The 111,619-nt window shown below is 45.2% G+C and overlaps 3 protein-coding genes and 2 long non-coding RNA genes across 8 annotated transcripts; 2 read left to right on the top strand and 3 right to left on the bottom strand.

Annotated features, from left to right (window-relative positions):
- Positions 1-44,092: 44,092 nt before the first annotated feature.
- LOC120509605 lies at positions 44,093-57,341 on the top strand. Its single transcript, XR_005629302.1, has 3 exons — positions 44,093-44,114; positions 50,859-51,111; positions 54,143-57,341. It is a non-coding gene; the product is annotated as an uncharacterized LOC120509605 (long non-coding RNA).
- Positions 57,342-68,533: 11,192 nt separating this feature from the next.
- SDF2L1 (stromal cell derived factor 2 like 1) lies at positions 68,534-74,472 on the bottom strand. The gene is made up of 4 exons (XM_039724654.1): positions 74,427-74,472; positions 72,018-72,338; positions 71,105-71,301; positions 68,534-69,913 (listed from the first exon to the last, which is right to left on the bottom strand). The coding sequence occupies exons 1-4, from the start codon at positions 74,470-74,472 to the stop codon at positions 69,635-69,637; spliced, it is 843 nt and encodes a 280-aa protein (XP_039580588.1). The 3' UTR covers positions 68,534-69,634.
- An 806-nt stretch (positions 74,473-75,278) lies between these two features.
- YDJC (YdjC chitooligosaccharide deacetylase homolog) lies at positions 75,279-92,991 on the top strand. Of its 3 annotated transcripts, none has more exons than XM_039724269.1 (6): positions 75,279-75,620; positions 80,376-80,548; positions 88,240-88,399; positions 89,058-89,157; positions 89,959-90,226; positions 91,581-92,991. In XM_039724269.1, exons 2-6 carry the CDS (start codon positions 80,391-80,393, stop codon positions 91,885-91,887), a joined length of 993 nt encoding a protein of 330 aa, XP_039580203.1. In that variant the 5' UTR covers positions 75,279-75,620; positions 80,376-80,390; the 3' UTR covers positions 91,888-92,991. The 3 variants fall into 3 exon arrangements, with proteins under 3 accessions (XP_039580203.1, XP_039580201.1, XP_039580204.1); XM_039724267.1 differs by lacking the exon at positions 75,279-75,620 and adding an exon at positions 80,051-80,287; XM_039724270.1 differs by lacking the exon at positions 75,279-75,620 and adding an exon at positions 80,057-80,287 and having other exon boundaries at positions 90,049-90,226.
- Positions 76,021-88,230, bottom strand: LOC120509543. Of its 2 annotated transcripts, XR_005629291.1 has the most exons (5): positions 84,823-88,230; positions 84,418-84,471; positions 81,184-81,386; positions 78,535-79,051; positions 76,021-78,319 (listed from the first exon to the last, which is right to left on the bottom strand). It is a non-coding gene; the product is annotated as an uncharacterized LOC120509543 (long non-coding RNA). The 2 variants fall into 2 exon arrangements; XR_005629290.1 differs by having other exon boundaries at positions 84,418-88,230.
- An 830-nt stretch (positions 92,992-93,821) lies between the features above and the next one.
- Positions 93,822-111,164, bottom strand: UBE2L3 (ubiquitin conjugating enzyme E2 L3). The gene is made up of 4 exons (XM_039724271.1): positions 111,039-111,164; positions 102,877-102,972; positions 99,402-99,588; positions 93,822-96,436 (listed from the first exon to the last, which is right to left on the bottom strand). Exons 1-4 carry the CDS (start codon positions 111,063-111,065, stop codon positions 96,282-96,284), a joined length of 465 nt encoding a protein of 154 aa, XP_039580205.1. The 5' UTR covers positions 111,066-111,164; the 3' UTR covers positions 93,822-96,281.
- Between the last annotated feature and the right edge of the window lie 455 nt (positions 111,165-111,619).

The raw sequence follows: 111,619 nt of genomic DNA, 5'->3' as shown, positions 1-111,619 counted from the left end.
GCACCAGCCCCAGCAGCGCGGAAGGGACCGGGACGGGACCGAGCGGGAGCGGGAGCGGGGCCGGGAACGGGAGCGGGAGCGGGAACGGGAGCGGGAACGGGAGCGGGACCGGGAGCGGGACCGGGGCCGGGGCCGGGAACGGGAGCGGGAGCGGGGCCGGGGCGGGCCGGCCGCTGGGGGGCGCTGCCGCCGCAGGAGCCGCCGCGGGCCCCGGGGAGCGGCAGCGCTGGGCGGGGACGGGCGGGGACACTGCCACCGCTGTGCCACCCAAATCACACCGCTAACACCCATATCCCACCGCTGCCACTGCTGCCACTGCTGCCACCCATATCCCACTGCTGCTACCCAAATCCCACCGCTGCCACCCGTATCCCACCGCTGCCACCGCTGTCACCCATCCCACCGCTGCCACCCATGTCACCGCTGCCATCCCTCCCGCCGCTCCCCCGGCTCCTTCCCGGTGCTCTCTCCGCTCCGAGCTGCGGTGTTTCCCGGGGAGGGCCAGCCCGGGGAGCCCCGCGGAGCCTCGCTCGCTCCGCCGCCTCCTCGCAGGGGCTCTGTGCTACTGCCAGCCCAGGCTTGGCCGCTCTGCCAAGCGAGGTGCTTCTCACCATCATGAAAAGGCTCCAAAAAGGCCCCCCCCAGCCCCGTGGCAAGCACCCTCATTTCCACAGGGGAAACTCCAGGGAGAAGAGTCCGTGTTTGCCAACACTGCAGCTGTTCACAGAGCTGGGGCAGGCTTCATCCAGGACTGACAGCCATCCTTTACTTCACCCAGCTCTGGCTGGTGTTCCTCCACTTTTCCTTTGAAGATCTGAAGTCCCTCCAGCTGTACCAACAGAGCAGAACAATGAAAACCCAAAATAAGCAGCTTCTCCTCTGGTTTTCTCAAAGAAAATGAAGAAAGTTTCTAGGTTTAAATAATTAGTATTTTGATTTACATCAATTTGTACCAAATTACATCAAGTGTACCAAATCAAGAAATGACCATTCTGGTAGTTCACTTTGCACACTGTGGACATTCGGCCTCACCAGTCCTGCTGCCTTTTTGGCTCCCAAGTTTTTCAACACCAATTTCCCCCCAGGTTATTCCCATGCACTGTTATTTAGCCAGTCAAAGCCCTCACCCTGACTGAGACATTCATATTTCACTTGTCCATCAGAAGATCTTGTGAAGGATTAAAGCCCTGGTCCTCCTTCTGCCACTGACTCACTGATTTGCTTCAGTAACATGCCTTGGTTCCTGCTCTCACCTCCAGGACTCCAGTAGCAACTTCCCTCTTCAGGGATCTTTTACTGATCTATGCATGGAGCTCACTTTAAGAGCAAGATAGAAAAAGCTGCAGAAATATCATGCTCTCTATTGTAATGAGCATGATCATTCCTGTTTCACCTCCCTGGGCTCATTCTTGACCTTAGAGTAACTTTTCCCTGTTTGTTTCCAAACACACTTGAAAAGATTGTCATGAAATTAATAAGTATTGACAGGAGGGTCAGACAGGCAAAACCACATCTGGATGGATACCACAGACATCAGAAATTATTAAAATGCAGGTCAGACTATTAAAATAGCTTTTTTTCTTTTTCTTTTAAAAAAACTAAGTAAGAACTATGAGGCCACAAAAATGTGCCTGAAATCTTGACTACAAATCTGGGCTCCAGATACTTCAGTGCTGGGAAGGAGGAGACAGAGTCTACTACACACAGAGCAACACCAGCACTTGAAGTGTTTCATGCTGGAGTGAAAGTTATGCTCATGCCTTTAAGAGAACTTTTTTCTTTAAAACACCTTTGAATAACAGAGGGCCAGAAAAGGGTGTATGCTGATGAAACAGGATATGCTGGGACAGGCACACACGTGACACACAACACATCACTGGATCTCGACTGTTGACAGTTGTCCTGTCAGAGCCCCAGCACTGCTCTGGCACAACAGACTCTCTTGTGCTCTGGCCATGCTGTGCCTGCACTGGATATTGACCATATTTGCAGTTTCAAAGTTCTCGTTCAAGTGATAGAAAAATCTAGATAACAAAATAACATGCCATGAATAACCTTACTGCCAAAAAATAGTACCTGGATGTGAGCAAATATGTAATTTGTAATTCATAACCATACAAGGAGGTTTAGACATCACAATGTTTACTGTCTATCTCACTATTCATGTCTCTGCTTTCTAAACATCCAAGTCATGTAAATGAGAGTTGAGGTGAATTCTTGACTGTCACTTTGCAGAAATAACTTCATTTTGAACAACAGTTTTTATTGCATTTGGAATTTGGAATTTCTTCTTTGAATTGCATTGAATCCTCAGTGCTAAGGGCCAGCTGAACCCAGCTGGAGCCAGCCAAAATCTCATTTCTGCCCGAGTTTCACATCTCACTCATCACATATTTTCATATGTTCTCTCCTTCTTGCTGCAACTACATTTTCTTATGGTCTTTTTCTACTCCACATCTTTGAAGTTAAAATGATTGAAACAAGTGCACTGCTCTTTCTTTGGAAGGACCACCCATCTCCCCCCAGGTCTAGCAGCTTGCTGAGGTTGAAGTAGCTGTGAAAAATTTAAGGACCAGCTTTAAAAAAAACCCAAGCCAACAAACTCTAAGACCCCTCATTACAAGAAACCTCTCAGAATGCAATTCAAAATTACAATGCTTTTTAAATTATACCTACATGAGAGGTTCATATGACCTCTTCCTTCTGCTGACTGAATTTGCCATCCAGCCTAATCCCAGGATTTGTGAGTTGTGGGATTGCTGCTTCCCTGCTGTGGCCCTGGCCCTTGAGCTGTGAGCTGATTTTGCATTATCCGTTTTGAGCTGACACCCACACTCGTGCTGAAGTCCAAATTTGCCTTGCATCTGTACTGTTTGGAGGTTGCTTTGGGTCTGGATCCATGCCATAGCTCCCTCACCACCAGCTCCAAGCACACACACAGTCCAGGGAAAAGAGCCCCTCTTGTCAACCAAACCAGTTGCTTGTGATAAACCTTTCCCTTCACTCCTGCAGGAAACAGCTCTGCCCTTGCTCTTTACAATTTGAAGTAGAACCAAAAAGCAGCTGGGTAGAGCTGGTAGAGAAGCAGGGGTTTGACATTTAGTGTTAGATACAGATTGTCCTGCTTTGCAGCTCCAGCCAGCACGTTGGGGTGTGTGTTGCTACAAACCGGCTTCAAAATCCTCCCAGATACAGCCTGCAGAGCTCCACACCCTCCTGAGAAAGAGCCCCAAACACTGGTTCCTTCTGCAAGGCTCATGCCAGTGCCTGCCCAGCCCTGACCTCTCTGCACACTTCTGCCCAGTCCCAAGGCACCTTCATCCTTCCTGGGTCTTTTTTCCCCACTTCACAACAATTCTGAACTGCAGCACAGTGAAGCAGCTAAACGGGGAGATCTCTCAAGCCTAAACTGTTGAGAGTTTGATAAACAGAACTGCTGCAGTGTGGCTCTGGCTTGCAGCAGTGTTGGCACTTTTTGAAACACATCCTATCCATGTGTTTTACTGCAACAATGAAAATCTCTTTACCTGTTTTTTTTCTACAGCTGAGGCTACCTAACTCCACCTGGATAGTAAAGGCTGTACAACCTCCATTCAGACTGCCTTCAATGAGTTTGTTAGCCCATAAATAACATCAATCAGCAGTTGTTTTTGAGGTAGGGAAGTAACTTGACAGATTCTTTCAAAGGAGAATTAGATTCCTGATTATCTGTGACCTTGCGTGTTTCAGAATCATTACAGCCATTACAGGACATCACTTGTCTTTACTTTGACTGTTCCTGCTTCCTTTGCATTCTCCAACATTTTTCCTATTGATTTTCAAAGAAACTGATGGGGTCACGCTGTGGCCCTCAGCACACACGAAAGCTTAGTGCCTCCAGCAGTTCATAATCAGCGCGTGGAATGAAAAGCCATATATCGCAGGACCAGTTAAACTCTGCATCTCTGCCTGGGAGACTGAGGCAGAAACAACGTCCATGGAGGGGCCTTGCCAGTTAGGGCAATTGCCTGGAAAATGGGCTAACACCCAGGGGAACTGCTGGGATAATTCAGCCTTCCTGGGACTCTCCTGATTGTGCTGCAGTTAAAGCAATGCCCCGCGAAAGCGGCGCTCAGGCACACAGCCCATATTTTCACAGATTTCCCAATTGCCTGCCACAGGCACTTGGCAGGAGTAAGAGCTGTAGCTCTTGCAACAAAACCTGAGCAGAGCGGAGAGCTCAGTGCAGTGACGGGGTGGTGTGCTGAAACCACTGCCGTGTTTGCACTGTGAGAGCTCTGCAGGAGTTTTAATGCACTGCCTGCTGCCCTGGTGGCATCCCCAGAGTCCAGGGCAGGGAGCTGCATGAGCCAGCGCAAGGCGGGTTTTGCACATTCGCTGCCTCTGAGCTCGAGCTGAAATCACAGCGCAGCCAGCTGTCATGAACGCTGCCATGGGAGGTGCCTGAGGTAATTCTTCCATAGTTTTCAGAGCAGCTCAACCTCTCTGCAGAATTGTCTGGAAAATGCTGTGTGTGAGACACTCTCTTCCCATTTTTTAGCCTCCATGGGTGCTGTGATGGAAGGGGTTAACTGGATGAGAGGCACGGGAATTCTGGAGACTTTTTCAGATACCTGGGGTACCTTGGGCTCCGAAATGTTGACCTCTGACTCTCTAAGTTTATCAGCACATTCACTAATCAGGGGTGTTTAATGGAACAGCCACATGGATTCCTGACATTCTTGAAACGTTATGACCCTGTCAGTTGTATGAAGACTGAAAGTCTCTTGCTTTTGAACTCACTAGAGTTTGCACTGTCTTAGAAGCCTTTGATAAATACTTGCTGGATTTCTTACCTAGCTGCTCTAATCTGCCCAAGGTCATCATTCCAGAAACAAAAAAGTTTCATTTTGTGGGCATTCATCACTTAAATTGATCAAATTAATGCTTTCTCTAATTCCGGAATGGTAAAGAGTGTTGTGTGTCATGTTTTAAAAAAACCCAGCAGATAAAAGGTTTATTTTCCTGTTATATGTGAGGGGGTTTGTGTTCACTGTCAGTCTCTAAAGACCAGTGAAAAACAAATGCAAAATGTTTTTCCATTAAAAAACCCTAACATTACTGAAACAGATCTCCCTCAAGTACCCAGAGGTTTTATCAACAGTGTCCATGTGCATGTTTTTCCTTCACAGTTCACACCAGAGAGTTTAAGCACAAAAGCCTGGATTCAGTTACAATCAGAGACCCAGGCCTGAAGGTGTATGTGATCCAAGCCTCGTCCAGAATTAAAATGGACCCAAATTCAAATGGGTTGAATTCACCATGAATGAGGCATCCAGGTCACTTTTAAAAATTAAGCTGGAATTTAGCTGTCACTTTGAGCACATTTAAAATTTTCCCTCAAGTCCAGGATGCAAACATAAGAGCAAAGGCCAAGTAAAATGGTTTGAATTTTGAGCAATTTTTTTTTTTTTTATTTTTTTTAAATTTCTTGTGGATAAGCTCCATACAGGGTAAGTCTTGCTGGGCCAGATAAGACTAGATAACTCATCAGTGTAAGAAAGCCGTGTAATCAGGGTGCTGTGCTGGCAACAGGCAAAGAAAAGAGGCTGGAAGTATCAAGAGTTAACAGGTGACTTGATATGGATGGCAGTGTCTGCTATGAGGCTTTTAAAAGCAAACAGTTCACATAATTTATAAATGGTTTCATAGGAAGGCTCACATTTATCCAAGAGGTGATGCCTCAGCATAGCAGACCTCCCAGGAGACTTTTCAGGTGACTCTTCCTTTATCAACCTCATTTTATTACTCCTAGTTCTATTCTTCTGCTGCTTCTCATCACATCTCTTGGTATTTTTAAACTCATCACCTACTGGCAGTTTGCCATTAGGGTACATTGTTCAGCTGAGCTACACACCCTTATTTTGAAATGGGCAACAGCAAGAGCCTGACCCTTCCCAGGGCAGGGGAAAAGCACATGAAAAGAGCTGAGGAGGTCAGATCCTGAGCACGGTGGGAGCTGAGGTGCTGCTGCTAAGGCAGCATTGAGTAAAAGCCTCTCCCTTGCAGGCTGACAGAACAGTCACCTCTGGTTCCACACAGCATCCTCTGCCTGCTGGCTTTTACCTGATGTTGTGAGGAGCTGAGGAATGGGGACACGCAGCGAACGGGTTTAGATCCCCTGAACCTGACCCAGCACCCAGGCAGACTCCAGCTCACACAACCTTGTATTTCCTGGTGATCCTCCTTACGTGGGCAAAAAACTTTGGAAGAATTTTGTAGCAGTCCTAGGGAAGTCTTGTTCTCATTACCTCCCCTGACCTAGCAAATGGGGGGCAGGATGGGAATGATCTTTGTATCTAGGTCAGATCTTAATCTTTTTTTTTTCTTTTACTGAAGAATCACTCCCTCCTTTTTCCTCTCGCTCAGATTTGCCTTTCAACTCTGGTTGAGCCCTTGTCTGTATTCTCTCCTGCCCTCTTCAGCCCAGGGCAGAACCATTTGTACTAACAGGATGGCACTTTTCTTCATTTTCTGTCTCACACATTTCTTTTTCACCCCATCTCTCATATCCCCACATCTGACTGATGCAACACAATGAGATGTTCAAAACCACAGAAACTGTGCAAACCATTTTTCCTTCCTGGAGGAAGGAAAAACAACTGGGCACTCACTGATAAAACTCACTTTGGCAGTGAGACTCACTTACCTGTCTCCAGTCTCACGTCCCTCTGGGCAGTGGAGCAGGTACAACCACTCTTTCTGTCCAGCAACAGCTTCACCCAGTACACAAGCCTGATGTGTACTCTGCTGCCTGACCCCTCGCCCTGCTCTGGGCTGAACACAGCACTCACAGCTGCCCTTCCAAGTGACTTGGTCCTATCCTTGCCCACAGCTTCCCTGGCACTTACCCCACATATTATGTGTAAAACCCTGGGCAAACCTCCTCTTTGGAGCCTTGGTTTTTCCCTTGGGTAAACGTCAGTCCAATGCACTAACTGTTGTTGATAAAACCCTGGCACACACCACACGAAGCTTTGAGCAAAGTAAAATACAGTCACAGATTTAATGAGTATCAAAATAAAGCTCAAAAAAAAATTATGACAGTACAGGAAATTGCAGAGCAATGGCAACCAGAGGAGGAAAGCAGGAGAATATCACAAAGGCCCTGAAAGTCTGCAGAGGCCAGACAGACACATGGCTCTTCCTGACCCCTCTCTCCTGGCAGAAGGGGGAAAGCTCTCCTCCTCCACTCAGCAGGGGCCCAGCCTGCTGTTAGTCACCCGTTTTGAACTACTACAAATACATTAATTTAGCCAACTAGAGAAAAATAAAGCTTTTGAGAGAAGCAGCAAATAAATCACAGAAGCCCCATGTATAAAAAGCAGGCAGCATGACGTGACACCTCCGCACAGGGCAGCTGTGACCTGTGTTAACCTGCCCTGGCTCTGGCACTTGAAAACACCAGTGAGAAAACTTTAGAGACAACAAACTCGTACAAGAACCGCTGCTACAAACATCCTCCTCTATCCATCCCTCCTCAGGAAGGGGCTGGCAGGGCAACCCCAGCGGCTTTTCTTCTCCTGCTGTGCTTGTGGACTCTGATGTACAACCTGCAGCTGAGGCAGGCTGTGGGCACGCAGCCTTTCCCAGCTGCTGGTGTTTCAGCTGAGAGCTAGGTTTCCTGGTTTGCCCTCATTTCTCATCTCCACAGCCTCCTCCTGACTTTTAGAGATTATTGCTGTATAAGAGCTGAGCATCTTGTGTGGCATTCAAGAGGGGGTGAGTTAGTTTCAAGCAGAACAGCTTTGCTGAGCTGACCTGGCTCTTCTAAATCAGACTACGCCATGAAGGGAGCAATCAACTCCAGCAAAGGGAAGGACAGCAAGCAGATTAGAGCTGGGGAAGGCTGGAAGTGGAATCAGACAGGGGATGAATCTGCAGACACAACAGCTAAGAGAGCCCTGGCTGCCAGACCTACACTCTTCAATCAACAGAGACAAGTAGGTCCCATATTTTGACCAGGTACTTATTTGCTATTGCAGTTTCTTTGGTGTGTGTGCACAGGGAGGTGACAGTGCCAAGCAGCAGGCAGGATAGATGGTCAGCTTGGACCTCATCCCACCACTTAAGAAACGTGTGGCAGAGTGGGAAAGCTGCAGGGAAGCCAGGGAGTCTCCCATCTCACCCCTCTCTCAACTTGTCCTCCAAGAGTGAGTTCTGCTCTCCTGGCTGTGCACTGAACCCTCAGTACAGGGTTCTGTACTGAAGTACTGAAGTACTGGGTTTTATTCCTTCACATTTGTCTTTCCCTTCCTTGTTCATTTTAGGGAAGGAGCAGGACAGCAGTGTGTGAGACCTGCCAGTCCCTAAGAGGCTGAATAGCTTTCCACTCACACGACTGTGACTGATTTGAGACTCTTGGGCAAATTGCTCATTTCAGGCAAAGCCAGTGACATGTTAATGTGGCTGTACTTCTGCTAAGGCTGCAGGGTACTTTACCTACTGGTGAAATTTTGCTCATCCAAGCTTAAATGAACAATTTAGCTGAAGTGAACAGTTGGTCTCATGCTCCACTTGCAGAAGTGCTCTGAGGCTCCCCTCTTGCTGTGGCTTGCTCCCCACCCGTGTGGCTTGTGACTGCTGCTCTGATTCTGGTGTGCACTGTTAAACTGGAGCAGTGAGAGACTTCAAAGTAGACAAAGTGATAGCTGGGAACTTCAGTCACTGCCCAACAGTTGGCACTCGTGGAAAGCCCCACGATCTCTGTGGCTCCCAGCAGAGAGGAAGCTCAGCAGAGGATGGATGGCTGGGTCCAGCTGTGCACTTGAAGGCAGAGGCTGCTTGCAAACTCCTCTGCTCCAGCACCTGCAGAGCTCTCCCTCTTTTGCTCCTTGGATGAGAAGTTATTTTTGGCTGTGTTTTGCTATATTAAATATTAGCTCTAGGCTTTCCCCTATGTACCGTGTAATCCTGTTCTGTGTGGGCTTTCTATATTGTTCTTTTGACATTATCACTATTGCATATTAATAAATTAAACTTTCAATTCGTGTTACTCTCTTGGGCCAATGTATATTGCTAGGGGGTGAAAAGAAGGGATTAAACTGGCTTACAGTGTTCTGCTCTTGTACCATGTTACAGCAGATGCATAAGAAGGATCAAGAAGCTTTCTTGGCTCAGAATTGTTATATTAATAGCAGAATTGTGGGGTCATAATTTTTATTACACTCTTTTAATAAGCTATTGATGCAGACACGTTTTACACCTATGGGAAAATATAATTATGCTGGAACTGTAACATTGGGTGTTCTTAGCAGAATATCACAAGGAATTAAGAGAAGAATGAGTCTTCAGTTGTGTTGAATGAAGTTTTAGCAAGCCTAGTGGGGAGTGAAGATTCAAGATAGAGAAAGAGGAGTAAAATCAGCCTGAATGTCTCTAAGTTTGGGCTTTAAGTTACTTATAAGCATAGCCATTGGGGAGCTGGTGACAAACGGAACTCTCCTGAACTCCTCAACAAGAGCATGATGTGCTGCACAGAGTCAACAAGCCCCAAAAATAAGAATACACTGAGAAAATCCTCCTGTAGGGTACAGTTTATGCTGGGGCTTCAAGGCATATGTTGTATCTCTATCATATAAAATGCAGTGTTGAGTAGTGGAAAGGTGAGGCAGAAAATGAAACAATGCCAGATGTAATAGCCCCATCAACCAGTTCCAAAATAAGGGAAAAGTTGGAGCTGACTAAAAGATCAAGCCCCATCCTTGAGATGGGGTTTGATGAGGTGAAAGATATTAGATACTCTATGGAAGTTCAAATAAAAAGCAGAATGACAGGGTTGAAAACCACAGATGAGGAGAGGCAGAAAGCTCTGAGGTGGGCAACTACTCTCTGTTAACTCCCACTCACCAGAGGAGCCAGTGCTCATCCAGATGTTCTGCAAACACAGCCTCTGTGCAGCCACCTCCTCAATTAAAAATAAAAGAACAAACAAAACAATGGAGCTGAAGCCACATACTATAAATCCCACACCCTGTTTGGCTGTAGCAGGGTGTCTGCTGGAAAAGGTGACTTGTTTTAAACACATTTGATAGTTCCTACAGCCATTCTTACTCCAGTTTGGTTTGTGCTCAAGTAACAAACCCCACAAAAGCCCTGCATCTGCACTGTCAAATATATTCTGTCTGTGGTTTAAAGACACTCCCCTCAGATCAGATTTCCTCATCATCATCCAATGTCTAAAATATGTACAGTGTCACAGTAGACAAATACATCTTATTTTTACTGTGACTGTTGTTATTTTATATCTTGTAGTATTACAGATATGACAAGTTCTTTACAATCTTTACAGGAAGTCAGTTCCTTGCTCTGAAAACCTCTCCAAGATTAACTTTTGGTCTTAATTCTGATTTTGTGGTTTAGCACTTGCCACCACACAACAGATGAGATACAGCTTCATTCTACAGACAACTTTACATTTATGTCCCAATGAGTGAGTCCTGGGTTATGATTCCTGCTTGAAGTCCTGTCAAACATATCTTAATTTGTTAACAGTTTTGCTCCAGTGGGCTGACTCTGCTAAAGGGCTATAAAAAGTAATAGTCCATTTGTGAGTTTACTGCTATTAGCTACAAGTGTTAATTCATGCACAAAAACCCATACAGCTGCATACCTGCAGTCAGCAACAGAGGAGAGGGTTACACTGGGGGAGGAAATTACTCCTGTTGTAGATTTGGTGCATATTCATCTGCAAACAGTCCCCCTCCTGCCTCGAGAAAGGAGTGATAACTTCTTGGTTTTAATCACACGCTGCCAGTTCTAATTGCTTTACAAACAGCATCAAGGGGAGGGTAATTGGGCCCTTCAGCTTCTCCATCATAACAGCGTGCCTACTCCAGAAAGGAAAACAAATCTTCACCCATTCCAAAAGATAAAATAAAGCAAGTGATGGAAAGTAAGACTTCTAATTTCTGTGCAAAGTAACACCCACATGTTAATTAAAAAACTAAGAACAGAGTTGTCCCCAGTGAGTGACTTGCCAGGGGATGCACAGACAAAACTGTTGTGTTTGGAAAAGCACAGCCTCAAGCCTGCACCTGCTTTCACAGCCTTGCAAGGAAAGATGAGCTCGTTGTCACCTTTCACTGCCCTGCTTGCCAATGCTTTTCCTTTTCCCAGGAGGCACAGAGAGGACAACAGAGCCTGGCAGGTGCTGAGCAATAAACTTTTGTGCAGAAGTGCCCATTGCTCCCCCAAGCACTGACCCTGCAGGCACTGCTCTGCTGCCTCAGCCCAGGCAGGGCCAGCACAGCACCTTTGCAGCAGGTCTGCAGCAGCAGCAGCAGGTCTTTCTGCAATACCCCCGGCAGGGTGACATCACCAAGCACTGCTTCTCTCAAGTTAAGCCTCTAAATTAACGTGAAATACTAGGGACAATTTTTTTTTTTTGTCACAAGAACAAAACCCTTCAGAAGTCAAATACATCAAGGATCCCAACTGAGCTCAGTGTTCCCTATCCTGCAGGGCAAAGAGCTATAATTTCCTAAGATGGTTCCTCATTCTATTCCTTTTCAGGAGATCACAGAATGAGCAAAGCCTGACAACTCAGTGTCCCATTGCTTCAGCAAAATAATTGCTCACATGCATTGCAAAACTGCATCAAGGAAAAGGCCCAGGCCAGCAAAGTGCTGTGTGTGCACCCAGCCTGGCTGGTATCTGTAAGTTGTGTTTCTTGAGGAACATTTTCAGGCTTTCTGGGCACCCCTACATCAGCACTGTAACACCAAGACATTTTGCCTAACTTTACATAGGAAAAATAAATGTGGCTGTGAAGATAAGATAGAATAGGAAAACAAAAGAACTTATCATTGTTAAAACAAGACTCAAGTGAGACCACATGGAATGAGACAACAGGGAAACTGAACAAAGGAAAATATTAGAAAAATGCAGGTTGTATTTGGTGGAACAAGATCTTGAAAATCTGAGGATGTTTGCAAAGCAGTGCTAGTTCCTGTGGATACCAAGTACTAAAAACCTGCCAGAATTTGTTATCCTGAGTTTAAAAAAAAAAAAAGGGTAACAATGGCTTTAATAATTTGATTTTTTAAAAAGTAGCAGCTCCCTGGACAAAAGTCTCCGGAAGAAGAGAAAAACAGGTTGTGACTGTGGGTGCCAAGAAAACATTAAAAAAGCAATATGCATGCAAGAATCTCACACTACATCACACAGAGCAGAATGCTCACAGGGGGTGGTACTGTGACTTCTGTATTATATAGAAGCAGGAGACACTGAACTCCCTTTTACCTATATCTGGAGAATTGTTTATAAGCCTTAGGGAATTCATTCTCACCTCGCCCTATGAAAAGGGGAAAACCAGGACTAATTCTGTGGCACAAGGGTTTCAGTGGCACGTAGACACCTCTGTTCTGTGCACTCACGCCTTTTCTATGGTCATATGCATGAACATTACAGTGCCTTCTCCATGTTGAATCTGCCCTGACTGAAGCTATCCTGAAAATACTTTGTTCAATGCTTAGACCCTGAAAAACAACATTTGCTATGTCCAAACTTCCTGCTCATTCTTAAATGAAATTTAAGAGGGTAACATTTAATGATGTTTTCCTTGAATTCAATCTTGTTTGCATTACGTCACCCAAAAATGCACTGCAGAAAGGTTCTTCATAATGCCATTATGCTATTAGTGATAGTGGGAGAAATTGTGATATTTAAGTATCAACAAAAATGGCTTCATTGACTTTTGGAAGAGATGGGAAAGGAAAGAGAAAAAGGGACAATCAGCTGATATGTCAAACATCCATATACAAATGGTGATTCAGAGAAGGGTTATGATGGTACTGAGGCTAATGAGACACTACAGATAATATAAGAGACACAAAATCGAGTTCACTTTATAATCTGAGTATATTATAGAGCTAATCAAGAGGAAGGAAGAAAACAAATCATTGCTTGTAGAAGTGGAGAGAAGGGGGAAAATGCCAGCAGATGATTCAATGCTCCTGAGTCATTCCAGTTCCAACTATCCATCGACATACCTGGGGAAGTTTGAAGAGCACTTTTAAAAATGTTTTAAGTCTGTCCTGTACTTTCATGACTGAAAAGGCAAAACCAGGACAAGAGATAAACTTCTACGTCTGCCATCTACAGCCAGGGAAAAAACAGAGGGAGTCTTGTCTGTAGCTGGCAGAGATGGCTGTGCCTGCTGCATTAAGTTTGCCCTCACATCTGCCAATCTTGCTCTTTTGATCAAAATATTTTAATATATAAAAAAAGGTTTGCATGTACTGGTCTTTTAATAAAAGAAGACATTTGCTTTTAAGTTTACATCTCTTTCATCACCCTGCTTTCCCTGGGAAGGAGCTTTTGGTGCTTTTACACTTTCTATGCACTACCTCCACAGCCAAACCTGTGATAACAGCAAGCACCCAGCACTCAGACAGCTGAAGGATTTGAAAACATCTATCCAGATTCACATCTGAATATTGGAAATGAAAATGAGCCTCCTCAGGGTGCAGTCAGGTCCCTGTACCCTTGGAACAGAACCCAGTGAAAATCTGACCTTTCTGATTGCCTCTCTGTGTCCTGGGCTTCCCTGAAATCTTGGTACTAAGTGCTGAAAGTTAGAAACTCTGTCCATGCTTTTCCTCCTGAATTTCACAGAAGCAAGGAAACCATTTTGCAACTTCTGTACAAGCATCTGATGTTGTTTGGTTACACTGAATAGGTGTCCTGGGTTTGGGTATTTCCAGGAAAACAATTTGAAAGCTTCTGTAACTGGAACTGAACCATCCTGTATCAAGTTAAAGAGAAATTCACTAATACATAGTAGCCTTGTGTAGACAATGCATTATATTAGCCTGTGTGTCTTGTCATAATATATTCCAAGTGATGTGTGGTGATGGCAAATCTGTTATCCATTAAAAAGGTGCTGAAGACCAGCCTGTCGGAAGACATTTTTTCCCCCAATTTTACTCCTCATTAGTTTTTGAAGCCTGGAAGTTACAGAACAAAGTTCATGTTAAAGGCTACCACTAATATTATCATGCTGCTTTAATGCTGGAGTAATCAAATACGTGGAAACTATATTCCCAATTCCTAGCACCACATTTTTATTCTAAACATTAGAAAAGCACACACATCCTGGAGAGAAAAATGTTTGCAGCTGACTGATATTTATCCAAAAAGTGTGATTTCCTCAAAAGCAGCTTGGTGCAGCTTCCTGCCTGCATGGCTCACACTGCTGGGGCTCTGGTTCAAGACTTGCACACTCTGCAAGTGGACACTAAGGGGTGTAAATTCATCAGCTTCTGCTGAACTTTATATTCACACACTGCCGTAAAGTGAGGTCAGAATAAGACTGCACACTTCATATAGAAGTGCAATTCTATTTTCATGTGCTTAGAAGGATTGTAGGGATTTTTTGTTTTGGGGTTTGAGTTTTTTTTGGAGGGTTTGGAGGGTTTTTTGTGTGTGTGAGTTGTTGGGGTTTTTAAAATAAAAATGCAAGGAAGCAGAATTAGATTTCTTCTCTAAAAAATAATACGGTTTTTTTGGTTATTTTTGTTGGGTTTTTTTTTGAGAGGAGGAGGAATTTATTTATATTTAGATATCAGACATCTTCCTCTGACTTAACTGAGTCAGGTTCCTCCCACTCCAACATTCACATACCAAATTTTTAGAGATTTCTCTTTACATCAGCTAGCAAGACATTTTGGCCATCCACCTCGTCCTTCCTCTGGGGGTTCAAGATCCATAACAAAAGATTTTGCCCATCTATCATTTGGAAAAAATGCCTCCATGCCTAAAGTTTTCCAATCACCTTCGCACGTTGCTTCCATGCCTTAACAAATCTGATTAAAATCTATAATATACTTTCATGGGATCTTTTTGGAGAGACAGCTCAGTGCTATAGATCAGAATTTGTGATGATTTAGAACTATTTTCTTAATTAAATGAAGATTGACAAAGAAATTATTTTATTTTAGTATAATCTTGTTCTGAATGTTGGTATTTGCAAGTGTCAGACTGGAGATTAGCAGAAGCAGAAACTTGTGGAATTCAGAGTTCCCTGGCAAAGTTACAGTCCCTGGCTGCATTGAGGGCAGGATGGAGAAAACAAATATCTGACAGAGAAGGTCTCTGCCAAGGACTTGGACACTAAATTTCTTATTGTATAAACACAATTCATAGGCTTTTCTTGGTGTAGATAACATTTCTCCCAAAAAACTGTATTCCAGAATGTCTGTTTTTAAGCACTCAGTAGTCAGCATTTTTCAGACTTCTCCCCACCTGAGAGACCCACCAGGACTGGTGCCTGCCTGTGCAGCTAAACACAGCTACAGCAATAGGAGTGAGCTCTGTCAGGGTAACAGAGAAGTGACTCCTGGACCTTTCTCTGCTCCCGTGAGAAAAGCAAGCCTGCAAGAGACCCTCAGAAAGCTTTCCTGGTAAGACACACCTATCCTTCTTTCCTGAACAGCAGCTATTCTAAAACATCTCATTGTAAGGATAACCCTGGAGAGCACATGGCAGCCTTCCAGTACCAACATGCTTTACTAAAGGTAAAAGAGCTTTATCAAGTCGTTGGGCTTTTCTGATCCATTAAATGATTGCTTGCAAATCCCTCCCTATTTTCATTGAGGTTTTTAAAGGGACGTCTTTAAAAGAGGGAAACATAACAGTAGAAGATCTCTCTGTGGTAGGGCTCCCAGAAAGAAGATTTTGCACTTCCATTCTCCAGTAATCACCTTCAGCCCTGCTCTTGCCTAGAAGTGCTGGAGACCTTCACTCACATCTCTGAGCACAAGGAAGTTCCAGCACTGTTTTAAAGGGTGGGAGCTGACAGCAGGCACCACCTCCAGATAGGACTGTTTATGCTGAGGGGGGATAAAGGGATGGAGATCTCCATTAATTGCAAGCAGTGGAGCAGAGCTGGAAGTGTTTCCTTGCACAGAGATAGCAGCGCAGGAGCACGGCGCGAGCTGCAGTCGGCTCCTTGCAAGGAAGGGTCCTGCTATTAATACCACGGCTATCACAGCAGATAACGCTGTGAAAGGCAGCAGCTTGCAGGAAGGCTGAGGTTAGAGCAAACTGAGGAGAACTCTTTGGATTAGAGGGTGGGGTAAAGTCCGCAGGGTGTTCTCCTCTCTGTGCAAGCCAAGCAGGCGCGGTGCAGCGGGACCGTCCTGCTGCTGGTGCTGCAGTGACACCGACAGGCCCTGCCCTGCCCTGGGTGAGAAACTGCCAGAGCCAGGCCTTCACCTGCCTCAAAACAGCTACAAGATAAAGGCCAGGAAATGGGAAAAAACCCCCGTTTGTTGATCACAGCATGCTGGGACAGACCCTGATCCCTCGAGGGAAGGCAGGTGTCCTGTGACCTGCTGTGAAAGGCAGATGAGATCCCCCTGGGAATTGGTGGTGACTGGGACCAGTTCCACCCACCCTGGCAATGCTCATGGTGGCAGAGGGCTGTTGTTTGTCTCAACCAAGCTTTGAACCCTTGGGAGAAGTGCAGCTCTTCTCTTCATGCACCAGTCTTTCCTGATCTACTTTCAGTTCCTTCCTGCAAAGCTGGCCTGTGCAGCAGGCGAGTCAGGGATGGAGAACTTCCTCTCCTGCTTGAGTCCTTTGGAAATGGCTAATTTACTACAGCATAGGGAGAGAAAGGAAGAAGGATAGTGAAACACAGCCCAGCCTGGGCCTCAGGGCCATCTCAGGTTCAGGAGGAAAGGCAAGGACAAAGAGCTCAGAGACCCCCCAGCCTGGCTGCTCGCAGGACCTCAACATATCAAATTGAAACGGGCCTCTTTTTGCCCCTGGCTGTTCCTATAGTTTAAATGCTTTAACCTTTAAAGGTAGCATTCAGGAACCATGGTACTTAAGTGTTAAAGCTAACTTGGAGGGTATTTTTGCAGAGGGGAAGGAGTTTGACAAGGGCTTTTACCTACCAGACTGGCATTTCATTTCAGCACAGGTCATGTGCAGTGCTGGCTCCCTATATAACCTGCCCATGCTCGCTCATCTCATCAATTTCCTCAGTCTTGTCCTGAGAAGATTTGAGGTTTCTTTCCCAGTGGTGCTGAGTGCCTGCTGCTCCTCATACTCCTGATAGAAAGGGTGCTCAGCACTGCTGCAGAAGGCAGCAATTCATCTCTATCTGTGCTGCTCTTTGCCCTGGTCTGAAATATTATTTGAGACACTGGACAAGAAATGAAGAAAAGCCTTTCCCTATCAAAAACCATCAGAACTCTCCTCAATTTTGTTGATCCCAGTATCTCTAACCACAGGCCCTGTTCATCCTCAGAGCAGGCCCTGCACAGCCTTTCTTCCTCTTCAACTTTTCTTCTTGTTCTGCTATTAAGAAAGGCCACATCAGATGTGTCACTCTCTCTTTGCTCATGTAGTTGCTCATCCAGTCCTCTAATTCCCATTTTTGATCTCCCTGTACATCTCTCTCATTTCATCTTCGCTGTTATTTTCTGTTTCCTTTGTTTGCTCCTACATGTACAGACCTCAGAAAAGGCTCTCTTGACATAATCAGCCTACTGCCTCTTCCTTCCTGTTGTTTCCCAAACTTTGCTATTTTTCTACATTGAATTGCTTTTCCATTCCTCCCATGTGGCTTGAAATTTCTCCTTTCCACAACCACTATCAGAGGCAGCAGTGGCTTTCTTACAGCCAAGCTAAAAGGGGATCTTTTTCTTCTTGTTCTTGAAAATCACATCCTCCCTGGACACAGGTCAGTGTTTCTTTTTTCCAGACCTCCTCAGCTACTCATTTCTCTGTCTGATGCTCAGGCTTCAGTAATTTATTTTCTGTCCTGCCAGTATCCATGGAATTCTGTCCATTTGCTAAGCTCTATTACACAATTTTTTTCTGCATATTTTACCTACCAACATCTATCTCTGTAGGTGACACTCCAACTATCCAGCAGCAAGGAAGGAGCTTGTTTTCTGGACAATTCCCCCATCAGAGTCTGTTTGCTGAGCCCATTAAGAGGACGTTTTCTGGTAAGGACACCTCTACATTAAAAAACATCAATCAAGGAGTTTGTTTCATACTCTGATTGTCATTACAGTTCTAAGGTTTGGGGTTTGCAAGCCACAACCTGCATTCCTTAAATAACATGGATACAGAGAATTTCAGCAGCAATCTCCTCACACAGGGCAGTCACCAGAAAATATTTTTCTGGTAAGGACACCTCTACATTAAAAAACATCAATCAAGGAGTTTGTTTCATACTCTGATTGTCATTACAGTTCTAAGGTTTGGGGTTTGCAAGCCACAACCTGCATTCCTTAAATAACATGGATACAGAGAATTTCAGCAGCAATCTCACACAGGGCAGTCACCAGAAAATACCCTGCCTTGCGTGTGAGGGCAGGCTGGGGAGGTGAACATCTCTGTGTGACATTACAAAGCCATCTTCCAGCATGGCACAGCAGCTCCCCCATGTTCCCATGACTGTGTATCAGGAAATGTGGAACTAAACACACACACTGCACAAGCAACCCCAACCCCACACACCCAATTTCAGGAAAGTCTCCAAGACCAAATATATTTCAGATTCTTAGCTAATTCTTCTCCAGCACTGGAAAAGAACATGTGATATTTCCACTTAACCAGGTATGACAAGTTAAACACACTGCCACCAACACTTCAGCAAAGTGTCTCCTACTCCTCCCATATCCCCATGATTTTACTATTTATGACTTCTCAGGACAGAGGAAGCCAAAGCAAGAGATTAACTCTATTAGAAACCAAAGTAGGAATTATTAGGAGAGGCTTAAGGGCTTGTGGACATAGACTGCAGTCAGGTTCCAAAAACCCCCAAGACATTCCCCCATTAGTAAGGTGGTGGAGCAGAGGGAACATGTCTGCCTCTTCCTCCAACCAGGAAATGCAGCCAGGACTCACAAGCACATACAGGAGTTAAGACACATGCAAATGGCTTCTGGAATAAAAACAAAGGTGCACAAACAGACTCAGAGCAGCCTTAGCCCCAGCCAAGTCCCAGGTTAACCTGCCCCCAGCACTCTCCAGATGCCTCTAGACAGCCCTGGAGCTGCCAGGCTTCCAGCAAAGAGCAGAGGCTGCCTGAACTCAGCACCCCTGCATGCTCCAGTGCATGAGACACAAGCAAGTCCCACAGCCTTGGCATCCCAAGAAGACACAGCAGCAGCCCAGAAAAGAGAAAAACCTTAAAAATTCATTAACTGCCTGTAGAGTTGCATTAGATCACTACTAACAAGCCTAAATAGGTTTTCAAATCAAAGGTGGTTGATTGCATTTTGCCTCAGTTTTCCTCTTCCTCTTTTTTTTTTTAAGAAGGTTTTTACAAAATAATTTTTCTCTTTCCTAAATTCTTTTTTCCCCTCTTTTCCTCTTGTTGGTTAAATCTGGGCTGAGGTTGATTGCTGTAGGACAGAGGTATGTTAGGAAATTTGATGCAAAGGACAAGAAAACAAAAATCAGAGGTATTTGGTCTGAAAAGAGGCTTTGTCCAAGGCATAATTCTTGTGTGTTTAAGGACAGAGTAATAGATTTGGAAGGATAAGTCATATATCTTAGGATTTTCTTTCCTGCCCCCTTTGATTGATTCATTCCAGTCTCTTCAGATCTTTGCCTGTTCCCACAAACCTGGAATCTCAGGATTGTTTGATTAAGTCATGGTTACCATGACAATAAAAGTGCCTCTGGCCAGTTTGACCTTTGACTGGATTCAATTCACTGAGAGAAATGGACAGAGACTATAGAAAAAGCTTCAGCTCCATGTCCACTACTGCATAAAACGGGCGCTCCCGCACTTTGAGACTGTGAGCTGGCTGCCCTTTTAAAAACATAAATTGGGCTGGAATGCTTTGGAAAGCATTTCCAAGGTTTTGGTAACCAATTTCTTGAGGAATATCACTTCAGATATAAAATGCACACAGTGGTATGGTTGGAGACTTATTTTAAGATACGGCATTTAGCACAACAAAAGCAACAAATCAGACTTTGCATGTCTGATCTATACCCACAGAATTTAAAAATTGTGTAATATCCATATCCATCAAATATTTTATAGGTATTTGCAAATACCTGGCGCTTTTTAAGTACGTACACATGTATAAAAGCAGATTTCAGACTCAGAGCTCATTTCCTCTGATCGCAGCCCACCCTGCCGCTGCAGGCATTGTGCTGCTGTTGCTCATATAGATAATTATTCCTTTTCGAATACTTTCATTATAAATCCATTTCAGCAAAAACAAGGCGGGGAGGGGGGAGAAGAGAGAGATTTCAAAATGAAACCTGCTATGTGATTTGTAAACGGGCCTGACAGAATGACAGCCGAGAGGCCGCTGCAAGGCAGCTCACGCGTGCAGGACTGCCCGATCCCCGGTGGGAGAGCGCGCGGTGCCCGCGCACGGGGGCTCTGCTGGCCCTGCTCTCCCCCCCTGTGCTGGGCAGCCCCCGTTTTACTGCTTCCTCTGTGCCGAGGAGACAAATACATGCTTTGGTCTAGCTCAGAACAGTAATTAAAGCCGGCTAAAAAGGGGGTTTGCTTCTGGAGCCGCTGGCTCCCCAAAAGGCAGGTGGCAGGAGGAGTCGGTGGCTCGAGCCATTTGGGAAGAGTGGGCACACCACGGAGAGAAGTGAGCAGCCCTTCCCTGGCATGTGCAGCCAAGGTGAAGGTTAGCAACAAAATGGCACGGAGCCAAGCAGAGGAAGTAAAATAAACCCAAGCACTGTGAAAATGAGGGGAAAAGGGTGTCTGGGCAGGGACAATAGTTGCACTGACCTCACATGGGTAACAGATAATGCTTGTTTAAAAGACAGCAAGCTGGAACTTAGAAATTATTTTTCCCTCTTTTTTTTGTTTGATTTGTTGCTCATTCACTGTCATAAAGTTCTTCCTTCTTCTCACCTAGTTACCTTGAATTCTGAAGCCATGGGAAATAACTGATGGGGATTATTTGAGCCCTCCCACACAGGCTCTTGGATTCAGAATCCTCCTGTTTCCATGCTGGCCATCAGGACCATATCCTGTCAATTTTCAACAAGTTCAGTAAAACTGAACCATTGTTACAAGATTTTGGTTCCCAGACCAAGAATTGCAAGAGAGATTTTTCTGGGACAGAACAGAGAATGGAAGATTCTGTTTGTCACTTTTTTCCCTCTTCTTTTTTTTGATGAAAAACAACTGGGAAGATGTCAAGAAGCGTCTACAGGAAAATTATTGATCTGAAGTAATCTATCCCTACTGGAAGAAACATTTTTGCTTCCAAGAGAAGTCAAAGTAAGATTTTGAAAGGCACTTACCTGACTTTCAAGGAATACAAACTCCTAGACATCCTCTGGCTTCGGAAAAATGTGTCTGAATCTTCCATAGTTCATAAATGAAACTCTATGATTTGGATGAGGATGATTTCCCTTCTGAAGAAATAGCAGGCACCCACCCCACTGGCTTGCTCACCATCCCTTGCTACAAGATGGGAAAACACTAATAAGCACAGAATATTCCTGATCCATCTTGGCCTTTCCCTCTCCTCATTCTTTTGATGCTGAGTGCTTCCAGTTGTGCCAGTCTGTAAACTCTCGTCAGTATTTTGTATTTTCCTTCAGTCCCTCTCTCCCTCTCTGTAAGATTTCACCAGCCTATTACTGTTAGAATGTGTTTATTAAATCCAGATATCTATTTATCTATTGCTCTATCTTTATGCAATTCATATACATATATGTCTGGTGAGGCATGGTCCTGGGTATAATGTTCCATTAGAGTGAAATGTTTACATAAAGGAAACTGAGGAGTTTAGCTATTATAAACCTGGACACTGTCAGTTTACTTACAAGAATGTCACATGCAGCCCATGGCCAACCTTAAATTGAGACCCTATCACATCTCTCCTTTCATATCTGTGCCTTTATGTCTTCACTTGTGACCCATCACAGACTTATTGTGGGTTAGTTCAGATGCAACAAGAATCTTAATATCAGTGAGTAGCATTATTGGAAATACACTGTGTCTGTGCAGAGTGAATGTCAGACCATTCCTTTCTTTTTCTGAGGGAGTACCTATTCCAATAAACTCAGAAAATTATCACATATTCTGTAACATCTGTGTCTCCCTCAGAAATAACTTTGTATACAAGAACTAATTGTTTTTCTTATTGAATAAAAAGCTGCATGGCAAGCCCCCTGTCCCCATCCATGGAAAGTAAGCAAGGACTTGAGAAGGATTAGAGGAGTGGCAAGGGTTGTTAGATGAACCAGAAGTACCTACCACATGGAAAGCAAGTTGGAAATATCTGCCTTTTCCTACAAGGTGCATTCCCTGCTCTGGGAAAACACAGTTTATTTTTAGATCCAGTAAATAACAAGATGTTGGGTGACCACCAAAGAAACACTGCTCTGTTTCAAACCCTGCCAGCCAGCCATACTCATTTCCAGAGTAACTCCTGGCACAACCACGAGCTGGTGTGATTTTAAACATCAGCTGAGGAGAGGGAAGCGCAGCCTTCCAGGCCGGTGCCCCTGCTGGAGGCTGCTGCTCACAGGGCAGCGATGCTGCTGCCTGCCCACCCCGCAGCCCTGCTCCCTCCTGCCTCAGCCCCTGAAAGGCAGCACAGCTCTAATGACCTCCCGTGCACTTACATCTAACAGATAGGTTTTTGAAAACAGAATCAGACCTCACACATCTACGACCACTTTAAAAGGCTTCTCAGCACACCTCCTGCTCTCTGTTCTCTACACTCAAGGGGAAGAATGGCACAAAGCCCCCTCTCTTGCTGCCCTTTTCACCCAGTTCCTCCCGACAGCAAGAAAATCTTAGAAGAGCCAAAGGAAAGCTAAAGAAACAGCTCTGGGTCCTGTCTGCCCAGGGAACAATTTCCACATCTGGCTTTTGCTGCTGCTAGAGGGCTGGGTGCAGCTTTACTATCACTTCTCTCCCTCTGTGTCCTCTGCTTTCTGTGGATCCATGTGGATTTTGTTTGTTGAGTCAAGCCAGTCAATGGTAGAAACCTTCCATCATCAATTTCCAAGCACTGTCCTTCTTTCCATCTGATGCTCACCCATTCTTGGAAAGGGGGAAAACCAAACCAAAACAAACAAACCAAACAAACCAAAAAAACAAAACCAAATCAAACAAAAAAATCACAGATTCAGTCTTGGTTCTCTTCTTCTTTCTTTCTTACTCCCACACATGCATCACTGACACTTTACTGGGACTGTTCACAATTGCCCTGGTTAATATGCACAGTCAAAATTGGGCAAGAACATAAAGGCTCTTCACACTAAAATAAACAAAAACCCTGTGGTAATGAGCCATGATATCCCACCTTAGCTGGTACACCCTTGTCCCATCTCTGCAACAGAGAACTGCAATGATGTCCCATACCTCTGGACACAGAGAGCAAAGCCAAAAGGGCTACTTTGTTCTTAGACAAGTCAGTAATAAAGAGGGAAACTAATTGGGAGGTTTTAATCATTCATTTAGAAAAGCCATAATCTGATAAAAATCACTGCTTGGATATAAATCCAATCTATGAATTCTTAATTTATAACAGTTTGCTAGGGCAGTGCTCGTGTTGAGACGTTTTACACCAGGTCAGGCATCACCTGTCTGTGCCTTTTCCTTGGTGCCACGCCAGGTGTGCAAAGCCAGCAAAGCACCTGCTGGGTGCTCTGTGGAATTCAGTGGCACCACCACCACATGGCCATGCCCAGAGTCTGGCAGTGCTGATGACACCTGAGTCACTGTCCTTTACTTACTCTAACTGTGACTTCTTTAAATAAACAATTCAATAAGTTATTTTGTGAAAGTAGACCAAAAAGAGCTACAATCCATTCACACTCCACTGGGGGAGCACAGCACATCTTTCTCCGTGAGCTCCTCTGCTTTTTTACAATCCCCTCCTTCCCAGCAGTCATGCCCAGAGCTCTCTCAGTCCAGCACCACCTGCATCCACATGGGTTCTTGGGAAATGGTTTCCCTTCCAGAGATGAAGATCTGATGTACCAATTGCTTCTTACAAACCTCATCTCTTCTACTAATTATTGCCCTCACTTTCACCCGCCCATTGCTCCTTTTTAGTCTTCTCTTCCCTAATACCTCTTTGGTGACTAGAAGAGAACAGAAGCAGAGGAGATGATTAATACAAACTAAATTGGGGGTTGAACTTTGTTCAGTTCTGCATTTTTTTCTCAAACACAGCAGGGGAAACTGCCAGCAGAGCCTCCTCAACCAGTCCATTCACTCACTGCCACCCCAATACTGACTCCATTTTTCTACAAGCCATGAGAGTCACTGTAAAGGAGGTGGTGATTTTTTTTTTGTCATTCTGAACCCAAAGAAAGTCTCTGGCTTGGTTGCATATAAGGTGGCAAATTTAATTCTCTTCTCTTAACTGCTTCTTCACTAAATCTATGCTGCCTGCTAATCTCCTGCATCCCTGTAGAAAAGTCACGACTGAAGACTCAAGTTGTCAAAACATCACTTGTCTTTTCCACCAACGCTGGTGGAAGCATGGCTGTGCTGAGCCAGAGCGGAGTGGAGCGAGCTTTGAGAAAGTCCCTGTTTCCAATTTAGCACAGCTCCCAGGAGGTATTACATTTCCTGGTGCAGAGCAGAAAACGCTTTGAGATCCTCAAGCACAAAGCCTTGTTGTTTTATTCATTTGTACTGCTGAGCAAATTCTCTTTTTGAGGCTTCAAGTGGGGAAATTTCCTCCAGTTTCTCCATAGCAGAGTCCAGATTAAAGCTACCTTTGCCCTTTTAAGGTCTAGAAAGCATGATTTCTTCAAAGACAGCCTTTATTTCCTGTACTCCTAGAAGATCTTTTTAATTTCAAGAAATACCCTCTTCCTAATTACAAAAGCATTTGAGCTCATCCTCTATTCAGTTGTGTTGGCAGAGCCTCTGGAAGAGTTCTCCAACCTGAAACTTCCAAGGAATCTGTTAGGAAACCCATCACAGCTTCCAGATAACACGCTGCCAGCTTTATTAAAAGAGCAATGCTGGAGCAGGCTTGCACTCGCATTGCAGTCATTCTTGGCACTCCTGCAGCCTCCTCCATCCAAGAATTCTGAATCCTGCACCGCTCATCCCCCTGGCTGCCTCTTCCTGCCATCCCCACCACGAATGTTCCGAGCACCTCCCAGGATCACCTGGAGCACGTGATTTTTACAGCACCTCAGGACTGGTTTCTGCAGAGGCTCTGATGGCTTCTGATGTCCTGCCCACCCTCCTGGGAGCTGAGCAGAGCAGAGCAGCAGCAGCAGAGGGCTTTGCACAGCAGCAAAGTGTGCAGGGGGGCTTCTCCTGATCCCCTGATCCTCTCTGCTGTCCCACACGTTTAACACAACTCTGTCCCCGAGCACTGGGCTACAGTTAACCAAGCAGATCCCAAGGTTTTTCTTGAATTTTCCCCAGATTACAACCAGGGCAAGTTTGCTGCTGCTTCAAAACAATGTTTCTCTGATTACAACCTAGGCTGACAATTATAGTGATTTAAACCCTAACTAATTGTGAAGTACTTTGATCATGCTTAGCACAACTTGTGGTTTGTAGGCTGCAAATAGTTGAAAGGACCTCTTGGGTTCACAATTTCCTTGAATATAAATTATATTTTGATATATAAGGTATGATTTAAATATTAAAATTAAGCTTGTGTTTGTTTTTTCCCTCATCCTATTTTTCTTCTTTGAATATTATTGCTGGTATAATTTTCTCTCCCTGACCTTAATATTTACCACACAATTTGTTTTAGCTTAAACCTACTTTCCTTGTTCATTTGTTTTATTAAGAATAATTTTATAAAGGTGCTGTGGGGGTTTTTTGGGGTTTTTGTTTTGTTGGTTTGGGGGTTTTTTTAGCTGTGAAAATTTTTCTTTTGTGCTTTTTTTTTTTTGTACTGTTGCTCAGAGAACATGGGCTGGCAGCACAAATGGCTTTCTCTGGGGCAGAGGGAAGGTATCCAGCAGCACTTGACTGACTCCAGGCAGGGTTACTGAGAGGATCTCTGCAGGCTTTGCAAAAGCCCCAGCAGCAATTTGCACTGCACCAATTCAGCCCATGCAGTTTTTGTTAATTAAGTATATGGGCAGTAAATCCTTCTATCCCTTTCTTTGCATTTTTAGGAGTTTAGGACACTTGTTTTACAACAGCAATGAGCTGCATCCGTTGGTTGCAGCCAAAGCTCCTCTAAATGCTCCTAGCCAGGATCTGCACGTGGATCTGCACTGCAGGTCACATTTGCCTGCAGCATTCCTTGGGTACAAGTAAAAAGTGGTGCAGATGCTGATCCTCTTTAGGGAAATTGCATCTTTCCCTCCGTTATGTTCTGCTGCTTCTGCCACCGCTGGCACCAGCTCCACCCGGGCAGCCCTGGGCCTTCCCCATCTCCAGCCCTGTGTGTGCTGCTTTCCGTGGGGCTGCAGGTATGAGTGGCTGCTTCAAAGGGAGGTGCACATGTTGGCCCCATCCCCGAACTGGCGCCTCTCTGCCTGGGAAACCTGAGAGTTTCTGTCCTTGCTTATGAACCGTGACATCTGCACATTCCTCGGGCGCTGACCCCCGGGGGCCAGAGGTCACCCCAAGGTCAAGCAGTTTCCTCTTTCACCACCAATAGAGACCTTGACTAGAGGTAAATTATGTTGCAGTTTAAGGAAATAATTTGAAACACTCTTGTAATTATAATAAATTTTGCTGTTTACATTTTAATCTTCAACCCTTTCACCCTCTGGTTCTCTTGTTTAAGAAAAAAAAAAGTAGGGAATTACATATTTAAGAGAAAAATTCCTGCCATGGTGGACAGTTGAATAAATAGATGAAGTTCCAATAGAACAACAGCTCCAAGGTCTTTGTCTGCCTTCAGCATGAGCATGCACTTTTTAAAGTGCAAAATCTACTTACTCTTCAGATAAGTATGTTCATGCAGCAAGAATGGAAACATAATATTGTGTCAGGAATGTCACGTGATTCCCAATTCTCCATGTTGAATAACTGTAAAGTTACTTGAAGAAAAATCTCGAGCACCTTACTCAGGCAAAATTCCAGTTGACGCCAATGAAATTTTACAGTAAAACAGATTTTGACTCATGGCTATAGCAAGAGCAGCTGTTTTCCTGAGCATATTGTCATTTGATCATTTTCTCTTGCAGCTCACAAGTGCTGATGGGCTTGGAAAACCTTTCTTTCAAAGGAAAATGATCAAATAATCACAATAAAGTCCTGTTACTTTTCAGCTGGGTACCATTATTCCATTTGATATTTTAAAACAAGACCCTGGACATGTACAACAATTCCTCATTTATCCAATACACACCGTCATCTGAAAACTAAATTTAGACCAACACAAGGAAGAAGCAGAGCAATTACAGCAGTAAGGTCTGTGGTGACGTTCAGAGTTGAGAGAACGAACACTCGAGGAAAGCAGAGAAAACAACAAAACTATTTGGCACAAACACACAGGGCTTTCCTTACAAGATACCTGAACTTTGTGCCAACCACTGCTCTGAAAGAGCGTGTGCTCAAGTTCCACCTGTGGGTGTGGGGGTGTTTGCAATCCTGCCTCCCTCCAAGGACCCTGCTCGTGTGCTGCCACAGCACAAGCACAGCACAGCAAGGCTGAGGAAGCAAACAGAGCAAGTGCAGCTGAGATCTGCCCTCCACGATCTGTGCTGTCCCCCATGAGATGTGTCTGAGGGCAGGCAGCTTCGCTTCTCTGCTGTAGGAACAATCACCTGCATAAAATGCCCAGAGAGTTACAGCTGCAAGCTGCTACTCTGAGCAGCATTGTGTCTGTGTCTGTCATTGCAGATCCACGTGTTTGGAGAACCTGGGATAACTACAGCTCCTGAGTGATGAACGTTGTGTCTAACAAAGGAAAAAACTAAACACAGAGAAGTAACACAGGCTAAAGGTACTCACTCACCAGCAAGCAGAGAGGAACCTGCAGCAAGGAACAGTCGGAATAAAGAGAAGGGCCCTGGACCTGCCAAACTTAAAACCTAACCCCAGTGCAGTGGGGTTTCTGGGAAGCAGCTCCCATCATGGGAGGCTCCGTGCAGAGGGGCTTTGCCTGCTGCAGTCAAAGCTCACTAACACCCGGTGATCCTACAGCCTAGGCAAGATAAGGCACAGCACAGCTTACTGGGAAGGGAAAAGGGAATATGAGGGATCCCTGACCAATCAGTTTTTTTGAGCTTCATGTACTTGCTCCTGGGCTGGCCTGTGTGAATGGATGCTCTCTGCCACAGAATGCTCCTGCCTGCCAATGCAGCTCTCTGCAGGGGCAGGGCCAAGGGGCTGCTTCAGTTCATGCCCTCCCCAGGCACAGCCCTGGCTGCCCCACTGCTGCTCCCTCCCCACACCAAACTCTGAGCTGTGCAAGTGATGCACAAGGAGCTGTCTGTCCTCAAATTAAATAACTTCTGGCCTGAAGGGCTAACAGTGGCAGAGAGCAAGAGTGGACCTCTTCTGCTGCAGGAGGATGAGAGTAAAGTGTCTCTTTGCTGGAGAGCACAGGGAACAGCAAGACACTGCTCTGAAATATGGCACGTTTCTGTAGCCAGCAAGTGCCATCTTTGTGATGGCAAGACATGATCTAAGTCTCTCTATTGCCTCTTTTTCATCCTGGGCTGCTGTTCTCTGGACACCTGGAACAGGCTACCAATGTCTTGGTCTCTGGTCTTGCCAGAAAAAAAGAATCATCTTGTAGCAAGCACTGAGGACAGTGTTTGAGTAGACACTCTCCTTTGAGACACACAGGCAGCCTCCTCAACCACAACTGCTTTGTCCAAAAGCGCAGTTCCAATCCTCACACTGATCCACATCAATGATTTTAACAGGAGATACTGTTGGCTGGGTAGGAGCTGGAAGCTCTCCAGACCTCTGTTCTGGACTCCAGCGGAAAATCTGTTTCTTTAGCACTCTGGTGTACTTTTTATGCTGTACTGACACAGCCTGACAGTGTAATTCTACCTGCATTCAAAATCAGCAGCTAAAGTCTCACTGCTTTCAGATGGAAACTGTTCCAAGCTCTTAATCTTAATTAAGTGTCCAAATTAGAAATTAATCAGCGTTCCATGTTCAAAGAGTTGGAAACAGTGATACTCTGTGTCTTCTTAAAACATGACAAATGAACCGTTTCTAAACACAGCGTATAAAACAAACCTGGACAGAAAAGCACTGAGCTGGTACACAGGCAGAAAACCAGAAACTCCTCTACATTGGACAGTACTGCTAAATCTGGTCAGTTCCCAGATCTGGCATTACTGACAGTCTGTGCAGAGCATGGGAAATGAAACTTGGCTTCTGCAGTCCTCACTTTCCATTCATAATGCCCATCTGCTGCTGAGAGATTTCTGAAAAGCAAACTGCATCTCTCAGTGCAGAGGGTGTCCCAGTAACAGCTGAAACATGACTACAGGGACTGAGAGAGGTTTCCCCATCCTCAGGTTCTATAGGTACATTAAAATAAACCAGCCTCTTGATTTGGGACAAACCTAAGTAGATTATTCTTTTGGTGTACTGTGGCCTAAGTGCCTCTGATGATAGAATATCACAGAAATCATGCAGGAGTTTGGATCCTCCCAAGGAGCAGCAAATATCCGTCATTCCTACCAGTACTACTCAGAAAACTCAGCAGCAATGCTGATCCAGAGTCCCACTGCACAGATGTGCAGCAGTGGAAACAGCATCAGACTCATCATAAAAATGAAATGTTTTATTGGTTCACTCCTAGGAGGTTTTGGGAAACAATGTCAAAAAAGAAAAGGCAAGTGAAAACCTGTCAGTAAGCTGGACCACATTTTTGTCCAGCCTTGGGCTGAACTCAGAATCCCACAGTTACTTTCCCCACAGGAGACAGTGTCTCAGTCAAATTCTAGAGATGTTTCTCTGGGAATTCAGCCACGGGACTCCTGTCCTGCATTAGCTGCAAACATGAGACAAAAGGATATAACTGAAATCTGAGAAGCCTGGCCTATGGACACGCCAGATTAGGAAAGCATCAGGGTACTGTGATCATTGGCAATCTCAGTGTCAAGTGCTAAGAACATGTGTTTAAGCAGATCTGCATTCTGAGGATCCTCTCATTTATTTTTTCTGTTGACCAAGATACAGTTCATAAGATTCATGATTAAAACTTCAGCTCCCTTTCCCATCTTCTCTCCCGAGAGCTGTATGTCCCTCACACAGCTAACCAGCTGGCATGGATATGATGAATAAAGACCAAGATGTTTACTTTTCCCTGGAACAGGTAAGGACAGGACAGATCAGGGTAAGACATGTCTGTGGTTTTATCCTCCAAGAAGGAAGCACATGTCCCAGTGACAGATCCACAGGAACCCAGTATTACTTATTTTCTCTTTTTACATCTAAACACGAGGATCATGCACGACCTAGCTGTAGTCATGTCACAGTAGGGATGTCCCCCCATGGGAGATGGATGGAGGGACAGAAGCACAGATGTGGAAACATTCCCCTCAGAATCTTTCTACCCAGCTGAGCTAGGTCCAAAGTGCCAGTGATGGCTGTACAGCACAGGAAAAGGCAAGTGGAGCTCCTCTCCAAGAAGAGCCCAAGTTCTTTCCCTTTCTTAGCAGAATGATTTTAGAAACCTGCTCCTTCCCTGCCCGGAGATATCTGGAGTCTTTATTTTCCATGTCATTGTTTGAAAGTGTTTAGGTTGGTCTGGAGAATGCTTCCATCCCTCCTTTTCGATCATTTGTTCTTTTCTCTTACCTGTCCTAGCTTTAGTTCCTTTCTTACAATTGATTACTGCTTTCCTTTTAGTTTAGTGATTGGAAGTCTAACAGAGAGGGTTTTGCACCACAAAGGCTCAATTTCATTCATTCTAGCTACTTTCTCTTTCTTGAAATAGCAAAGTTAGCTACTAAAGTTTTTTGATGGCTATTCAGACAAAACTCTGCTGGAGCTCAGGTACTCCTGTGGATAACAGCAGAAGGAAGGGAATGAGAGAGCAGCTGATTCATCTTTCTAACCCCCAGATTTCTGTCAGTGTCTGGTACTTAGATGGGAAGTTAAATATGCTGCCTGCTCTCAATGTGTTGCCGTGGTCACCTGCAAAGCAAAAACTGGTTGTGTTGGGATCAGCTCCTTGCCTGAGCTTTAGACAAGTCACAGAAGTGAGAATGGCCAGCCAGCACTCGAGGGAAAACCAGAGCACAGAGAGAACGCCGTGGCACAGAGCAGCTGAGCTGACATACCTCGTGTTTGCTTCTGCCTGACTCCAAATGGACACTCAGCTGTTCAGCCAAGGCTCCCTGCAGCAGCAAAAGGGCTCTAACCCCTGTGGTGCTTGTACAGGATAAGCTTTTCCCACTCTCTGCTTTACTGAAACTGCAATTCCTCTCCCAAATGAGTGCAAGCTGCTTGGGCTCTGACATTTCTCTCACTCACCCTTCCTGCAAGACACACAGTTCAGGAGCCCACTTCTGCTTCTGTTTGGGCAGTGCAGATTAGTCATGTCTCTGTTGTCTGACTCAACCCTTTTCAGCTCCTGTATCCCCATCAAATGCAGAACTTTTGTTGTTGTGTATGACAGTGCTGTTGGGAACTAGCACGTCCTCATGCACCTGACATCTAAAGGAGGGAAGTGCAAATTTTCATAGGAACTGAAGAAGCCATGGTAGAGAAAAGGAGGATTTCAATCCCACCTCCTGTACCAGGGTTGCCTTACAATGGACATGTAAAGCACCTGGCACCAGAAGCCCCCACCCCATCCACGCTGGGAGGCACGGTGGCAATGTGGGAACAGTGGAAATCTCACCAGGACAGATATTTATGCCAGTGACCTGTTCAGCCAGTGAAATCATTTTGAACAACAAGACAGCTTTTTTCAGTCTGAAGAAATCGGTACGTTCACCCCAGCCATTATTTATTTTACAAGTGTCCTGCATATAATGAAAGGAACAATCTTTCTTACCATCTGCCTTGCTGAAAGGCACATTTTGTGTGTCGAACAGTTTCAGAGAGCTAATGGCAAAGTGCACATTACTAGCCCAGCAGTGAAAGCATTTGTAAACATCATCATCATCAAAGAGGCCTAGAGCTGCAAAGGCTGTTTTTTGCCTTGTGAGTTTATGTCTGTAAATGACTAATTGGTAAAGTTTTATCTGCAGGAGGTGGTTGGTGGTGGAAGATATTTACAAGAAAGAAAAGCAGGAAATAATTCATCTTGAGAAGCTGAATCTAATCTGGGATGTTCACGAATTAAAATGAGCTTTAAAAATGGGTCTATTTTCTTTTTTAAAAGTAGATTAAAATACTATTTTACTTTTCATGAAATGAGAAATAGGAATGGACAGCCAGAAGGTTAAAAAACTGGAAAACAGGTGAGAGTGAGACCATATGTCTCTGTCATTTAGATCATGCAGGAGACACCACACAGGAGTGTTTTGGGATGGAGAAGCTGAGCACTTGCACCCACTTGCTGCACTTGCCATTAATTTATTAAAGCTAAAGAAGATACCATATTTTGAGGGAAACAACAGCTTCACTGTGGAAATAACCACTTAGATTTTGTTGCATCATTTAGTACAATCTCCAAATAGTCTTCTTCTTTGAAACAAAACCAAAAAGGAAGAAAAGGGTATTGCAGGCTGGAGAGCAGTATTTTCCTTTAGTTGTTAAAGTCATTTCAGATGAGCTTGGTGTTTAGTCTCCACTGCAGGAAATATTGCTCTACCTGTCTGATAGCTCTTATCAGGAAAATAATGCTCACTACCTCTGCTGAAAAATCAAGAGGTGACTCTTTAAAACAGTTATATGACCTCTGAAAGTACCCAAAATAAAGGAACAGCAAGGATGCTGGAATCCCCGTTAGCTAAAGGGCCTCCTAGGCTTTCACTGGGTTATGGATGTGTTTAACTAATAGAAAACATTGCCCAGTCTGATTCCTGTCCTAGAAGCAAAATAGGGATAATTTAGTATCAGGAGTGATTAATGTCATTTACTTACCCATTTTGTTATAGCTGTTACTGAATTTAAAATGCTACTCACAAATTAAATATTTTACAACCATTTTACTCCTAATTAGTTGCAGATCACAGATTTCCTTTAAACATAATGGCTGTTTAGGTGGTGGGGTTTGCAATGCACATTGTTTTTTTACAATCGCTTCTGACATTTTGAGAATTTGTTTAATTTTGATTAATTTCAGTTAAATGAGATGAGAGTGTACAATCTCTTTGGAATGGTCTGTTGTTTCAAAGTGTGGTTTACGTGCACAACATCCTCTAGCTATTAATTTGCACACTTTGCTGTATACATGTGGGACTTTAAGAGTCTGAATTAATGTAGCTTAAAGAGATGTTATCTTGATTGTTATTTGGATCAGGATAGTTTAACATACCCTTAATAAAAACAAATATCCTGTCACATAATGACCCTAAACTTTTTAGGGATTTCTTTTGATGATACATTTTAATAAAAAATTTAATTTGAGTGAGAAATACTGAAGCAGAGAGTGCACATCCTCTATATGAGCAGCAGAGAAAAGCTGGTTAGTTTTTTTTAGCCACAAATGAAGAGGAATTTTAGGATGCCAGGGGCTTCTGAAGGTTGTGCTGAAGCCAAGGTAGGTCTGCCAAGAGACAGGTAAAAGTAGTAAACAAACCTGATACTCTATTTGAGTCTTCCCCTGTTAGAACAAAGTTTATGGGTGTATTTGGAACAAACCTTAACAGTTTGTTTAAAATATTATCAAGGTGTTCTTACTGCCTGGTGGTTTTTCTGTTTTGTTTTTGTCTTCTTTTATTTTGTTTTGGTTTAAATCACAGTTGTTCTACACCTTTATTCTCTTAAAAGTTTACATGGCAAAGAGAAAAACTGTCTGAGGTGGAATATATGCCTGAAGTTTCCACTGTCAGGTCTTAACAGAGCAAATTTTCTCTTAAATTCTGGACTTTTAAAAGGATATTGGTGATGTTCACAGCAGCAAAGTAGTTTCCTTTTAAGCTTAGATCAAAAAAAACGTGCTATCTCTGGTTTCTGCCACAAAGACACCTCTTCATTGGTGATATTAAATCAAGTACTTGGAAGAATTGCTAAACTGGTTCTGCCCTGAGGATCTCTAGTTCCCTGTTAATACTGTCCACACAAAAATCAGAAGGTAGTGCTAATTCCTCCCAGTTTTAATCTGCCTGGTGGAACTGCCCAGTCATGAAACCCCTCAAACCTCCTGTGACCGTGTGGGTCCTGTGTCCCTCGCTGTCCCTCCTGCAGCTCTGCCAAGTGACAACCTTTGCCCACCTCAGTGGGATGTGCTGCAGCAGCCACGCACAGGCTGCATGTGCCCCTTCCTTCCCAAATTCAAACATTTGCTCCCTGATCATCCAAATATTGATTTAAACAGTCTTTGATGTCATTTGGGGAAAAGCATTTGAATGTTTTAAATGTGGACTCAGCCCACTACAGGGAATGCTCAGAGGATTGAGACAAGCAGGGACCCTTTGCACTCTGTCAGCTAATGTCATATTCCCTGCAGCATTTGCTAAAATCATTTAGTCACAAAGATAACAGTGTGGATAAGGAATATTTTTAAATGTTTTGAAAAGACGTTGTTATCTGTTTGATCTTAACAGATTACTTCTACAATCTGAATTCCACGATAGAAAAAGCTGCTGTTCTGTAAGAGAGTGTTTATAGAGCACCATACATATCTGAATTTGTGCTGGCTTTGGTCACAGGCTCTTGACCAGTTTGAGCTCTGATTGAAAAATTAGTTCTTCTTGTGGATTGTTATTTTCCAGGTACAGATTTCAATTAGCACAAAGAAGCTCTCATTCTCACATAAATGTTCCCAGCTCCAGATTAGTATATTTAACCAGGACTTCCCAGCTCCTAGGTGTATAAACACCAAAATTTCATTGCTATTTTTCCCCCATTGACATGAAAGGCAAACATAAACATGCTCAAGAGCTAGCAGTGTTGACTGAAATATTTCTAAAGGGTCATTTACACCTAAAGCACCCTCCATTTTTCTGTGGTTAAATGCACAATGTGTGTGAGATATGAAACAAAGAAATTCTGTAATTACAAAGATAATTTCTCAGGGCTTGTTAATTCATTTATTTTCATTTTTCCTCTTTTGCCAATAAAGTCTTGCTTAACTAATTCAGCAACTTTCATTACAAGTGATGAGGAATACTAAATTATAATGAAAGGTAGGTGCTCTCTTTGGTTAACCAGAGGTGCCTGAAAACTGGGTGTGAACTTATAAATGATAGTTTAAATATAATTGAACCATTAATCCTTGATGTACTTGAATAACTGGCACACAACTTGAGAAAAAATAATTTAGCAAAATGACAATAATTATTGTTTTGGATTTGTGAGAAGAGCAAACCACACAAGTTGTAAGGGAAGGGGAAATTAATCTTGAAACAAAGTTTTTAATAAATATTGTTTAAAATTAGGCTTCATTGGTGCTAGTGAGGAATACAAAGATGAAATTTAACTTTGGAAGCATTCACTAAGTCTGCAAGCTTAAAACAAAGTTATATTGGTTAACAGCTAAAAGCAATGGAACTGAGTTTGCAATTCAGCTCCAGCCTGCAGTTCAGTAGCAAGGCAAGCAAAGCTGTGAACATTTCTGTCTGCAGTTTTCTACTTCGTTTGGAAAGGACAGTTTAGGAGATAGTCCAGCCAAGACCACAGCCACATGTTCACCCCTCTAAAACATCCCAATTTAAGCTGAAGCTTCATGAGCCCTTTAAACTAAACTGTTTGATAAGTAAACCATAATTTCGTAATTCCGTTTGTATAGATTAGCTCCTTTTAAATATACCAAGTGCATCTGCACAAATGTTTACTGGTGGGGTTTTGGAGTTAGAAAAGGGGAAACTGATTTCAAAATTTAGCAGAGAAACAAAAAGCTCTGCTAACTCTGCCCAGAGACTGCTCTGACACCTCAACAAGCACAGAAGTATCTTCATGTTTAGCACCTATTTTACAGCTACCAAAAGAAAGAGAAAACCTTTATAATTATTTCTTTTCATATTAAATTCTTAACTCAGAAGTGAGATGTGACCCTTTGATAAGTCTCCCAGAATACCTCACTGATTCCTCCCATTTGGTCAGGACTAACATCATATTAATTGGCAATGCTGCTTGGGGGTGGGAAAGAGGTGGGTTTTTCTTCAGTTACTTTTCTTGAATGTCAAACAGATTAGTGCCCTAAAACGCCTGGGAGATAAATATGCTGCAGTTTTCAAACAAATGAAATTCCAAAATAGTTTGTCAAGGTGAATTCAGTGAATGAAGGAAATAACCATTCTTTTTTTTCATGCTCTCTAAACTGCAAGTCGTTTTCTTTGTTTTATTTCAGATTGGTGTTGAGGGGTTTTTTAACTATTTAGGGAAAAAACCAACTAAGAAACACATTTGGAAAGAAGGAAAGAACTGAATCCTATGTTCTGCTTCTGATTAAATTTTGTGGACTGTCTTAATTTAAAAAACAAATAAAATAAAATAAAATAATCTGAATGTTCTTCTTAACACTAAAACAAAGAGAACACTCCTGAAACGCTGGCAGTGTGGGGTTTGTAGCTGTAGTGCTCTCCTAAAACAATGCCTCAAATCCGTCACAGCCCAGCTCCCTCCTCTCCCTGCCTGTCTGAAAGCACATTTTAACTGTTTGCTAAAACAAAATGACATTTTAAATTTTGTTCCCAAAAGAGGTTAAAATACAAGCACACAGAATTTTGGAGATGAGCATGTCCTAGGGATTTTAGAAAGCTATTTTATTTTGCAAGTATTTTGTTTTAAAATGTATGTACAAAAGCTTGTAGAATGTTGAAAGGATGAACTTCCTGAAATTATCTAATAATGAAAAAGGTTCTTTCTATTTAAAATCTTGTTTGTTACTAAGAAACATGGCGTTTCCTAATAAGAAATTGTCCTGGAAAATTTCCTACTGCATTTTCTGGACAAGATAGAAATAAGTGTTGCACACTAGTATGAATTAATACAAAATGTTTGGGCAGTTTGCTGTAATAAAATCATTAAATAAAATTAGTATTAAGCATTTGAACTAGGATTTAAATAAGAACTTTGACCTATGATTTTTGCACTAAACTGTGTCTTGAAACACACTTTTAAAATCTGATAGAGAATATTAGATTTAAAAATAATTTTAAATACTCTTCATGGGTTTTTTTCCCATGTACAGCTCCACTTAAATTATCTCATTCAAAGTAGTGCACTTTTGAACCACTAAACTCATTCTTAAGTTAGTGTTACACTGATAAACTAATTTCAAACAAATGTTACTCAGTGCCAACACACAATTTCAACAAGAAGAAGAATTACAACAACAAATACCAAACAAACTATTTGACTGCTTGAGCCTCTGTGAAATCTGAGAAAGGTGGATTTCTCAAACAATTATTATAGGAACTTCGGGTTGTTTGTTCATTTGGAGCTTTTTTTCTGTTTAATGCAGACCTTTTACTGATGAAACACTTTCAAGTTAGGGTTTGGTTTTAAATTCTAGATTAAAATGAAGCTTCAAGGCACAGCTATGAATTTTATTTTAAATGATGACTCAAAATTACTTGCTTTCTAAGGAGAGAACATAACTATTGGCTTTTATACCCATGCCAAACCTCTGCAGTATTTCTTTGAGCTAACCTTTATCCCCTTTCTGGACTTGTACTGGTCTCTGCTAGAAAGCAAGTCAGCTGTAATTACTTACAGGTGAGTTATTCCATCCTAATGAAATAGCTCTATGAAAACGATGTTATTGAATTGAAATGTAGATGGCAGAAACACATTGATTTATTTTGCATGGATTTTTAAACGCTTAACAATCATTCCCTCTCCCCTCAGTGCTAAAGAAATTAAGATCCAACAGAGAGAGAAGTGAACGTGAAGTTCACTTGTAACTTAGACTGGAATCATTTTTGCACAATTTGGGGACAGAATGAAAAATAAACTCGGCTTAATAGTTTCCTAATAAAGTGTCTCATTTTTTTGTTTCAGAAAGCCCAGTGCTGGTCACAGTGAGGCACAACACACTTTCACTGTTACCTCCATCCTGACATTAGCTGAAAGATGAATTTGTTTACTCTGTTGTGCTTTTTCAAAAAGTGGGGATAACTCCACCCATAACCCTACAACTTCCCACTCACACGGTCCTTTTTAACCTTTTAAGCACTGCTTCTGACCCTCCATCCTCCCTGCCACTGGAGCAGGCATTTTCAAGCCACATCCATTTTTATTGACCAGAACCACACTGAAACCTCCAGCTCCCAACTGCAGCCCCCTCTGAAAGTGTCCCCAGCAGCTGTAAAAATAGGGACTCTTTCCACACCAGCCTGACACTGCCTCTGCCCTGGTTTGGCAAAAGGAACCAACTGCCCCCTGCATTTGTCTGCAGGGAGGGGTGGCTCTTCTGGGGCTCTTTGCCCCCTCTCTCTCCCTATATAGATATATGTGTGTATATACTTATATATATATATGTATGTATAATTATTTTTTGTGTGAGGGAGGGACAGGATTTTGTTTTGTTTTTACAGCAGCCATCCAGAGCCCTGGGTATTGATTTTCGGGCACATGAAAGGGATTTTTTACAGGCCTTCCCTGTGGAAGGGAGCAGCAGTAAAAGGTGATACCACCCACTCCGAAGGAATGCTGTGCATGCAATTAGGAGCAAGCTCCCAGCCAGGGGGTTAGAATTCAAAGCAAGGGAAAAGCTCCCCACCTCCCACAAACAACAAATCCATTAAAACTACCAAAACCATCAATACTAATCAATGCATCCAGGGGCCGTTAACTCTTTCGGTGCTCGGGGTTTTCCCCCTCGCTGCTCCCGGGGCTGCGCGCTCCCGGGGGCTGCGGTGCTGTGCTGACCCCCCCACCTCAGGCTCTCTGGCGGATGCTTTGACCACTTTTCCCCGCAGCCGGAGCCGCGCGGGCACTGCCGGCGCTGCGGCAGCCTCATTAAATGCCATTAAGTGCCGCTGACTTCAAAGGGCCGGTCCGGAGCGGCGGGAGCGCGGCCCCGGGGCAGCCCCGGCCGCTGGCGCTGGCGGCACGCCCGGCCCGGCCCGGCCCGGCCCGGAGCGGGGCAGCGCCCGGGGGTAGCAGCGAAGTGGTTAATCAATACCAGGGCTGCAGGCGGAGGAGGGGCGGGGTGGAAGGGGGATAAAAAATGCAGAAAGGAAGGAAATGGAGGGAGTGAGAATTAGACTCACTATAAAACCTCCTCATTCTGATTTACAAAAGAGGGAGGGGGGAGAGATGGGGGACGAGTACAGAGGGGGGAGAGAAGAAAATGTGAGCCCAGGAGCACAATGCCCCTCTTTCCTGCAGCGGGGATGTGCCGGGCTTTGGGCTGGAGATGGGTTTAACCGCGGCTCCGCAGCCGCGGTGGGATCCGGGGGCAAAAGCACATCAATGTAAAAGCGATGGAATTAAACTCAGTTTTGCATGCTGCGTCCCCATTTTTTTTTTCCCTCCCATCCAATCCCTCATTCATAACTCGCATTTAGTGACTGGTTTTCTCATTGCCGCTCCCCTCCCTCTCGGACACTGTCAAGGCGAGCACAAGAGGCTGCTTTGTAGAGGTTTGATCAGGGGAGAGCTGAGCTCTCTGGGCTGGCTGCATTTCGGTTACATTCAATCACTTTTGAAGCTATCGATTGGATATGTTTATGGAAACATGTAAGGTATTTTTAGCCATCTGCTAGCTAGGAAATTACTAAGATTATTTGGTTTTAGTAAAAGGTACGAGATTTCTCTGCCTTTCTTGATTTCAATCCTGCAGACAGGAAAATATCCTGAAGAAAATATTGCATTTTTATCACATTAAAACGATTGTTCGGTCTAAATAAAGATGTGGTTGGTGGGAGTGAGTTTGGGTGCATTTTAAACTTTTAGAAATCGTTTCTGACAGCTTTTAAATTACTAAAATGTTTCGGGGGATGCCTTTTTGTTGTGAATAGTGCTTTTGTTTTTGTTTGGTTTTTGTTTTTTCGTTGTGGGTTTTTTTCACTTAAGCCTCTAACAAGTTGCATTTGTTGAAAAACTGTAAGAATCTGGGGGAAAATAAAGAAACAATTTGAATTTCAGTGATATACAGACACATATATCTGGAGAGGGATATGCATACAAATAATACCTTTAAACTGTTTTAGTCTCGTGTGTCTGAATGAAAACCCATTCAAAGAATTTTTTTTTTCTAAACTACTTAGTGAAAACATGGGAATAGTGAAACCTCCCATATTTAAGGCACAAGTTTTAGGATCATTCAAATCAAAGTTTAAATAAAGGATCCACTTAATTTTTCATGTTAATGTGTTAAAACAGAAAAGTCAAGGTAGCTGTGGTAAATGAGAAGAGAATTATGATTTTAGCTGATCTCACAGGATCTTTGATTTCCAGCCCCTCTGAAGGAGTAGTGCTGATTTTTTGAAGTTGAAGCAAACCAAAAGTCCAATCTGTTTAAGTTTAAACATGAATAGTCAATGCTGCTGTGTGAACACTTTATGAATCTATTTGTTCCTGTCTCCCATGGAGTTTTATCAATTAGTTTTGAACCCAACCTTATAGTTTCATCCACGGAAGAAAATGTTTGCAGCTAGAGAGCTGGGAATAAAAGACAAAACACAAACCCCAAATCTATCCTTCCTATATGTAGCAATCTTCTACAAGGATGAAGTTTAAAGTTAATTTATAACTACTTCTGTAAATATCTTTGGAAACTTTGGTGAAATTTTCCTTGCCCTCCTCTCTTCTCTTTGTTTCTGCCTGTCACCCACACCCACAAAGCATATGCATGTTCAAGACCTAATTAAGAGGGGTTTATATGAGTTTGTACATGTGTTTTCACACAGACGGAACGCCGGAGTGTGTTGCTGTGCTGCTCGTGTGGGACTGCATTAACCTTGCAGATGGGGAGAGTGTTATGAAAGAAATCGTAATTAATAGCATTAAGAAGCTGATTAAAATACAAAATGCGTTATTGCAGCGGGGGTCTCATTAAGGAATAGTCATGCCTGTCTGCCACAGATTTAAGAACTTTCAGCCACAAGGCCTTGAACTGAGGCAGCTCCAGTTTAAGCAAACGCAGCAGAGACTCCACCCCCAGTGACATCAGATTGAGTTACACTGCAAAAACACCCCAAGATCTGCAGGGAAAAAAAAAAATCAGCCTTCATGTTTAAAAATTATAAAAACGCCATGCTTCTCCAGCATTGGCCAGTTGCAAGGAGCCCTTCTTGAAAGCAAACTAAGAGCAGAGCAAATGTCTTTCCACAGCCTTCCCTTCCAAAGGGAGGGGAGAGCACAACTGCACACTTGCAGCAAAACACCACCAAAAAAAATCCAAAGAATTCCCCAGCATCCCCCAGCCCTGAAACACAAAAATTCAGTCAATTAATCCAACATTACAACAGATCAATCCTCCTTTCGCAGAGCAGGAAGAAAACCGTGGAAGGGGCTGTGGAAGTGACAGATCTGGGGCTGGGGTCCGAGGGTGGGCGATGGGGACCTTCCATTAATTTTATTTGCAGTTTGTTCAAAGTTAAACTGACAAATCCGTTTGGAGTTTGCTGTAAAGTTACACATTTTTCACGTAAACATCCAAGGCAGTTGCCTTTCTCTAGGATGTGTCATTTCCTGTGTAGCTATAATAACATATTAAGTAAAGGGATAGCAATGAATTTACATATTTACATATGTATAGACGCTGTGCATATGAAAGATAGCACCAGAAATCGGCAGAAAGCATTTTGTTAAAGTCTGGGAAGTGACCACACTGAAATAAGAAACAGGCTTCAAATATTCTTGGCATTCAAGACAGGTCTGGCAAGGAAAGATTTACAGAGAAGTGTGTGGGACAGGAAAGGCTCAGTGTTTAAAGATTCGGGGAGGCGGATGCCATGCTCAGGACACAGGTCACCAAAAAGAGCTACAAAACCAACTTAGTTCTTACCTGCTCCCCACGGGCTTTATTTTACTCTGAATCGTGCAATGCTAAACGTGTGGCAAGGCATAAGGAGACTCTCTGGCGACTGATAGCGAGCTGAAGGAATTAACTGCAGGGGTATGGGCTCACCTTTGCTCCAGGAAGGACATCTTTCTTTTTGCTGTAAGATATCTACTTTTTTTTTTTAACTTTTTTTTTTTCCCAAGCAGTAAAGTGTCAAACCCACAAAGGAAGAGATATAATTAGTGCTGGTACCTACTACAAACTCGGATCTCTGAAGAGAGACCAGTGCAGCTTTTCAAATGCCTACCATTTTGAAATCAGAAAAACATTTTCTAACAGACAGAAGAATCCCTCTTGAATCCCCCCTGGCCCTTTTGAATTCACGCCCTGCCTTACATCAAACGCTTTTTTGCTGATTAACTGCACAATCAGGTCCCTGCAGATCAGGGGAAGAATGGAGAAGAGAAAAGCAACCTCTTTTCCAGAGAACAATACCATTATTTCAGCTCCATTGGACAGGAATGTGTGATTTCACAGCCCACTGCCCTTCTCTCCCATCTCCAAAAACACTGCCAGAGATCCACTGCTCCAAGTCCCCACCCATTAGTACCCAGATCCAGCATTTACAACTTGGGCTCAATGTTTGTGCGTGGGGGCTACACACATATGTGCATACATATATGGAGAAAGTATCCAAATCAGAACCAACTCCCAAGCCCAAGAATAGATACAAAGGAAGTTTAGTTTATTTTTAAAAATAGCTAATATCTTTCTTCTTTTATAATGTAAATTTTTCGTTCACACGGACACAAGTTTTGTTTTTGGGCTGGATTTGGTATGAAGGTAGAGAACAAATGAAAGGAAAGAATGTTTTAAAATTAAAATAATACAATAATTTAGAAAAAAATACACTGTTTTGTTTTGTTTTTAAAGACAGGCAACTTAACAAAATGTCAATAAATACAGTTGAAATTTTTAAAAAGCCTTCATACCCACAAAAGTGTATGAAAGTTTAGTGCTTTCTCACTCAGTTTGCTGACAAATTGTTCTTGCTGATGTATGGAAACATTTCCATTTTACAAACATCTGTTGAAATCAATTGTTGAAGAACCGAGGAACTGTGTATTTGGAAGGGGAAGCAACTGCACAGTCGTGAGTTTGCTAGTTAACAATATGGCAGAAACCTTTCCAAAAAAGAGACTCGCCGAGACTTTTCCCTGTGAGAGGGACTCTCAGAGCCAATGACTCAGTCTTTTTTGATTAATGTTTCAACGATTCCTGGCTTTTACAATTTGCAGGGCAAGAGAAATGCTAGAGATCTTTCCTCCCTAGCCCTTAAACTTTGATATCTCCTGATTTCAGCTCAACCGCGCGTACAAAAGGAAAGAGCTCTTGTCATGAGAGTGCACTGGAGTGACCTGGTGTGTTCCAGTCGGTCACAATTAAATCCCCGGCTCGGCTGAGCCCGCGGCTGCGGGAGGAGCGGGAGGGGAGCGCGGAGGGAGCGGAGCCCCCGAGCCCCCCGCGACCGCTCCACACCCACAGCAATAACTGCTATTCTGAATTTGACTAATTTAGCGGTTTCTTTTGCCCCGGCAGAGGTTGCTTTTCTAATTGCGGGGAAGAGGTCCAGCTTTGAAACCGAAATAGACAGAAAATAGTTGCGAGCTCTTGGGCAGAGCAGCCCCCACCCTCCCGACCACACCTCTCCGATCCGGGACGGCTGGGGATCAGTTTTGTTCCCCCAACACCAGCACTGCCGAACAAAAGAGAAAAGAGAGAGAAAATAATATTTGCTCAGGTCCCCCCTCTGCTCGCCTTTGATTTATCTGTTTACAACCGGGACCCCCTCAGTTGAAACAAAAAATCAATGAAAATGTAGTTGGAGAAAAGGCGGGCAAACTACTGAAAAAAAAAAAAATTTGTGAATGGAAGAATGTGTTTGTGCATTCATTGTTAAAATAAAGAGCGATCCGTGACGTGGCCACCGGGGCGCCAATGGGCGGCGGGGTAATATTTTTAAACATCCTCCCCGGGAGCCAATGGCGGAGGCGGTGGCAAAGACTAGCGCAGGGCCGGGCCAATGGCGGGGGAGGTATGCTAATGAGGAGTTGGTCAGGCAGGAGCTGAATGTCAACTAGTCAAAGATGGAGGCTGGAGCGGGGAGGCCATGAGGTTGGTACCGGAGGATTTGCCCACGTTCCGATCGATCAGGGACCCGCGCCGAGGCGCGCCCGCGCCCGGGGCAGCGAGGGCGCGGGGCGGGGGGACCCGCGGGGCCGGGCGGGGGAGGGGGAGCCGGCGGCGCCCCTCGCCCTCCTCCCGTGCGGAAGCTCCCCGGCGGGGCCGTGCGCTTCCCGGAGAGGCTTCCCCGCGGAGCGGGCGGTGCGGGAGCCCTTTCCTCCCGCATTGTAAGTGTGGCGATTCCCCGAGCGAAGTTTGGCTGGTCGGTTTGCGTTCTGGCGTGCGATCGATACGAGGCGTTGGAAACAGCGGGCGGCCGGAGCCGCCGAGGGCGGCAGCGGGGCCGGGGATAAAACTTGGGAGCGGCGGGAGCGGGGAATGGGCGCCCGGGGACGGCGGGAGCGGAGCGGAGCGGGGACGGCGCGGAGCGCATCGCCGTGCGCCGAGCAGCGCCGGCAGAGACACGGGTGCCGGCGGACTGGGCTGGAAATCTCTAGATAGTGGTGAGCTTTCCCCCCCACCCTTTTCCTCCTCTCAAACATTTCACCTGTGCGAACAGTCCCGAGAAAGCGAGTGGGATCCCACGAACGAAACCGCGGCGGCCGGAGCCGGCGCTCCCTGCCCGCCCCGCGAGGGCTGTTCGCGGGAGGGCTCGCGGCTGCTGCCCGCTCTCATTGTGCCACAGCGCTCCTCCTGCGAGATACGAGTCACATTTCTAAACCTAGCAAAACTCCGATCTGTCTAGATACCGCGTAGAATTGTTCTGGTAAAAGATCCTGTTTTAGAAGCTCCCTCTTTTTGTTGTGTTGTTTTGTTTTGTTTTTTGGGGATTTTTTTTTTTTTTGCTAAAACCCCTAAAGAGCGAGGCAATAAGTCACATGCTATCTCCAGCCACTATTTATATTGGCTTAATATTTAAATCTCGTAAAAGTAGTGCTTTGCTTAAATAGTCCAGAGTTTTTGCAATAAACCAGGGTGCGCAACCCAAAGTGTTTCTTTGGCATTCTTGCACTTTGCCCCAATTCCGCTCCGTTTCCCTCCAGTGTGTGGTCTTTGAGTTGTGTAAGGAAAGCTTGTACCCTCAAACACAGACTTGGGGCTCTGGAATTAAAAAAAAAAAAACAACTTCCTAAGGTTTAACACAAATTCTTTTAGTTTTTTTTTTCTTTTCCTTTCCTTCTTTCTCTCTCTTTCTTTTTTCATTTTTTTTTAAATGCATCTCCAAACCAGTCTAGGTTTCTGGATTAGGGGTAAATTATTGTTAAAAAAAAAGGGGAGAAAAAATTAAAATGAAGGGAGAAAGCAGGAACGATACAATTTAAGATTCTAATTGGGTTGGGACATTTCCAAATCAATTGGCTTTGTGTTAATACTACTATCATAGAGTGACAACTAGAATTCATATAGTGAATTTTCTCACTCAGCCCAAACTCCCCCAGAACCGAATTAGTTTAATTTATTTTAGCATCTGGTACGATTCTTACTTGTCTATATAGTTCATGGAAAGTTGTTTTCAAGTTTGGATTTCTTTGCATAGAATTTCTTTGCATTGTTTGAAATAAAATAATTTTGTAATTTCTCAAGTGATTCTTATTTAACAAATAGTTACATTTTCCAGCTTTAAGTTTGAAATTGTCTAGAGGAACAAATGGTAAACAGTTTAAACCTAAATACTAAGTTGAGTTTTAAATGTTACTTATTGCTAAAATTATTTGGAATGTCTGATTTGTAATGATTAACTGATGTTTTCTCCTTACTACCCATATATTCTTTTTGAAAAAGGAAAAATTACAATAATAATGTTTTCATGATGCAAGTAGGTGATTTTTAAAGGTTTCTCACTGCTGGATGGATGGCAGTTGTTTTGAAAGCTTGTTTAGATACCTCTAAAATAACAAGACTTCCTTAGCAAGTAGAAGTGAATAATTTAAGGTACTAGAAGCATGTATGTAATAAATACCAATTATTTTAACAGCTGGTTCAGATGAAAGCGAGAGAAAGGATATTAACTTATCCTCCATTGTGTCTTTTAGTTCATTATACCTACTTTGGTAAAATACTGGGGTGCTAAAATACAAGCAGGACAATCCCAATTCTGGTATTTGCTTTCACATGCTCTAATGCAGTACATTTACTATTGATAAGGAAAATAAAGTCCCTAAAGCAAGCTTACCTAAATTCTTGATGAAGTTAATTGAAGAAGCAGTTGTGAAATATTAAAATTAATTTTAAAGAATGACATTGAATCAATGTGGTTGGTAAAGAAACTCCTTTTTTTTGAATGTAACAAATCTGTTTTAGACTAAAACATGCACAGAAGCCATCACTTGGAGAAGTTTCTAACTGGTTTATCATTTATTTTGGAAAGTCTCTGAAGTATGCTGTTGTCCAGAGCCCTTTTTCTGTTGTACTACTGGCAATTATGATGAGCAGTGCAATATTAAAAGGGCATTGGCTGGCAGAAACATGACCCCCTTTAGCAGCCCACCCTCTTCAGAGTGGGCAAACAACCCTAAAATAGATGCCTCCTCCAGTGTATTTTTGCACGTGTGTGAAATAAGGTTTTATACATGTGGGAGTGGTTTTAAATAAGGAGAGAGATTTTGGGTTATACATTTTTATGTGTCTGTATAGAAATGGGCTGGAATAATTTAAACATCCTATTTCCATAAGCTCCATACATAAGCTCCAAACATTTCTGAGAGCTTTTAAGGCATCCATTACTTGCTTTGTTTACCAATAGCTTGTGAGTAATTAGTTACTAATTTCTATACTCTTCCATACAATATCTACACTGAATTATTTTTATGATTTCCTTTACTTTTTCCCCTTAGAGAAACTTTCTCCTATATGTTTAAGGTGGTCCCTATCAATGTCTACAGGGATTTAATGCTGTTGATTTGTTTCTAGAAATCTGTGGTGTTTGTGCTGTAATTTTTGAGTGGTCACACACACAGAGATATGTGTGAGATTGAAGCACAGGCACCAGATATTTTTGTACCCAGGTCTCATCATTTTCCATAGCAAATCAAAGCACTGTGTATTTATACCATTCTATATATACACCACACCCCCCAGGCTTTTTCATCGGTATTGGTCAACCATGATAAAATCACAGCACAATTAAGAAAACTTCTGAAAGCACAGGAAAGGGTTGGCACTTTCTGTGATTTATTTAAATTGTCTAGTTCAGATTCATTAACTGACCAATTTGGGTTTTATGGAAGCACACACATTTGGGGATACTGAATTATGTCCCTTCTTGTTTTATTCTCCATTACAATAGAAAAATATTTTATTGTATAAAACCTCTATAACGTACCGTGCCTAGATATACTGGGCATGTAGCAGAAGACTTGAATGGTTTGTTTAACAAGCCATACTAACAGTGGTCTTTTTCTATCCCTATCCCTTTTTTTCCTCTCTTTCTGTCATTTTTTAAACTAACTTTTTGTTGTTTTCTTTTTTTTTTCTTTTTTACCTTGTCTAATTACGATTGCAAATAAACTTTGTCATGCAGAGTTTTATTGGGGCTAAACATAAAAACGTTATTGTGGTTAACACTGTAATGTAACAGTCCCTTACAAAAGGATGCAGGGACAGCTGTGCAGAACGTGACAGTGGCTGCTGGTATCGCTGGCTCTGACAATGTTGCACTACTGTCTGCACAAATAAAGCAGTGCAATAATATTGTCAAAGCATTTGGTTCCAGTCCTAATACATCCTTTATGATCAGTTACTGTTGCACACCCAGCCCCTGACATTATGGCATTCTGTAGTTATTTAATGCATTTTAGTAGGGAACCAGCCCCCTACTCTGATTTCTTCCCTCCACCACAAAGGCTCAAATGAGCATTAAAATGCCAAGATCATGTAGAAATTGCTTTAAAAAATCCCTACCCTTGTGTTTGTTTGTTTATTTTGTGTTTGGGTTGAGTGGTCTGTATGGAAATTCCTTGGGTTTTGTTCCCCGTTTTGACTGCTTCAGTGTACAAAATGGATTGCCCTTTCTGCCACTAGCTTGGGTTTGTGTGTCCAAGTTGTAAAATAAAAAGCTGGCCTATTCACATTTTAAAGCCCTCTTGTCCTCCTTCAGAGCAATCACCACTATCAAAAATATCCTGACCAGCTTTGAATATTTTCTTCCTTCTGCTCTAAAAATTAGGGATTTATGAACCTAAGGATAATACTGTTGTGTACAGAATTCAGTGACTTTAATATATACCCATGTATTTGCAGACAATTTAATTTTTGCTTCCTATTGACGTATTTTTCAAGTTCCATCATATTTCACTTTCAGAGAAATTACTGTTAAGATTAAAGGAATATTGATACCTTCATTTTCATTAAAAAAAAAATAGTACAAGATACCTAAATAATAATCAATAGGATTTGAAAGACAATCTGTCCCTGCACTTCCAAACAGCAACATGGAGCGAGGCTGAGATGCGAGGATGGTGTAGGCCTAGGAGCAGGAACACTGCATTCAGAATTGATCTTTAAATAACAATATGTTGGTGACTGTCACTCGCGGTGTAGTTGGAGGCAGATGTGGTATTTTCGCTTGCAGCTGCTAAGAAAGGGGTTTGGAGGGCTGGGGGATGGGACCTTCCTCTCTCTCTCTCTCTCTTTTTCCTGAAGCCTTGAGCTGTTACCTTGGGAGCAAAGGGTGGGGGTGGGGAGAGCCGTCATATTGGAAATCAAATCTAGGTAAACGAGTGCTTTCAGATCGCACAGCACATCCCAGGCCAGGCCAGGATGTGCTGGTGAGCGAGCCATGGGGAGGCAGAAAATGGAGGACCACATCCTAACAGGGGGAGCGTGTCCCATTTTAGACAGTTGAGGAGAAGCCGAATCCTCAATAATGCACTCCAGTTCTCCAATGACCGAGGCAGCAGACAAAAGACACCTTTTCAGCCCTTCTGTCTCTGGGGTGAGCTGGAGGCTGTGTCCCTTTCACGCCCAGAGGAGAAGGCAGAGCCTCCATGCCTGATCCGGAGGCATGGTGCTGGTGGCCCATGCGGTGCATTCCCAGGCCTCAGTGGAGGAAACTCGAGCCGCCATGGCTCCCTCTCTCTAGAGCTTTTCTTTTCATCCATCTCTGCAGTGTAGCACAGTTGCCATTTTTGTGTGTGTTAAGGAACGGGGAGGCCTGTTTAGCTTTGGCACTTTCCCCTCTTCTTCCTTTTAATTCTTGATTAATGAAGAGGTAGGAAAGTGAAATCTCTGAGGGATTTGCTAGGGGGTGTCTTCCCCCCTTGCAATCAATAAGAGTGTAAGAGCGACCAGAGTGGGAGCATGAAGGGCCCTTTGCTGCCCCTGGCCAGGGAGAACGGGAAGGAGGGTGGACCAGTGAGGAGCTGGAAGCCACCCTGGAGCAGGGCAACGCTTTGTTCTCTGTGTGTGTGTGCGCTCTGTGAGCCCATCAGCGAATAGAAATAAGTGCTAGTGAAAGCCTTGGTGGGGCTGATGCTGGGCTGTAAGATGGCCTCTCAGACATGTGAGCCTGCCTTGTTTGGAGGTGGAGAAATCACAGGGGGAATAGATGCATAGTTATTTTCCTGTATGAAGTTATGTCTTTAAAAATAATATGGTCACTACGCTTCAAAACCTCCCCTGGGCGTGGGGGGAATCTGAGGCGTGTGATACAGGGAAAGGCCTGTGTGATGACAAGGACCATATCCCATTTGGAAAGGGAGAGGGGCAACCTTCTGAGGGCTCCTGGCTCTGGCTGGGCAGTGGAGCCCACAAACGCCCTTTGCTGAGCTCTGTGGAAGGCAGGCCCCAGGGGCGTGAGGGGAGAGGACGGGTTCCCTGCAGATTTGGGCCTGGGATGGAGGTTACACATTCCAAACCCTCCCTTCCCCACTTTTTCTTTTTTTTTTTTTTTTAACCCTGCCTGGCTGAGGAATGTAACAGCAAAAAAAAAAAAGGCACTGGAGGAAAGAAAAAAAAAAAAGAGGGGGGATTCGGAAGCAAAGGCCCCTTCAGGAGTCTGTATTTGTGCAAGGGAAACCATTTGCATGTGTGTGGAGATGCCAGAGTTTGTCTCCAGTTGGGTCGGAGGGGGAGGGCGCGGGAGGAATGCGGGGAATCAGGTCGGGCTGCGGGGGGAAGGGCTCCGGCAGAGCCTCCATCCTGTTGTTGCATAAACTTGTTAAAAGAACCCCTCCTCTGTGGAGGCAGCACACATAGGGTATTAGTGTGGTGGAGGAGGCCAGACCTGCGCCCTGACTACACAACCAATTGGAGCGGAAAGTGAAATCAGATGGTTTAAGTTTTCAGAGGGATTTTTTTTTTTTTTCAGGGGGACTTTTTGAGTCATTGCATTGAGTGCTAGATCTGTGTTAAGGTCGCTCCTGCCCTGGCCGCTCTTGGGTGGTTTGGGGAAGGGAGGCGGCCGGGCGGGGGCAGGAGGTGCCGCTTGCCCGGGTGCGGTGCCCCCGGCCCGGCGGGGCAGGCTCGGGCTTGGGGCCCTGCAGAGAGCACAGCCCTGCCCGGGCTGGGGCAGCCTGCCATGGGGGGTCTGGCCCTTGCCGCGGGGGAAGGGGGAGCTCAGCATCAGCCTCGCTTGTTCTCTTCCCCAGCCGAGGCAACTACAAGGCCTTTCACTTGCCCTGCACAGGCACGGCCAACAGTGGGATCGGCACTTCCAGGGTGATAGTATTTAGCCCTATTTTCCTCCTGCATTTAGTACCATAAGTCGTCTTTTTTATTTTTTTTTTTTCCCGTCAGACAGCAGAGCGCTGGTAAACACCATGCAGAAAAGCCGTATTGTGGGGTTACAAAGTCTGGGCTGTTTAAGGAGCTCTGTCATTCCTTTTAATGGAGCTCACTGACGCAGATCTGGGTTCTGCCAGCCGAGGAAATATTGCTGCTGAGAAAAGGGTTATTGAAACCCACAAACTAAATATTATGAACAAGAATCAAATGGCAGGACATTCTGGAGTGTAATCCCTCCTGATTTCAGGAGAAGGGAAACGTATTGGTAAGTGGCTGTGGGTGACAGAATCCTTGAGCTCGGTGGGTGAAACACATTTGGGAAGGTGATGTTTTCAGAGAGGATTATCAACCCTTACTCTCTGGAGTCTCACACCTGGACAAGTTGACTCTTGCATGGAAGCAAGAATCCCCTTTTTTTCTGGACAGATTTGTACAAACTTGCTAGATAGACTTAAGGAGCCAGGACTGGAATGCTAAGAATTTTCTCTCTCTTAAAAAAAAAAAAAAATTAAAAAGGCAACACTTCCCAGTTTTAAAACAATGATAAACTTATTAAATAGGATGGAAAACTCTAAATCAACTTTCAGCCCACAGCTGTTTAAAGTGTTTGCTTTGACCTTTGGTGATAGTGTCAATTCCGCTGCAGAAAATATATTGTAAACTATATAATGTATTTAATTGCAAGACGTCTTTTAAATGGTCTCCTTTCCTCAGGCTAGAGAACTGGCTGTGACCAGGGAAACAAGGCTGGACTGTGCCCTTCTATGTTTTGTGAGATTGTAACTGAGATGAAAATTTAAAAAAAAAACACTTGCCCCAGTGGCATCTTTAACCACAAGAAAAATAAACAAACAAAACAGCAACAAAGGGAAGGAGAAATGGCTCCCTAAGCTAAACCAGGGAAGGCGAGCTCTGATCTCACAAAGAGCAGAGGCCTCTCAGCTCCAGAGACTCAGCTCACTACTTTATTTATCCCAATGCTTCATCGTAAGGACACTTCAGTCTATTTGTCTCCTAACATCAGAAAAAAGGGACTTAAACACATAGCAAAGGCTCCACTACAGTAAGATTCCCCCACACGCACTGCCAAAAAAAGAGCTTCCATTATTGAGCAATGTATAAAGTGTTATTTCTATACTAGTCTGGGTGACATTTCCATTTAGTTTCTATAACTGTGATTAAAGGCAAGAGAGGTTTCTAAACATATCTAGAGATGCTGAGCCTCACAGTGTATAAATAGCATGCATTTCATAATCTCGTGTTTAAACGTTTATTTTAAAATAACCCCCATATACATTCCAGAGAGTCTCCCTGCTATAGGACATAGTGCAACCCAGGCTTTGCATATCATTTGCAAACTAGGTGGAATACTATTGGAATACTATTGAAGGCTGATTCAGTGTTTATTTTTTTCTGTTTTGTTAAAAGAAAAAAAAAGGCAATGTGGGGGGAAGCCTGTGCCAATACACCACTTAGAGATAAGGACATTTTTGAGACACATCTAGGCTCTCAGCACAGGTCCAGAAACATAAAGTAACTTAATTGCTTTTGCTTGGAACTTGTGGCTGACATTTCTAATTACATCCCTTACCCTCCCCTGCCAGTTGTAGCTTCTGCAACTACTGAAGTATTTAAGTTGTGAGGAAGTTGTCAAATCTTGCTTTCCCCCACACTATCCATGCATCAGTAACATCACTTCATGTGCAGATTGTGTGTTTCCACTGTAAGCTTGCCAGTAGGTTTGTCTCTTGGGCCACTGGAGAAGTTAAATTGTGTGTATTGTGTCCTAAGTCTTGTTTGAGTTAACATCAAGGCTGAAGAGTGGAAAAGACATGGTAAACAATAAACAAAATAGACTGGATGGGAATAGATGGAAAGGTAAGGCTGAGCCTAGTTGCATCTTTTTTTACATTCTCAGTCCAACTGGATGTCTAGGTTGCAGGGATTGTTGAGAAGCAATGGCAGGATTAAACCTGAGGTTTTGCCAAGGTAACAAGAATACAGAAGTTTGATAAAGCTCAATTCTGAGCTGTTTTCAGCAATCTCTGTGAATGTAGCCTTTTAATTAGTGCGAGCAAAGATTTAATATAAATAAATAATGTGGAAAAAAGATCCCTGTTCCACAATCATCACAAAGGATGGGGAAAAGGAAGGATTGGGACAGATTGGAGATTTTGATTATTGGGCATTAGACAAAACCAAACACTGAATGGAGCTTGCCTAGTTCCTTTTTCTTTGGCAAGTGAGGCAGCATCAAAGAGGATGCAGGGCTGCCTTACACCAGCACGCCAAAAGCCAGGGACCTGCAATGGCAAACACCAGATCCATGTGGCATGGATAAATTAGCCAGGAATCCATGAATTAGGGGATTGTCCCTTCATTACACTCCAGTTTAATCCACTGGAAAGCAGACTGAGGAAAGAGAAGCTTAATGTGTCAAAATCATGACCTGGTTTGGGATGGCCTGGGAATGAAATTTCCTTCCCCTTCCTCCGGGCTCTCAAGTGTTCCTACGTGACAAATGCGCTGGGGCAGGTTAATTGGGAGCTGGAGTGCAGAGGAAGAGTCTACTTGGCAAAGCACCCCTGAAGCTGGAGGTGTCTCAGCCCCTCCCTGCGAGTAATTTCTGTGGCTGTTAGTGTGTTCAACACTAAGCCAGCCCCAGCTGAAGATTGTGCCTTCCAGCCTTGGACAGAAAAGGTGCTGGGGAGGGGGAAGAGAAGAAAAAGCCAAACAAAACAAGCTAGGGCAAAACACGCGTGCGTCTTCAAACACTGTTTAACCTGTGTGCATAAATGTGAAGTCAGTGCTGGAGAGCCTGCCCTGGAGATCCTGTTTTGCTTTCTAATTTTTGGTGTGTACTTAATCCCGTGATTTCCAATGAAGGGAGGGATATTTAAAACACTGGGCTCTCCAAGTAGGACAACCCTAGAAAGGAAGTTCTCTGAGGGCTTGATGCCTGTTACTAAGAGGCTCAAAATACAACTATCAGTTAATCAAATAAATAGCACTTCCCAGCCTCTGACAGCTAGGCAGCTAATTGACTGAGGCTATTAATAAAGGAGAGAAATTTACACAGAAGAAAGTGAGAACTGGGGATGGAGGTACAGAAACCTGGATAAAAGCCATACTGGAGTTAAATGTGTCCTGGGAGAAAGGGGTAGTGCCCATGCACGGATTCTGTGGGTCAGAGATTTACTCCATTCCTGCATCCCCACTCTCCCAGGAGCACATGGTGCTGTGATCCGCAGGGCAGTGCACTGCTTTCTAACTTTTTACCCCTTCCCCATTTGCAGGCACGGAATGAAGCTCCCTCCAGTCACCTGCTGCAAGACACATTCAGCTTCCTAACCTTAAGGATGAGACCCTATCAATATTGCCTCTGCTTTTGTGATCAGGGTAGTAGTGCAATATTGCTTATAGGGTCTTTTCTTTTGAGGGTTATTCTTCATGGAAAGAAGAAAGCCACAGCAGGACAAAATAATCCCATATGCCCAACAAGTTAAGGGAGAAGTTGTGAAATGCTGAGTGTGGTTAGATAGGCGAGTAATTGCACAGAGATGTTATTTGTGACAAATAATCGTGCTATTCTGGTGACTCAGGTCGTGAGTAATGGGCATATTTTTGATGCTATCACACAGGATTCAAAACGGCTTCGTGTTTAAAACACAAGCAGTGATTGAAACCAGAGAAACCCATCATGGTTCCTTTCTAAAATAGTATGAGTTCTGAGACGTTTGAAGGGTGTCTATATTACACACTGATGTAAACACCCACCGAAGGATGGGAGGAGATACATAGCCATACTTGCTGTTTCTGTGCCTGATCCCAGCCCGAAAACCAGTGTAGTGCAAAGCAGAGCACAGCACAAAGAGGCCGAGGCTCTAATCCCAATAACCTCGGCGAAACAAAGCTCATGCCTGTGCCCGGCGAGTGCGGCCCGCCGGCTCCGCCGCCGTGCCCCGAACACCCGGGGCTATTCCAGGGTCGGGCGGCGCAGCGGGGCCGGGCACTGCCTCCAGCCCTTCCCGAGAGCTGCTCTCTGAGGTACGTGGGAACGAAGCAGGGATGGGGGTGTTAAATCTCCTCTCCGCTTTGTGAGGATCAGCTGGGGGCTGACAGCAGCCGGGATGGCCGAGTGGGTGGCCCTGCCTTCCATTTCAGGTGGTCCCCGCGGTCCCTTTCGGGACCTCAGGGGCCCAGGGAAAGGGGTGGTGGGAGGGGACTGAGGGCCGGATCAGGGCGCGGCGGAGCTGCCGCGGGGCCGCTGCCGCGCGTCTCCCCGGGGCGGCGGGGCTCGGGCAGGGTCCGGGACACAGCACGGGGCCGTGCCCGCTGCCTCCCCCTTGTACGGCTGCCGCTACCCTCGGTTTAACTCCCCTCCCACCCCGAGCTGCCCCCTAGCATCATTCCAATGGGAGGCGGCCAGCTCGGGGACAAAGCCAGGATCTTCCCACCCCACTCGGGCTCGGCCCCTGTGCCCCCAGCCCGGCAGCCGCCGCAGCTGCTGTGCCAGCGCTGGGACCACCGGCCGGGCTGCCCCTCTTTCCCTGTTGCACTACTGTCACGGTCGCAGCGAGCAGTGCAATAATGAAAGGGCGTCAGTGCGCCGGGGAGCGGCGAGAGCCGGCGACGAGCCGGTGACAGCGCGCGGGGACGGGGACGTCCCGCCGCACCCGAGAGCCACCTTAACGGGGCGGAGGGGATACACACGACACTGACGGACGGACTTTGGTTGTGCAACTTTCTTTGTTTAAACACGCAGCGGCGGAGAGCGTGCGCGCAGGGGCAGGACAAGGTGAGCGGCTCCGCGCACCGCTTGCCCCGGGCCCGCCACCGCTCCCCGCCCCGCCGGCCCCGGGGCAGCTCCTCTGCTGTACCCGGCCAACACCGAATAAATAAAAGTGACCCCCGAGTCCCCTGTCCCTGCCTTTTCTTCCCGGGGGGTTTCTTGCAGGTCAGCAGCCCCTCCTGCCTCCCTGGCAGCCCCTCGCAGATACAAATCCCCTCGACGAGTTTTTGCCCTGCGATCCGGTGTGCTGCTCACCCGTTTGGTCTTGTGGGGAGAGGCCGAAAATGCGAATAGGAAACGAGCGTCTTCCTTCACTGCGGAGCCTGAAAAACTCCAGTCGTGCCCTAGTGCTGGGTTCAGCCATGGGAGAGCACGGGTAGGGAAGTGAGTGTGGGGCGGGAGGGGAAGGGTTTGCAATAATGAAGATGAGAACAGTGCTTTGCATCTGGGAAGGCCAGGAAATAGCCCTTTGATTATTAGTGGTCATGGTGAAATGGATACTTCTATAAAAGAGGGCTGGGGAGGGGTATTTCCTTAGCAAAGGACCTTCCTGCACTGGCCTTTTGAACCTGTGCTTCTCCCTGGCACTATTTCTGCTTCATCATGACTTTTTGCAGAGGAAGGTGAGTGCAGAAAACAGGCTGGCTGTCAGAGAGGGATGCAATCTAATCCTGATGAAAAGGCTTTTACAGTCTATGCTTAATTTCCTATTTCTTTTGGGTTCTCTCTATCTTCCATCCCTCACATGCACAAGCAGATACAAAAGCTGAATCCTTCCCTGCAGTCTTTCTCCCAGGGAAAAGTCAGCCCCCTCCCCAGCTTCACCTTCAGGCTTTGCGCACACAAAATGGCTGCAGCAGCCTGTGGGTGGGCATGGAGAGCTCAGGAAGCTGCTTTTCTTTTTCCCACCCTGCCTGCCCAGGAAGCCCTTCTGCTTTTATTTTCTGTGGCATTTTGCTCTTGCATAGCTCTGTGCAAATCCAAGGGGGTCTCCAATGTGTAATCTATGCATGGAATGGGAGCTGGGGAGGGAAATGGCCAGTTTGCATGAGAAGGGGACCTGTCGGGCCCCAGTGTTTATTTTTTTGCTGACCTTCTGGGGATATGGTCAGTGAGAGCTGTGACAGCTGCTGGAAGCGGCAGGGGCTTTGAAGATTGTGAAGGTTGTGACCTCGAGGCCCCTTTCCTCTCTCTGTCCCAGGAGCTGCTGAGTCAATCAGGGAAAAGGGGAGGTGAAATGGGGGCTGCTCTTTAGCCATTTTTCAATCGGTGAATGAAACAGGAAAGGACAAATGCAAGAAGAAAAAAGAGCGATTACTTCCACTTTGGTGCATTACTGAGAAGGGGGAATCTCTCTTTGGCAAAAGATTATAACAATAATGGGAAACCACTGTGCTCCTAAGATCCAGCACCTTGAATAAAGGATTTAACTGGGCAAGGAGCTGATGGCAGATCAATAACAGTAAATTAGGGGGAAAGCCTACAAAGTCCTCTTGGTTCAAAGCAAGAGGAAATCCACCTCTTGTTTCCACCAGATACCAGCTCTAGATGTAGCAGCAGTAACATTCCCGGTTGTCCCACTAGCTCCCACCATCTCCTTGACCCTACACTAACACATCTTCATCTTTGCTGAGCTCAGCTGAACCCTGTGGCTGAGATTGCAGAGGCCGCTGACAACGGCTGCACCGCACATGCCAAAATAAAGAGACAAAGTACATTGTGCAGGGCTGTATCCTTGATGTGTGCTTTCAAATGGCACAAGCTCCCCTGGCAATAGACACCCTGAGCAGCCCACGAGAGGGCTCTCACTCAGCCCCAGACCCCTCTCTTAAGCCCAGTGAGAGGGGTTTAACTCTTTTTCAATTTCTGGATAACATGATCCTATGGATCTTTTCTTTAAAATAGTAATCAGAACAGCAAACAGAGCACCCGGCTTCGGTTGACCAATACACAACAGAGGCAAAGAAAGCAAACAGCAGGCTTTTCACTTAGTTTACACAGGGGGCACTTAAATACTGTATTGGTTACATAATACCATTTGGGGGTTGGGGTTTTACACATTCTTCTACTAAATATATCTGTGAGATTTGTTTTAAAGTGATCAACATAAATCCAGCCACAGCTTTGAGGCCTATGATTAGACCTAATTCCAGTAGGTAGCTCGTAGCATATTTACTGAAAACTAAGGCACAATAGAATTTTTTGCCTAGTCCTGCTGGTCTGCACTGCACTCACTCCACTGCAGCAGAGGGTGTACATTGCCCTGCCATCGACAGCCACTTCCCTGCAGGAAGCACAAACAGCTGGGCTTTAGGGCCATATCCTGCCCCTGCTCCACATCCAGTCCTCAGAACTCATTTCAGCACAGACTGAGCAGGACATGTTCCAGCAATTACAACAAAGTAAGTGCTAAAAAATAGGATGAAGCATATATTAAAAAAAAAAAATCTTAGCTGTAATTGATCAGGAAAAAAGTATATACTGTTAAGTCCTCCAGAGAAACCTGTTCAGATGGGGTACCTGAAAGTACCTTCCCTTCCTGAAAAGCCCCCCAGTAAACATCCTGTTTCCATCCAAAGGGAGTAGCAGGTGGCCAAACTGCTCCACTGGAGGTTTGACAATGGCATTATCTATCCAGCTTGTCAGCTGAAGCCTGGCTAAATCTGTACACAACTTCTGAGACTCCAGCTAAACCCTTCCTGGGAATGGAAAGCTTCCCCAGGCAAAGCTGGGATCTAGCAGCCCTGCATTCTTGCAAAGGATGCATCCCTCTGCTCAGAAGTGAACAGATGGGGAGAAAAGTCTCAAAGCATCAGAGCTTTAAAACAGTGCTCTTCTCTTTAGTGTATTGTCACCAGGAGCTCCATGGGCAGGGATCTCTGCCATAAGGAACTAGCAGAACAGCGGGTGGGTGGCTAATTGAGAATGGGAGTTCCTTGGGGCAAACCAAAATAGTCTTTGTGGCACTGCATGAAACTAGGTACAGTTCCTGGGCTCAGCAGCAGACACTGACTCTGTAAAATTCCTGCTTACTCACTCACCTGGGAGATAGTTGAGCCTTTTAAACATTTTGAGACACAGAGTAATCAGATGACAGGGATAAGCTGCTGTTATTGTGCAAATTCAAATGTATCATTTTCCATTAATGTAGTAAGTCAAATATTTTATAGAATCGCCCTGCTACTACTGCAACAAATAGCAGAACCCTGCCTTCCTCAAACACTGATATACTAACAAGTAACACCTTTGTCAGGAGCCACTGTCTTTGTGAGCAGTTTGCCCAATTAAAATCTATGGGGAGTTACACTGACGACAAGAGCCACCATCACATGGTACTAGAAACAAACTGGTTTGTTCCACCACTGTAAATTCCTGTGATATTTCAGAACAAGGTTGGGGTGATGGCCATCTGAATTTACACAGCCCTCCAGCACAAGCTTCTGTTACTTGGTTTTTTTTTCATAGTGGATACACCTTTTACACATCTTTAAATTATTTTGAAAAATTCAAACAAAAGGGAGGCTGTGTTCTGAGAGAAGGAGAAAATAAAAAAAAACCTTCCCATTCTGAGGGAAAAGGGGATCTCTCATCAATCCTGGAGAAGTATGGAGGTCACCTTCATGTGCAAGCTGTTGCAGGCACCAAGAAGGAGCAAAGCTAAGGATTTCTTGCTGCCTATCCCCAAAAACCAAGTGATTAACTTAGGACATTTATAGCAGCGTTTGGAGCAAGTGAAAGAGTAGTTTTGGTTGAATGTCTGTCTGAATTCTCTGATCAGATCCCTTCTCCCTCTCATTTCCCTGTGCATGCACAGACAACCTTACTGAAAAGTAAATTTTTACAGGAAGTTACAGGAAGAAAACTTAACAAACAATGACCAATCAAAAAAAAAAAAAAAAAAAAAAGGAGGGATAGTTTAATTAGGGGCGGGAGAATCTGGATAATACTTAAATCGGGAGAAGTGAAGCCGAACTGTTTTCCACTTGCACCCTGTATTATGGAAGGCAGCGGGGTAAGGAGTCTTCTTTGAAGCCTGGACTGCCTGACAGAACGGCTCTCGGCCGTACAGCGGGTGGGGTAAAGCCCCAGGCTGCCTTCCCCGTCCGGCGGAGCGGCTCCCCGGGCGGGGCGGGCTCGCCCCGGCCCCGCCGGCGCGGCGAGCACCGGCGAGCGGCACGGGCAGCCCCGGGCGCGCTGCCGCCGGCACGGAGAAAGGGTTTGGGTGCCGGGGCCTCATTCTCGGTGCTCGGCAAGGCCAGCGCACCGCAGCCGGCTGAGCCCGACAGTGCTGCCGGGTGAAGCGGCCTCGCACAGAGATGGTTTGGGGGTTCCGAGGGGCCCTGGAGGAGCCCGCTGACGGTCGGTCCCGCCGCTTTGTTCGCAGGCTCTGACCAAAAGGAGGGCTTCAAGCCTGAGGATCTTCCCCCACCTTGACACAGGAAGGCAGAGGGCGGCCCCCCTTCCGTCGGGGAAGGTGTGCTTGAAGCCACTGCCATCCCCTGGGTGAACGGCTGACGCGAAAAGTCACGTCCGCCAGTCCCAGCAGGGACGGGGAGGACAGGCTCAGGGCGGGGGCAAAGGGGACACCGGCTAAAACCACTTCTCGACATAGACGTCTTGAATTGTTTTTATTAACTTGGGGGCACACAATAAGCATAAACTTATAAGGGAAAGGGGGACGACGCAGCAGGAGTGAGGATTGCTCAGGCTACTCAGTCACACATTTCCGATTATCTCTGCCCAAAATACCTCTGCCCGAAATCCAAGAACATCCTTCCCTGCCTCTTCTCTATTCAATTTAAATGCACTGATGCACATAAATGCCCCAGCGACCAGCCTGGAGGGAGCCTGCTGCTGCTCCGACCGTCGGGACAGCACCTCCCGGGCCCTCCGGGGGGCTTGGGGGTGAGCCCCCGCACTGTTTTGCCGCATTTCCCTCAAGAGGTGAGTGAGAGTCTCCCACCTGCAGCCGGCCAGTCCCGGCGGCGAAAGCACCGGGCGGAGAAGGGCTGCGAGGCGTGGGGACCCCCTGTCACCCCACAGGTTCGAGCAGGGGCCACAGCAGCCCGGGCCAAAGAGGGGCTGGCCCCGGCAGAACACCCAGCCTCCCTCCGCCGGGCGGCAGCGGCCGTGCCCGGCCCCATCCCCGGTTACCCCTCAGCCCCCGGACAGCCGGACAGGGACAGGCAGAAGTCCCTGCCTTCGAGGGACAGGGCCATTCTAACGTGCTTCGGGCAGCCCACCGCAGAGAGGCAGCGGGTGAGCTTCTGCCGCTCGGCGGGGCTGCGGGAGACGGGTATTGGGAGGGCAGGGATTCACTTGGGCATGTCACCCAATCCTCCTGCTGGCTTCTTGGACACCTGCTCCGGAACCCAGAGCACTGCTCACAGACAAGGCAAAGAAAACCTATTCTTCCAGACGGGACGAAGAAGCACCGACACGTTTTTGGGATCACTCAGTTCTGCAGCTGCAAACTGAGTACTGCTCATCAGTTCCAGCTCAGTACCTTAATCATAGCTCTACCTATTCCTTCCAAAAGATCCCTGGACTTCAGCTAACACTTTATGAGGATGGAATTTTATTTTAGGTTAAGTACTAAGGAATTCTTTTAGTATAAACCATAGTGTCTCAGACCAAACAACAATCACTTCTCCTTCTGTTTCTTAAGGCACCAGATATAAGAAAATATGATATAGCGTTGAGGTGGTTTTCTGAGCAAGAACAATCTGGACCGGGCAACTTTCCTATGCAGAAGAGCGCAGAAAGCAGGTTGGAAAGAAAAGCGACATTCTGCATTTATTATTATCTTCCCTTCAAAGCATCTTTTAATGTAGCATCCCACTCAGCACCAGCCTTCCCAGCGCCGCCCCGCGCAGCATCTCCTCCCCGGCGGAGCCAATGCCCTGGCACGCCGCCGGTGCTGCCTCGGCTGCCGGAGCTCCGCCGCGGGGTCCCAAGGAGCAGCGTGCTGTGGGCAGAGCAGGAGCCGGCCCGGGGCAGGGTGGTGCTGAGGATGCTGAACCAGCCTCCCCCGGCCAGCTCCCATCGTGGGTCCGCTCCACGCCTGCGCCCTGCCCCGCGCAGCCCCCGCCCCTGGGCACCGCCGGGCTCGGAACCCTCGCTCGCCGTCACTGACACGCACGTTCACTTTGTGCTGACGTTCCCCACATTCGGGACCCCACCTCCCGTCCCAGCAGAACAAGAGTTGCGGGGTTCACTCGCTCCCCGGCTCGGCTCTCGGGTGTCGCTGGGGAGGAAGCCGAAAAAAGCTGCAATGTCAAATTTTCAGTCTTGGGAGGGCTCTCAGGCTTTTCTCTACCACCCACTCCTGCTCTCCTGGAGGGCGGTGTCCCTTCACCTCCAGCTGCCGCTTCCAAAAAATCGCAAGTACCCCAACCTTTTTGAGTAGGGAGGAGGGAAGTTGAGCCCTCCCAACTGCGAATTTACCCCTTAAGGACCGAATCTGTTCGGATCGCCCCTCCCCGCCCTTTGCCGAGCAGCACCCATCCTGTCCTCCAGCGCCCGGCTTTAGCCCTGGGAAAGGCAGTTTTCCTAAGGGGCGTCACGAAGCACTTTTCCCCCCAGAGCTGAGACCGAGGGGCTGCGAGGCTGCTGGGATTTCTTCAGCAAGATTTCAGTTAATTGCTCACAATAAACAGCCGCCCATATCATGAGGGAAAACAGCGCACATAGAGAGAGACAAATATTTTAACATTTTCAACTATTTTGCCCTTGAGACTGAAGTCTCTAAGCTCGACTGAGAGCCAATCTCACCGTGGGTTTGTATTGCTGAGGAAACGCAGCACAACATAAACGTGTTTTGCTGTGCAGCTTTATAGAAAATTGCCTGCAGCTCGACAGCAATCATCTGCACATCCGCACCCAGCAAAGGCAGAGGTAATGTGTTCAAAAGTATAATATTTGCAAGAGAGAGCAGATGGTGCTCCCTTGGGTGCAATTTCAGGAGAAGCCTTGCATTCTGCACTTCTCGAGGTCTGTTTTACCCGCACAGGTTTAATGCTATAAGAGCTCTGTATTTTTTTCCCTTTGGCAATGGAGTCACAAGCACACTCAACGCTAGCCCAGTGTAAGATGTTGCTGGCACGCGTCATGACCCTTCCCGTTTTGAACAAGCAGGGAGGGTACAAGGGGAGTAGACAGGTGATTAAAAAACTGCCTATGCGATTATTTTCCCGCATCACCTTCCATGTGCCCGCCGAAGCCAGCTACCGAGCTTGATGGGTTTGTACTAGGATGGAACTGCTGAGAATGCATTACGGCGTGTTCCTCTCAGTGTCAGCAGCCGGACAGGGCCGGAAGCCCTCTCACAAGCCGTATAAAAGCACGATTAGAACACCCCTAAGCACTAAGGCCTCCGGGCGTCCTTGATGCGAGATGAGCACTCAGGGCCCCCGAGAGCCTGTCAGCTCCCTCTCCCAGGCAGGTACTGACTGAGTCGCCGCTGTGTTTTCTCGGCACAAGAAGGCACAACCATTCGGTTTTGCAGCCTTTTGGGCTCTTGAGCTACTGAGCTTTAAACTTGCCGCCTGGGCAGAGGAAGTCGGGTGCAGACAGCGGAGGAATCGCCCTCTCCGCCTACCCATGGCACACCGGCACTGCCCAGCGCAGCCCCGTCGGCCCCGCGGCCGAGCGCTGCCGCTCGCGGCCGCCCCGGAGCTCTTCCGCGGGAGAGCGCCGCGCCCAGGCTCCGGCGGGGCCGGCGCACACCGTGGCACCTCCCCGCTCCCTCCACGCCCCGCTGCGGCGGGCGAGGCTGAATAAAGAGACGCCGATCGTGCCCGGCAGAGAGGAGGCGAGAGGGATGGTGGCAGAGTGAGCCGTGAGAACAATTTTTCTACGAGAATGAGGGGCTCCTGCCAGCAGCCAAGGATCGCCGTTAGCAGCGATCCGCAAATACCGGTACCCGGAATCCCTGAAGGCTCCTGCGAGAGCATCTTTCCGCTAGACATGAAGGAGTATCGGCAGGCAGCGGATGCTGAGAAACGCAAATTGCACCGCCAGGCAGACATGAAGGAAAAAAAAATTACGTTCTTTTGGCACGTGAACAAAGCCCTCGGCAATAACTGCGCTGGGAGGAAAGGGAGCTGGAGCCGCCGCTTGCTGTCCCCACTGAGGACAGCCCCTGGGTTGCGATGTGGGTGACCCACGAAGCCAGCGGGAGCGGCATCCCCGCAGCGTGGCTGGGAGAAATCTCGCAGCGGCTCGCAAAGCGATATCGTGTCGGTAAGAGATGGCAGCTCGGCTTTCATCCTCATGCCAAAGGGAATCCTCGGCGGATGGCACAGGATCTACTCCGGGGGAAGCGGTCCAGCAAGAGCCGAAGAGAGCCAGGTGAGCTATGTTGGGGGTAAGAGGTGTTCCTGTAACTACCACTGACGTGCAGCCTATTCTAGTTAGGAACTGACAGTTTCGTTTTAGCTTTTACTGTCGAGATCTTGCGAAATGCAATGCGTATTTTTGTACATGACAGGACAAGGAGAGCTCCCTTTTTAACGATCCTTTTGTGCGTTTTCTTCCCCCACCGAGCAGAAACCGGTATTTAATTTCACAATACAGACAATAGCCTTAAATGTACACTGTAAGCAAACAGACTTCATCCTTGGCCGCACTTCAACGATCCTAAAGAAAAATAGTAAACAGAAACGCTTGAAGCACCGCTTCAGAGCTTATGCTAATGCTTTAAACTTCCCTTCTAATAACCGAGCAGTACATGACTTGGCAGAGCGCACCTAAGGAGGCGCGGCCGCACGGGCGGTCCTGCAGCAGCTGATCGCCCTCGCAGTGTAACGCGGGGGAAGCGGATGTTATTTGTTTCCCCCCGAAGAGTATAAATCTGCGGCGATCAAAGCTGGCTGCTGACGCCCCGCCGGGCTGCCGGAGGCACGCGGCTCGCAGGCAGCAAAGGCGGAGGAGCAGCGCTCACTAGCGGCCGCGGCTCCCCGCAACGCGCCCGCCCGCATCCACCCCACGCAAGGTTTTCTCCAGCTCACCCACAGGGCTGCTCCCCAGGCAGGACAGGGTAGCCAGCAGTATTTAAGCGCGCAGAAGAGAAGCTCTCCTGCAGGGGCTGTCTGCGGGCACCGGCTAAGCCGGGCAGCCGCGGAAGGCGGCTGAAGCCAGCCCGACCCTTGCAGGCTGCAGAGATGGGGCTGCGAGGGCATCAGCAGAAGAAAAATAACAGCTTCGGGCACCTACTGCGTCTTATGCTCAGCTGTGGTTTGAGTTGCACTTAGATTCACCCCACCTACTTTGATTTTCAGTACAGCACACACTTGTACTGATAATGAGTACTCCCAGAAAATGAAGCCGAGGTGGATAAATACAAAACCATCACGAGGATCAAGCAAAGAGCCACAGATCCGAGTCAAAGCTCGACAGTCCTCCACACAGCCAAAGCCATCAACACATTATTTTTACCATTTAAAAAAAGCACACAGGAAATTATCACACAGCTTTACAAATTGCACACATTCTGATTAATTTGTAATGTGTTTCGTAAGGGTTCGGGACCCTTGAGATGTCATACAGCTTCTAACACTTCTTATCCTAATGAAGCAGGACACCATTTTCCCAAAGGACAGGAGACAGATGAATCCCTCACAGAACAGCAGCTTGAATCAGTATCAGAGCTATCACTGTGAACTTTATGCTAATTTAGAATTAGCACAATACCAAATATAGTAAAAAGGTTTTTATAATCGGTTCAGTTTGAAGCAATTTAAATAGATGGAAGCATTGAACAGTGCAGCTGCTGAAGTCTACTTTTCAAGGTGCTCACTATATCCCCTCCTTGCTCATACACACCCAAAATAAACCAGTACTGTCCTCAGAGGAATTGGCTGACCATGTCTCAATCAATTTCCATGCATTACTGCAATTACAGCAAGTTTGATTCAGGAAACAGATGAGAAGGAGCTAATGCTGGGTTTCCCTCTTTTGCACAGAAAATAAAAAGAAATTATTATGTGTAAATACCACACACCCTATCAAAGAATTTGTAAATATGGGAGCACTAAGATGCTTAGAATATCTCTGGAAGGAAAAGGAAGAGGTATTAAATACTTACTCCTTTAGTCTCCTAAGGTTTTTCAAAATGCTTAAAGTTTATTACTGTTTGTGACCTGCATACATAATAAACCCTAAGGTAATGTTCAAATTTCCTTTGTGTTTCCTACGTACTCCAGGTTGGTAAGGTTGAATGTTTTATTCTTGAGGAAGAAAACCATCCCCTGTGCTTCCCACCCCACAGGATAGAACCAAGCACAGTGAAGAGGAAAGCACTTCCTTAGCCTCAAATATTCCTGTTTAACTTCTTTTCTTGCTTCCTTAAAAAGCTAAATGACACAACCACAAGCGCTGTCTTGTAACCCCAAACACATGAGTTCCTGAAAGGCAGCTGATAAACAGCCATGTCATGAAGCAATTATCAAAGATAATTGATTGGTGGCCCAGGGCTGGATTACGGGAGACGTTTTTAAAGAGAAAATTGCAAAACCAAAAGGGCACAGATGCAAACTCAAAACTAGGAAAGGGGCATTAGCATGAGACACCCTACATGCACAAATCTCTGACAGGCTCTAGGCTGCCAGCAGGGAATTTAGCACAGAGGCAGCAAGGATGCCAAGCAGGGAGTCGGACACCAGCAGGATGCTGCTGCTGGAAGAAGTCACTGCCACAGCTCAGCCTGTCTGGGCCAGGTGTGAAACTGAGGCATCTGCACTGTCAGCTACTGCCTCAGTGCTGGGGAAGGCAGGCACAAGACAGAAAATTCAGCAAAACTAACAGGCTTACAAATACTGCTGAGTAAGATTCATTGTTACAGGCTTGTTTTGACTGTATTTTTTTTCTCCTTAAAAAGATATGCTAATTTAACCTAATAAGAACAGATATACCCAATTAGTGTTCCTAAACACAATAAATTAAATTATGGTTATACCATCTGAATACAAACACTGGTTTATATTTAGCCTCAACATTCAGAATGAAGAATCAATGAGCAACACATCCCTTCCAGCACATTGGAAAAACTTAACCCAGGTTTCATTCATCCTGACCAAAAAGTCAAAATGTGTGGCAAGTGTTCATATGCAGAGCAGTTGTACAGAGCTTTAAAGAGCTTCCAGAAATAGAGTAAAAATATCTGTAGGCACACACTTGCCTAGAAATTAACATATCTAAGGAACTTTGTCATTTCATATTGAACTAGAAATATACATATGTGTAAAATGCACTATTTGACAGATTTTACCCTAGAGCCCCAACAGCTTTAGACAGTAAAATCATATGGAAAACAAACACCACCACATAGCAATACAAAACCAGATTCTCCAAGTCTCTAACACTCACCCATGGGGGCAGGACTGAAAAGTTGAATTATGAGCAGCCAAAGTAAATAAAAACACCTGAATCACACTCTGGAATCTCAGTACTTGCACAGAAGCACAAGCCATCATTTTTCACAGCTATAATTTTTGCATTTCCTACATTAACATGACTTTTGCAGCCAGAATTCAGCATGCTAGGAGTACCAGTAGTTCTTGAAGTACTATATTAGACCTTTCCAAAGTAAGGTGTACTTCAACCAGCCTTATTTGAGAGTCCTTCAGACCACCACTTACAGTGATAAAAACTGGGGGAAAAAATCCCAAGCAAACAAAATCCCCCCAACTATTGTGACACATTCAAGTGAAATATTTAGGCTAAGTGACTTTTACACTTTGGTCAGAATCAGAAGTGGAGGAAACTCAGTTCACATGAATATTGTTGAACATGTCTTTAAATAAGGCATTCATGGGTATATTTGTGTGTGGCAGCTTGGTTTTTTAGAAACAAAAGGTACAAATATTTTTCAAAACAGAACATAAGAAAGTAAGCAATAAGGACTAAAAATCATTTTTTTTGCAGCTTCACCAAACCAATTTGGTTCAAATCCAGACCAGAAAGCCAAAGATCCAGTGAGATCCCACTCAAGCACAATAAATAAGACTGAAAACCACTCTGCCAGGGACAGAAACATCCAGGCACAGACAGGCATTGGGTGGGGATGATACCTGGCACACAGACCCAGATGAGCCCCACAGCTCTACCCCTTCTCAGCCAATTTAGTATTCCACAGGTGCACAAACACTAAGCCCATATGGTGTAGCTCTTACTGAACTTAGAAAACTCATTGCCAAGACTATTTCTTCCTCCTGCCAAATGCCATCACATTTTTTGTGTTTATGTATATGCCACCTTCAAAAGAAAAGCTCTCCTTAATAAGGGAAAAGTTTGTTTATGCAGGTTTGTTTTGTTTTTAAATAGTTATCCTTTTATAGCTATAACCTCAATACCAATTAGTCAAGAGTATCAGCAAACCTGAAATATTAATCACAGGAAAGTTTACTTCTAATACAAAACAGCAAAAGCCAGTCTACCTAATCTCCAAAATGCAATCCTTAAGTACACACATGCAACTAAAATTACTAGAAAAACATTCTTACCTTTTCCTTTGAAGAAAAATAGCAAGGTACACAGAAATGCTGTTACAGAGGTTCCTTTTTCCATAGGGTTTGGACAGACCTTCCCTAGCAGGAAATCCTTAAATAAAGCCTGGAGCCTGCCTGGGCAGCACTCCTGCATGAGGAGCACAGAGCAGCCTGCTGGATTTGTAAAGCTGAGCTCAGCTGCCTACTGCACCCTCTCAACACAACACCAACACTGCAGCTCCCAGCTGCAGCTGTAAGAGCAGCAAATCAGTTTCCTGCTTCTTTAACTGATTGACTGATGAGCACTGTAATCAGTAAACAATTTGCACACGGAAACAAGAACACCTGAATGTTCTGACTTTTCTCACTCATTCCTTGAGCTTTGCAATTTGAGACAAAATCACAAATACATGGTATTTTGAATTTTAATCAGTATTACCAGAAACACTGTGTAAAAAACGCACTGAAGAATTAATTTCTTTCCACAGAAATTCTCAACTTCAGTGAAGATTCCTTGCTAGCACTCCAGTGCATACCACTCTGTCAGAAATCCACGACCAAACCATTCATTCAGATTTTTTTTTGCTCTTCTGGATTCTTTTTTTTGCTCTTCTGGATTCACACATAAAAACCCCACAGAGGTGTATGCCTCACTATTTATTCACCTGGATTGTCATACTGATCTTGTAGAGTGACACAGAGGTAAGCCAAATTTAACTGTTCCTTTACACCATAAGAAACTCCGTACAATTCTAATATTAATTAAGCAAGCAGCAGTTTTCTGCACCTGTTCATAGAGCAGAGCAGCCTTACCAATGGACAATCAGCTGTACCACCACTACCAGAACATCTGAATTTCCTGGACAAAGTAAAACTATTAAAATTTTGTCTTCTTACTCCAACATACACAATATTTTCAAGTCTTCCAATACAATACAGATTGAAACTCTCATAAGACACTGGATGCAATTTCCAATTTGACTTTTTTAAACTCAAAGACTAAATAGTTGACTGCAAGTCATTCAAAAACCACCATATTTTAGAACCATTTTTCTGTTTCTACACACAATCCATCTCCTCATCAATAACAATCTTTCACTAGGATGTAGAAATCAGTTTCTAAATATTTAATTATAACTGGAAAAAGATTACAAAATACAAAGTTTGATTGTACTTGAGACTAGAGAAAAGTACTACTTTCATTTTTTCATTTCCTTCGAATTCGAGAAAAAGTAACAAGCAAACAAATGACAACAAAACCTAACAGATGTATGAACTAGTTTCACCAATAAAGCTTGGAAATTCAGAAAGGACTTCACCACATAAATGTCAGTGGCTGAACCTGGCAGAAGCCACTCCCCAGAGAAGTGCTGCATTCCTAGAATGAACTAATGCCCTTCAGTAACACAGAAGATCAGTCACACAGGCAAGGCAGGACTTAGAAGAGACCAAGGATTAGCATCTCCAAACACTGGAGTCAAACGAAGCAATTTGGCTCCCGTGTCAATTCAGAGCTCATCATGTTTTGCAGGGTCCAGACTGGGTTTGATGAAGACTCCCTCCATGGCTTTCCAGTAGTTGTGGTGGTTGGCAGCAGGCATGCCGTGCACCTCCCGCTGGCCCCTGATGGGGTGCCCGTACTGCTCCCCCGTGATGGACAGGAACACCTCCGTGCCCACGTGCCTGAAGCGCACGGCATCCTCCCGCTCCCAGTAAGTCCCACTGCACTGCACAATCCAGAAATCCAGGTCATCGCCTTCGCCATCGTCCCCAAAGGCACTGACTTCCTGTTAGAGACACAAGCCTCCTGAAGTGAAAGGGTAAGCAGACACCTCCAGGACACACAAACATCAAGCGCGGTCAGCAGGGTTAAAGGCAGGGATGGGGAAAGAAGTGTTGCTGTATTGCCTTGCCAACAGCTACTGAAGCCAGAAGCAGTAAGGCTCTACCAGACAATCTGAACACAAAGTGCCAACAAACTCCAACCTGTCATCTGAGCAAAAAGTGCTGAAAAAACTCCAAACAAAACAAAACCCCACAATGACAGTTGAACATTCTTACCTTAATGACAATATATGAAGTATCTACAGTGAAAATGAAACTCAGGGATGGTTTCAGAGTCAATCTTTCCCTTAAACAACTGTTTTGAAACGTTATTTTTCCATCGCTTCTTTTAATAATCAGATTATTGAGACACCCTACATAGAACTGAACCTTATTGTTTCAGCCACTTTACTCATGGTGAAAGAAATTTTTTCCACAAAGAGTCAGAGCTTCCAAGTTTGAATGTAACAACCTATCTACACAGCCTGATGGAAGACTGAGATGACTAACAACAAAAATCTTCCAACAACTACATTATTTAGAAGAGATTTTCCATCTTGGAGAAGTATTTGTTCTGGGGCTGAATTACAGTTAGAAATTATCCTCTTCTAGATATGTACAAAATTATAATTAAGTATGATTGCAAGAGCAGTTCAGTTTTCCTGTGGAAGGAGGACAGAAAAATAGGAACAGTGAAATGAAACAGGGATAGCAAGAAGACAACTGAGACTAATAGACTGGATCACCAAGGAACATGGACATAGGAATGCCTAATGTTATAACACATGAGTAATTGCCAGGCTCTAGAGCAATCTTCACAATGTTGAGGGAGATACTCAATCCCCTGCATCTAGAAAACACCAAACATTTCAGCCTTCCCAGCAGCAGCGGTGCAGAAAAAGAAAAAAAAAGCAGATTTGTTAAAAGTACTGTGAAATACCAATGCTGGCAGCTACTATATTACCCTTGTCAAGAACTGAAATACATAATTTTAAGATGCAGAAAAGCCTACACTTGAATCTGGATATGCACAGACATACTGCTTCTGGCAGCTGGTACTCAAGCCTGATTCTCCAAAAACCCAAGTAACTGGAGAGACTATTGTCAATAGCATGCATTACTTGTACAAAAGCTTAAGATTTAAACCAACTCACTTGGTTATTGGAGAGTGGTGATGGGAAGTGATGAGTGTGCAGATTTTTCCCAGTGTTAACGTGGGTGAGGCGTATGGCTTGCCCACATTTCACTGGTGTCCCACGCTGGCAGCTGCTGTCACTCTTCCCACGGATCCGCCAGTAGCTGTTGGCATCATCTGAAGCTTCAACTCCTGTCACTGACTGCTGCCCACTTCCTGTTTGAGTAAAATCAAATGACACCAGACTTATCCCCCTTCCCCAGTTCAAAAAGACGCGAGCAAACTACAGAAATTTGCTTTAATGTTGTCATGCCTTCACGTTAACGAGGTGCTTAATTCTCCCAGTCCATTTACTGACTGCAAAAGGAATGCAGGTACCAAATCATCTTTCAGATGGAAGCAGTGAAACACAGCATGTGTTAGCAGATGCCAACTGTCAAAGTTCATGGTGAACACAAGAAAAAAATCTGATCCGTGACAGGTACTATTCACACATCCCACCTTTATCAAAAATACCATCAACGTCTTCGTGTTCCCCATCAGACCAACACCTCGCTGCCAAATGGGCAAGATACTGCTGAGGGCCTTGACACAGAGCAGGGCTTACCTCAGGGACAAGGGCAAAGCGCTCCTGTCACATCCAGCCTCCGGGCCCCACAGAGCAGCTGACACATCTTCCTGTCCCACAGGCTCGGCCTCCCCCCGCCCGTGCCGTGTCCCCAGCCCACCCCTACACCCATCCCTGGCCCGCCGCTTCCTCGGCACCACGGAGAGAACCTCGGGACACTCCAGCGTCCTCCGCCTCCCCACAGCCCTCACTGCCGCCCACCCCCGCCATTTCCCTGCCAGGCACGACCTGACCCCGCCGCCTCCTCGGCCCCTCACAGCCCCGGCCCCGCCACCGTCCAGCTCCCCGGCCAGGCCTTGCTCACCGGAGCCGTACTTGACCTCGTGAGAGTGGAGCCGCACGCTGTGGCGGGTGTTAAGCAATTTCAGCACCGAGCCGCAAGTCACGGCGCCCGGCGCCGCCTCCCTGCCGTGGCACAGCCAGGCTCCCCCCCCGGAGAGGACGCGGAGGAGAACTGCGGGCGCTGCTCCCTCACGGGGCCGGGCCGGGCCCGGAGCGGTGTCAGCCCCGGCTGCTGGGCACCCCCGGGGCCGCGCTGCCCCCCCTCTGCAGTTTGCCCTTGCTGAGAACGTAGGAGGAGAGGCCAGGTCTGTCGCTGCTACCCTCTGGTCTAACGTGGTCTGGGCTGTATAAAAATTACAGCCAGGTCAGGCTGAGGGATTGTTAAAGGGCCTCGGCGGAACGCGTGCTGCGGGCAGGACCGTGCAGTTGTGTCAGAGCCGGGGAAGGACACATGTCCTGCCAGAGCCAGAGCGGCCCAGCGGTCAGGCCGGGCACGGGCAGGCTCGGACCGGCCTCGGGAGCCGCCCTTGCCCTGCCCGGGCACTCAGCCCTGCTGCTCCTCTCAGGTCTGCTCCGCCCCGCAGTTCTGGCTCTTAGAATGGAGTAAATGTCTACCCATTTGGGGGATTTACAGGGAAAAGTAACACAGTGTTGAAAAACAAAGGGGAGTCATGGTTGTGAAGGGACTCGGATGATAATACATTACAGCTCTGGTAATTTCTGGATTATATTACAGCTTCTGATTATAGGGCATAAACACTATACAAAGAACTAGCAATGGTTGCTGTAACATTCAGCTGTAGCAATAATGTAACACCTTTCTTTTTGGATCCCAAAATTCACCTTCAGTGCTTCAATCTCTTGCAAAGTTCTTATAACTAAGAGATTATTAAGCTCTATTCTGTAGAAAAAATCTGCATAAATTAACACACATACAGTCCTTTATTGCGTAGTTGTGCAGACTGAAGAAATACTCCCCCCCCAAAAAAAAATCTCAATAAGAGGCAGCCATTGGCAAAGGACACTTGAACTCCTACACAGTTCTTTTTCCTCTGAAACTGCTCAGTGGGTTGACCCATGTACCACATCACAGCCGTGTGCAAGTCCCATGTAAAACTGTGACTAATTTAAAGTAATTCAAAAGAGCAAAAGATTTTGATCTTAGTGGCAAGGAAACAGGTAGAAGGGATCCCATCTTGGGACTTACATCTTTGCAATAATGGTATTTTGTCCTTGCAGCAGCAAAGAACTAAAACACTGTACTTGATATTACAAGATGATTTAGAAAGCACACTAGTGTTGCTGGGTAGTGCAAACATCATAAGATGCTCAGCTGACTCTCTCTTCCACCACTCCTGAAGCTGCAAGGTTTTTCCTGCCCATGTGATACCACTCAATCAAATGCTCAGTTTCTTTGTGCTGGCTTTGGCCTGTTTTCCATAGCTATACCTACATTTGAGAAAAATCTCTGACTTAAGTGCCAGGCCAGCATTAAAACAAGCCCAAGTACTAAACACAGGTCACATATATTCATGTCTATACACACACACACACACAATTTGCTTTCTTCAGGACTTAAAACTCAATTCACAGTGCTGGAGGTATAAAGCTTTATTCACAGAAAAGCAAAAGCTTCCCCACTGATAGTCAAATGTCATATTTTTATGTCATTCTAAGCAGCTTTGCTGTTCTAACTAAGACAGCAACAACCAGTTTCCTGATGCCAGTTTGCAGGAGGCTCTTGGCAATGCCAGGGCAGCCCTGGTTCTCGGTGGAGGCAAGTTGGGTCTGGGAGCTGTCCTGTGCTTTTCTGAATTTTGGGAGGCGCCAGCCACTCGGGGTCACAGGCACCTGGACACAAATGCTGGCCTTTTTCCATGGGAAACAAAACTCACCAGCCCAGTACTGCTTCTGTTGTTATAACTGGGGCAAAACCAGATGTCTGTGGTTGCCATTTTAGCCGTGCAAAATCAATCATATGGGGCTTTAGCTGGCACCTGTCTGTCTTTCTGGGAGGTCGCTCAGTCTCGGTGCATTCAGTGCCGTTTACACGGTGCTCCCTACAATGCTTTTCAGTCCCACTTTAGAAACATAATTGGGTTAGAACGGTTGCCAACAAAGAGCCATCAATGCCTAACACCCACGGCAATTAACAACCACCTCATTGCCACACGGCCCTCTGTTGTTTCCGGTAGATTGCTGTAAGCTCCAGGTGAAATTGCCTCAGAAATTATGTGGCTTCACCTTGGTCATGGGAACATCAACTTTTTTTGGTAGGAATCCCTTTATCATTCTTGTTTATGCACAGAAACAAAATAATTCAACGGTGCTGTAAAAGGGGAGAATGTAAAATGTGGCTACAAAGCCTTCAATCACTCAAACTCCCCCCCCTTATGCACAAGTGATTTTCAAGCATTTTGGAAACTCCTACCGTTTCCATCAGGTGCAGCTGGAGGAGTGCCAAACGCTTTTAGCATGCGGGAATGAAAAATCTGTGGCTCAAGGAAATTTCAGAGGGTGTATGCTTACCCAAAGCAACAGATTATAGAAAAAGAATATAGTTTTTATATTGGCCTTTGTTTAAGATGCTTTAAACTTTCTGTTTGCTTTGCATGACTGGAGCAGTCATTGACAACAAGACAGCAGAGCTGGCAACTCCTGGGTGTGACCTACACCCCAAAATGTACTGGTGCATCTTTTGGTACAGACAGCCCTTGATTTATGGAGAACACTGCAGCAACACCCGGGCTCTTTCTCAGACCAACACAAACCTCAGGCAAAACAGACAGGGACAGTTCTGAAGCCTTTAGTACCTGGTACAGAAACAAGCCCACCTGAGCTCTTCCATTGGCTTTTCTCTGCATCTGGTCCCTTCTCTGATGTCAATAAAGATGAATTGTACTGAACTCAACAGAGTAGCTGTAGACAATCAGGTCTGCAAAGATTCTGTGCTTTTTCTGTGTCCTTCTTTCACTCCACACTGAGGAACAGCTGGTTATAAACCTCACTTCAGATGAAACATTTGTCCCCACTGGCATGCCTTACAACAGAGCTCTTCCAACTGTGACCCCTAAGCCTCACACAAACAGTGAACAGGAGTAATAATGACAGAATGTGTCACCTGGGGAGAAATCCAAGTGATAAAAAATGGCTTGCCAAAAATGTATACAATTCCAGTTTCTTATCACTCAACCTAAGCTGTTTAAGGGTTAGATAACCAAAATACTTTACTCAGATTTTTGCATTCAGTAGATATAAACGTAACATAAGAATAAGCAGAGTAAGTAAATAAGCAGAAGACATTTGACACAAAAAGTATTAACATATACATATTTACATATTTAAATTGAATATTTTTTTCATCTGGGGGAGAAGATTTGATATTTTCTAATTGCTGTCTTCTATTTCTAGTCTTTGAGGTAGAGAAGGTTTCCTGGGAAGTTCTGCAGTCCTGGCAATGTGTCTGCCACTGTCACCATGTCTCAGCCACTGTCCTGCCTGATGCTTGTCCTTCAAGAGCAGGGGCTCTCCCCTCAGAGTGCCAGAGGAGTTAACCTGCATTTCCATTCCATCAACTGGGATTTTTCACATTTTTCAGTGATGCTGGGAGGTGACAACAATCACTGTGAGTGATCTGCCAGATGAACTTTCCTATGTAGTAATAGTGCTGAGGTGTTACTCATGTTTGCATTAATTCATTCTTTTTTTCCCTTAAGGACCTGCCTCTGGTATCTTTAATTTTTTTAATGACTCCTGATCAACATTTGCAATAATCAATAACTCTGCTTTTGTTTAGACAGTGTAAGTTGAAGCTGAGGAAGTTATTTAGAATTTGTAGGCATGGACTGGAATTGTTGTTTTGATGATCATTTGTTCTATTTTAGAACAAGAATGTGAAAATGCAATGTATGTTGCATCAGTTCAGGCAGCTTTTAAAACAACTTAGGTCTTCATGGGATTTGAAAAAACTTCTAGACATCTGTTTCAGTGGAAGGCAAATATTAATGTCATTCTGAAAATTCCACAGAACATCTATGCATCTTTTATAATAACTTTCAGAAAGGTCAAACTGAATTCCTGATGCAATCAAACAGTTAATGGAATCAGACAGTCTAGGTTTAGCTATTAATGTGCACAGTTAAACAGTACCTATTTTGGACCCATCATTTAATTGCCTAGGAGAAATATTCCCTATCTCAACTCTTTTGTGACCAGGTGGCTTTGTATATTTAATAGACTTCAACATCAGGGAAAAAGGTATCTGGAAAAGGAATGTGCAGGCTTTACATCATCTTAACCCCAGTTAGAAGTCACAGATGCTGTAGCTTAGTTCATATTCAAATATTAATTTTTACCACACATTAGACACTGAAGGAAATGTACCAGAGAGAAAATAACCCTCTGAAAAAAGGGAAAGTGGATAAAAACTCACCATCCATGAGCCACAGTATCACCAAGGACCAGAGGCCTCCTAGGTGCATCAGGAGGGATTTGAGGTTGGTGCTTTTAGCAGTCCTCCATAATTTAATGCCAAGTGTCAAGTTAATGAGAAGGTCACAATGGCAAATTCTGCCTTTCAGCCACCTTGCTAGGACCTCACACCTTGCCAGGCATTATTTTGTGCTGGTGTAAATTCAGGTTTTTCAGACATGGGTGAAGGAAGGAGACAGGTACTGCCTGCCTGTGTCACATCATAACCAGGGAAGCCTTTCACTCTTAGCAGAATGAAATCCCCCAGAGTCTGGGGGTTTCAACCCTTTTTGATGGAGGTTGGAGGAACCTGTTCTATGGATGAAAACCTGTAGTTTAAGCATTTCTACAGAAGCCACTGAACTTCAAAGATTTACAAAACCTCTGAGGCTGGGACAGATAAGAAAATGTTTACGTCGTTTCATTTAAAAAATGGATTTTACTTTCTCTCATTTCAATGCCTTTTAGAGTTCACACTTTCAACAAAATTTCATGCAAGGAAAAGACAGAGTCCTACTGTGCTACCATTGTAATCCCAAATGAGCTAACTAACTGCAGCCAAGGGAACAAGAAAAAGAAAACACTTTTTTATGTCAACGTGTAAACAGATGCCTTGTTGGAAGCAGTAATTGTTAGAAAACACTTTTGTGAAATACAGGAAGCCTCAGCATTTCTACTGATTAACTCAAAGTTCAGGCAAAAAAAATTCAAGCTCAAAAGCAGGGAAGAACTTGAAGATGGTGAGGGCTCCTGCTGGCTTTTGCAGCTAAGCTGAGGTAGGGCTGTGTTTTTAGTTAAGCTGGAAGATGCAGCCTCTCCTTAGTGCTTGTCCTGGCTTATGCAGCTCCACCAGGAATCCTGGCCAATGTGCCTGTCTTCACTGCAGAGAAGAGGCTGTCCAGAGGAAGTCTGCCTTGCCTTTGAGCTCCAGGTTGAATTTTAAGGGCTTTTCACCTCTGGGCTCTGTGGGGGTCAGCTGCAAGGCTACCCTGGCAGCCAGCTGTGAGTGCAGGCTGCAGAGGGAGCGCTGCTGCTAAGGGCATGTGCCACAGGGGCAAGGTTTGCTTGCTGGGGAATATTTGCTTCCAGTGGCAGGAAGGAGAGCTGGATAAACATATGAAATCAGAAAAGAAAAGCCTCCAGGAAGTGCATTAAATATTTAAGAAGGATGTTACTGTTAATAGCATTAAATGCATACTAAGGTTAAGAAGGCTGAGAAGCCAAGCTTTGTCTAAGATTCTTATGTTGTGCCTCTCACCTGTGCAGAGTCAGGGAGCACTGGCAGTTCTAGAAAAAGGCAGAAAACCCCAGAGTTTGCATTGGCAAAGAGAGGAGGTGCTTATTTTATGATTCATGCCATTACTTCAGAATTGTGCTGACTTCAGCTGTTGCAGAAACAGCACTCATCAGTAAGCGAAGCCTCTTGGGGAACGTGGGCAGGCTGTGACGTTCATCTCCCAGAAGGGGAAGCAAGGAGCAGGTGCACAGATATCCTCTCTGAAATGCCAAGGGCACTGAAAACCTTTACAGAACATCAAAAACTTGTCTGTAACAGAGCCATACAACTATCAAGTAACAGAAAAGCTCACAGGAATTGCCTGAATGAAGATTTAGCAAGTTGTCTACAGCATTTTAGCATGATCTGATTTGAATTTCGTTTCATATAATTCTTTTCTAAGAGAAAATGTCACTGAAGAGGCAGAAGGCTGTCTTCCAGCTCTCACCATCATTTACAGTAGTCATTGCTCATTTACATGAGCAGGGAAGAGCAAGAAAGAATAAGTGACAACAGCTGATGTCCCCTCTTGGTGCAGCAGAAGTCTCCTGTGCTCCCAGTGCTGCCCATTTTGGGGCCTGTAGGAACCAAATTCTACCATGAATAATATTGCTACCACCTATTCTGATTTTATTTTTCTCCTTCAAAGTAGCAAAATAAACTTACAAATTATTGTCCAAAACTTAGCTGCCCCTCAAAGTGCCCTCAGGCTAATGGAAACAAAGTTTGGTAGCAGTTTGCTACATGGACTGCAATTGATGAGAGCCTAAAGATCAACAGGGCTGAAACCTACCTCAACTCAGTGATTCCAAATTCCTTGTTAGGTGACAGATCTGGAAAACCACTACTCCTACAGGTGTTCATGCCCCCAGACAGATGTTTCAAACTTCAGGTGTGAAAAGGGTGCGATTTCCTCAGCTGAAGTGTGCTTCTGTCTCCAAACTGATGGTCCTTGCTTTGCTGAAGATGGTCAGTCTCGGGCTGTGCCTACAAGTCATGTCCTTGACTTTGGGGCAGGGGCTCGCTCGCTGTCTTTTAGGAATTGAACTCTGCTGAAAAAGGAGACACCTGGAGGCTTTGGTTTCTTTATACATTCTTTATACATAAATTAAGCAGCAGGATTGTCAGCCCATTCCCACAGAAACGATCCTTAAAGCCTTTTCCAACCCATTTCACTCCAGCTGCTCTTCCAGGAAGCCGGTGCTTGGCTTGTCAGCTGCTTCTGCACTTACCCCCATGCTGGCACAGGTTCAGAGGTGGAGATCACCATCATCCATGGAAGAGTCTAGTCCCAGTATGATCCCCACCTCCTGGAACAAGTTACAGCAGACATCAAGACAGCTACCCTGGATCCATGCACATGTTACCACGGCACTTCCCAAGCTGCCATTCTCCCTACCTCAAACATGAGCTTGTTGTTTCTCCTGCAATATCAGAAACGGGTGAATGTTTTGGGATAGCACTACAGACCAAGAAGGGGTTGTTCTGCTTAGATACAACTTCATCCTCTTCCACAGGTGAAAAATACAGGCTAACTGTATCTTCCACTCTCCATTTCAAGCTGAGTATTTGGCACTTTCATTCTGGTAGATCCAGAATAGCTTTTCTGCAGTAAGAAAAAGCAGTTTAATGCCAGAACAAATAAGATTCTACATGCAGCCTGATGAAGAACTGGCTGCATCCAGCACTGAATGACAGCATGTTAGAAGCTGCCCTTGGTGAAACTCTCATCTGCTCTCCCTGCCCTTCTCTAGCCCAGCACCAAGAGCCATGGGACATCCTGGCCAGGGTTTGCTGCCCTGCAGCTCTGAAGTCAGACTGAGGGTACCCTGCAGCAAACCAAGGTGGGGAAAACAAGCAAGTGGCTGCTGTGACGGTCCCTGGCTGCAGGGTTACATATCCGTGGCATCAGGGGGATCATCAGTTTTGCGCTGAAGCCAGCGCAGAGCACGGTCTTGCTTGTCCCACCCTGAGCCACAGGCGGGTCTCACCTCGGGAGTCTGGAGCAGCGACCGCCACGGAGAGCGGCGCGGGTGCCCCGGGCGGGCCGTGCCGTGCCCGCGCTCCCGCCGCAGCGGCAGGGCACGGCCGGGCCCCCCGAGGCCGCTCCGTGCCGGCTCTCCCCGGGGACACGGCCCGCTCCCCTTGCGGCCGCGCCCCATGGAGCCGGCATCGGTGGCCCAAAGGCGTCACGGCTGCAGGGTTGCCTCAGGTGATCCGCACCCGTGCCATTTCACCGGGCACCGCGGGCGAGGGTGGGCCCGGGATGGAATTTGACCCTCTGACGCACCCTGCATGGATCGAATCATCCCGGGCAGTCCCCGAGCTTCCGCACGCTGCTCAGCGCCAGCGGTGCACGGTGCACGCCGGGGTTTGGCCCCGCGGGGGAGGGCACGGCTGGGGCTGGCAGGGAGGAGCGGGCAGGGACGGTGCGAGCCCGCCGGCCACACGCACATCCTGCCCCGTGCGAGCCGCGAGACTGCGGCGGGCTCAGCTGGAGCAGGAGGGCTTAGTCAGGGGCTGAGTCACGGCTGGGTTCGCCCGCGGTAAGCCTGTCTTTTCCTGTTTGCCCGAGATCTGCAGGCTGCCGAGTGTTCCGGTTTAACCTCCTGTTACTTTTTTTTTTTTTGCCAGGGATGACATCTAAGGATGCTTCAGGTGAAGTTAATAATAACTGGAGATGACTTCGGCTATTGTCCTCGGAGAAACCAAGGCATTGTGGAGTGTTTCCTGGCTGGTGCGGTGTCTAACGTGTCCCTTCTAGTCAACGGAAGTGCTGCAGCAGATGCAGCCAAGCTGGCAAGGAGGTAAGCTACTTTCTTTAGCTCCTTTGTGGACAGCCTCCACGAAAAACCAAGCCTGGAAAAATTAGTATTTTGTAGCCGCAGAATAAACACTGTATCATAGCTCAGGCTGGTATAAGAAAACTGTATTCAGACACATTTACTAAGACTCCTCATAGTAAAACCAGTGATCTGCTAAGTAATACAGTAATGGTCTTTCTCTAGTATTGGCCACTGTGCCTTTTCTCCCCCTCAGGACAGAAAGCCATTTCCATTTCCATTATTTGACTAGTAGAATTTGGGTTTGTCAGACTTTCTCCTTCCACACTTCTAAAAATGCATCATCAGAAGGAAAGTACACATTATGTACCTAGACCAATCTGCTACCCCTAAAAGTATAAGAGCATAAAAGCACAAGTCTTTAAATCTCATTTGATTGATCCATTTCACCCAGGCTGAGCACGAGGTCAGCCAGGCTCATTGCAGAATCAGGCAAAGGCTGTGATTCTGCAAAGGCTTATTTATAAAACTGGGCAGTGGAAAACTTGACTTTTCCCCCACCCTGTAAAACTTTTTAAAAAAGCACAGCAATATTTCTATTAATTCTGTCCTTAATAAACATATCTGCAAAAATGCATACATAATAAAAGGGACAATACCTTGTACCTGCCACCTTTACTTCTTCACCAACTTCAGAGGCTGCTGGCATAGGTAGCTCTGCAGTGGATTAAATGCTATGTGGAAGTCTCATGGTCTAGTCCAGCAAATCCTTTAATAGGAAGCATTATTTGTGTTTAGGAGGTAAAACCCAGCTAATGCTTCAGCTCTGGTGTGGGCAGGTGCTTGGAAGTAGGAATATCTCCTGAAAGAGAGAACATCAGGGTTGAGAAACAATTTAGAACAGCAGAAAAGGAAAGGAGCTGTACTGCTGCTAAGTGAACTGAGACATTCTGCTTCAAGCACAGCTGCTGAGTTTCATGAGAGTCCTGCTGACCTTGTTCTCACTGAGCATCTCTCCTCAGTTTGCTGTGGTTTTAGGGGTACTTGAAAATTGCTGATAGCTTCTTTGGAGTAGGGTGGTGGAGGAAAGCCAGGGTGCTGTGCTAGTGGAAATCTAGTCTGTAAAAAGGCTAGAGATTCCCCACAAACATCGAGGGAGGAACTGCCTGGGAATGAGAAGGGGAGAGGCACAACACCAGTAAGATTCCTAAAATCCTATTAGTAAATGAAACATAGAACAGAGATAAAGCCAGCACATCTCTCAGACACACAGGCACTGTGAAACCCTTTAAGCCCCAGTGGTGTGGTAATGTTGTCAGCTATTTTAGCCACGGTCTTTAGCAGGCTTTTAAAATAGAATCCACCTGGCCTCATTTCCATGGCCAGGAAGTAGGCCATGTAATCAGGGGTTTGAAACCCATCTTTGAATCCAGGTCATGACACTGGTGCTGCCAGCTGATATGGGTGTGAAAAGCCAGGTTGGAGGGCAGGGGACAGCAGAGGCTGCAGCCTGCTGCTACAATTTGATTTTTTTTGGGAGGGAATGTAATTTTGAATTGTTAGTGTGAATGAAATGGATTTAAATCAGTTTCTGAGCATATAAGCAGGGTGACTTTGGGAATGTCTGCCAGCTCTGAAGATCAGCAGCCCAGGTGCTCCAGTTCCTCCTTTGTGCAACTCCCTGCAGGTGTATTCACCCTACCCAGCCCTGGCAGGAGCATTAGCAGGTGTGGAGAAGAGGTTTCCTCATGTTGTAATGCAGGCCCAGCTAATTGGCACCTGTGTGTGTAAACAAACCCTGTGTCACCCCGAGATGTTTGTTCATGTTACAAAGGCTGATGCAAACTCTCTCTACCCAGATGACAAATAGGTCACACTTGCTAGAAATGTCATTGAGGTCTCATCTTGTGGTGCAGAAATGGGAAAGTGTCACTTGCTTGACTGCCTTGGCAATATTCCCTCTTTCCCCTGCTTGGTGACATCTCCCATCCCACTGTAAATATTGAGGCTTTTTATACTATGGGATGAAAGTCTGCCTGCTGGTTTTTTTCTCCTCATGTTTGTCTTCCCCTATTCAGCCTTGACCAGTGCCATAAGCAGGAAGAGTGGATCTATCCCCAGCTGAGAGAAGAGGCTTGGAGCAAGTAGCTTTTCCTTTCTTGGGGCACATTTCAGTGCTGTGGAATTTGGTCTTTCACACACATGGTGCCAGGATTGTCAGAATGATGGACTGCTTTTATGGCTTCTTGATAAACTGTCTATTACATGATTGCTTGTAACTGCAAGTCTTAAGCTTTCACTCCTCACCTGGTTTTAAGTTAATTGGACACAGGCAGAGTTAATTAATAAGTAGACAACTTTTCCTTCCTAAGCACCTCATGCTGCCCTACAATGTTAGGACTCAGTATCCTTAAGAAAGGAACACAGTTCCTCTGAAATGTCTTTCTTCCTTTCATTTTCATAATAATCCTGTAGTTTCTGGGTATACCATCTGTTGCCCTAAGTGTTGATTAAAAGCCTTGGCAGACATGTGATGATAGTCAGCAGATCTTTGTAGCAGCTCTAACACAAGGCAACTGCAGAACAGCAGAACTAAGCAGTAAAAAATACACCTTCCTTAACATTCAGGCTCAGCACCTTGGCCTTTCCTCATCCACTGTCACAACTGGGCTGAAAGAAGGGGCATGCTCATTTCTGGCAGCAGAGAAGTTTCAGCAGAGGTCTGATCCATCACCAAATGACAAACCTATTGATAGCATCTGCCAGGGCAGAACATAACCAGAGCAGCAGGTGGGAGAACAGACTGCCATTGTGGGTTGAGGGTTTTTTCAGTAACTCAAAACTTTTCTCTTCATGGGGCCTTGACTGACTGTGATTTCCTGCTTATCCATATAATATAATCTCAATTTTCTACTTAACAGGCCCTGCCTTGAAGTCAGCCAGACTTCCTGGTGATTATTCCAGAGCCTTTCCCTGAAACTGGGAGGGTTATTTTGTAACCTGAAATGAAGAGATGCCTTAATTTTTCCTTGGAGATAGAAATAGAGACATCTAAGACAGTTTGCTGCTATATCCTCCCACCCTTCCCCTTTACATCAAACAGCTCAGGTGTCACTGAGCCTTAGGACCTTTTTCCATTTGTGTCCAAATAGCTTATGAAGAGTGACATATTTTAGAACACAGCCTCAGTCTTCCTGGGTGTTTTTTTGCAGTTTAAATACTGAACATCAGCCAAAGCCCCCACAACATCTGGGTACATGTAACAGAGGGATCTAACAAAGCCACATTTAATTACTCTATGTTTTAACTTTCTTTCCCATCAGCACTAATTGCAAAATGTGTGTGTAAATTGTGACTTAATTCTGACCCTCCTAGTTAACATCTGACTAATTTAGAAATCTCTCATGCCTTCTCATCAACCCTTGTGTGTGACTGTTAATCACACAGCAGACAGTTCCTCTGCTGAGCTGTTTGGATAGGGGTGGGACCCAATCTGAAGCCTTACACTAGAATCCCAGATCACACTGACTTCCTTGGCAGCAGCCCATTTCACTGATGCAAGGCTACAGACACAGGAGCTGCACTTGATGCAAAGATGCAGTGACAACAGAGACCTGGGTCCCTAAGCTGTGTTACAGCACCAGCTCTCAACACTGCAGAGGCTTTAGAGCATTTCTGGCGGAAGAAATAGGTTTTTAGCAGTAATAGAGCAAGAAAATATGCTATTTGATGAAAGACAGGTATTACTGAATGGTAAAAGTGTGTGTGAGAGAGTATACAAATGCCAGCATGAGGAAACTAAGAAGTGCACATTTTTACTCAAAGCCTTGCTTTGTCTGGCTTCAGACACTTGGGTGTTCACTGAAGTGAGATGATGAGATACAGATACTTACACGAGGCTCCAGCTTGGGTCACACTTGGGCTGAAACCTGATGATCAGCAGGTTCCTGGATGACACAAATAGGTGTTGAAGGTGGGATCTGTTTACCCATTAGGGGAAAGGGTGAAGTGCCATGCTTATGCCAGAGCATCCAGCTTTCAGCAAGGCAATTGGAACAGTGCTTGGCAAATCCCACCATTCCCAGAGCCATGGAGCTGTGCTGTGGCATGGCCAGGCAGCACCCAGGACACTGGCACTCATCCACCCAGCACAGTGACTCAGGGCAGTGCCCACCTCCAGGGTCACTGAACAGGGATTGCAGCTGCACATTGCCTCAGCAGAGACATTTATTCAGAGCACTCGTGTGGCAAAACAAGCAACTACTTGAAAAGGAAGCAGTTTAAGCAGTTTAACTTACTGTATTTCCTCTCTCTTTGATAACTGGACTGGGTGTGCTGACTCAGAAATCTTTCCAGGGTGAATTCCTTCTAGCACCTGCTGTAAGGATATTTCCTCCTGCACAAGTCTCTCCTTTTTTTCTCCCCACCTCTACAGAGAATGCTGAGAAGAGACCCACAGAGGTAACAGCCAACTTTCAGTGCAAACAGCTCTCCAGTGCATTGACCTCTGTGGTCTGAACCTCTTCTAGAGCTCTCAAGCAGCTCAGTCTAACTCCTGCTGTAGGAGCACTCACCTGTAGCCAGTGTCCTCTGCCTTTATCAGGAGTGAACTCCTCTGCTAAATCCTGCTTCATCTCTGCATTCCCTGGGCACTGGAACAGACTTGCAAACTCTCCAAACAGATGGGAAGGGTCATTGCAGCTTAAAAAGAGTCTCTAAAAAAGATTTAGGGACACCAAGTAGATTCTTCACATCATTTTGTTTTGGCAATGGTAGCTGTGTGCAGAAACAAAACCGTTGCCTGAAGCCCAATGCCAATCCTTTTATTTTGTATCTTGTGTGAGCAATTAGCAGTTAATGACCAGCAGTGACCAGCAGGGCTCACCCTGTCCCATCTGGAAAGGGCTTGGGCAGAGGAGTGTGAGGCCAAACCCACAACAGCTGAGCTCTGGTCCCAGGGCAGCATCACATGCTGTGTAAGCTGCTTGAGCTGCTGCTCCCTGCTTCAGTATTTCAGCCAACAAATTAGCAGCTATTTTACAGTCTTTTGAAAGATGTGGGCAACTACAAAGTATATTTCTGTAGCAGAAACAATCATATGTGCTCTGAAAAGTGGGGCCTTTTAGGATTTTGCTGCACCTTGACTTTTCTCCCTGCGAGCTTGCAGTAGAACTCTGCTGTACCTCCTGATCTGTCCTTCTCCTTACAACCCTCCAGCATGCCTTCTTCTGTGCACCCCCCACAGATGAATATTTCTGAACAAGTTTCTCATGTGCAGCACTTTGAGTTTTGCTTTCAGTGCCTCAGTCCCAGAGCCATTAAACACAAGCAGTTACTCTGCAGATGCCTCAGCATGCACAGTCTGTCAAACCAGGACTGACTCCACCAGAAAACTATTAAGATATTCAGCTGGTGTTAGGCAAGGCTCTGAAACATGCTCTAATGTTACAGTCAGGGTCTCCTCTTACCCAGGGACAAGGCCAGCTCTCTCTGCACTTCCACATTGTGCACATTCCCCAGCTCTGGGGCTGGGTTTGGCCCTGGCCAGGAGCTGCTCTCATGTTCCTCAGGGCAGCCCTTGGCTCCTTGGTGTCCCACACCTGTCAGAAGCTCCTGGAAACAGCCTCCCTCACAGCATTTGAGGCATTGCACAATTGGAGGCAGTTCATTTGATGCTCCTGGGAGACAACACTGAGAGGCTCAGCTGTTCATTTCTTGCCCTCCCACAACACATGAGGAAGAGAGTACTCAACAGAAAAAGTCCATCTGCTGATTCATGGTAACACAGGAATCCTTTTTTTCTTGCAAGCAGCACTGGCTGTGGTATAAATAATACTCCAGCTGAGGCAGTAAGAGCTTCCCAGAGACAGAATAAAGAATCTCGGGTGGATTTCTAAAAGAAAACCCAAACAAAACCACAGGCTTCCCCTCTGCCTTTGGACTAGTGCAGGGTGCCCAGCTGGTCATGGATGGAGGGGAACCCTCCTGCCTCAGCACCCCTTGTGCCCTGTGGCTGCCTGCTGTGCTGCCCTGCAGCCTGTCACCCCATCACCCCAGTGACACTCCTCCCACGTGTTGTGTTAGCCAGGAGTTGGTGTGCACATGTGCTCAGGCCCCACTGGGATGAACATTTATCATCAGTGAAACAATCGGGCCCTGCTGCCCAGAAATCACCAGATCAGAAAAGCCAGAGAGGACCTTTATCTCCACTGGAGCTGTTTTGCTCCATTAAACATTCCAGCTCCTTAATCACACAATGGACTAATTTTGTTCCACAGAGCTGTGCATACGATTTAACTCCTAACATTTATGTCTTTGAGAAGTAGCATCTAGCAACTGACTGCACCATCTACCTGGGTCACAAGACATGGAAGAGCCAGGAAAAAAAGGCTTTCAGTCCTTCAAGGGCCAAAGCCTTGGGACCTGAATGAGCTAAATGGCTCTGACTTGGTCCAGTCCCTCCACAGTCCTGTCTGCAGTGGGCTGGTGCTTCACCAGTCAGCTTCAGATGTCAGACAGGGGCAAGGTCTCAGTTTTGCACCCTGTGCCTCAACGGAGATTGTTTTTGTTTTCTCCTTGTGGTACAAGGGCTGTGTCAGGGACAGACCACACCCACTTTTAGCAGCTCCGTGCAGAAGTTCCAAGAAGGATTTAAAGCATCACAGACTTGTTGCCTTGAAATTCACTCTGCACCATGACTCAGACTGGGCAGCACAGATGGAACATTGCAGCTCTGTCATCCACTCACCGGGTCAGCCAGAGGCCACGGCTTGTCTTGGGAAAACTTTCAAAGCATCATTTTGGCTACTGATTCTGAGGATTTCCAGAAATGCTAATGAGACCCAGCACAAATCCAAGCATGCACAAGTCCTGTTCTCATTGTAGGGGAATCCAAGCACAGACCAAGAAGGAAACACCAGCACTCTGCTGAGCCCTGAGGGCAGCTCTGCAGCCACACCAGCTCCATAGTTCCTTTTCTTTTTTTCCAAGAATCTTACAGTGTGCAACTGGTAATCAGTCATACCCCTGTGACTCCCTAGCCAGGCTCTGCACCTCACTGTGGCCTCCTTGCACTACTCCTGCTCTGGCTGTGCCAGGGAGATGCTCTGTACAGCCACTCACTGAGTGACTGCTCCTGCAGACAGAAGCCTGGCCACTGCAGGCAGTTCCAGCTGCAGCCCCTTGTATTTACACCTGTAGCCTGTGCTGTTGCCATAACAGCTTCCTTGGGCACTGCTTAGGTATAAATAACTGGATTCTACTGAAGGGCAGCTTTAGGAGTCATCAAGAGAAACTCAAATATCTCATAAATGTACCATCTTTAACAGGGTGAACAACTCAAAGGGATACCTGGCAAGGGCTAGTGGAGCACTTTAGAAAAAGCTGCAAGATCTGGATTTTTCAGTTGGTTATCAGTGACTGCAGTTCCTGCAGTGCAGTTACAGCATTTAGCCCAAGATACCTCGTGCTGGAGCCAGGGTTTGGGGGCACTCACAGGCTGGCCCTGGGTAGAGTGCTCAGGGTTCTTACCTGGAGATGCCTGCTCTGGTTGGGGTCACTCTGCCATCCTTTCTGGCAGAGCAGAGATTCAAAGATGTACTGCAGTGAGTACTGCAACACCTCTAAGATCAGTCTGGTTCTTACACTTTAATCTCCCCCTCTCTGACCGCAGTGAGGGAGGGGCAAAGCTTGGCAGACATTTCACTCTCTTCCAGATACAACATCCCCATAGGCCTGCATGCCAACCTCTCCGAGGGCTCCCCTGTGTGTGAGGTGCTCAAGACAAACTCTTCTCTGCTCAACCAGGATGGATTCTTCCATGGAAAAATGGGATTCAGAACAGCTCTGTCAAAAGGTCTCCTGAATATGTCAGAGGTAGGAGAAAGCCACATACAGTTTGTACCTTCCTGATACAAATCAGCCTGCATTTATCCCTGCATTTATCCCAGATCCCAGCTATGAGTAGGCTTAAAGATGAGCCCTGCTCGTGCTGCCTGTGCAGCTTGAGCTGCTCTGCAGCCTTTGAGAACCCACTCCTCCCTGATTCAGTGCCTGTATACACTGTTAACTATTTATCTGAGGAGGTAGAAGGGGCATTGGGACAGGTTTTTACAAAGAACCTAGAGATCAGTAAAGAGTAAATGACAGAAAAGTCCTAAGTAGGTACCAGGCTTTTCATCAGCTTGTGAGAAGTTTTGGTCCTCTAGGGAGGTGGCTGGTTTTGTCCCATGAGCAAGGATGAACATGCATTTTAAACTGCATCCATTTTAAACAGAAATGGGTGTTCAAATACCCTCTGTCTTCAAAACATCCCCATGAGCAGTGCCACAAAGAGCCCTGTGCCCAAGGAGGCTCTGGGTAGCCCAGCAGTGCTGCACATCCCTGTACACCCACAGCCCAGAGCCACAGCCCTGTACACCCTCTGCTTCCCAGAGCTGGGTCCTGCCTCCTGCCTGTGGGCTCCCTGCAGCCCCTTCACTCACCTGCTCTCAGCCTCTGCCAGGTCTTGCTCTGACCCTTTTGTGCTGCACAGGTGAAGCAGGAGCTAAAGGCCCAGGTGGAGCTGTTCCAAGAGCTGACAGGTCACCTGCCTCCTCACATGGATGGGCACCAGCACGTCCATGTTCTCCCAGGTAAGAAGGAAATCTCAGCACCAAGCAGGTGAGAGAGTGAGCTCAGAGGGGACTCCCCCTGCCACAGCTCCCCCACCACGAGACACCTGCTGGCAGCTGCAGTTTGAGGGTTCCCACCTGGCCCCACAGTCCTGCCCAGACCCAAACCCTGCTTGGAGCCCTGGGTCCTCCCATAGCAGCACCAGGACATGAATGACACAAATGGCCAAGGTTACACCTCTTCCTCCAAGGCTCAGTAATTCTCCTCAGCACCCTAATTCCATGTTCTCACCCACACTGAAGGAGGCAGACCAAAGGCAGCAGCAGACTGGCCAGTTTAAACTGCAATGTTGGAGCTTGCAATAGCTGGTGGCTCTTTCAGGTGCTACAAGAATTCCATCCTGTCCTTTGTGTTCCCACCCCAGTCCCTGCCTGCAGGTCTCAGTTTTAGAGATGAGCAAGGATCTTTTGTCCTTCTTTTGCAAATGAAGTTATTGTGGTACAGAGATGGAAAATGGAGTGAGAAAAGAATGCAGGTTTTCCCACTCCAGTACTAACTGCCTCCAGGTAACATTGCTCTGGCTGTGCAAGGACTTGATGAAGAATTTGTTCCTGACACTGCAGACACCTCTGGTGCACTCTAAGACCAGAGTCACTCACTTAGAAGGGGGCTGGACTAAAGGCTCAGTGCTGAAAGGAAGAATGACAAGGCACCTACAGCAGAAGTTCAGGGAGAAATGTTTCCAGTATAGAAGGTGACTCCCATACAGATGGATTTCAGCAGAAGATAAACCAAATGGAATTTTATTTTCTTAAACACAGAAAGGAAAGAAGCCTCTGTGCTGACAGCTTGCAGGGGACACGAGAAGCTGCTTATCCAACTCCTGACTGCAGTTCTGGTTTTGCTTCCAGAGGTCAGGCATGTCTTTGCAGAGGTGTTAGAGGAATATGGCATTAAGTACACACGTGTGCCCATTGAGCCAGGCCTTCAGAACTGTGACTGGATTCCACCATCCCTGATGGACTTTTACCTGGGAGTAGAAGAAGATTCTTTTAACACAGTGGATGTGTTTACAAAGCATGGAATAAGGTAAGACAGGTATTACTCATCCTTTTTTCTAGTAAAACATTAAGATTGTATCGGTTCCTGATAGCATCTTCCAAAAATGGAACACCATCTTTCTCTTTCCTCTTTGGACTTAGAGAAAGGTTCAGGAGGAGCACAAAAGTGCCTGGGGCACAAGGGCTTAGGAAGTTTTGTTTGAACAGACATGAGTCACTTTCCACTTGAAAAGGAATGTTCTATTCTGCTTCTCAGCCTTTCTAGTGGAGCTGCATCAGCCCAGCATCTGGAATACCAGGAGAAATGCTGCATCAATGCTGGAATTTTAAAAGTATTATCTAAGGAAAGCATTTAAGAACTAATTTTTCATCTTCCTGTTGTAGTAGAGAAAGTTTTAAGTAGCAGGAATGAGACTAATTAGAAGCAGGTATTTGTTAAGGGAAGCTCTGAGAGCTGGTAGCACCACAGCTGTGATCACTGCTGTAAGCAAACAGCCCTTGTCAGTGTCCTGCACCCGAGGGGCCAAACCCTGCAAGCTCAGCCCTTCCCCCAGTAAAACCCTTCTCTTAAAAGCTTGGACAGTGTTTTATGGGTTAAAGGCCTTTCAGTAGAGACCCTTGCAGTCACCTGTCCTTTGGGGCAGATGTCATTACTTCCTCAGTCCACTGGAAACATTATCTTCTGGGATTTTTTATTTTTTTGGTATCCCCTTCTCAAGAACAGCTGAGCTGGGCTCTTCTGTGATCATTGAGATAAAGACTCCAGCCTTGATTTCTTCTGAAAACATTTTCATTCTGCCCTCACGTGCAGTGTCTCAGCTCTCCTGGACTTGTCCAGGCCACACTTAGAACTGACACAGCCAGACTTGAACAAAGAATGTGTGAAGCTAAGAACCAGCATGTAGGTGGTGTCCTCTAGGAGTAACATTTTGTCCAGTCATTATGGTTCTTTGATGTATTTTGGCAGAATTCTTTAGCTGCGTGGTTGCCATTTTATTTCAGTCACTTTTGTTTCTACTTAGCTGAGGGTTATTATTCAGGCTTAATTAATTTTGATAGTGTGGCATTTCTCAGTGTAGCACTGCTCTTTGCTTTTATTTGGTACAGTAGAATGTACCTGTGAGCTCACAGATGCCAAACACAGTGCTGGGGCTGTGCTGGGCCTTGCTGTTCCTGCAGAACTGCTGCTTGAAATAGGATCCTGGTTTCAGTCGGAAAAAGTCCTGGTTTTACTTTTGTTTATAGTTAAAAGTTTTTTAAAACTCCTCCCAATTTTATATCTTAAATTTTAGGTAAATTTTGATCCCTAATCCACTGGATGTAACACAATTCTCTGCCTGCCTCTTCAGCACTAACAGCAGCGTTCCCTCCTGTGGCTGCAGGTGGCCAGACATTTACATCGGCCTGAGCACCATGGGCAGGAACATGTCTGTGAGCAGCGTCCGCAGCGCCATCGACAGCGCCGTGCTGCAGCTCTCGGCCGGGGCCCCGCGGAGCAGCGCCGCCATCGAGCTGATGGTGCACCCGGGCTACCCCAGCGTGCCCCCCGTCGGGGGCTGCGGGGAAGGACCCGACGACTTCTCACAGTCCTGGGAACGCCTCCATGAGCTCCAGACGTTAATTAAGCCAGAGCTGCAGAGCCATTACAAAAGCAGGAACATTCAGCTGTGTTCATTCAAAGATCTTTAAATAAATGAGCAGACATCCATCCATCCATCCATCCATCCATCCATCCATCCATCCATCCATCCATCCATCCATCCATCCATCCTCTGAAGACAGGCAATTGCTAACATCCAGAGAAACTCACTGTTATCAGTGTCACAGTCCCTGAACAGCTCACAGGAGCTGTGAACAGCCTGGGAATGGACACCACCACCCTGTGAGCAGCTCCAGGCAGTACCCCAGAGCCCCAGCTGCAGTTTTAAGGCCACAACATCTGCTCAAAATGTGCCAAACTCCTCCTGTGACACCCCCTCCACAGTGCCCCAGTGCAGCACACGCTCCCAGGGCTCGGCTCCTGCCAGCAAAGGAGCAGCACAGGGACAGAGCTGGCTGTGACCCTGCAGCACAGCACCCTGAGGGGTCTGAGCCCTTCTCCTTTCAGACTCGACGGCAAAACAAGAGCCCTGCTGGGGAGCGGGTGCTGCTTTGGAGCCCCTCCACTCGTACCTGCTCAGTGACAGTGAGGGCTGCAGGGGCAGGTGAGGGCTGCAGGGACACGTCACCCTCAGAGCCTTCCTCTGGTCACAGCAGTCGGGTCACCTGTGGCCCAGCAGGGTCTGCAGCCACCTCCCGGAGCCGCCTCAGCCCGCAGGAATTGTGTCTGCCTGTTTACGTTGCCTCTTGGTGTTAAGCCCCCCCGTAGCTGTAGCCCTTTTGGAGAGGCTTCTTTTTTGGATGACTTTGCAGGAGCAGCAACTGTTGACCCATCTTCTATTTCAGTAACTGCTGTGTATGAGAGCAGCAGCAACTGCTCCTGCACCACCCACTGCCCCTCAGGAAACCACGAGCACGGCTGTGAGCGGAGAAGGTCCCTGTGTTTGTCCCTTTTATTCCTGTCACCAGAGCATTCAAGGTCCAACAAGTACCAGTAGTGCTGTGTTATGTTCTGAACTGCAGCCCTGTCATTCCTGTAAGGACTTTCACATGGGGAAAAATTCTCTGCACAAGAGTGATCTATTTAACATAATTGGTTTTGCTAACCGTATTTTTTAATATAAAAAATATCAGTATCATCATTATTCTTTTAAATGAAAAATAAACTCAGACCTTTTCTATTGCAAAGCTTCAGGAGGCTTTTGGGTTTAATTACATCTCATCAGTGAACTAATCCCACTCACCTGTCTGCTCCCACGTCGCTGGAAGGGCCTCCCTTTCTGTCATTAATGGGAACTGTCTGACCTTTCCTGTAACACGTGGAAGTTTTTGTCCTGTACAAGCAGGAAATGAAGGATGCTGCAGAAAGTATTTTCCCCGATTCTTTCCTCTATTACACGAAGTGCCGTCGATGCCTGAGCCGGGCCCCGGCGGGAGCAGGCCACGTTGCCCCTGGCGAGCCCCGGCCCCGAAGCCGCTGCCGGGGGCACCGGGACCGGAGCGCTCACCCTGCCCGCGCCACCCCGCGCCCCCCGGGCCGCACTGCAGCCGCTGCTGGAACAGCTCCAAGGGTGTGGAACTGCCACCGCGTCCTCACGGATGCTTTTAAACCTTATTGTAAACATTTGAAGTGCCCCGTGTTCTAAGCGCTGGGCTGGCTCTGATCGCACCCATCAGGAGTTACACACCTGTGGGATTTTGCATGCATCTCCTCACAGCTGAGCACTGGAGACCTGAGGGCAGCCTTTACCTGAGCACTGTACTGCAAAAAAAGAGATTTTGTAAATTCGTTGTTTTTAAATGAAGAGCATTAAACCCCAAGTTTACGTTTAATTAGAGAAATGAATAATGAAATACTAAGACTATGCAGTAGGGAACCTTTCAATTGCGTAAGAGATAAGGAGAAAAGGAAATTTCTCAGTAGTTCTGTGAAAGCTTTAAAGACAACCCAAGTTGAAATTAAAACACTACTACAATCCCAGTTAATTCCCAGACCTCTGAAAATAAAACCATGCCACAAAGCCTTTGAGAGCAATTTTTATTAGGGTAGCAGAATGGACTTGCAGAAAGCCTATACCAGTACTCCTGGGTGTAGTTTCACCAGTGCGCTGCTTTCATTGTGGATGTTCAACTGCACGTTTAAAATTCAGCATGGCTTAGGGAACCAGAGAGAACAAGAGCTTGATTTCCTGAGTTATCTTAGGACTTCGCACTTGGATTTCTCCTCCTCAGCCTTCAGCCACACAGGTGCCGGATCCCTTTGTTCAGAGGCTGCCCCAGAGCTTTGTTTACACATCTCACAGTTTAGCAATTGGACTATGAAGAGCACACCAAGAGAAGTGAGAGCGAGCTGTCCCGTGTGAGCTCTGCAGCAGGACGGGCTCCCCGGGCTCGCAGCCCTTCCTCCCCGCCCGCCGCAGCCAGCACAGCCGGGCGCAGTCTTTGACCTGAGAGGCTTTACAACCACACGGTAACGACTGAGTAGCAACGAGGGCAGCAAACTAGTGCTACAGTTTGGTTTCAAATAAAATTTAGAGAATGGTAAGTTTCCATGCCAACAGACATGATCAAAGGTACAGTGACTCAGGTGATGCAGAAGTTACACACTTCGGTTTGACAGATAATTTGGCATTACTTTATTATGAATCTGAGTGAGCGTGAATGAAACAAAATCAGTACCAACTTTCTGCAAATGAAGACACAAAGATGTGAAAATTTGGTAATAGTGCTCTCACAAGCCTGAAAACACTTAGGAAATGCAAGTTTCCGTAAATAAGGTGAATGTGGTTTAACTTTATTTACCTGCCAAAGAATCTGTCTAAGAACACTTAAACATAAAATTTCTTAGCTCCCTAACTCATAAAAAAATTTACTTTCAACAGAGGTGAGGTACTGGGCTGTCATTGTTTACACTAAATTGGAAATGAAAGCCAGAGGAGAGGGACGAATAAGGAAATAGCAAATACACAAGACATTAAAACCAAGAGAGATCTACTGCTTGACACACTAGTTCTGAAAGGTTGCAAAGGCAGAGGCTGTATTAAAACTGAATTTAGGACTACAGGCAACCACCTAGGTGTCAGGGTTTTTTCAACTCAGCTTTCTGCACATCAAAATGATATGTGCTCCCAGATACCCATGGATTTCTGGAGATAATCCATTCACTCAGTAGCAGCCCCCAGCTGCAGAAGGGGAGACAGCAGGTTGACTGTGTGGCAGTTTGACTGTGGAGCTAGGATCAGGCTCTGGGCTGGGGAGGAAAGGCAGCAGAAGCAGCAGAGACACAGCAGAGGATGCTCAGCTCTGAAGGGAAAGGCTCCCTCTCCTTTCCCTCAGCACGCGCAGGAGGGCTCTGCCTGACAAAGCTGAGAGGCTGGACTGACACTGAGCACTCACCAAGGCCCTGCTGTGTGCTGAGCACAGCAGCAGCAGCAGCCCAGCACACTCTGCCACACCTCACTGCTCAGGCCTGGGGCTGGGAACAGCTCCAGGGCCATCCCACAAACACAGATGCTCCTGACGCATTCTGAGGGAAAATATCCAGAGAGGACAGCAGTGCTGTCAGATTTAGTTCTTGAATTCAAAATTAATGTTTCCAAAATAATGATTTTAAATTCAAAAGACAGTTTGTCACTTTGGTACCTCTTGGTCCCCAATTTCTGGAACTCCTGGATTGGTTGCAATGTTGTTCTGTGCATGTTTCTCACTACTCTGCATAGGTATTAAAGATAGAAGTGAAGGAAGTTTGCAATCACATTCTAATACTTGTTTGCTACAAATTTTTTTTTCAAAGTTTTCCAAGAGCAGAACATAAGCCGTATTCTAATTCAATGATGCACACAAAAATTTGGGTTTCCCCGTTTAATAGACATTGGCCAGATTTACATCAGACCCAGACATTATTTCTGATTGGTTTTGTGGGCTGGATTTTGTTTATTATGTTACAAACTGAAGTTCAGGGGAACTTGTGACAAGTCCCACAAAGCACAGTGCAACATTTAGAAAGAAAAGTAAACGAAACTGCCAAACACTCAATCATTTTCTGCCAGAACTGGGATATTTTTCCTAAGACATCACTTTGAGGAGGGGGTTAAAATTCAATGAATGAACTCAAGATAGTGGGAACTGCAAGGAAAAATAAGAAATGACAGCCACAACCTTTTCAATTTAAGGGCAGAATAGAAGTCTAAGATATTTTTGATAAATTCTGACAAGAAAAAGAAAACAGCATACTTTAAAGTATATTGAAGCAGTGATTTTTAAACAAAGAAAGCAGAACTAGAACATCTTAAATTTTAATCCTTTCTTTACAGGTTACCTAGCCCACTTTTGATTAAGAAAACTGTAGAAAGTTAGTAACAGCCACAAGTTCACACCGAAAGGTGGCACTTGTCAATTTTCCATAGAGTCCTGCTTTACGGGGTGTCTCAAATGCACTGCTCCGATCTTCTATCACAGGCTGCTGACAGCACTTGTGTCAGGTTTTAGTCCACTGGTCGCTTTTCACCATATTTCTTTGTAAACTCTTCAGCGTTCTTACAGAATTTTTTACGGTCCTTAGAGTATTCTTCAGCTAGGTCAGCCCGGAGGGGGTGCTCGGGCTGTGGATCATTCACCAGTGCTATGAGGGACTGGATTACTGTCAAAAGAAGTACAAATACCGTCAGAGACTTAGATGGTTAATTTTCAAAATCAAAATGTAAGCAAAATTGCCCTGTAAGGAAAGAGCTTTAACTGCATTTAAATACATCCCCATAAATCTCGGGCCTTTTCAAGCGCAGGGCGTGAGTAAGCTGCAGTGATATGCCAAGATTTAGCTCAATGACCATGAATGAACACCAGAAAATTGTATTTGTAAACAAAATCAACATGAATAGAGACCAAAATGCACTACAAATGATTTCCCATGTAACTGGCATCCCATCTAAAATCTCTCCTATGGCTGAGAACAAATCAAAGCTCGCAGGTTCACTGAAGGGATTTGGTAAAGATGGAATTTGCACCATGAAGCATTTCCCAACACCTGTCACAGGGAGGCAGCTTGACTGACGGAGGGTTTCCTCTTCTGGAAACCCTTTTTTCCAGCTTCATTTCCCATGATTCTCACTTCTCCTATGAACAGCAGGCATGTCTTCCCTTTACTCTCAACTTCCCAAGGCAGCCACCAGCAGAGAGGCACTGGGCAATCAACGGGGTGAGAGTGGCAAGGTGCTCACAGCAATGCCACCCGTGGCCCTGTCCCTTCCTGAAGAAAAGCCACTCTTCAGGAAATGGAAGTGCACCTGACACACAGGGAACCTCACACCCCACAGTGCCACTTACTGCTACACTTTTCTCTGGGCAGGAATGCAACCTCATAGAATGATGATCATTCCAGCAGATGCTGGAACACCAGAGTGGCTTTGTTTGGGGCACTGATCTCAGTCTTTTCCACCCATGAACAAACCTCATAACAAATACTTAAAGCCATGCCCAAATCTGACATTTGTCTCTAAATTGCTAAACAGGAGTATTTGTTACCACAAATCCAAGTTTAAACTGCAACAAACTATCTAAGGAATGTAGAATTGATACCAGATTCCTTCACAGTAACTCACCAGTCCTGGCCTTACAACAACTGCCATGACATTGCTGAAAACAGCAGAAACACCAAGTGGCAATCCCTTCTCACTCAGCAAAGCATGCAAAAACACTACAGAGAAAATGTGTGCTCAATAACCTTAACAACAGTAACAAGCCAGAAAAAACAGGCCTGGCAGAACAGGAGCTGCCCCAACAGCCACGGAGCTTGAAAACTATCCTGCCATTAACAGTTATTTTTAATATTAAGCATAAATTAACAAAAAGTGCAGCAGTAAGATGCACATGTAGTATACAAAGGTAAGTTAGTGATTTATGATGGACTTAATCCCTTCACTTTTTTGACACCTATGTGAACAAAACCAATCACTTTGATGCTGTGCTAATGATGTCACATTATTTCATTAGGAAAAGCTAGAAGTGATTTTTTAGTGAAGAAGAAATCTGAAGGAAAAGGAATAGACATTTAAGCAGGGTTTTAGTAATATTGTCACAGGTTAATACAACCCTGCAGTAACACTAAAACAACTTGAAGAAAGAGTTAAGACAAACAAAAAACCACAACACAGCAGACCATGAGAGATTTGCAATATTTTGATAGCCAGGATTGGTTCCAAATTCTGATTTTAGCACAGCTTTTATTCACTCTCTCAGATAAAAATGGAATTGCTACTTCTCAGGGAGACATTGCCTATTTTCTGCATGCAAACAATTGCTTCAGTAGTTCCAGCTAATGACAGCTTGTTTTTCAAGCTGGGTGGAGACATGTCAGTCCTTCAGTTAACTGCCAAAGGCTGACAGCACCAAGACAGCTTCTCAGGTGTGGAACAGAAACATTCCACATGTTCTTTCCATCTCCTCTCTCCTGAGGGTCTTTGTCCTGTGAAATCAGGGATAAATCTACAACAAATCTAAGCTCTAGGCAGTCTTATTTCACAGGTCCTTTCTGCTGCCACCTCCATTTTCACCAGCATTCATCTGCTTCATCTCCTCTAAAACAACTACAGTTTTCCTGTTTTATCTTTTGGCAAGATCACACAACCAGAAGTACTTTCTTTAGCAAGCAGGGGTAAACAGAAAAAAGATATCTTAAGTACAGCATTGTTTCCTATCAGGAACACAGAACCTGTGAAAATAACCTTTAAGAAGAGCCTGGAAGAGAGAAGTATTTTGTCCAATGGAACAAGATACTTCAGTGTCACTGAAGCTCTAGCACTGCCCTAAACTGCTACTCATTTCAATTAATACTCTTTAAAAATATGCATTTTTTTTTGCAAGGATCTTTGCTTTCTATATGTATAATAATAAAAGCTTAATACCCAACTAATCATTACCTGCCAGACAATATGAAGTTCTCACCCCAACAACTCATGCAAGCAACAACAGGAAAAAAACCCTTACTTATATTACACTTAGGTCTGCCACAGAACCTGACAAAACTTTTTCCCTTGCAATATTTAGGTTCTTATCAAAGACACTCTACACAGCAAGCCCGACAGCAATGATCTTCTAAGAACTACAAGTTAATCTGTAGTATCATCTCCGATTTTGTTTATGACTCCCATGATATTTTAAGCCATATGTTCAAATCACTGAACCAGATGGCAGATTATAAAATATACAAAGCCTTGAGGTTTTAGACCTTGTATTTCAAACATCCAGGAATTTACTGAACACCTTCGGATTCTGAAGTCACTGTTTAAAAAGAAACACAGAATAACCCCCACACAAACTACAAACAAAATTTTAGTTTGTTGAGGACACTTCCTTAATAAACTCCTAAGTCATGAAGAGGTTTGTGGTTTCCTGGAGGTGGAAATGCCACTTCAGTGCCAGCACCTCCCATTCCAGTAACAAAATGAGATTCCACAAGTTGTACTCTGTGCTCAACACGTGATTCATGGCACAAACCTTACAATGAACCTCAGAGCAGTGGGAAACTGGCAAGTGAAACATTATCAGCTTTAAATTCAAACACTACAAAGTTTCTCAATATCCAGTTCTTTCTCCTCACGGAGTCCTACCTTGGTCAGTTTTGGTTGCTGGCTTCCAGTTTTCAGCACTAATTACTGGCAGACAAACCTGCCCCTTTTCATCGATGTTAGGGTGATAGATCTTTGTTTTAAATGTAATCTTAGGAGGTTTGAATGGATATTCTGCTGGGAAGTTGATTTCAATTCTGAAGGCTCCTTTATCATATGGAGGATTGTCCTGCAACAAGAAGGCAGAATGTCAAGAGTGTGGCACATGCTAATGGACACAAGTGGAAAGCAGCATAGTACAGACTTGGATTTCACTGAGCTCTTGAATGAGCACTTTGAGAGGCATTTTGTACCAACACTACTGCCAGGTTTATGTGTCAGGAAACATCAAAACCCATGTGACAGGCAATACAAGCTGCACGTTTGCATCCACCCTGGAAAAAGCAGGTTGCCATTGTCCTACATTTCTGATTTTTCTATGGGTAATACAGCATCCAGCTCCATTTACATCCAACTCAAGGCCCTCTCTAGTAAGTAGTTTTATTCCCAGCTTTGTGTTTCAAAAAACTTTAGTAAACCCTTTGCAAGACACAAACAGCAAGCCTGACAAGGGAAGTGGGTTTCTGAACAGTTGTTTTTGTGTCTCACAACATGGTGGCACAAACAGCAAAGCAATTTGGTTTGTCAGATCTCCCTAAATGTTTAGAGAATGTTTTTGTGCTGACTACACAAAAATCTGCTGAGCATTCATTGGTACCAAAGATAGATATTCACTGTGTTTGCTGATGAGAACATTCTGAATTTGTATGCAGTTTTAGCACCCACTCTTATCAGATCAGTTTTGAAGGAGCAGGATGAGAGAACTGTGAAGCGAGCAAAGCAGTTCTTCATGCTGAAAGAGAAAAAACAATGCCCAGAATTCCACTTAGAAAACCTGTTAGACTATTGATACTGATGCTTCTGATACTGCACAAGAGAGGCAGAACAAAAATAAACCACTGCTACATTTAAAGCCTATGAAAACACCATTTTGCACTGAAAACACTAACTATGGAATGAAGCCTTTCCAAACACTCTGAGAACAAGAACCAAAGCATGAGAACTTCCAGTTGGTGTAAAGTATAATCACACACATTCTTCATTAGCAACCAGACCCTTCCCTGCAATCAATTCCACTCCAGAATTTATCAATACTTGGGGGTGGGGAGTGTTCTATTAAAATATTTGTCAACAGAAAGCAATTAATTTTAGGTTCATCCATGTGAAGAATTTGGTTGTGTGTTTGTAAGAAATACAGCAGTTTCTGCCAGGGGGAGAGGCAACTACAGCAGCTTTAAAATCACTTTTTACCCAAGCAACCATAAAGCTTTGGATGTTGAACTAATAACTTGTGGTGCTGGTGACAGTTTAGGCTGCCACTGCCCTCTTCCCCCATAGCTCAATTGTTCTTGCCTCCTTCATGTGCTGTAATTTGTGAGGATGTTCAGTGAACTGACACAAGAAGTGACCTGCCTTAAAAACATCCATTTTCTTCACTGTGCCTCTGACATGAACAAGGAGCCTGGGCTACATAGTCTTGTTTTGATGTTGAAATCAAACAAATAGTGTACCGTGGCCACCCACAGGACACAAACTACTTCACTCAACAATTTATAACAGGAAAAGAAATCAACCAGGTATCTTCAATTTGCTTTTCAGTTGAGCGAGCACCCTTAAAAACTAACATTTGTTCTGAAGAACAAAATATGTTACAAACAAGAGGTTTTAAAGCTTTACAGCTCACCTTTACGTTATCTTTCACAGTAATTCTGTATGAACACTACTGAAAATAAACATTACCTTCCATGCCTTCATTAAGAAGCTGACCAAGAAATGCTCAGTTATAGCATTTAATAATCACTAAGTGGCTAGTCCTACTGAAGGATGTGTCTTTAAACACTAAGTAAGAGCATTTGCTAAAATGGAAACAGCATGTGAAGCAGAAATGCCGAGAAAAAAGTTTCAATAAGCTCATGTAGTGCATTTCTAAGCCATCAACTCTGGTACCAAAAATAGCCCAAGAGACAGTAACACTAAAACATCTGTAGCATAACCTCAGAATAAAAACTTGCACTACTCTTTGAACACAAACAACAAATTTGAAATTACGATGGAAGTGTAATTTCATAACAAAATTCTCCCTTAAGTATGCCAGCAGTGAATTTGAGGCTATTTCCCTGTAACAGGACAGATTACAAATCAAAAGCAGGTCTGGAGCACAGTTCACTGCACCAACATTTAAACACTTGTGATGCTGCAAGGCTTTGCAAAGCAAACACCATGCTCATCCTCAGTCGAGCAGAAACTGTTAAAAATAGCTGCTGTACACCACACATTCCTGATCTCAACAGGAGTAAACAAGTATTTTGTTTGTTTTGTTTTATTAGTCATATTTACCAACCATACACTGCTTCAAAGTATTATCAAAGCACTAAACTGTTACACATAAACCACGGAGTGACTGATTAAAGGGAGTTGTTCTTCAGCTCTGTCAAATTTCAGTGTCAGATCCTGCTTGCTTTGTTTGCAAGAGTAGTGTCAGCCACTCAAGGAATCACTTGCAGGCACGTCAGTAAACAGCAACCTCGATGTATTCCACAGCATTTGAAGTGTGAACGCCCAGCCATTACCTCAGCTGTGCCATGTGAGCTCCAGAGCAGCCTCTGACTAAGGAGGCAGAGGCACTGCTGCAGAGATGTCTCAGTCTTACTCATATCATAAAAAGAAGACTTACACTGGTTGGGGAGGCTTTTTGGCACCACCCACAGAAAGCCACAACTGCTGCCCCCATGGCCCATCCCCTATTGCTGCAGACTAAAAATAGCTCTTAGAGCCAAGGCAGCTATTTCCCACTGCTATGGGCCACAGCTGTGGGAAATACAAGAGGTGAAAATCCAAGTGACTTTCAACCAAGAAACCAACACATCACATTTCCTGCTTTCCCCTTAGTAACAAATCCCTCTCTATTTGACTAATAAAATGGTTACCTACTTCAATCAAACACTGCCTAAGAAGACTGAAGTGCTTTTAAAAAAATTCAGTAAAATAAGTTTATTTTGGCACTAAATAATGCCTAAACAAAGATACTACTTTCTTTTAAAGAGCTCGCTTCAGAAAATCCAAACCTTTTCCTTGCATTGAGTTTTTCCCAATACTCAGATTTATCCTAGTAATAAACCTAGTAAATAAAAATGAAATACATATTAAGGAGTAAAAGTATTTAATATATCCTTTCTTTTTCCTTTGATCACATAGGTTTTGTACTTTAGGCTTAATGTAAAACCAAACTTCACTGCTTCCCCTTCTGACACCTCTCCCAGCAGCCCAGTGCAACCACAGAGCTCCAGCCAGGTGTCAGCCCAGGCCTACAATAATGAATTATTTCATGGTCACCAGCAGCACTACTGAGCTGTGGATTTATGAGACACAAATGATCCTCATTTTATTTTAAAGCTCATAAGGAATAGTCTATACTCACAGGAACAATAAGCCCTTGCCAGGTCAATAAATTAGCTTCATCAACCTGGATATTACGGAAGTTTTTCATTCCACATTTGCGAATTTCTTCAAGCTCCTGAAAAGCAAAGCAAAGTGGTAAGTGTAAGTTAATAACTGTATTAAGCAAGATGCTCAACTTTACTTTTCAAAATGTTTAAAGGTCAATGTGGTTTTCTTTAATTAGTGATGTGGCAACCCACACAAATAAGCAATAAAATTCTGCATCTGTAAAAAGTAAAATTATCTGAGATGAGATACTAAAACCCTTATTTTCTGATATGTGAGGAAAACACAAAAATGTCTCGTTATTAATATCATCATAGACACAATGAAGCAGAAGTATTAAAAAGCTGCATTTAAAAATGTTTTTCTATCTCAAAAGTAAATCAGTGCCTTTGGTAACAGACTACTGACAATATTGTGAGGTGCAGAAACAAAATGCATCTCAGGACTTGTGTGAAGGAGAACAGTGAACAGCAAGAACTATTTCATAATAGTTTTAAACAGGGATAAAACCAATGAACAGGCCAATTATTTCAACTGAAAATGAGCAAATTCCTGCATGAACAGCTTAAATTCATCCAAACCCAGAAAAATACCAATCAAGCCTTGTTTAGAGCACTAACTTGTAAAGATTCAGCTTTCTCTCTGTTTAGTACCTCAAAGCTCACAGTACACATTAGGATTCCACTCTTTAAAGCTGCATCAGTCTTGAGCAAGGTTATCTTTCAGCACCAGTCAAACTACTTTGAATCAGTTCATGAACCAGGTATCACCAAAATAAGAAAGTCAGCATTTTTATATTTAAAATGACATATAAGCCCTGCTGCAGGGGCTGCTTCCTGGAGTATTTCATAAGACCTAAAAAGAAACACCTCAAGGTTCCATATTTATTTCCTCCACAACAATTACAGTCCTTTGTGGTTGAACTCTGCCATTTTATCTTTAAAGAGAATTTAACAAAATATGAATACAAAAATCATGCACAGGAAAACATAAAAGTTTCCCAGTGCTTTCAAAACTGCAGCATGTGTCTGGTGGCTGCATAGGTTAGGAAAAATGTTGCTTATACAGCAGCACTGGGGTGCCCTGACACTGCTCAGCTCTGCACTGGGTGCAGGTGTCTTGCAAAACTAGGCTGGATGTAATTATGATAAACCCACCAATTACAAGCAAAGCACTACACAATGAAAAACAAAACCAATCAGTTTTCCTGCTGTACAAGTGCTGTCCATGGTTTCTTTTCTAAAATAGCTCTATGTTCATCTTGGATCAAACCTTTCTTCACCTGACTGGCAGATTTAATACTTGCAGTAACCTCTTGCATAAATTCAGCATCATGATAAAATTCAAACCCAAAGGGAAAACGAGAATTCCAAATGCATGTGAAACAAAAATCACAACAGCCACGTATCAGCAAATGAACATTTCTATTCCTACTGCACCTACTAAAGCAAGAGCATACTCTGAACACAGAAGTTTATCCTTGGAGGCTTGGATACTGAATTGATGCCTAACACTATTTTCGTGACACTAACACTGACTTTCCAGTCTAGACCCATGGATCAATCCCCAAATTCCACTGCTGCTCGATTTATGCAATGTCACAGGCAGTTTGGGTGTTTTTTTAAAGCACTAAGAGGATTATCCTATTTCCTTAGAGCAGGAAAACATATCCCCCCCCAAATAATCCCCTGAGTCATATTTATAGGGATAGAGAGCAAACCAAAATATTCAAAAGAAAATAACCTTTACGATTGGAGCCCTTAGAGGCGCTTCACCACCACTCAGTGCAAACCCCCCAGTGCCTGCTCGGAGTGCTCCTGCACAGAGCAGCACTCAGGGGGAGCCGGGCGGGTCCCTGCCTCTGTCCTGACAGGGTCAGCAACTCTGAACTGAGTTTTGCTGCTCACTCCTGTCACACACACAACTGTGAAGTCCTGGAACACGACTGCTCCACAGCATGTAAAAGGAATAAATTCCATTCCACTGGATGTGTTACTAGATGTAACACATCAGACACTGGGAGCAAAAGAAACTAATTAAGCAGTAGGTATTTAAGCATGAATAAACGTGCATCATCACAAGTGCCTTCATACTAAAAGAAGGCAAGGACCATGGGTCTAGACTATTTTCTAGTTACTATAGAAAAACATTATGCATATGACAGAAATCTCCCCCATTATGCCCAGTGGGCCTGCAGCTTGCAGGCAGGAGCTTTTGTCTCAGGTCCAGACAACAGCATTGTACTGCTGCTGGCCCAGAGAACAACTGTCCAGATGCAAAAAAGGAAGGACTATGACTCTATAATTCAGGTATGTTATTAAACGAACACAACAAATTAGAAAAGTGTAGCTTCACATTGCTGGAAAATGAAAAACCTATATTTTATAGTTAGACTCAGGTTAAAAAATTGGATGTTGAATTAAGAAATGCAAGAATCCCATGCAGAGATAATTATAAAATTGTAAAACTTTGTATGCCATCAATGAAGAGTTAAAATAAACATGCAAATTGTTTCCCACTTTTTCTCAAGCCCACCATATGAGAGAGGGAATTAAACAGCACAGAGGCACTAAAGAACTGGACAAAAATTTAGGCCATCTTCCTCTTTAAAATGACATGTGAGGCCTTTGCAGGAAACCACTTCCAAAATGAAAGCTGCGGTAACGACTGGAGCGTGCCAGGCCTGTCCTGCCCTGTCCCTTCTCGTGCGGGAGGAGGTGGCAGCTGTGCGAGGACAGCCGGGACAAAGCCGCAGCTCCTGCCACAGGCCGGGGCTGCAGGGGGCACGGACAACCAGCCACCTCAGCAGGGCACGCACTGAACCACGGGCTCAGACAGATGCCAATTTGTACCAGAAATCACTTTTCTTATACCAGGAGTGTTTCAGGCTTTGTGTGTGGCTCCAAATGAACCAAGCCCGTGGTGGAGCTCTTTACAAAGGGCTTTCCCAGCCCTGTCCCCACAAGGGCAGGAACACCACCCGAGCCGCGCTCTCAGGGTCCAGCAGCTTCACCAGTCACAGGTTAGGGCTGAGGGGAGGTTGTTTTGTTTTTCTTCTGGCAACTGCCAAAACCCATAATAAAGATCTAACTGCCTCAGGGCTACAGAGGCAGACCCTGCAGTATAAAAGCATTGTTAAAAAAAAGTGAATGAGCTACTAAATACTTTCAAGCGGCAGAGATTAAAAGCTAACAACACGTTTAACACGGGCTTGAGCAACTCCAAAGGGACAAAAACTACTTTATGAGGTAAAAAGATACAGTCCAGATATTTATTTCAAAGTAATACTTACGAGTCTAGGCAGACAGTAAATAGATTAATTCCTTTTCTTGTCCTCCACCCCTTAATTTTGTCAAGTAACATAATTAAAGGAGCGTAACTAAAGGTTAGATGACTGCAGTAAGAATTTAAATCCATCTTCATTCCCCACTCCTTTATCAACCTTGCAGGTGACCTTGCTGCATTGGTTTATCCACTTGAAAAACTGAAATGTCTGAATGTTCATAGGGCTCTCTTGAGACATGATGTTTGTCATTTGGAAATGTTCAGACAAAGTGTTATACACAACATGTGAAATGGAGAAAACACTGTTTCAGAGGTGGTACTGATCTTCAAGCATATAATGCTGAAGACAGCCACAAAAGTCCATACTACTTCTCATATATAACCATTAAAGGTTTAAAATTGTAATTTTCAATACCGTGTAATCATTTGTGCTGTTCAAATAAAAAATTAAATGTTTTAAAGTAGAAAGAAAAGCGGCACCAGCTTAAAATGTAGCTAAATCTTTTAAAAGAACTGTAACTGTTTTGTCCACACATCTTTCAAGTTTTGGGACTTCTCTAAAAACACAAGCCAGATAGGAACATGCAGTGAAGGCAAATACTCGTAAGAGTGCAATCCCAGAATATGGGAGTAAGTGTAAGAGCTCATAGTGACTTCAGGAAGTTCTGCATCAAGCCCAGAATACTATAAAATTCACAAATAAAACCAAAAGCTTCCTGAAAGAACCCAAAATCATTATTACAACTTATATTTATTTGTTTATGAATGCATTCTCTAAAAAAAGCCTTTAAGTCAAACAGGATCCAAAACACTTATCAGGAACTGGCCTGTTTCACTTTCTGGAGTGACAGTACAGAGAAGTCTTAAAACACCTTAAAATCTGATTCTACCACACAAAAAAAATCCATCACAAATCCAACCAAAAACAGAAACAGAATTTATTTCTTTTCAGAATCAGCAGTAAGTTCCCTCTGCAACATTACAACCCTGTATACTCATATCTTGTTCACTGAGAAATTCTACCTTTTGGCAAAGTATTTTCAATTAATTAAAAATCCTTTTGTCAATTCTCAGTTTCAAAACGTGAAAATGCATCCATGTTCTCACTTCTGCCTAAGGACAAATATACATTGCTCAAAACCATATTTCCCTTGTTACTAAGAACTGAAGTTTGGATCAATTTAGAATTATTTCTCAAGTATTAGAGTCATTTAAAATCCCCTTCTTTGGGAGCACTACAGTGTTTACAGGACCACAGCATCCTGGAGATTGCAGGCCACCTACCTGGGCGTGGTCCCATGTTTGTGTTTTATCATGGGGGAGTTCAACAGTTGCATAAATGTTTGACTATGCAACTATGGAAGCAGAGTAAAAACAATAAAACTAAAATATTTGTCAACACATCTCACTTCCTATGTGAAGTGTTATTGACTCTTTAAATCTGTTTTCAATTTCTACCACTAAAGATACTTCTGAATCTAAAACCCAGGGAACCAAAGCATGGATCTTAGAGACACCTGAGCTCCATCCCAGGCAGGCACCATGGAGGGGCCCAGCTCCACCTGGGGCAGCAGAGCCTTCTCCAGGGCACCCGGGCACCCTGAGGGAGGTGCAGCCCAGCACCACCACCCCCTGAGAGCACTGAGTGCCCAGCACCAGGACAGCCTTCCCTCTGCCCTCCTCACTGCACTCAGCCACAGGTCCAGCATGAACAGCTTCTTTTCCATGTGTAGGTGAAACTGTGCAAAGCCTCCCCTTGCAGTCTCCGGGACAGCCGTGTTCTCCTCATGCAGCCTGCAGACAATTTCCTTTCCATGAGAAAGGCCATGAAGTACCCCCTCAAAGAGGAGAGAAGCCTCAGATCCTCTCCCAAATATTATCACTCCATATTTGCCTGTTTTAACCCTGACTGTCCACAACACTACATCCTTGACAAAGACTGCTTCACTCCCAGCGTTCACATCTCACAAGGAGTCAGGATGCAGCAGCTGGGGCTCTCTGAAAAGGTGTAATGGTGGCTCACAGAACAAACCTCCACCTCAGAAGTCACTGGAATATGAGTCATTAGCCATGTTTATTTCACGTTTTGCTAAGCTGAGTGCACTCCTGGAAGGACACACCTCCATGGAGCTGCTGTGAATCAGGGGAGAAGACTTCAGTTAGGTGGCACTATTTGATGGGATAAAGCTCGGCAAAGAGGCCATAAAAAGGTCTTTGGCCTAGAGACGGTGATTTGTTCAAACACACCCTCAGAACAAGCCAATCTTGTTGTCTTTAGAACTTGAATTCATGTTTAAAATTGAATGGTACAAGCACAATGTACCAAGATTTGTAATGCTTGTTTCACACCGAGGTTTGTGAACTGAGATGCAAATGGCTTCCCCCACTGGAACAGGGCATCCATTCCCACCTGGACAGTGGACACGACTCCCAGTTCTCTGCAGGCAGACAGTGAGCTATTATGGATGTACTGCATCCAGGCTCTTTGAGCCATGGTGATTAATATGAATAACTATGATGCATGACTTGAGTCCAGAAAAAATGCAGTACTTCAAAATGTTGGCAAGGCCCTAAGGAAACAGGAATTGCTTAATTTTATATAACTATAAAAGGTTTAAGGTTTAGTCTCATTTATCAAAGACAAGCTTGATTATTTAGCTCAAAGAAAAGACAGTTAATGCTTATCCTAAATTATTTTAAAGGTAATTGACTGACACAGTGAAAAACCCTATTTCCTTTAGTTATAATCACTCATCATTCCAAGACCCTGACAAAGACACCCTAAAGACTCTCCCCAAGTGCAAAACTTCAACAATGAAAGACTTGAAATCCAAGTGGTGCTGTGAACGTGGGGCTCCAGCAGGGCTGTGAGGCTGACACACACGTGAGGCCGGCCCTCCACATCCCGCTGCAGCAATCCCGATGACATCACCCCAGCAGAGCTCCACTTTGTTCCTGCCCAGATGAATGGCAAAGGCAGAGCCTCCTGGGCTGCCCCTGCTCCCCGAGCAGGCAGGGAGCTGCTGAGCTCAGCCTCTGCAAGCTGTGGGACAGAGCAGCCCACAGCTCCCGAGCCGCACAAACCCCACACCAACAGCCTGCAGATGTCAGGCGACAAAAACAAAAGTGAAAATGTAAGAGGTGAGTTATCACTGTCTCCTGCATCCCCACACCACTCCCTCCAAGAAACAACTGCCACACCAATTTTCTGGAAAATATGGTCACGTTATCAAATCTCCTTTTTAGTGTGTTTTAGTGAAAGACTGAAACACTAATGTTTCAGAAGTATAGTAAAAATGAGGAGGGAGGCTAAAAAGCAAGAGGCACTGCAAATATTGAGAACAATTTTTCTTGCCTTTGAGATTTTTATTTTCTGTTTTAAATTAACAAAAAAAAAAGAAAAAAAAATATATTATTCCTACCAGAGTAGTAGTGATGTGCTTTTGAACAATTAATGTATTATTTCAGAACAGGAAGAAAAACTACCTTACAAAAACAGTAAACAACCATTTAACTTCATGTCTGAAACTAAGGGAAACCTTTTTTGAGTATAAAGCAACAGACATGGTGATTATGATACTAAAGCCCTGAGAAAATACAGAGCTATCAAAAATGAAATTAAAAATGAATTCCATCTCACCAGGACCCTAAAGGACAATTAAAGGTTTATGCCTACTGATTTTTAATATATATGAATGACACTGCACACCATCTATCCACTATTTCACTTTTAAATGCTCCATAGAATATTTAAACCAACAAAATGATTCTTATAGAAGCACTGCTGAGCTATTGGTTTCCTCCAAAACACCCAAGTTATAATGGTTACTCATATATCTGCACCATCAAGGAAATGCAACTTCAGGACATGCCATGAACACGTCCTGGTGCAATCCAGCCCTACTGGGGGTCCACGTCCTTGAAGGCAGCTGTAAAACTGGTATTAAAGGATTAGTTCAACAGAATCACCCAAGTATCTGTTAAACCCCAGTGGAGGGTTACTCTGCACCCCACAGGGGCAGGTTTTTAAATAAGGCTGAAACATTGCTCAACACTTATGGGGTCTTTCCCCTCCACTTCCCAGGACTGGCCTGTAAAGTCCATTGATTTCTCCACAGGCACTTGGCATGCAAATTTGGGTTCTGCCACAGCATTTTACAGATGAAAAAATTTTATGCCACTGTGTAGGGTGTCCTAGGCAAACCTTGCTGCTTACAGTTTGGGATGTTAATTGGCAACTATATACAGCACATAAAATAAATTTGTGTGCTCTGGGGGCAATGGTTACTATTTTCTTTGTAAGAAGTAGCTTCCTCCTCAAAGAAAATAACGACAAACATAATCCCAAGTGGTATTTAACCATAAACTATACGTGCTCTTGGTTAAAGCCCAGCTGGGGCCGAGTTTGCATTTCCAACTATCATCCACGGCTCAGAACAAATAACAGTGAAGACAAAAACATTACCACGTCCGCAGCGAAAGAAGAAACTTCCGAACCCAGGTCCGTATTTCTGTGTGATAAACCTCTTACTCATACAAGGAAGAGGTTACTCTCCGAAACAACGAAAACGAAATTATTTCATCCCCGGGCGCCTGGGGACGGTTCCTCACCGGGGCGAGCGCGGGGGAGCGGCGAACCTCCCCCCGCAGGGAGAGAGGGAGGGAGGAGAGGGCGCTTCCCCGCCGAGCCCTCCGCCGGCAGGGCCGCCGAGCCCTCCCGCCGCCCCGGGGATGCCCCGGCCCCGGGCGGCGGCGTTTCCTTCCCCCGTCCCTTCCTCTTTGCTTAGTCACCCTGGAGCCCCCCGAGCGAGGGGGTCGGGGCGGCCCGCGGCGCCCGCCCGGCGCTGTTACCTTCATCAGCCTCCTGCTGGCCGCCATCTTGGCTCTGCTGCTGCGCCCCACAATGCATCGCGGCGCGGGCCGGCCGCTAAACCCTGCGCTTCCTGGGGCGGCGCGCGGGGGCGGGGCCTGTTCCCGGCTCGGCTCGGCTCGGCTCGGCTCTGCTCTCGCCCTCAGGTCTCGGCGGTGCCTTTTCAATCACCGATCACAGATTTAAAAGTGTTGCTGTTCTTTTACCTGTTTACTGTGCATCCCTCAAATGCGGTGCCAGCTTCCTCGGCGGGGACTACAACCACCTGTAGTCGCAGGTCTCCCAAACAAGCCCACGTCCCCTTCCGAGCCCCTGATAAGGTTTATTTCTTAGTTTCTCCAAACACTGAAGGGAGGGAAAAGGGGATTTCCGAAGAGGCAGCTGAGCACAGACCCACCCTCAGCTCCGCTGGTGCCGGGTGGAACCTTGGCCTCCCTCTCCTCGAGCAGCCCGGCGCAGCCTCAGCCCTGCGGTGCTGTTGGAGAGGAAAGGGCTGTGCGAGAGGAGGAATCGCTGCCAGCAGCACTCAGTCCTTCGTTTGCCGTGTGCTTTTCGGCCCCTT

The sequence above is a fragment of the Passer montanus genome, unplaced genomic scaffold (assembly GCF_014805655.1).
Source record: "Passer montanus isolate IOZ18808 unplaced genomic scaffold, ASM1480565v1 scaffold53, whole genome shotgun sequence".
NCBI classification, from domain to species: domain Eukaryota; kingdom Metazoa; phylum Chordata; class Aves; order Passeriformes; family Passeridae; genus Passer; species Passer montanus.
The sequence above is the reverse complement of the archived record's forward strand: the minus strand, read 5'-3'. Positions and strand labels throughout refer to the sequence as shown.

Bases quoted from the DNA above. Each gene is read 5' to 3' on its own strand.
- SDF2L1 (XM_039724654.1), bottom strand. From the start codon at position 74,472: ATGCTAAAAGCGTTTGGCACTCCTCCAGCTGCACCTGATGGAAACG. The intron at 71,302-72,017 runs GTGAGCAAGGCC...TTACTCAAACAG, and splicing joins CGAGGTCAAGTACGGCTCCG to GAAGTGGGCAGCAGTCAGTG. The intron at 69,914-71,104 runs GTGAGTTGGTTT...TGTCTCTAACAG, and splicing joins CACCACTCTCCAATAACCAA to GAAGTCAGTGCCTTTGGGGA.
- YDJC (XM_039724269.1), top strand. From the start codon at position 80,391: ATGCTTCAGGTGAAGTTAATAATAACTGGAGATGACTTCGGCTATTGT. The intron at 89,158-89,958 runs GTAAGAAGGAAA...TCTTAAACACAG, and splicing joins GCACGTCCATGTTCTCCCAG to AAAGGAAAGAAGCCTCTGTG. The intron at 90,227-91,580 runs GTAAGACAGGTA...CTGTGGCTGCAG, and splicing joins TTTACAAAGCATGGAATAAG to GTGGCCAGACATTTACATCG.
- UBE2L3 (XM_039724271.1), bottom strand. From the start codon at position 111,065: ATGGCGGCCAGCAGGAGGCTGATGAAG. The intron at 102,973-111,038 runs GTAACAGCGCCG...TTTGCTTTTCAG, and splicing joins CCAGCAGGAGGCTGATGAAG to GAGCTTGAAGAAATTCGCAA. The intron at 96,437-99,401 runs GTAGGACTCCGT...TTCTTTTGACAG, and splicing joins AGCAACCAAAACTGACCAAG to TAATCCAGTCCCTCATAGCA.